Source organism: Macaca thibetana, chromosome 5, assembly GCF_024542745.1.
Source record: "Macaca thibetana thibetana isolate TM-01 chromosome 5, ASM2454274v1, whole genome shotgun sequence".
Classification (NCBI taxonomy): Eukaryota; Metazoa; Chordata; class Mammalia; order Primates; family Cercopithecidae; genus Macaca; species Macaca thibetana.
This window is the reverse complement of record NC_065582.1, coordinates 143,188,892-143,333,070: the sequence shown is the minus strand read 5'-3', so window position 1 is coordinate 143,333,070 and position 144,179 is coordinate 143,188,892.

The window sequence follows — 144,179 nt, the reverse complement described above, 5'->3', positions numbered from 1 at the left end:
AACATGTAATATTTTTACATGTACACAGGGATCTTCAAAAGAAAAATGAAGACCCACAGAAACCAAAAGCTTATATACATTTTTATGCAAAGAACACTGAATTGTGATGATGTGACAAGGTGAAGAGCTTTGGGCTAGTCGTAGCAAAGTGTGGGACGGTTAAAAGGGCATATATGGGGAAAACTAATGGAAGAGAAAGGTTGTTTTGGTAGGTTTGTTTGTACACGCTCATTATGATGTTGAATGTCAGACTCTGGTGATAAGAAAATCTTCTTCCTCCTACAGGACTCACCTTTCTCATGGGACATTTTATGACCTGCTTTTAGGCGGAAAAGGGGAGGCGAGAGAGCCCTTCCTGCGTCTGCTGTTTCTCAAGTGCTTTCAGCTCAACATAATCAGCATGCCAAAGCAGTCACGATGGGTGGTGTATTCTGAACTCATCCATTTCCAGGACTATCAACTGTGGTTTGTTCTTAGTTCAGTCTTTGCTATGGCCTCGGCTCAACTTGTTCACATTTTAACTATGCCTTCAATTTGCTATACTCCTACAAACATTCTGCTGCTTTTCCTTCCCCTCTCTCTGCCTTTCCTCAATTTGTGGGTAACCTTTCCCTGTTCACTTGTACTTGAATTCAATAAATTTAACCCATATTATCTCTACTAACTACCCCTGATAATTTTTTCTTGTTCAATACAAGAGATGTTTGTTCATAAACAATACCACCCAACACACTAGCAAGCATAAAGTGATTATCTCAGTGGCCAGCATATAGTAAGCACGTAAGTAATAAAAAATGTGTGGCAAGGCATTTTTTGATATAATAATTTGTGAGATGATAATCTTTCTCTCCCTTGTAGTTTACTGGCCCGGCATCATCTAACACAATGTTTATTGCCTTAAGAACCAAAAGAAGTAGTCATACTTCTCCTGATTTCTTGTTTTCTTTTTTCCCAGAGGGAAGGGAAAATTCAGGGTACAGACAAGATATTTTGACACATAATCTGAAAGTAGAAGGATTCCCCTTGAGTCTAAAAGAAAATTATTTTGGTAAGCTATAGAAAGGAGAGCGCTGCACAGCTAAGAGCAGAGGGTTCCTCTGACCTGTCAGACTAGGAACTGACTTAGGTGCAGGATGGTGGGTATCTCAGATGCCAACTGTGGGAACTGATGACTGACATTCACATGCTTCCCTTTCCTCTCCCTTCACTCCTTGACACTTTATTAGATTCTTGATCCCTTGGTGTTAGATTGGAAGAAATATCTAAAAAGACTAAAATAGTTTCCTCCCAATTGAGTACTGTGGTGCTCGAAATAGGAATCACTCTGTGACATTAAAGCGAAACAAAAAACAAAACAAAACACCACCACCAACAATATATATATAATTTTCCTAACACAACTGAGTTTCTGGACCATCCATGATTCAAAAATATTATATTATTATTTTGATTCTTATTTTCTTTTCATTATTTTTGTTATTTTTATTATCACTCTGTGCATGAAGGGGCTTATAGAAGAAAAATGTCCTTGAGTTCACAATGTTAATGGTCCAGGGATGGGAAATACACTGCACAAATCTACTCTAATAAAAATTTAGCAACTTATGACTTATCCTCAGTAGTAAAAAGCTCAGCTTTTACTTACCTATTCACATCACACACACACACACACACACACACACATAATAATGCATTCAACTTATCTTACTGCCCACCTGAAGCCCACTGTCCACTTATCAGCAAATATAGTTATATTTCATGGGCTTGCTTCACATTTAATTTTTTTGGCTCCTTTCCTGCCCCAGTCATTCTCTTATGATTTGTGTAAATTCTCTTTCCTCTTCCATTTCTACACCGCCTTGAGATGTTGTGTGAATTTCCCTGCATCTGCTTTTCACTTTTGGGAGCTTTCACCGAGAGAGTTTGTGTATGTGTGTGTGTGGTGGGGGGGGGGGGGACGAACTGGTGGGGGCCCTCTCTCACTTTTCTTTTTCTCTAGGCTTCTTTTTTAAATTTTACTTCCTTTTTATGCAGTTCTTTTGGTTCTTTTTTACTGCTTTTTTTTTTCTCTTTAAGAATCTCTTATAATGCTCTTTAAAATGAATACGGCCTATAATTTTAACTATTTTAAAGTCACTTTATATATGAGGTAAAATTAAGAATTCTGACAATATTATTACTAGAGAGATTTCTTTTATAGCATTTAAAAGAAAGGGTTGCAACAGTTACTATCATAAATGTCACTTCAAAGATATTTCTTCATTCACTCAACAAAGCATACAGAGTACCCACTGTGCAGCAGGCTCAGAGCCAGCCAATGAAGTTGAAAATATGCCATCCTTGTCCATGAAAACTTGTAGGAAGGTAGACAGGCAAAAATCACACTCACAGAAAGATCCATACTATCTTAGTTCATTAAGGCTGCCGTACAAAATACCATAAACCGGTAGGTTATAACCAACAGTAATGAATTTCCCACATTTCTGGAGCATGTAAAGTCCAAGATCAAGAAGCCAGCAGATTCGGCATCTGGTGAGACCCCTTCCTCACAGACAGCAACCTTCTCACTCTAAAGTCACGTGGTGGAACGGGTGAGGGCTTTCCCGGGGGCCGCTTTTATAAGGGCCCTTTTCCGTTTATGAGGGTTCCACCCTCATAACCTAATCACCTCTGAAGGACCCCACCTTCTACTTCCACAACCTTAGGGGTTAGGATTTCAACACACAAATTTTGGAGGGACACAAATATTCAGACTATAGTACTTGATACGCTCTGAACATGTTTAATGCTCAGAGAAAACCTAGGGGGAACACTTCAAAGAGGGACTAAAATCTTTTCTATGAAGGACTGAGTACACCTCAGCTCAGTGGTCTCTACGCTGCAAATACTCTCCCTAGTGTCATACATTTCTAGGACTTTAATCACTGTCTCTAATGTAATTTCCTAAATCTGTAGTTCCACCCAAGATCCTCCGCTGTGCTCTAGATCTATATTCAGTTGTCTTCTACAACTTCCATTTGGACAGTCCATATGTACTTTTATTGCAATTTGTTTAAAATTTTCAGTGTATACACGCTACTCAAATGTGCTCTTCCTCTTCTATTTCTTACTGCCAAGAATGGCCCATCATACAGCAAGTGACTCAAGCCAGAAATGAATGAATCATTCATGATTCCACCCTCTGCCTTATTTCCTTATCCAATTAATCATTCTCTTTTCCCTCTATATACTAAATGTTTACTTTATGTTATGCCTTACCTTGTGTTGTAATCACCCAGCAGAAGCAGGATGGGCTTCTACCCAAAATTTGGTTTAGATGCCAAGATCGATGACACCACACACAAACCAAGAGCGTATGAAAAGTTTTATGACTTAAATAATAGGGCTTTCTGGGGATATAACGGCAGGAGGAGAAGTATCTAGTGAGGGTTAGAGGCAGGACGCTCCATACAGTGGGAACCATGTGGAGGCATAGAAGGGTGAAATGTATGGGTCACAACTGTTACACCAGCAGGGAGTGATTTACAACAGCAGTGTGTGGTTTGGAAGGGTGGGGCCATGGTGATAGGATCTGAGAGTAGACATGGGTTAAAATAGTGAAAGGCCTGGTACATTAAACAGAAGTCTGCATTTTATTGTGTAAGGTTGTGATTCTCAAAGTTGTATATATGTGTCCTGAGGGTATGCCTGGTTAAGACTAAAAGCTACTGGATCAATGTGTAACTCCTCGTAGAAAACATAAGGGAACAATAGTATTTTAGTATATTTTAAAATTCACACGTGGAAGGTTTTTTTATGTTAAAACTCCTAAGACCATCTGTTGTAGAAGGGTAAGTCTACATGATATTTATGATAAATGATAGATTTTAAAAATATTTAGGTCTTATGGTGAACCATTTTGAGTAATCACCACCCCCAGGATTCAGTTCCCAAATTGTCAATGTGAACATTTGGGAATTACCGCTGAGGGATGCACAACCACTGAAGAATCTTTCACTGAGTTATGGCATCATCATCATCAGGTTTGCAAGTGTATGAGCCTGAGGGTGGAAGCTGGACTGGCAGATCACATAGATTAGAGAAACTGAGACATTGGAAGGCTATGAAAATAGAGCAAATGAGAAATGATGCTGGCACGTCGTAATGTCATATAAAGTTTGATGTCTGACAGTTTTTACGCTTTACCTTTCCCTTGTGTCCAACATTTGGGAAAGTGATAATAAAGTCTAGTGCTTTCTCCTTTGTCTCTGTTAGGTAATTCAAACCACACAAGCCCTTGTATATACACTGGAACCATCATCCTGATCCCAGACACTAACCACAATAAAAAGAAAATCCCAAGCAGCATCCTTTGCTGCTCTCTTAAGTCATTTTCAAACCAGCTCGGGGTTCCTGCCCTTAAATCCCCGGAAAGCCATGTTATTTAAATAATAAAATGTTTCATACTCTCTTAGTGTGTGTGTGTGTTGTGATCAGTCTTGACATGTGAACCAAATTTGGGGTAAGGTTCCATCTTGCCTCTGTGGAGTGATCACAACACAAAGGCAAACTTTTAAAATATGTAAGGAAAAGATGATTAATTGGATGAGGGAGTAAGGGATAGGGTGGAATCCTGAGTGAGTCATCCATTCCTGGGTTGAGTCACTTGGTGTTCGATGGGCCATTCTTTGTAATAAAGAATAGAAGAGAAAGAGCACATTTGAGTAGCATGTATACATTGAAAAGATAAAACACATTGCAATAGAAGTATATGTGGGCTAACTGAATGGAAGTTGTAGAAGACTGCTGAATATCTAGATCTAGAGCACAGGAGAGGATTTTGGATAGAAACACAGGTTTAGGAAATTACAATAAAGGCAGTGATTACAGTTCTAGAAATGTATGACACTTATTAGGCAGAGTATTTGCAGTATAGAGCAGAGAGCTGGGGGATGCATGATGTTGCTGATAATTTGACTGAGACTGAAGAAACACTCTAATTAGAGAGTGCACCCTCATTATCTGGTTAAAACCTAATGTTTCATAGTGCTCAACTCAGCCACCCAAAATCTGTTATTTACTATTTGAGGCTAGGTTAGGAGTTTCTCCTTAATCCTTCCTTAACACTCTTGGAAAATCTCTATTATTGCACTTTCAGTGACAATTTTATGATTATATCCCTCCATCTAGTGTATAAATATTATTGTGTGAGCACTTTTAAAATTTACCTTTATACTCCCACTCTGCTACAAATTTCCCTCTGTATACCACTCTGCTAGGCACTGAGTGGGTATTTAGTAAATGTGAAATGAATCAAAGAATAAGAAAATTGATTTTATCTATTTCTCCTGTATCAAAACTAATCAATTGCATTACAAGTCTGGTATTCAGATGTGTAAAGAAAAACTATGAGATCTGATAATACTGATATTCTTCATGAAGACTAGAAAATCACAGAGAGCTTGATTGTGGAATACACACAATAAAAAATAATTAAAAATACATTGTAATTTCCTATTATTTCTATTTTTTATTTCACATTTTTTGAATAGCAGTATTTTTTTTTCTCAAAGAGCATGTTTCCTACTCTATAGAACAAGGTGAATGATTAAATAATTTAAATATAAGGGATATTTCTCAGAACATCAGCTAGTAAGGTTAGGAATACTATGGGGCTACCATAAAGAAGCAACAAACATCAAGTCAAAGTTTCACCAATTTCTACCACCGAATTCATGATAACATAATCTCTGAAAATTTTGTATTTTCTTCTTTCTCATTTTAAGAATTGTGGTCTCTAAAGAAGCATAATGACAGTGGCTAAAATTCTGGAAGAACTGTCATGGTTCAAATATTTGCTGTGTTGTTTATGAGTAGCAGGACTTTTGTGCATGACATAACCCTTTTGGGCATCAATTTTTTCTCAACTAAAAAGTACATTATAACAGTTGAACTGAACTTATTAAATTGTTTTGAGAATTAAAAGAAATAATGCATGTTAAAGTGTTTAGCTCAGAGCCTTAAATGTAGTAATCTCTCAGTAGATTTTTATTGCCGTTTATGGTAATAATATCACTTCCTGATATTATTGCTTAGGTGGTCCTGAGCAATGCCATTCCCTTCCTTCTTGCCTTCTTGTTGCTTCAGAACACTTTCCTCAGGACAATTCTGTTTGAGGTGCATCTTCTCATGCTGTGCTTTACATGTTAGTGTTTTCACTGCTTCGTTTCTTGGTTCCATTTATGGGGATGAGAATCCAGCTCTGCCTGCCAATCCTTCCATTTTTCTTACCTGGACTGTCCTGGGGAGATATCTGCCTCCTTTCATCTTCAATTTGACACCATCCACCATCCACTTCCTCATGATGCCATCTCACTGCGATAGAGAACAAGGCCAATGCACACATGTGCAGTCAGATACTTTCCAATAAATGTGCTTTAAGAAATTATTTTTTAAGTAGAATAAAATATGAGATAAAAGGAAAAGGGAAAATAATCAAAGAAGAGCCTTTTGTATGGGAACCTTTTTGGCCTTTCCCTACTCTTTTCAGAATTCAATTTTAAAATGTTGAAAATAATGTACCAACTAAAACAACTTAAATGACGAAAGAAAAACAGCTTCCGATATAAATGTTTAGAACTGAAAATAGTTTAAATGCAGAATACACACATATGCCTTTAATCTGACTATCACAGTAGATTTAGAAAATAATAAGAGTGAATAGAGCTAAAAGAAGCATTTGTTCTTTTCTCTCTCTCTCCTCTCCAAACTTGATTTTCTTCATTTGTTCCTCATTTGTTTTATCCCCTAAAATATTATTTTTATGTTATAACTTTGCTCAAAAACATTCACTAGCTGTCTTCTGTATATACAAAACAAATTTCTTAAAACCATTAAGTTCTTCAAAGGTCCAGTTCCAGACTTTTATTCTGCCATATTCCATTTTCATCATAATGTGCCCCCTTTCCTCTGACTTAGAAGGCCTACTCATTTTCTCAGAATATAATTTTTGTTAACATACCTTTGTTGTTTTACTTGTGTCTAATTTTTCTCCCTGAAAAATCTTCTCCACTTCTTTTCTCACTCTTGGCATTCCACTGAGTTTTCTAAATCTAACTTGGGGAAGAAGTGTTCTTTGAGAACCCTGGCCCAAGCATCCAACAAGCAGTGACCTCTCATTCCTCCAAACCGTTCGTTATCCAGTTATCCTTACCATTTCTTTGATTTTACTCATTATTTCTAAAATATGCTCAAAATTTGAAGATTTATGGCACCAAAACTTTTCAATGTAGGTAGGAAACAAGCATATTAGTCAATTAATAAACTTTATTTTTCCTCACTTGTATCAGTATGTCTCATGAGGTGATTATGTCTTGTAGGTTTTCGATCACTTGTAAGTGCTCAGGGCAAAGTGTTTGGAAGGGACCATCTTGCCTTTCTTATGCTTCCATGTGACTCAATCTTCCCTTTGAGTAACACATTTGGTTTGTCTTTGTTCCTTTATTCGCTCCTCTAATTATGAGGAAAAACACTAGCTAGCTCCATTAGCATTCATTCTAACTCATATTTTACAACAATGGCTTTATCGGTAATAAATGTGATACCTTGATCTCCATATGCTTATCTCTTATGACTATCTCTCTGTTACTTCTGGCCTTCATTTAGGGGGAAGAGTAATAGTTATGAGGACCACTTAAACCTCAACACATGTTTTTGTATATGACATTATGCAAGAGATATTTGATTCACTTACTAAATAAATAATTTCCTTAATTTTAAGTCACTTAAATTACAAGAATGAATCTGATTTAGACTGTTGAGTACTTACCTTTTGTTATTTTGAGTGGCTAAAATGAAAAAAAAGTTACCTTATTAAGGTTCAAGTACCTGGTTATAAGAACATTTTGAAGTCTTAATATAGTAAGTAAGCTCAATTATGGTGCATAGTCTTTAAAAAATTTTACCTTTCTTTCCCCATAAGGTGCATTTATAGTTTTGAAGAGGAAGGAATGTCAGGGTTATGGCATTGGCTTCTACCTCAGGATGTTCTCTAGTTCATCCCAGCTCTTGTATTGTTTCATCTCTCAGTGAATACGTTCAGGTTTTTTTTTTTTTTTTTTTTTTTTTCTTTTTAATGAATGAAGCTACTTACACAGAAATTATAAAGCCATTTTAATTTCTTATGTATGTCTAAAGTGTCCATGGAGCACATTATTAAAAGTAAGAAGGGAAGACCCAAAAGCTACCAATGGAACTGATAGATGTGACATTCTTTATTATGACAATGTTTTCCTCTTTTACTTGAAGCTTTTTGTTCTGCTGTTACAGAAAACTCTATGTATTACTTAAAAACTATACTATTTACACAAGATTTTTTTTCAGACAGCTCTAAAATGTAGATAGCTAAGTTGTTAAAGACAACAATTCATAGTTAATAGAGTAAGGAGTGAAAATTACATATTTGCTTGAAACTGTATAGATGATTTAGACTGAGAACACAATTTCCTAGCATAAAATTTAACCATGCATTTTAAAAATAGAACCGGGGACCTTGAATGACAATTGCTCTATGTTTTTTGCCCACTTGAAAATTCATGAATATGTATTGAATATCTCATGAATCCATTTTTCCTGATTTAACAAACTTATTTTCACTATAAAATCAACATAACCATATTTTTGAAAGTTTGAAAAATGTAAGTAGAAATCACTTCTAATCACTGAACAAAACTACTTTTCTGGTTTTGATATTACTTAGGCCCTTGGGTGAATTTAAACAAGTTATTTAACCCCTCAGAGACATTGATTACACTTGAAAATAGGCAAGAATAAAATTAATTTCCACATGGCTGAATTAGAGTAAAAATTAGAAATAATACATAAAAATGTTATAGTGAGCTGAACTCACCAAATCTACTTAAGAATAAGGTAAGGCATAAATTTGCAAAATCATTAGAAAAATTTATGTGGAGAATTATTTCTTTTAATATATTTCTTGCCAATATTTTTCTAATAAATTTTTCCACACATTTTTATAGTTTAGAATAATACACACGTACACACTACTTTGTGGCCTGTTTTTATTCATAGCAATTTATCAAAAACATTGGCCATGTTATATATAGTCTTTATGTCATTTTAATTTTCCTGAAGACACATTTCTCTTCTGAGACTTGAGTTTTACATCATTCTGGACTTATAACTCTTTAGAATGGCTGCACAATGATCATTTTTAATTTTTCTTAATCAAAAATGACCCGGGGATTTTCTTCATTTTCCTCTTTTGTTGGGACATGTGGTTACTGAATGCTATAAGCTCCTCTTTCTTGATTTAATTTTTCATTTTGTAGAACACATGCATCGGTCATATCATGAGTGTCCTAGTTCATCATCCGTGAGGGAATGGCTGATACTCTAAAAGAAAGAAAAGAAAACTCATATGTAGGATATGTATTTATTTCAGTCAAGATGAATAGCTGTCACTTTAGAGTGAAGAGTCTTGTGAAATTAACTTGCCAACCAATTTAATAGTTGAAGAGACATCACTATATGGGTACTCAGAATTGGTCTTTGTTTAGGCAGTAACTAGATTAGCCTTGGTAGGTGGAACCTTATGTTACTGGGCCCATGAATAGTCCCCATGTTTGCCACTATTGTTACAAGACGGGGATGTTCAATGACAGACTAGCTGAATCATGTAGTCAATTAGCTAAACCATTGTGTCCACTTGTGTGTTTAGTGCTTTTTACATGGTAGATACTCTCTGATGAGTATTGACATGTGATACAAAGATTTTCACATTTCATGACCACTCTGATAGGTCCATTCTCATGCTTCTTCTAGAACTCTTTGTTTCTTATTTGCTACTTTTTCTCTTTCCAAACTCTGACCAAGAAATCAAGTCATTCTTCACCATGAATGTACATATGCTTTTGCCTTAGAAAATTTCTTTTTCCAAACAGTGTAGAATTAACAGGTGCAGGGCTGAAAGATTTTTTGCTGAAATGATTTCCAACATTATAGTTTTCAGGGCCATTCTGAATGACACCCCACTGTCAACATTGGACAGATCAATGAGACAGAAAGTTAACAAGGATGTCCAGGAATTGAACTCAACTCTGCACCAAGCAGACCTAATAGACATCTACAGAACTCTCCACCCCAAATCAACAGAATATACATTCTTCTCAGCACCACATCACACTTATTCCAACATTGACTACATAGTGTGAAGTAAAGCACTCCTCAGCAAATGTAAAAGAACAGAAATTATAACAAACTGTCTTTCAGATCACAGTGCAATCAAACTAGAACTCAGGATTAAGAAACTCACTCAAAACCGCTCAACTACATGGAAACTGAACAACCTGCTCCTGAATGACTACTGGGCACATAACGAAACGAAGGCAGAAATAAAGATGTTCTTTGAAACTAATGAGAATAAATACACAACATTCCAGAATCTCTGGGACACATTTAAAGCAGTGTGAAGAGGGAAATTTATAGCACTAAATGCCCACAAGAGAAAGCAGGAAATATCTAAAACTAACACCCTAACATCACAATCAAAAGAACTAGAGAAGCAAGAGCAAACACATTCAAAAGCTAGCAGAAGGCAAGAAATAACTAAGATCAGAGCAGAACTGAAGGAGAGAGAGAGACACAAAAAACCCTTCAAAAAATCAATGAATCCAGGAGCTGGGTTTTTGAAAAGATCAACAAAATTGATAGAGTGCTAGCAAGTCTAATAAAGAAGAAAAGAGGGAAGAATCAAATAGATGCAATAAAAAATGATAAAGGGGATATCACCACCAATTCCACAGAAATACAAACTGCCGTCAGCAAATACTATAAACACCTCTTCACAAAAAAACTAGAACATCTAGAAGAAATGGATAAATTCCTGGACACATACACCTCCCAACACTAAACCAGGAAGAAGTTCAATCCCTGAATAGACCAATAACTGGCTCTGAAATTGAGGCAATAATTTATAGCCTACCAACCAAAAAATGTCCAGGACCAGACAGATTCACCAAAGAATTCTACCAGAGGTAGAAAGAGAAGCTGGTGCCATTCCTTCTGAAACTATTCCAATCAATAGAAAAAGAGGGAATCCTCCTTAATTCATTTTATGAGGCCAACATCATCCTGATACCAAAGTTCGGCAGAGACACAACAAAAAAAGAGAATTTTAGACCAATATCCCTGATGAACATCGATGCAAAAATCCTCAATAAAATATTGGCAAACCGAATCCAGCAGCACATCAAAAAGCTTATCCACCACGATCAAGTGGGCTTCATCCCTGGGATGCAAATCATACACAAATCAATAAACATAATCCAGCATATAAACAGACCCAAAGACAAAAACCACATCATTATCTCAAGAGATGTAGAAAAGGCCTTTGACAAAATTCAACAGCCCTTCATGCTAAAAACTCTCAATAAACTAGGTATTGATGGAACATATCTCAAAATAGTAAGAGCTATTTATGACAAACCCACAGCCAATATCATACTGAATGGGCAAAAACTGGAAGCATTCCCTTTGAAAACTGGCACAAGACAGGGATGCCCTCTCTCACCACTCCTATTCAACATAGTGTTGGAAGTTCTGACCAGGGCAATCAAGCAAGAGAAATAAATAAAAGTTCTTCAATTAGGAAAAGAGGAAGTCAAATTGTCCCTGTTTGCAGATGACAGGATTGTATAATTAGAGAACCCCATCGTCTCAGCCCCAAATTTCCTTAGGCTGATAAGCAACTTCAGCAAAGTAGCAGGATACAAAATCAGTGTGAAAATATCACAAGCATTCTTATACACCAATAAAAGACAGAGAGCCAAACCATGAGTGAACTCCCATTCACAATTGCTTCAAAGAGAATAAAATACCTAGGAATCCAATTTATAAGGGACGTGAAGGACCTCTTCAAGGAGAACTACAAACCACTGCTCAATGAAATAAAAGAGGATACAAACAAATGAAAGAACATTCCATGATCATGGATAGGAAGAATCAATATTGTGAAAATGGCCAAAGTAATTTATAGATTCAATGCTGTCCCCATTAAGCTAACAATGACTTTCTTCACAGAATTGGAAAAACTACTTTAAAGTTCACATGGAACCAAAAAAGAGCCCACATTGCCAAGATAATCCTAAGCCAAAAGAACAAAGCTGGAGGCATCAGGTTACCTGACTTCAAATTATGCTACAAGCCTACAGTAACCAAAACAGCATGGAATTAGTACCAAAACAGAGATATAGATCAATGGAACAGAATAGAGCCCTGAGAAATAATACCACACATCTACAACCATCTGATCTTTGACAAACCTGACAAAAACAAGAAATGGGGAAAGGATTCCCTATTTAATAAATGGTGCTGGGAAAACTGGCTAGCCATATGTAGAAAGCTGAAACTGGATCCCTTCCTTGCACCTTATACAAAAATTAATTCAAGATGGATTACAGACTTAGACATAAGAGCTAAAACCATAAAAACCCTAGAAGAAAACTTACGCAATACCATTCAGGACATAGGCATGTGCAAGGACTTCATGTCTAAAACACCAAAAGCAATGGCAACAAAAGCCAAAATTGACAAATGAGATCTAATTAAACTGAAGAGCTTCTGTCCAGCAAAAGAAACTTCCATCAGATTGAACAGGCAACCTACAGAATCGGAGAAAATTTTTACAATTTACCCATCTGACAAAGGACTAATATCCAGAATCTACAAAGAACATAAACAAATTTACAAGAAAAAATCAAGCAACCCCATCAAAAAGTGGGCAAAGGATATGAACAGACACTTCTCAAAAGAAGACATTTATGCAGCCAACAGACACATGAAAAAATTACCATCACTGACCATCAGAGAAATGCACAACAAACCCACAAAGAGATACCATCTTATACCAGTTAGAAACTACTTCAACCATTGTGGAAGACAGTGTGGCGATTCCTTAAGGATCTAGAACTAGAAATACCATTTAACCCAGCCATCCATTACTGGGCATATACCCAAAGGATTATAAATCATACTGCTATAAAGACATATGCACACGTATGTTTATTACGGCACTATTCACAAGAGCAAAGACTTGGAACCAACCCAAATGTCCATCAATGATAGGCTGGATTAAGAAAATGTGACACATATACACCATGGAATGCTATGCAGCCATAAAGAAGGATGAGTTTGTGTCCTTTGTAGGGACATAGATGAAGCTAGAAACCATCATTCTGAGCAAACCATCTCAAGGACAGAAAACCAAACACCGCATGTTCTCACTCATAGGTGGAAATTGAACAAGGAGAACACTTGGACACGGGGTGGGGAACCTCGCACACTGGGGCCTGTTGTAGGGTGGGGAGGGGGGGAGGGATAGCATTAGGAGATATACCTAATGTAAATGATGAATTAACAGGGGCAGCACACCAACATGGCATATGTATACATATGTAACAAACCTGCACATTGTGCACATGTACCCTAGAACTTAAAGTATAATAATAATAATAAGATTAGTTATTGTACTCATATACTACACTGACCCATTTACAAACTGAGCTTGGTCTTCCTCCACTTGTATCACCTTTTCATAAGGGGCAAAAGTGTCCCTATATCAATAAGTTCTTTATATCCATCTTTATACATAATCCACCTTGATCCAGCCCTCTCTGATTCCACAACCATATATATATTATCATGGTTTTGCTGACACATGTTTGTTATATTCTGGAGGTCCTCTCATCTAGTACTTTTCCTTTGTTAATGGGCCAGCATCTCTCTGGATTATATTGTGTATGGATTGCACTGTGAATTGGCCCTAAATTTTTCTAGTAACTGGGAGAAGTGGAGATAGATTTTGAAAGGGATATTTGTGTTTTCACAATGCAAGTGCCTCTGCATCATCTTAAAAATAATGGGAGAGGGATGACCACTAATGGAGAGGAGTGAGTCACTTTTGAAAGCCTAGACATTTCGTTTCAGAGGAATGTGAATTCTCAAGATTCTTGACTACAAGCTGTCTTTACCCAAAGTTTTAAGATTCACTCTTTTTTAACTTGGGCCCTAATTTTTACATAGCACAATTGCCAGAGTTGATGTGATGACTATCTTTGGAGCTCTGCTTTGCTAATAAGTCTTAAATCTGATTCTGACCATTTTTTGCCTCTGATATCAGCAGTTGAGAACATCATTGTCTTCTTTTCTTTTCTTTTCTTTTCTTTTTTTTTTTTTGAGTCTCACTCTCTCACCCAGGCTGGAGTGCAGTAGGGCAATCTCGGCTCACTGCAATTTCTGCCTCCTGGGTTCAAGCAATTCTCCTGCCTCAGCCTCTTGAGTAGCTGGGATTACAGGCGGGTGCCACTATGCCTGGCTATTTTTTGTATTTTTAGTAGAGACAGGGTTTCACCATGTTGGCCAGGCTGGTCTCGAACTCCTGACCTCAGGTGATCTGTCTGCCTTGGCCTCACAAAGTGCTGGGATTGCGGGCGTGAGCCACCGCGCCCAGCCTTCATTATCTTTCTTCAATACAATCATAGCATGAGTAAATGCCATCCTGTTGCATTTTCTTTATAATAAGCACTCCTCCAAAACCTATCAAATGCCTGAGATAGTGCACTTGCTGGTACATTTTCTTTCATTGATTTCCCATCTCACTTTACAATCAATGAATGCTTTAAAAATTTCACTGCTATAATATGCCAGTTGCTCTCATCAGTCCAATTACCACCCATGTTCATGATAGAGCTCTTGTTGCCAGCCAGCTGGTGATGATCTAGCTGTACACTCTCATTTTTAGACTCTGCTTCCTCAATCATTTCTGGTAACAGTTGCTTTTCGTTGAGTTCCTCAGAAATTGTCTCAAGAAGAACATTTATATGCAGAAAGATTATTCAGGAATGCTCTAAGGAACACTTGTGAAGATATGGGTGGTGAATAGAAAGATAAATTAAAGTACAGCACAGAACATAGGTCTCAGTTGAACCAAAAGGAAGCTCTAGAGCTGAAATGGCCCTTCAGAGTTATTGTACATTGAGGATAGATGGCTTAGTATTTGTACCCTTTCTCCTTGATCAGTCATTGGATGAAAGCTGTCCTGGGGGTGGGGACATGCCTGCTTCAGTCAAGGGTAATCCCAAAGAAGCACATAGCTGTAAGCAGTCAGCAAACAATATTTCCAGAAGCTGGAGAATCAGAAGCTCAGTTCATGTGTAGGATGTGGGTGGTGCACACAGCATCCATGACACAGAAAAAGTATGTACAAGGTAAAATTTGAGACCTTGCAAATAGAAAATCCAATTATTCTATAGCAATTAGTTTGGGTATAGAATGCTAGCTTGGACTAATTTTTCCTTCTGAATTCTAAATCATTGCTCAATTCTATTCTCAGGCAGCCTCTAAAATAGTCCCAAGTGATGCTCACCTCCTGGTATTCACCTTTGTAGTCCTCTCCTGTTCAGTGTGAGCTCAATTTATTCACTTCTAATGAATAGAACATGGCAAAAGTGGTGGGATGCCACCTCTGACACTAGACTGAAAGTCCATGGCTTCTGTTTGGGGTATTCATTCTCTCTGTCTTTCTCAGAGGTAAGCCGGCTGCCATGTTTTGAGCTGCTTTATTGAGAGGCACATTTGGCAAGGTACTGATGCCTCCAGTGAACAGCCAGCCAGGACTTGAGACCAGATAACAAGCACGTGGGTGTGCTTGGGAGCAGACCCTCCTCCAGCTGACTCTTGAGACGACTACAGCCCCAATCATAATGAGTGAGGAACACCCAGCCAAGTCACTCCCACTTCGTGACCCATAGAAATTGTGAAATAAATATATATATATTTTTAAGCTGCTAACTTTGGGTATAATTTGTTGTGCAGCAATAAATAGCTAATATAAATATTTCCACTGAAGTTAACTGTTGTTTTGAACTCTGAATCTCTTATATAGACCAGTTTTCACTGTCTATATCTTACTCTCTCTCTCTCTCTGAAATTTCTTAAGATTTTTTATTTATTTCTGGTGCTCCTAATTTTCACAATGGTAGACGTTATTGATGGTTCTGTCTTCATCTGTTGGGCTGGACATGCTTTGAGATCTTTTATAATATGCACTCAGTTTGAGTAGTTTCTTGGATTGATTCTCTTTTAATTTTCTCATTTCTTTGGAAATTTATAATTTTAAATTTTTGACCAAGAACATTTTTCAATTGTCTTAATCTAACTTTCCACTTGTATTCTTTTGCCTATACTTCTTAGACAATTTTTACACTTAATTTTCAAGCCCTTCTATTAATAATTTTATTTCTACTGTGTTATTTCTAAGAGTTAAAGATTTTATAATATTATTTTTAACATCTGTCCTATGTTGTGGATATGTCATCTTTTCTCTTTGAATATGATAATGAGGCTTTCATTTGTTTTCTAAGTTTTTATCTCCCTAGGTATTTATTGTTTTGATAATTTTTTCTTCCCTGTTTGTTTGCTTTGCTTTTTTCTTCCAAGATAAAGCCTAGAAGCTGCACGTCACCTGCCAGCTTTGTGTGTGCCCAGTGAGGTAAGAATATTGGCAGCATTAAGATTTAGTAGATACATTTTCATGCACACTTGGTTTTTACTGCTCTACTTTTGCTCTCAGATATGCCTGTCATCCCCCTCTGATATCCAGACTCTGTTTTACCCTTCAGTAAACTACTGGGGTTTGGAAAAGGGCAGCTCCCTGGCACAGAGAAAAGTTCTGTGAAGTTTTTGCCTTATGTGGACCTCCATTTTAGTTATATATTGCTGCATAACAGCTCTATTTTTTCCCCCCAAATTAAGCAATAAAAAGCAAAAACCACTTTATTATGCTCACAAATTTTGTGTGTGAAAAATTGAGAATGGGTGAAACATGAAAGGCTTTGTTCTTTCTATAATGTTTGTGGCTTCAACGCAGGTGGCATAATGACCAGAGGTGACTTGAATGACAAGGGGACAGAACAGCTGGACAATCCAATTCCTAGATGCTTTCTTCAATTATGGCCCTGATTGGGCTCTCTGAAGAATGACTAAGTTGAAACTGTCAGTGAGGATGCCGACCTGTGGTCTCCCCATCAGGGTGATATCAGGGTTGTTGAACACCTCACATGGCTCCAAAAGCAAGTGTTCTGGAATGTGAGGCAACAGCTGTGTGATCCTCCATAATCCAGCATCAGAAGTCACATGGCATCACTCCTGCTAAAATTTCTTGGTGGAAGCAGCCACAAACCTGCCCAAATTCAAGTAGAGGATACACAGATCTCATTTCTTAATGGGAGGACTCACAAAAAAATTTGCCACCATATTATAAAAACATTGTAAGATCTAATGGTACCTTTAACTTTTTGTAACCAGTCCTTCTATTTTCATCCCAGACTTCACTTCCTTATTCAGATGTATAAATGTCTTCTGTGGTTTTGTGATCAAATCTGAATGTTTCTTGGATTTACCCCTGCCAGCTAAGGATTTGACCTTCTTTGATCTATTAAATCAGTTCTCAAACACTGACTTGTTTTCCATCTAAAATATCAGGGTGACCTTTATCCCATTCTCGTTGCTTTGAGGATTTTGTGCCCCCTTTTTAAAAGTCACTTTCTATTTATTTTTATATGAGTGAGATTTTGGGAGAAAGTACAGATAAATATATATTCTTAATCTGCCACTTTAATTGAACATTTTTATTTTTCCTTTTACAAAATTCCTAATGTTTGCCTAACAAACATTTATTGAGAAACTGCTGCATTTTCACTATGTGTCATGGTCTGTGCACATCTATTTTATGTACATTATCTTATTTAATATGATCATTTAATTTCCACATCTTATTTAACATTTATAATCTTTTTATTTGTTAAACACAATTTGTAGAAGACCATTGGTTTATTGTGAGCTGCACCAGGCCTGAAAGACCAAGCAAACCAAAATGTAGCATCTCATACTAAAGTTCCATGCCACCAAGCTGAAACTAAGTTGTTTATCTGACTTTCCAAGAAGTCAGGAGAAAGAGATAACAATAAATCACCCAAATATGCCAGTTTGAGTTGGCATGATAGTAAAGTTCCCTCTACTTTAGCCTTTACAGGAAAGTAACTTTGGAATGACCAATCTGCTTTTTGTTTCCTGTTTCTGTTTCAGCACTTTTTGTAAAGCCAACTTCTTCTTCTCAGCACATCAGAACACTCATTCTACTTTATAGAACAAGGTATAATCTGAATCTAAAATCACAAATAAAAGCCAATTAAGATTTTTAAAGTAAGTGTGTTGTAATTTTGTCTTTTGACAGATTTCATCATTGCCTACATTTGTCTCCAGATGACTTGTACAAATTTGGCTTAAACCTGCAGTTAACAATGGTAACAGGAGTCCTATTTTAAAAAATTATATGCACCACCAGCTAAGTTGGTAATGATGAGGTCTGGGCCTTGATAGCCTTCTGGGTTTTAATTCACACAATATCTCTGTGAAAAAAAAAAAAAAAAGTCTATGTAAGTGTTATTTTTTTGTAAAGGAAAATACTTTTTAAAAATCATGAGGCATACTTTACTCAAAGGGCTCTTTGGATGAATTATTTTGTAAAGAAAATAATTATTTGTTATAGTTCCAATGACATCTAAATTTGCCAGTTGTAAATATTGGTATTTTTGGTTCTTGCATTGAACTTATTAGTATTGATGTGCTATATAACTCAATGTCTTCTAAAAAGATTCACCATGGGAGAAGAAGTTACAGTGGGTAAAAAACAGCATTACAATCCCTCAATAAAATGAAATTTTGACAGACAAAGGTGAGTCAGTGGTGAAAGGCAGGAGAAGATACAGTAGGTAAGTGTCTGAGTTCAGACTAGAGCCCTAACATAATAATAAGTCCTTCCTGTATTATAATCTCTTAATCCGAATCTCCATGTGCTCTCTCTCTTCTAACATACATCAATGCAGCTCCTGGTATGTGGTCCTTCTCAGGCCCAAAGGCCCATTTTGCTTTTGGCTGCAACTCTGTAACTCCCTAACAGAGATCAAGTGCCTGCAGGAAGCAGATGTTTGGGGCAGTATCTGCTAAAGTGTTTTCACTGAAACTTGGTTCTCTCATTGGGTCTTGGAAGTGGCGAATAGGATGTTCCTATGGAGAAACTGAGAGAGGTAATGCTCTATCATCAATAACATGATCAGCATGACAATGGAGATAATTGAGAATGATAATATTCTTAGTATTATATTATGTTTATTCCAGTAATGGGCCAAAGAGTCTGCATAAATTGCCTAATTTAAGACAAGTACTATGTTTAGTTCCATTCTTCAAATCAGAGAATTGAGGAACAAACCAAAGGCCTTTTTTTTTTTTTTTTTTTTTTTTTTTTTTTTTTTTTTTTTTTTCAGGTAACGAAGCTGCTATTTGAAAGAACTGCATCTGTCTGACCCTCAGACACATCTACACCAGTGTTTAGCAGACATGCCAAATGATAAGAGTCACTCACAACTTCTGTAGAAAATACTGGAACCCTGATTTGGACTTACTGAATCAGAATCTCCAGGCAATAAGCTTGAGATTCTATAGTTTGTAAAACTGATCAAGTGATTTTTCCTTCCTTCCTTCCTTCCTTCCTTCTTTCCTTCCTTCCTTCCTTCCTTCCTTCCTTCCTTCCTTCCTTCCTTCCTTCCTTCCTTCCTTCCTTCCTTCTTCCTTCCTTCCCTCTCTTTACCACCTTTTATCATCACATTTGATTTGGTAATAAAGGATAATCAAATAAAAAGGTGAAAAAATGCTAGATTTTTGATAATTTCTTCTAGTATGGTTAGTAATCATCGCAGTATATTCGTTTTTTGTTTGTTTGTTTTGTTTTGTTTGAAAGAGCCTCACTCTGTCGCCCAGGCCGGAGTGCAGTGGCGCGATCTCAGTTCACTGCAATCTCTGCCTCCCGGGTTCAAGCCATACTCCTTCCTCAGCCTCCGTAGTAGCTGGGACTACAGGCACAAGCCACCACGCGCAGCTAATTTTTTTTTGTTGTTTTTTGTTTTTGTTTTTGTTTTTTTTTGAGATGGATTCTCACTCTGCTCTGTCGCCAAGGCTGGAGTGCAGTGGCGCAATCTTGGCTCACTGCAAGCTCCGCCTCCCTGGTTCATGCCATTCTCTTGCCTCAGCCTCCCCAGTAGGTGGAACTACAGGCTCCGGCCACCACGCCCAGCTAATTTTTTGTATTTTTAGTAGAGATGGGGTTTCACGGTGTTAGCCAGGATGGTCTGGATCTCCTTACCTCGTGATCTGCCGGTCTTGGCCTCCCAAAGTGCTGTAATTACAGGCGTGAGACACCGCACCCAGTCGTATACTCATTTTGTAATAGCTGTACGTTGTACCATCCATAGCATCTGCTAATACCACATTCTGTCAAAACAACCCAGTCAGAAATCTCCCAGAGGAGGTCTTGTGGCCAGGTATTTTAACTACACAAACCCATGCATTCTGATGATTGCTGCTGCATTTGCTTCTCTTGTTGGAAGACTGCAATTGGTAAGATCCGACTCCTTTGGTTAGTAGTTAGCCTGCACCGGGCGGCAGTAATGCCCTGTTTGCTTATTGTAAGAGTTTGCTGCTTACGAATTGCTTCTTTTTCTTAGAAGCTCTTCTCCACCACATCCAGTTCTGCAGTATCCTTCCGATGTCTTCTGGAGCTGTCACTTGTCTGTAGTTCATCACCACCGGCTTTTCTCCCAACTCAAGATCCTCTTCCAAGCAACCCTCCATGATACCAGGTTTTTTTTTTTTTTTTTTTTTTACCTTTTTGCCTCTGCAGTAACATGGTTCCATTTACTCCTTTTCCTGTTCTTTCTCTGTTTGCTTGCAGGCCTCTGATGGGACAAACATACAGTGGGAAGCAACTTCAGATCTGCTTTTGTGATACTTAAGTGAGCTTGCAGTTACTTTTCAGGAGGATGCTGTAAAATTCTCAAATACTTCCTCTATAAAAGAATGTCTTATAAGGCTGTTGGTAATAGAAAGTATTAACGTGAAATAAAATAAATAATAGATTGCGAAAATTTTTGAAAGGACAGTTTCACTGATCTTTTGTTTGAAATGATTAATATCGCTTTCCATATGCCCACCTGAATTTCAAGGAAAGACTTAAGTTTCTCATAGACTTTAGCTTATATGCCATTTTATATACCATTTGAGAAAAAAGTTTAACTCTAGTATATAGTTTTCTATGTCTTTTATGAAAATACCATATGCAATTTCAAATATTTATATTAATTTTATTGTATCAGTAAAATATATAAAGTTAAGGGAAAATTTCTCAAACTCTCCTTTTTACAAAAGTTGAAGCCTGTGGCTAAAATTACCTTTATGTGCCTTATTCAGAAGTGGTGGCAAAATGTTTAAAAATATGATCTTCCTCTTTGTGGAGACTGTGAAAAATAATCTTAAAGAGGCACTCACAAAATGCAAGCTCCTTCTCTGAGAAAAAGAATCATCACCCTTGTTATCCCGTGAAAATTCATCTTCTCCTTTTCAGCTGAGATGAGGACTTGATCCGTCCTTTCCTATAAATGCCATCTGTGTTTAAATGAGGCTGTTACTCTAACTCAAAGCAGACTTGCAAGAGTAAAATAATCAATCTTCATCATATTGCTGCACTTTCGACAGTTAATTTTCTAGAGTAATTTGTCATTGTGAGGAGCACAAGATTTGTCTGAATTTGTGTCAAAGGTTATTGACTGAATTGCCACCTCATCTTTTCAGTCAATCTATAAATATGGGCAAGTTTGGGCAGAGGCTAATGACCTTCTCACTAAGTGGATGAAATTGTCCAAGTTAGGCAACAGATAAGAGGTAGAAATATCTATTCTTTCACCCATTTCTTGTGGTAGCATTGACTTAGTGTTAATCTCAGAAACTTCACTTAACCTTCTTAGTCCTTTTGTTCTGTAAAACAAGGCTAAAAATTCTCATAACTATATTCTAGTTTCCACAAAAGCTAATCTAAGTATTAAAATTATTATTAGGACTTTGTGAGAGTGATCCTATATTTTTCACAAAACTAAGAATAAAATATTTTTATTTACTGTTTTTCTATGAATAGCTTTTGGTTTTTGGAAAAATCATCTGATCTTTATACTAATAGTAATTACTAAGATTCTTGCTCCTTAGGTCAAATTCTCATTCCCCGTCTTTATATAGAGTCTGATATTGGGAACATACTCAAGGAGCGTATGGATAATTTTATGATGTTTGCTGACTATTATGTTTCTTGCCCACTTTAATAGCCTAATAATAATAGTTATGAATTCTTACTGAGAAATATCCATTGTTAATCAATGCCAGTGACAGTGTTTTCTCTTTCAGACTGAAGGAAAAACAGGGAGAAAAATCACTTCATATATTATGGTTAAACACTGATAAAACATTTTGGTTAAATATCTGTCTTCATGGGTTATTGCAAAATAAATTAGTTTAAAACTCATCTAGCCCTGAAACATACAGTTAGATTATTTTTATAGGTTTCAGTTATTTTTGTTATTTCATTACACTTATTTTTTTTTTTTTCAATATATGGTCTGTTTGAAGGTACATCATAGTAGTGGTAACAACAGCAAACACTAACAGTTTTAGTGTTAACTAACTAGATAACTAACAGTTGCTGAACAATTCATGTCTGCCATGCCATGCTATGTGTGCCTTAAGGAATAAATACAACATATATTCATAATAAACATAGGAGGTTGTAGAAGGCTAAATAATGGGTCACCAAAGACACTCACATCCCATAATTCCTGTAACTGGTGACTCTATTACCTTGCATGGCAGTATGGATTTTGCGGTTGAAGTTAAGGTTAAAGACTTTATAAAGGCAGATTATCTTGGATTATCTGGATGGGTCTTTAAAAGCAGAAGAGAAAAGCAGAAAAGCAGGTCAGATAGATGCAACTACAGAAAAGACAGTAGGGACTCAACTCAAATGACTAACTTTGAAGATGGAGGAGGTGGTCCATGAGGCAAGGAATGCACTTGCTTCTAGAAGCTGGGAATAACCCACAGCTAGAAGCCAAGCAGGAAATGGAAGCCTCAATTCTACATCGTAAGGAACTGAATTCAGACAATAACTTGAAAGAGAAGGAAGCAGGTTCCCTCCAGATGCCCCAGAAAATAATGTATCCCTGCTGACACCTTAATTTGATTTTAGTCTCGTGAGACCCACCTTGGACTTTGACTTATAGAGCTTGCAAGATAATAAATTTGCATTGTTTCAGCCACTACATTTGTGGATATTTGTTACAACCACAATAGAAAACTCAAAGAACAGTAATCACTAGTAATATCTTCATTTAACAGATGCGGAAATTGAGGTAGGGCAACAAAAGTTATAAAAATTATCTGTTCTTAGTAGAGTTCCTGGCATATGACAAACACTTAATATCTTTGTAGAATGAAAAAATAAATGAATGGATTTTTCCTTATGCTTTCCCAAACCAGTATGTATTTAATTCTTTCTTGAACTAGATATTTTCCTAATGGAAATACTTTTACTAGTCAATGAAACTACAGATGTATAAAGTTCAATCACTGCTCTCTGAGAGTGCGGAAAAAATAACCCCTCAACAATGTATAATATATTTGTAGAGCAACATGAGGGGGCCATCGGAAGTTAAGTAAGAGCATACATTAATTATTCAAGACAAAAATACAAGCAATATTTTAATATAGCACCTGTGTAGTTGGAAAATATATAAATCACTTTTGACCTTCTCAATATCAACTAAGGTCAAATAAACAATTTCCCCCATTCTGAAACATGCTGCTCAGAGTTGTCCACGTGAGAAAGAGCTCAATTACTACCTTCTGTCTGTAATTCAGAGCATCTATGTTTTTCAGTTTGGATTTGAAAATTTAAAACCGTATTTGAAACCTTGATACGTTTTCTCTCCCAATGATCTTAACAACAATGACATCCTATAGACAAGAACTTTGTTTTACTTCCATTGCAGCTGTCCAGAGGAATGACTGCCTCCCTCAGTAAGGTACTCCCGAGTTCTTCTTCCATCCATAGTTAATTGCCTTATGTCACATAGCCTAGAGGACAGATCAGATTTCACATATCCTCCAGAATGAGTGCAAATCAATGCTTCAGTTTCTGGTTCTCTGGAGGATGACAGCCTAGCCCTTAGGAAAGGTTTTCATAAAGTCCTAAGCTTGTATAGGGCATCTAGCCTATAGTATTACATCACAGACAGAGCAACTAAATCAGGTGAAAATCTTCCCAAGTTATTTCAAGTACCATAACCACAGACAAAAACAATGTTTATTTAAATGGACATAATATTTACATGATTTTGTGAAAAGTTGAGATCACTTCGCCTTAGATGATAAAATAAAAGACAATCCAAAGAAGTGGAAATAGACTTAGGTCTTGGAGTATGTGTAAAATTTAAATAAGGTAAAGAGAGCAAAGTAGATTATTCAGATGGAAGAAATGTAAGGATAAAAGCAGGTTGCGAGAAATTTCAAGGTGTTTAGAGGATCACAAACAGACCAGTTTAAATAGAACTAATATTCAATTCATGAGAATTATAGGAAATAAGCCTGAAAAGTTATGTTGGCATCAGATTGTAGAAAGCATTGAGTGTTAAATAAGGAATCTGAACCAAATCTCAAGTTATTTAGTTTGGTCAAAAGTTGAGCAGTGTTACACTGAAAACATGTTTCATATGTTCAAAAAGTGTTAAACAGTATTTATTTTAAAATATGAGTGGCATTTAAATTCATAATGAATGCTTTCTGAAGACATTATAATTCCATTCAAATGACTTGATAGCATGAGTGTACATCTATAAGTTTACAAGTAGGAAGGTGAGAGAAAGTACACTTCTTTATCTATTTAAGACTTATTACTTCAGAGATTGCACATGAATGAGTGTGTGCTGAAAAGGTAATAATGGGCAAGAGACTAGGTATTCAGCAATAAATTATATTTTAGATAGACATTTATGAATGCACTGAAGTTCAATATTTCTGTATTGAAACCTCTTGCAGCTACAGTTTTGGTTGAATATACTGTTGAGATGAAAGCCTCAAGTTTAGGATGGCACTTCAGTTCTCCAAGGATTAATTCAGTGATAAAAAACCAAAATCCTACTCTAGGAGAACTGATGACACATTGTGTTCAACTGACCGAGATGAAATAAATTGGCTTTTTCAAAAATGCCTGCATTGAAAATTCAAGTGTATGAGTATTGCAAAAATGAGGGAAACAGGAGAAAACTTTTTTCATCAAAACAAGTCTAGCAGTTAGAAAAACATCTTGGAGTTAAATGTAAATGTCATGTTTCAAGGAAAAATCTAATACATGTTTAGCATTCTATTTCATGAGACAGACTTGTGTATGCTTTAGACATAGAGCTTAAAATAGGCCAGACACTGTAAGTTAACAGTATGTTTTAACTTATTTGGAGATAGAAAATGCTCTTTCAAAATATTTAATTTTCTGTTAGTTTTGAAAAGTATTCTCTTACAAAGATAAACCAAAATATCACTTTCAAGATTAATTAATAAAGAAACTCAAATTAGGCTGGGCACAGTGGCTCATGCCTGTAATCCCAGCACGTTGGGAGCTTAGGCGGGTGGATCAGCTAAGGTCAGGAGTTTGAGATCAGCCTGACCAACATGGCGAAACTCTGTCTCTAATAAAAATACAAAAAAATTAGCCGGGTGTGGTGGCAGACTCCTGTAATCCCAGCTACTCAGGAGGCTGAGGCAGGAGAATCACTTGAACCTGGGATGCGGAGGTTGCGGTGAGCTGAGATTGAGATTGAACCATTGCACTCCAGCCTGGGCAACAAGAGCAAAACGCTGTCTCAAAATTAAAAAAAAAAAAAAAAGAAAGAAAGAAAGAAAGAAAGAAAAGAAAGAACCCAAATTAATTCAAATAAATTGAAGTCATGAGTTATAATTCCTGTTACTTCACTGAAATAGTGGATTTACTACAAAAGTTTTATCTTGTTGATCAAAGGTTACACATAACAATGATATCAAATGTAGTTATTCTCAGTTAAGGCTCTCCTCTAAATAATTGGAGTGGCCTTCATAACATGCAGTGTGAGTTACAAGTGCAGAAGGCATCAATCACCATAATAGGTTTAGCTCAGGCACAGAAACATAAGATGTTTCTAGCTATAGGACTGTCCAGAAGTCAGGTTGCTGTCAGAGAAAAATAAGGTACATATGCTCTGGAATGAACAGAAACACGATAATTCTCAAGGTCTTGGGTTTCTGTTTGGATATATACCTTATGTACCCCATATCCTATAACAATCTCCACAATTATCTCACAATTATCTCTTGCTCTACATCCTCTCTCTTTTTGTTAAGGCTTATTCAGTTCTCTCATATACAAAAAAAAAAAAAAAAAAAAAAAAAAAAAAAAAAAAAAGACTAAAACAACAAATTAACACTTCACTTGATGTTGCATGTAATATTTTGTATACTATTGTCTTAGTGCATTCTTCTAGTACTTAGCAACAAGTCAGTATATACTTGACTTTCCTCTTTATTTTCAACCTTTATTCTAGATACAGGGGCTATGTGTGAAAGTTTGTTACACAGGTGTATTGTGTAATGTGGAGGTTTGGGGTATAGATCCCCTCACACAGTTCTTTCCTACTTTTATTTCTTTAAATTCATTTAGTTTCCATCCCCTCACCTACTTCTTCTATTCCTGATGTTTTTATGGCTTCAAAATATTTTTCATTTTTTAAAAATTAATTGATACTTGGCTTCGGGACTCACTGTTAGTAGGGAAAAAGGTTTTTATTGACATCTATCAATAAGAGTATTTGTTAACAAAAATCATTCCTCTTAAGAAAGTACCTGGTTATCTAGCCAGGCGCAGTGGCTCATGCTTGTAATCCCAGCACTTTGGGAGGCCGAGGTGGGCGGATCACCTGAGGTTAGGAGTTCAACGCCAGACTGACCAACATGGAGAAACCTTGTCTGTACTAAAAATACAAAATTAGCTGGGTGTGGTAGCGCATGACTAATCCCAGCTACTTGGGAGGCTGAGGCAGGAGAAGTGCTTGAACCCAGGAACTGGAGGTTGCGGTGAGCCAAGATTGCTCTTGTGGGCAACAAGAGCGAAACTCCATCTCAAAACAACAACAACAACAACAACAACAACAATGAAGAAAGTACCTGGTTTTGATAAACTAATAATGAGTAGGGAACCGCTGTGGGCAGAAGATGAGGTAATGAGAATCACTGGGTCATTAGGAAGCAAGACATCGAGAGGAGTTAGCAAACTCTTCTTTCAGAAATGAATGGAAATGTGAGGGAATTGGTGGGTGCCAGTAGGGGTGAAAGAAGAGAGAAGAGAGGAGGGCAGAAAGGAAATAGGGTGCCCTATTGCCAGAGAAGGCAGAAGGCAGGAAATAAAATGGAGAATTATCCTAGGGCCCTTTAGTACTCAAAATCATTATGACAAGATTTTAAGTTGAGTTGCTGTATTGTCACCCCTATAATTTTTTGTCACTTTTAATAATAATGTCTTTCACATATACACATACTTTATATAACGGGCTGGTCTAATATAAATTTACAAAAATAAATGGAATGAGTTTTGTATCTGAATGAATGAAAAGATCTGAATGAATGAATGAAAAAGTATTACAAAGGTAAATCAGAGGTCATAGCCAAAGGTTGGAATAAAAATTCTGGCTCCCTGTAAACTTAGGGAAATCTTGAAACCAGTTTTTTTATTCTACATGGCAGGTAATAGGCTTGGGAACAATAAAGTAGTGCTCAAGGGGTGACAAAATTCCAGTTGATACTTGGGTTACATATGTTTCTATTAAAGTTTTACTTTGGAGGATTTCTGAAAATCTCTGTATGCATTTGGGTTCTTCAGAGGAAAATGACAAATAAATCAGGGTAACTACAGCAATAAAGATAATTTATTAAAATAATACAGAATGGCTCATGGAATTGGAGAATGAAGTAAATAAGCAGTCAAAGTGTGGTAAGGATTGGAGCCAGCGCCCCTGTGGTGTCTTCAGCATTACCAATGAACAGTCTACTCTGGAGCCTTCTTATTGGAAATCTTTTAGTTCAGATCTCATACCATATTTTTCTAAATTTAATTTTCCAAAAGAAAGAGAGCATTTGGCCTGATCTGACTGATATGCCCTTCCCTTTGGACAACAGAAGGGGTGTGGTTTGTTCTACTGGTCATTATATTTTCTTAGTCTCCTTCAGTCCGTGACTCTTTTTTTAGACTCTTTTTTTTTTTGTTTGTTTCCATGGCCTTGAGAGTTTTGAAGTCAAACGTTTTGTAGAATGTTCTTAAATTTTAGTTTGTCTGATATTTTGTCATGATTAGATAGCGGTATGCATTTTTGTGAACAAGATCAGAGAGGTGAAGTGTCCTCATCACATAATTGTGGAGATTGTTATAGGACATAGGGTACATAAGGTATATATCCAAACAGAAAGTCCAGTATATGATATCAACATGATACTACTCACGAAGTAAACCTTGATCACATGGTTGAAATGACATCAATAAAGTTATTTTTTCCTTTTCATCTCTGTTAGTTAAATGTAATAGCAGCTTCCTCCAAAGTGGAAATGGCCACAAATATCCAGTAACTGTTGAATGGATGAACAAATTTAGTACATTCATGTGATTAAATACCTTCCAGTGATAAAAAAGAACAGACTAATGTTACATGCAACAATATGAATAACTCTTGAAAGCATTATGCTAAGTGCAAGAGGCCAGACTCAAAATACTACATGTTGAGTGATTCCATTTATATAACATTCTGGAAAAGGCAAAACTATAGGGACAGAAATCAGATCAATGGTTTCCATGGTCAGGGTGTGGGAGAAGGAGATTGAATACAAAGAAGCATATTTTTTGGGCTGATGGAAATATTCTATATCTTAACTGTATCATGGTTATGATTATATGTGATTGCCAAAATTATAACACTGGACATATTAAAATAGAAGTAAATTTTACTGCATGTAAAATATACCTAAACAAATCTGTCTTAAAAAAATATAGTGCCACAACAGGCTGCTACAGACTAGACTGATGGTTGCCATTAACTGCCCACAGGGAAATACTGAGTTTCTACTATAAGCAGGTGGATCTCAGAACAGTTATTATAGAAAAGAAATGCAATAGTTTAAAAATACTGAAGACTCTGTCAGTGCCTCATCAAATCTTCTGGGCACCTGCTAATTTCTGTAGGCCAATGACTTCCTATTCATAGCAACAACAGATCTTTGAGGGTTTGCTAAGGCCACTGGAGGCCATTCTATTGACGCACATGGCAGGAACAAAATATCAGGAATTGACCATTCCACAGGACAGCTCTCAACCAATGACTTATCAGAGTTAGCGGGTAAATACTCTAGCTCTCTTGCTACACAGTCTCCAAAGGGCTCACATGAGGACCAAGCTCCAGCGACCACAGGGGTATCCTTTCATAAAGCACTCTTTATTCTCTTTCTTCCCTTCCTTCACTCCCCACGTCCTACTGGGGTTAATAGGATCACCTGCTCACTAAACACTTTTACATACATCTTGCCTGGGATCTACTTCTCAGGAAAGTCAGTCTTCTCAGGAAGACATTTCAAGTGAATTTGTATTAGTAAGCAGCCTAATCCCTAATCCCTGATTTTTCATGATAGGACAGTACTCCCTCCAGGGGAAGTAAACATAGCAAAGCTAAGTTGCCTTATTACTCATATGAAGGTCCTGTCCCATTAATAGAGTGCTGACAAAGGCTCTCTACTTGACCAAACATTAGTCACATTCTTTGACCTTTGGCCTTCCATGTTCATCTTTGCATAGCATAGTTTTAACAAGAATCTTGCTAAGTCAGTTTAGTGAGAATCTCTTACCCTCAATATCTGGTCAAATTCCTCTTTCCTACCTGCTCTTTGTATCTGATCATCCTGGCCTGCCTTCAGCAAGAATCCTTTCAAGCAGTTTGTCCAGAATCTCCTCTTACTCCGGATGTTTGCTATGAGTGATGATATTCTATTGCACAATCACCCTACCCCAACCTGGTCGTTGGCTATGCATCCCCACTTGTCTTTGCTGTGTTTAGAATTCAGCCTAGTTTCATGCTGAGCTCGCTTTTCCCCTATGGCAATAGTTCCTGAATAAAATCTGGTTTCTCTTCACTTTACTGCTACAGTTTTACTGCTGTCTGGTTCTGGTTTTATTCAAGAGTAAATATCAGTGGCAGACCTCAGATTGACAGGAGCATGGGACTAGAGCTACTCAGGACGTTTGCCTTTAGTTTAAGTTAATACCCAGGCATGAGAACCATGCTGAGCAAACCATGTGGTTCCACTGATCCCATCTGTGAAAAAGGAGAACTACAAGTTTGGGAATTCTGGTTAGTCTTCAAGATGATAGATTTGTAAATATTTGGTGTTTAATTAGCTAACTTTGTTGGTATAGATTACAGAAAGTTTATTTTTAGCCCAATTTGAAATGCCACACATTTTGTGTGACAGAGTTTAGTATCTATTCTATTATTCAACTTGAGTATCACTCTTCGTGGGAGATGATAAGGTTAATTGAGTGAGGAAAAATTGGCTGGACACTAGAGGTTTTACAGTATTCAAGATCTCTAAATATACAATAACTGTTGCACTCAGAGGATTTTTGGAAGAAGGACATTGCTGGATATAAATGTAAAGAATTATTACTGTATCTGGGAATGTCTATCTGAATTAGTTCATTACATATACTTTTGGCTTGGGTATATGTACAAAATGAAACAAATTGAAAAACTATACATAGATCTTAACAAAAATTACAGAACTATATGAAACTATGGTAATGGGATTGTAATTGTAGTTGGTATTTCTGAGGAGAGTTCAGAGAACAGCTAAGTGAAAGGTTCAATCATTAACACTTGGATCAATATGCATAATGCAGTTACAATTTGTATTATTCTTTTTATGCCACCGTATAATACAACTCTTATGATGGTAATAAGAAAAAATTATAGTCATCTTTGCATTTCCTGGGCAATAATTTTTACATTACATATACCCACTTAAAGATGGTAACAAATAACCTATTAATCACTTGTCAAATGAATAAAACTGACTTTAAAATAAAGATACAGAAATATGTGTAAAATAAAGATACAGAATATATACAGATATATACAGAATATAAAATAAAGATACAGAAATATGAATAAATTAATGTACACTGGAGGTTATTAGTAGTCAAGATGATAAAACCAAGACAGAAATTGTTAAAAGTTAAACAGTGCCAGGAGTGGTGGCTCACATCTATAATTCCAGCACTTCGGGAAGCCGAGGTGGGCAGATCACCTGAGGTCAGGAGTTCGAGACCAACTTGGTTTACATGGTGAAACCCTGTCTCTACTAAAAATACAAATTTAGCCGGGGGTGGTGGTGCACACCTGTAATCCCGGCTACTCTGGAGGCTGAGGCAGGAGAATGATTTGAACCCAGGAGACGGAGGTTGCAGTGAACTGAGATTGTGCCACTAAACTTCAACCTATACAACAAGAGCAAAACTCCATCTCAAAAACAGAAAACAAAAAAAAGTTCAATAGCATTTTCTCAGTCATTTTTGTTAGAAGAAAAATATATGAATTTAATATTATAGATTTATTTCTAGAAACAACTTTATTGCTAAGAACCATGATTATTACTTAAAATAAATTTTCAGTTAATAATATAAAATATGTCCTTTTTTGCTTCTAAAAATGTTTAAGTAATCCTACATGGATTTTTTAATTTGCTTTATACATTTAAAAAATATAATGTTGCTTGTTTTGTATTTGCGTTCATGGATATAATAGTTCTACAAACAGGACATAGGCCTGATTGACACAGGTGACATTTAAAAACCGCTTCTGACAATGAGGTCTGGATATATTACCTGGAATGTGTGCAGTTAGAAAGAAATAGATGGTCATTCTTTCACAAAGTTTTGGGTCCTCTGTGGTTCGCAAACCCCAGGCTTTAAGGAGCTTTGAAACATGCCAAACTAAGCACTGCAGTAATAGTTTGGCTCCATGTGACCTAAGAGAAGAAAATCAACCATTTATGGCAACATTACACAATTCAGGTAAGATGTTCTCAAGGGAAATGTAAAGTTCTCACACTCATTAAATAAACAAGAGAGCAGCGTTCACAGATAATACACAAAGAGGTAGAGGCATCATCATGCTAATGTGGTGGAGAGACCACTGGATTGTCAGCTGAGATACTTGGTTCACAATTTCATCTTTGAAATACCTGATTTGAGTTTTGAACTTAGACAAACTTGTTTTCTCCGGCATCTATTTTTTCATCAGTAAACAAAAATAATAATACTATAATTACACCAACATCATTATGAAGTTCACTTGAAATGACATATGTAAAAGGTTCTACAAACTTTAAAGCAAAAAAAAAAAAAAAACAATATATGCTCATCAATAAAAGTGTATTACAGGAAAAAGTCTTTATTTTTTTGGCAAGCTTATCTGGATTCTAATCCCAATTTCACTATTTACTCCCTTATTTTCTGTGTCCTCTTATCATCAATGTCTTTATCACTAAGATCCTGATAATATCAAGTTCATCATACTTTTCTGGAAATTATATGAGATAATATATGTATAGGGCTTAGTACAGTGCCAGATGTATATCACAGCTTGATACAGAAGCTGTTCCTTTTGTTTTGTAATTTCTAACTTTGTAGTTTCTAACTCTTATAGAACATTTACTTAGTGTTAGGCTCTATTTGTGTATTGACTCATTTTATTCTCGCCAGAACCTTGGGAAGAATCTGTGATTATTATATTCATTTTATAGATGAGGAAACCTAGGTGCATGACAATTAATTTGCCCAAGGTTACACAGTCAATAAATGGTGTTGCCAGGTTTCAAACTTAAGCAATAAGATTTCAGAGCTCTCCTATTAACTGTTCAAAGAGGAATTGTTGAAAAAAATATTGTTCATAATTATCTGCTGTGTGTAGGACTCTGTTCTGAGTACTACAGACATGAAGAACAGGCTTTTATATATAGATAGGGGAACAAGAACTCTGTAAAGAGAATAAACAAGAGTGAAAGAGAAGAGATATCTGTACTCTCATGCTCATTGCAGCATTATTAACAATAGCCAAAACATAAAATCAACCGAAGTGTTCATTACCAGATGAATGAATGAAGAAAATATGATTATCTATCTATCTATCTATCTATCTATCTATCTATCTATCTATCTTCTAATTACCAGATGAATGAATGAAGAAAATATATTCTATTTGTCTATCTATCTATCTATCTATCTATCTATCTATCTATCTATCTTTCTATCTATCATCTATCTATCTAGCCACCTACCTATCTATCCAATGGCATACTATTCAGCCTTTAAAAGAAAGAAAAACCTTTCATTTGTGACAACATGGATGAACCTGGAGGAGGACATTATACTATTGAAAGAAGCCAGGTACAGAAAGACAAATACTGCATGATCTTGCTTATATGTAGAATCTTAAAAAGTCAAACTCACAGAAGCAGAGAGTAGAATGGTAATTACCAGGGTCTGAGAATTGGCAGGTGGGGAATAGGGAGTTGACGGTCAAAGGGTACGAAGTTTCAGTTAGACAGGAGGGATAAATTTGGGAGACCTATTGCAGAGCATGGTGATTATAGTTAATAATATAATATGTACTTGAAAATTGCTAACAGATTAAATTTTAAATGTTCTTACCATAGAAACGTGATAAATATGTGAGGTAATGTATGTGTTCATTATGGTTAGTCATTACACAATGTAAACACATATCAAAGCATTATTTTGTACATCATAAATATATATTACTTTTTTGGTTAAACCTTTATAAAGCTGAAAAAAATTGCAAATACTCAGAGAGTAGAAAAATAAATAATTAAATGATGTTTGTAAATGTGCTAGTTACAATAAATAAACAAATAAATAAAGGAATGAGGGAGAATAAGTATCCCCAAGTGCTCAGAAAGAGAATCATCTCTCAGAAATGTTCTAGCTTCACTGGAAGAATGAAACTATACTTGTGCTTTCAAGCCCAAGTACACCATAGACAAACAAAGGTTACAGAAAAAAGGCATCCTGGTGGGAGAAAGGAAGAAAAACAAGGATATACCCAATGTGTTTGATTGGGTATGATGAAAGAGAACCCTGTTTCTGTTCCTTTAGTGACTTGACTGTGATGAAGTTGCTACTCTTAACACGTTCATTGTGAGTTTCCTCTCAGTAGTTGTATCAGGCTGACTTTCTTGTTACAGAAGGACAGAGTCCTAACAGTTGGGAGAGTATGCTAAAAAAGCTCAATGCTACCTTTGGTGGTACCACTTTCATAGTGGGAATGGTTGGTTTACCTTGTTTAGTTCATGTGGATGTTTGGGTAACAGTTGTTTCTACAACGAAAATGTTGTTAAATTTCTTTCTTGGTTAGCCTCACGTCTGAATATATTCTGAGATTTCTAATTGAAAGGAAAAATTACCACTTTATGCTGATAAAATACAGTATTTGCAGGTAATTTCTAATGGAAAGACAGAACTAGTAGTCACCTGTGAAAATGGAGCGTTTCTGCTTATCAAAAGACCTTGAAACAAGGCCTCAGAGAACCAGCTGGCTTACAGCCTGTGGAAAAAGTCCAAATTACTCCTATATTTGCCAGGTTCAGTGTGAAAATACTAGCCATGCTTGAAATGAATAGGTTTGAGAAAAGACTGACCAAATCTGTCATGCAAAATTATTTTCACTATGTGAGTTAAAAAGATAAATAATTTAAATATTTTACTTCCATGTATATTTCATTGAAATTAGAAGAGCAAAATGAGAGGTGAGGGGTGAAAGAATTCTTTTTCTCCTTTTCTAGGTTTAGAAAAAATGATGTGCCATATGTCTCCAAGCCATATGTCCGCTGATTTTTTTTTAATTCTTCTTTCAGCTAAAAAAAAAAAAAAAAAAAAAAAAAAAAATTGGCACTGACTTAATTTCTTGATGCTATGAATTCTATCTGGCTTGTTCCACTACTTTCTTTAAACTTTTCCTGTTCTCTGAAATGAGAGGGTTATGATATGGACTTTCTCTGGATTTGGTTCTAACGACATATTGGCAAGAAAAACATCCTATCTGCAAATACCTGTTTATTTTAAAATGCATGGTGTTTTGGTGGGGGGCAGAGTGGTAGGCTTTCCTTCCTGGAATAGAAAATCCCAATTCTGTAAGAATCATCAAGGTGACTTGATTAAATGATTTTATATTAAAATTGGTATTCACAAATATTTATTCTTATTTATCATAACATGCCAAGTAACGATGTCCTTAGTTAATACTCTATAACTTGGTGATTGGCTTATCCGAAGTTATAAGAAATAAGGCCAAGTAAGAAACTTGAGATAATTGAGTAAAGGTAGTCTATAGGAAAAAAATGCATTTTTGCACTTAGACTATTATTACGTTAGACTGCTAAATATGCAAAAAATAACCATGGGAAAAATGATGAAGAGCCAAACTGGCTTGTCCGACATGCCTATTCAGTAGTTCTCTAAAGCGTATGTATCTACCTGGAGCAGTAAAATTAACCTGGAACAGAAACTGCCACTGAGACATCTGCTCCTGCCTCAAATGAGCTTAGTAGGTATTGAAGTGTGTGTTTAATAGATAAATAAATGAAGCCATTTTAATTCAAACCACACTTTCCAATTGAAGTGAATACAGGTTTGGATTCATGCCATTCGAGTTGAGGGAAGTTCAAATTGAGAATGAATTGGCCTCATACATTAATACCTGGCATAGGGAAGACACAAAGCCACCACAAACGGATATTAGGATTAATCAAGTCAACACAATGCAGTAGAGAAAGCTCTCTAGATTTATATTATAAATACATGGCTTTTCTTCTTGGTTTTACTTGTTTATTGGTTCTTGAAAACATTTAATGAAGCCCTACTATGTGCTGGACAATAGAGACGTAAACATGGAATGGCCCTAATTTTGAAAATCCTCCAGTAAACTGAGAAGGACAAACAGGTTATCCCAAGTCAATGTGACTCATGTTGTAAGTGAGATTTCTTCCAAGTTTTATGGGAGCAGAATAGCAAGAATACATCTGCTTTCAAAACTGTAAAAGGTTTTACAGAGAAGGTAGAATGTGGAAACACCCAGATTTAGCATTTTAAATAGAGGAACAAATTCTGTGAAAACATAAAAAAGAGAAGAGTTTGCTGTCTTTCGAGTATGAAGTGTTCTCCATGGATGCAGAGAATATGTCTGGGTTGTACCCGGTGATGGCAGATGAGATGGAGAACATGATTGGGTAGTACCCAGTAATAAGAGATTTGAAGGTAAACTGTAAAGCATCTTGTATGCTGTATATAAGGACTTGAATTAGTCCTACAGACAAGTAACCTGTATGACCTAGACAAACTGATAGGTAACCAAGTACAGATCAAGGGGAGGTCTTCTTCTATGTTATGTAATTCCTATAGATGGCTAATGATATGGTTTGGCTGTGTCCCCAATCAAATCTTATCTTGAATTGTAATTCCATAATCCCAGTGTGTTGTGGGAAGTAACTAGTGAGAGGTAATTGAGTCATGGGGATGTTTTCCCCATGCTGATCTTGTGATAGTGACTGATTTCTCATGAGATCTGATGGTTTTATAAGCATCTGGAATTTTCCCTGCTGCCACTCATTCTCTTTCCTGCTGCCCCGTGAAGAGGTGCCTTCCACCATGATTATACATTTCCCGAGGCCTCCCCAGCCAGGTGGAGCTGAGAGTCAATTAATCCTCTTTTTCTAAAATAAATTATGCAGTTTCGAGATATTTCCTCCTAGTAGCATGCGAATAAACTAATATGGGTAACATGAGTATTTGTAGAAAAGAATGCTTGAAATATTACTGACTTTTAGTTTCTTTATCTTTTTTTTTTATTATTATACTTTAAGTTCCAGGGTACATGTGCATAACGTGCAGGTTTGTTACATATGTATACTTGTGGCATGTTGCTGTGCTGCACCCATCAACTCATCAGCACCCATCAACTCGTCATTTACATCAGGTATAACTCCCAATGCAATCCCTCCCCCCTTCCTCCTCCCCATGATAGGCCCCGGTGTGTGATGTTCCCCTTCCCAAGTCCAAGTGATCTTAAGATAAGAAAGAGAGACAAAATTATTTCTGAGGTCGTTTTAGCTCTACAGTCCTGTGAATGGTCAGTCTCATAGAATCTGTTCCTTAGTATTAATAACTCACTTATCAGATTGCCTTGATGCCTTGATATCGAAGAATTTTCACCATTAAAGACATTTCTTTTGGATGTATACACTCTTTGAGAAGGCACATATTGAAGGATATTCTTATAGAAGATATAGTGTTATATATTGTAGTATTAAGAAGATAGTTGTCAGATTGGATAGGCTTTTACAAGTACCAAGGAGAATATAAGCTACCCAAACAAGGTAATAAGGAACGGTTGTTATGGCCTTGTTAGAAAGTCTCGGAGAGACATCAGGAAAAGAAAGGTGAGGTAACTTAACTCTTTATGGGATGAGACAATTCCAGGATGTGTTAAAATCTTTGTGGTGTGTAAGTGGGTATATGCATATGTATTTTTGAGTTCAGAAGGAAGGTATCACGCAGAAAGTGTAGATTTCCAGGACCAATTAAAGCTATTAATTTTAATTTGGTAATTATATATAGACATAGACTAAATAACCTTCTTTAGTGCTGCTTTCCTTTGAGTTTTTAAAATATAGCTAATCAGGTTCTGCCTCACTATCTTATCAGACAGGTAGAGTTGGTATTTGTACTTTCATACTGGATTAGTTAATGTTGACAGAGGAAATAAAGGCCTTATTTTGATCTTTCACTTTGTGCACCTTTTATGGTGAAAAAGACAGACAGGCATTTTTTTTTTTCATGTTTCTCTCCTGCTGAGGGAAACAGAGAGTGAGCGTACATAAGTCATTGATCAATAATAGTGCAAGAATACTTACAGTCATTCATAAACCTTTTGAAAAACTTATCTTATTTTGGGAAAAATAATTATGTACACTCATATACCCCAAAAACATTTCCTCATTCAACCTTCAAGAAAAAATAAGTATCGACTGATCTCAGTTGTTAACTTCCTGAAGTAAAAAGAAATTATGACCTAAGTTTTTAAATCCAAATCAGGTGGATTAAATCCACACTAAATTGGATTTTAAAACCCGAAGAATCAGACCTCCATCTGTCTCTGAGTTCCATGGCATAGATTTAAAACCAGAAACTCAGAGCTCACTTCAAAATAAGAACAGGCTTCACTTCAAGAAGTGTTTCATGACATTAAGGGCAATATGAGATGCTCATTTTATATTGTAAATTATGTTTTCCGTACATTGGTGATTATATATGCAAGAAAAGAAGCACATTCAAATACTCATTTAATAAAAAAGCATTCATTGAAATTTACATTAAATTCCTGTAATGATTTCCTTATAAGCAATTCAAAAGGTTTCTTTATTTCTAAAAAGGTTTTTGTTGTTTCTTCAATTTGTACCATCAGTTGCATTGCAGAATGTACCTGTATATGTGGATAAATCTGTAGTCTTAGAGACTAAGCACAGTCTACTAATCCAGACTCTGACATGACTGCAGTGATCTTGAATGACTTGATTAATTTCATTGACATATTCTTTCTCAGCAGAATGTGGCTAAACAATATTCTATTGCTTTTCTCACAGAATTGCTATGAGGCTGATGTGAGACAAAATTTATTAAAACTTTTTGTACATTGTAAAAATGCTACAAACTGTAATGATTTTCAACATATGCTATCAAAGGTCTTGTTTGAAATGTAGCAATTAGCCTTACTATACTACAAATTTGTTTAACATAAAATTGTTTAAATTATGATTTCAGAAGCGTTCCCAGTGCACATAATATGTGTACTCTGTCATTCCCATCAAATAGAGATTGACGTTGCTTTTTTTTGTTTGTTTGTTTTTTTTTGTTTTGTTTTTTTTGTTTGTTTTTTTTTTTTGAGATGGAGTTTCACTCTTGTTGCCCTGGCTGGAGCGCAATGGCTCAATCGGGGCTCACTGCAACCTCTGCCTCCCGGGTTCAAGCAATTCTCCTGCCTCAGCCTCCCAAGTATCTGGGATTACAGGTGTGCACCACCACACTCGGCTAATTTTGTATTTTTAGTAGAGATAGGATTTCACCATATTAGTCAGGTCTGTCTGTAACTCCTGATCTCAAGTGATCCACCCACCTCTGCCTTCCCAAAGTGCTAGAATTAAAAGCATGAGCTACTGCACCCAGCCTGACTTGTTTTTTAACTATAACTTTAAAATACAGGTCTAAGCACATCAAAGGCCACGGCCACTAAAATCAATGCCTTGCTGATGAAAGCAGATGAAAGCTAGATAATATATAGCTCATAGTATTTATAATGTACCGTTTTTATCAATACTTCTATTGAAATGAAAACTAAGAAATGTAATACTCAATAAGAACTTTAAATAAAATCTTCAATTCAATGTTTGATATTTATAAATGTAATTTAAATTTTTTTTTTTCTTCTCTACTCAAATTCTAGCTGACAGCCCTAAGCAAACTCGGATAGAGTACTGAATATAATCTTCTAACCTGACATTTTGGTCAGAATCAATCTATTCATTTTTTTCACAGTCCAACCGATCTTGATATATAACGTGGTTGAATTTTATTGGGAATAACAGAAAGCAAAATATATCAAACTCAATGTTGTTAAAAATGGAATATTTTAATATGTGAGTTTTGCCAGGATGTGACTTGAAACTGCTTTTATGCTAAATATAATTTGACAGAAATGACAGCATATGGACTTCCAGTTATCATTTCTTGTATAGTTCTTTGGCTTTGCTTTATTGTATTCACTGAATATAAAAAATTTGGTACTAAATACATTTCTTGAAATAGCAATAGGGTTTGGCAGTGGCAGCATCACAAAACAGAATCAAACGTAGTATCTAAGGAGAACTCTGAAGCAAAACAAGCATGAACTGCGTAAACTAAACCCATTAGTTCATTATGTACACATCTGCATACTGAATTCTATCCTGGTTATTCAAATGATCACCTCCAAAAGAACAATGGGGAATCAAGAATAACAGCTGATAGATTTTACTTCTCCTTATTAACGATGAGTCAACAAAAACCAGGAGATTTGTAAACAATTTAGATCTTCAGAATAGAGTTATGCAGATTATCTACCTGCTAACATTTGTGTTCCTAAAAGTTCAAGAGCTTACTTGTAACAAATAAGTGGCATTTAAAACTCAATAAGTACCATTTGACTTCCAAATTATTTAAATATGTAACTTTGATACCTAATAAAACCTTCTGAACTTCGTGATTCAAGCAAGAACTGAAACTGAATATCATATTGTACTGAATGGAGTTATATCGGTTGAATAGATTCCTGACACGGTCTATAAATATTGTGCATCTTTGTTCATGAAAATATCATCATCTAATGCATAATCAGCACATCCATGAGCAAAGAATTATATCTTTGAACTGAGTCTCATGTTTTAAAAACATTATCAATTTTTTAAACGAGTAATTACTTTTTTGTAGAGTTTTAAAAAATGTATCAAGACATCTATAATATTAAGGAATGTTAATAGTGTATCTATACTGAATTTCTTCATATACTCACACAAAAAGGGATTGTCCTCAAATGTAAAAATACATGCTAACAAAAATTATTACCATAGGTGATATCGCTTTACATGTTGAAAATAGTGAATTTAGTTTATTGCCAAAATTGAGATGTGAATACATGTTAATTTATATACATTAATGAAGCAACATAGTCTTATTCATAAAACATATACTTAATTATGTGCTCTGTGTTAGTATATTGGGTGAGTACCATGCCGAAATCTTAGTAGCTTTTACTTTCTGTCTCACAATTTTTTTTTTGTTTGTTTATTCCCGAATTAACACAGTTGGATTATATATCTGTATCTGGTTAGGAAAACAGGGCTTAAGTATTATGTGAATATGGTGCTTAATATAAGAATCTTTCTCCTATATTAAGGCAGAGCTAGGGGAGCAAATATCTGAAAACCTATGGCTGTAGTATTGGGGAAAAAGCCAACCTGGCATCAGCCTTTAGTACTGAGGCGGAATAAGAAACTTTGCAAGAGAGGAATGCAAGAAATGCTTGTGCCATAATGATGTTGCAGAACTCTGTGAACCACTATGATTCCAAAGTGGCAGCTAATGAAGAATCTGGAAGCTTGTTGCATTTGACCACTCTGGCCTCTGATAAGAATAGGCTCTGATTTGCTGAGCTTCCCAAACTCATGAATGTTCTTCACTTTGACAAATTCAAACTTAAAAATATACAAGGAAGGAGTTCTGGGAACACAGTTTCTGATCTTAGAAGAGACAGGTGGTGATAATGTCAAGTTGACAATGACCAATCCAGCACATAGTGAAACTCATAAAACAGTTTTTTTTTTTCTTTTTTGGCAGGGGGCGGGGGGACTGGGGGGAAAGGAAAATCAAAGTTATGTATTTTATTCTTATTTTTATTTCTATTCCAATTATACCTAAATGACCATGTAAATTGTTTCTGTGAAAAAATGATAAACACCTATTTTCTGAGCCTGTGTTCCAGTAAGCAGAAAAGACTTTGGATTCCTGGTTATGAAATTAAGAAATATGTATGTAACAAAGTTTTAGAGATTGGGAAGTTCTACTGGCTAGCTGCTTAGTCTTTACAAATCCATAGCTGCCAAAACCCAATGTGCTTTTCTACTCCTTCAATCCTCTTGTGGCTACAAGTTTCTACACTTATGTGTTCAAGTGCAACAAGCTTCCAGATTCTTCACTAGCTGCCACTTTGCAGCCATAGTGCTTCACAGAGTTATGCAACATCATTATGGTTGTACTTAAAGAAGCAGTACTTGATGCATGTTAAGAACTCACAATATCTAGCAAATTTTATTGTTATGTAGATATATTTTTAAAGTTATGTCTAGAAGAGTAGTATAGCATGTTATTTAGCAGTACTTTTATTTGTATCAAGAAACAAAAACCCTTAATTTGAATTTTATCCCTTCCATTTATTATGTGACCCCCCAAAAATACTAAATATCTTTAAGGCATCATTTCAAAAATATGGGTAAAAATGTTGCCAACCCACCCGCCCCCCCCCCCAAAAAAAAAGCTTTCTAGTCGGGCGCAGTGGTTCATGCCTGTAATCCCAGCACTCTGGGAGGCCAAGGCAGGCATATCACGAGGTCAGGAGTTCGAGACAATCCTGGCTAACGTGGAGAAACCCTGTCTCTACTAAAAAATAAAAATAAAAAATTAGCTGGGCGTGGTGGTGGGCACCTGTAGTCCCAGCTACTCAGGAGGCTGAGGCAGGAGAATGATGTGAACCTGGGAGATGGAGCTTGTAGTGAGCCGAGATCACGCCATTGCACTTCAGCCTGGGCGACAGAGCAAGACTTTGTCTCAAAAATAATAATAATAATGATTAATAAATAAAATAAAATAAGAAAAGCTTTCTGTGGCTATAATTAATTTTGCCAAAACTTGAGGAGTCTCTTTACTTACTCTTCCCAGTGGGTACAAGAGTGAATTATTGGAATGATGAGTTGGGGAAAATAAAATGTAGTGGATGAATATCATTCCTCCCTTCTTCCTCTTGGGGACTGTGACCCCATGTAGAGAACACTCCATCTGGGAGCTGTGAAGGTGTTTCCAGTTGACTCTAGGGTTTATTGTCAATAAGCCTAGTTTCTTTTCAGATAAAAATTTGTGTACTTCAATTTGGCCTCTTTTCAAAGTGATACTTTAGTATTTCAACTTTGTATTTTTTTTATTTTTACTTACCAGCATGTACAGAATTTGGGAAGTAAGATGAAAGTGATTGGGCCCTTTCAGAAACACCAATCTCCACTTTGTAGAATTGTATTAGCATTAACTAAAATAATTCAGTACCAGTGCATTTAAAAAAGTTCAATAAATATGTTGGTTACTGTTACTATAGGTCATTCTGAAATTAAATATCCATAGGCTGGTTATTTGTGCTTTAGTTAGTTTAATATTCATAATATACAATACTTTTCCAAATACTGCTATCCTAACATAGTTTTGATCAAATGTTGAAGACTTTTGTGGAAAAAGAGAAGGATAACTTGTACTAAAATAGTTTGCTCTAATGATTTTTTAAGGAATAATATAATACAGTGCAAACTTATGGATACCTGGGGATCTTTTACACCACCTCCCCTGCCTCAAACTGATTCGTAATGTTTAATATACTAAACACAGTAAGAAACTTGAGATTTTCCCCTGCAGAATGGAAATATTTGTATTCTCTATTTTATAAAGATGCAAAGGTGTTGGCAATGTCTACCAGTATGGGGTCAATGAAATATCTTAGACTTTATTTTAATGAACTCTAATCAATTTAGCCCAATGAACTCTAATAGACTTAGCCCTTGCTTACTTTTTGAGTTCTTATGTTTTACAGAGATGGCTCAAGAACCTTCTCTGGGTGACAGATGATTTTTACAATAGCGTATTGTCTCCAAATCATGCTCTCAAGCTTTCTGTATAAAGTTTTTGTTTCTCCTAGTTGTGAATAAACATTTCCAAATGATATTTAAACCATTTATTTTAATAAAAAGTTATTTATGGCCGGGCGCGGTGGCTCAAGCCTGTAATCCCAGCACTTTGGGAGGCCGAGACGGGCGGATCACGAGGTCAGGAGATCGAAACCATCCTGGCTAACACGGTGAAACCCCGTCTCTATTAAGAAATACAAAAAACTAGCCGGGCGAGGTGGCGGGCGCCTGTAGTCCCAGCTACTCGGGAGGCTGAGGCCGGAGAATGGCGTGAACCCGGGAGGCGGAGCTTGCAGTGAGCTGAGATCCGGCCGCTGCACTCCAGCCTGGGCGACAGAGCCAGACTCCGTCTCAAAAAAAAAAAAAAAAAAAAAAAGTTATTTATTTAACCTTGATTGTGAAAAAATGCATGAATTACTATATCGATCATGTGAATTGATAGAATGAATTAATGTCAAGAAAAGATAATAGCAATATTGCTGAGTGCATACTATGTATCAGGCAGCCTTGTTATCATTCCTACTTTAGAGATAAAGAAAAGATGAGTCAGGAGTGTGGCTCATCCCTATAATCCTAGCACTTTGGGAGACAAGGAGGAAGGATTGTTTGAGCTTGGGAGGTCAAGGCTTCCATGAGCCATGACTGCACCACTGCACTTCAGCTTGGGTGACAGAGAGAGACTCTACCTCAATGAAACAAAGAAAGAATAAAGTGGTGATGGACAGAGACTCGATCTGAAAGAAGGAAGGAAGGAAGGAAGGAAGGAAGGAAGGAAGGAAGGAAGGAAGGAAGAAAGAAAGAAAGAAAGAAAGAAAAAGAAAGAAAAGAGGAAGGAAGGAAAAGAAAGAGAGAAAAAGAATGAAAAGAACGAAAAGAAAAAAGAAAGAAAGAAGAAAGAGAAAGAAAGAGAGAAGGAGGGAGGGAGGGAAGGAAGGAAGAGAAAGAAATAAGAAAAGAGAGAAAGAAAAAGAAATGGTGACACAGAATTGCTAAGTAATTTCAGTAACATCGCACAGCTGTCTACTGTGCAACTGGGATTAGTGCTCAGAGATTACTCCAATAAGCATACACTCTTCATGATTATACTACACTGTCTTTTTTGACCTATGTCTTCATATAACAGTGTAATAAAGCTTAATTGTGTTTTCTTAAACACCTTAATTCTAAAAAACCACATATTCTGCTTCTTTACCTTCTTTGAATGAAGTAGGCTAGAATATAGTGATAGTGTAGACTAAACATTTAAAAATATTTAATTCTGCTCTGGAAATAAGTGGCGGGGGAGGGAACAAGGAGGATTTATGATACTAAGTACAGAAGAAAATAGCTTGGGAGACATAGAAGTAAGTAGAGTACCTTGTGATGAATAGATAAAAATGGTAGAACAAATGAGAAAATTACTTATACCTAGTAAAGAATGGAAGGACTGCATATGCATCAAATATTCATGATTCATCAAATATGCATATGAGGTATATAAGACACTCAATACTGATTGCATTGAAAATCAGCCACCTATTGGTGACATCCAATCCGCCCCACAGACCCTCTGTCCAAGAAGTACAAATATAGTGTATCTATACTGAATTTGCTTATTGGCCAGGCAGCATTGCCCCTTCATCTTTCTAATAGAGCAGGTGACCTGAAGTGTCTTACACATATTAGGCCACTTTGCTCTTAGACCTTAGCTCTGGTTCTTGTAATCATACCATCTGTAGAGAAAGTTGATGTGGCTGAGTTAGATGAGAAAAAGACAAAAAAGTGAACTAATTCAGACAGTTCATATGAGCTCTGTGTGACCCAATATTCAGGTCATGTGACCTTTCATCTGTTTGTACCCTGTTCTTCCTGGGTTAATGTAATCTCTTTCCTCCACTTCTCACTGTATATTTTAGACTGATATGATTATCTATGTGACTTGAACATCTTAAAAGAAAAAGAAGTGTCTTTAATTTCAAGTGTGGTTATTAGTCAAGATTAAACAACGTATGTAATAATGCTATTAGAATAAGAATAGTAAATAATATATGCCTATGTTAGCAAATATTTTTTTGGAAGGTGATTTTTATATGAAAAAACAAGTTGGCTAATCAAAAGCTGACTCAAAGAAAATAATGATTCATTATTAGAATCTGTCTGCAAGCTAAATAAAAAAAATGAAGATCTCCAAAAATTCATTAAAGTTTGATTTAATTTGCATTTGAGTAAATATAAAATTTATCATCTGTTTGCTTCCAAAATTGTATTGTGTTGTCTTTTGAGAATGTGTACTTGACATTGGATAGATAAGCAAAATTTCAAGTTTCTGTGTATTTGGACTATTTTCACATTTTGTTAGGTTTGGTATAAATTGTAAACTTGGCCTTACACTACTCTTTCTAGAATTGACGTAAAATATTTAGTCCAAAAAAAAAGGCATACTTATAAAATCACCACTTTACACTGACGCAGCAGAAAATAAGTTTCTAGTTTGCTTCTATTCCAGTGAAGGAAAAATTAAATATTTTCTTCTTTGCCATAGAGTAAAAATATAACTTAATACTTTTATGGAACAGACTTGAGAACTTGAAGGATAAATCTAGGTCTACACTTTACCATATATTATCTTGTTCAATTTCAAGCAGAGTTACATAATGAAAAAAATTGTTTTTGATTTTCTAAAATGAAAACTGGTAACACTTTAAAGGATAGAACTTCCCTAAGGGAAATAAAAGTGTTGGTTCATACTGAACATTTGCTCAGGTATTAAAACACAGAAGCCAAATGTCCTATAAACGGCAAGGTGCCCTAATAACAGTCCTGGAGGCTCAGAAAGATGTGTGTCTGATAAATGAGGCAGAGGAAAAATCTGGACCAGTGACAGAAAAAAACTTACTAGAATAGTTCACCACCCATTGTTTCTGTTGTTTAATGTCATTTCTAAGACTTCAAGAAAACTAGTCTAGTAAGTTCAGGCCACACTTCAATGTCATAACTGCCATGGATCTAAGAACAAACTTACTTGTCAAGTTCAGAACATGTTCATGTTACTGAAACAACATTACAGCAATATTGCATTATGTTTGAGTTTGAGGGTTGAGAGGGGCAATTCACATAAGAAAAGAGAAAAGCATTTTCTAATAGAGACGGCACCACAGAAAGCTGTACCTGGAGTGGCATGGGAGTAATACTTCAATGAACAGCCAAAAAAAAAAAAAAAAAAAAAAACCACATAAACCTCAACAAACACCTGGCACATTGTGCTGTCACTGACATCAAAACAGCACCCCAGAGAATGATGTAACTTAGTATCATCTTTCCTATTAGAAGAATATTAATATTTACATGTAATTTATACATTAATTTTTGAATTCTGCTTCTTATTTTTTGAACTTCATAAATCAATTGAAATGCATTCAGAATGGTTTGCTAGTTCCACATAAAATTTAGAGAGTTTGGAATTATTATTTCTGAGATTTTTATCTTTTATCCTCTGATGAATAATTCAACTTGGGATTGAATTTTGTCTTAAACACTAGTTCTCTGTGAAGGCTGTTCAATCAACTAAGGGAATATGTGAGCATCATTCTTTGTTTCACACAACATTTTGAAAAGACAAATATTTTAGGCAAAAGCAGAGATACTTTGCTCTAGGTCAGAGGTTCAGGAATCTAGAGTTGGAGATGGTAGCTTCAGATTAGGAAGATAAGAAAACTTTTGAAAGAGGTAAACATGATGTACTTCTTTCACACTGCATGCCTGTATCAAAACATCTCGTGTACCCACATAAATATATATACCTACTATATACCCAGAAAAATTGTTTTGGAAAATTAAAATGGTAAAAATATATAAAAAAAAGTAAGTTGGAAAATTATCCCCTCTCAATTTGGGAGCAATAATAGAAAATGGAGAAAGAAGATCTCCAAAACTTCCTTTGATAAATGTGGTACATTAGCATTATTTGCTTATTATGTCCTCCTTGTTTAGTTCATCCAGAATAAATTTTAGAGAAGTGTTTGGTTCTGATAAACAGGAAGCTTAGGAATTAGCCAAGAGAATTGCTCTTGGTAGGATACTGCCAAGAGAAGGTGGCCTATATAACAAAAGCAGACTTAGGTAACGCACAATAAAGTGAACTATGGTAGAAAGGTAGAGGTGAGTTACTATCAAGCAGAGAAATTGTAGTATCAATCTATCTAACTTCAAAAAGCATATTAGTGCAAAAATTGGAGAATACACAATGAAATTGGAATCATGGAGTATGAAGAATAATTGAAGCATATTGTTTTAGATATAAGGTAATAAAAGCTGAGAAAAGAATTCCTTCAGGAATGGGATGCCTCATGGTGTATTGATTCAGAATTAAACAAGCAAACAAAACATGAAAACATTTAAGGAAAATTCAAGATTCGATAAGAACTTGAGAATGAATAAAGTAAAACAAAAAGTATTTATTTCCCTCTTCCTTCAATTTTCCCTATATATTTTTTGATAGCTAAGCTAGTGGAAAAGTTAGATAGTAGTTATAGCAGGGGACAATAAGAAGACTTTACCTTCAGAAGTGCCTGGAATTCTGTAGACACATTCTGAAATTATTACAAATCAAGCAGGTGAAGGAATGGTACAGGCATACTTCTCCTTGCAGTTATAAAGAAGGAAAAGACCTAGCATGAAAGAATTAAAATAAATTCTTAATTTATATTAGGAATATAAAATAACAACCTAGGCTTTATTGATTAAAAATTTGATCCAGAGTATCACATTAAAATGTAGAAACTTTTTACATAGAGAAACAGAGGGTTTTTTAGTTCAAACTTTGTTCAAACAGTATACAGGGTTATGGAAAAAACAAATCAATTGTTTCAGTAATATTTATCAAATTCCTTATTTATAACTGAGTATCTATAAATAAACAGATAAGTAGGTGCTCAATAAGTATTATATTAATCACAGCAAAAAAATGCTAGAACAACATAGAGAAAGGAGCAAGTAATTCTGTTGGGATATTAAGGGATAGTATGGGCATAAATGATCTAATTAGAAGGCAAAATTTCCATGACATATTATCATTGGAATAGGATTCTGCCTGATGGAGAACATGGTGTCTGTGTTGGTGTGTGTGTGTCTGTGCTAAAAGTGGCAAGGTCAGAGAGGGAAGGAGGTCTCTTTTTTCTTTTCTTCAGTATAAATTGCTTGAATGAAGGAAAGCAAGAGAGTACAACTTGCTTAGTGTTCATCAGACACAGCTGTGAGACTAAGCTGTGTCTCACAGCTGTGTCTGATGGATAGGATTTTGGGGTAGAAGAAGACAGGAGGTCTTACTGGAAGAAGGGGAAATGTGATGAAAAATTAATACATAATATGACAGAAAATGAACATGCAGTATGATGTGATATGATAAAAATAGTATGCATAACATTCTAGGATGATTGAGGAAGGCAAACTGGAAGATAGGATGACTTGCCAAGAAGTAGGGAGGCATTTCAGTGGCTGGAGTATGGATGAGGATGAAGCGGAGCCTGCAATGAAGAGCCAGAAAGATTGAGGGTCATGTGAGATGGAGTCAGAAAGAAAGTAGACGGCTGTGTGGGGAGCATAATCCATGCTTGTGCGTGTGTGTGGGTGTGCCTACATATGCTGTAGCTAAATTTGCAAAACTGAGTGTGACTTGATCTTCTTCGAAAGATGGGATGAATCTTAAGATTTGAAACGTACCTAGGGCAGAATAAAGTCAGCATGCATGGTACTAAAGAATTAATCCCACAAAAGGAGACATATGAATCATCAGATCCAACATTGAACTTACCTGCTGAGATTAAATTGTGCTAACATCTGAAACAAGAAACTAGAGGGGCCATGGTTAACTGAGGTTAGGGTTGGTTAGTATCAAAAGTGAAGTGTACTTTGAGTTTTGTTGAGAAATTTTATTTTTAATTTTTGTAGGTATACAGTAGATGTATATATTTTTGGGGTACATGAGATGTTTTGATACAGACATGCAACATGAAATAAGCACATCATGGAGAATGAGGTATTCATCCCCTCAACCATTTATCCTTTGAGTTACAATCAATCCAATTATACTCTTTAAGTTATTTAAAAATGTAGAATGAAGTTATTATTGACTATAGTCACCTTGTTTTGCTATCAAATAGTAGGTCTTATTCATTTTTTCTTTTTTTTTTTTTTTGGTACCCATTAACCATTTTCACCTCTCCAAAATCCCTCACTGCTCTTCCAAGCCTCTGATAACCATCCTTCCACTCTTTATGTCCAGGAGTTCAATTTTTAGATCCTACAAATAAGTGAGAACATGCAATGCTTGTCCTTCTGTGCCTGACTTAGCTCTATTCTGAAGACCCAACTCAGAAACAGGCAGGAATGCCAGGTTGTGCCTTCCCTCTTGTTTTTTCTCTCTCTCACTGGAAATCATGTAGCCAACAAAAACACTTATAGGAAAATAAAAATAACTTTATTTTATTTCATCCTTTTTAATCTTTAGGTAGTTAAAAATCTTCTAGTCTACCACACACAAGCACACCCCCGCACACACACACGACACATTCAAGTCTTGTGTTCTGCCTTAGCTAATCTGTTTATTTGTATTCCCTCCTTTGATATCCAAGCGACACATGATATGTGTATGCAGGGTCACCATGCTGAGTCCCATCAATTGTAGGACACATTGCCCCTGGTGGCCCAATAGTGATTCTCATTCTCATCTTATACATAAGTCTAAAGTAGAGGTGAATGTAATAAACCGTCTTAGATAAGAAGTTAAAAAAATGTAAAGTATGATAGAGCAGGTGAATGTCCCAGTTTTCTACACAAAACCAAGCAAACAATAGACTATGTTTATTACAGACTTTGTTAAGCATTATTCATAGCATACTGAGAAAATGTGGAGGCAATATTGCTTCCTGAACTACATAATTCATAAAACTAGGTTAAAAAAATATGTACCACAAAACTCAGACTTCCTAAGGTTTTATTCCCACTGTTTGGTTATAATCGTTGCTGAAACAGGGAGATAGTGAGCCACAGTGCTCCTCTTGGAATATGTGTTTAGTTCAGGCAATCTGTTAGGGGATCTGTTTGAATGCTTCTGTCATATTAAAAAATCAAATATTATAGCTAATGCTGTACAAAAGGTTATGATTATATAAATTCTATATAAAGGCAATATTCTGTTATTGAGTCTTCCTTAATGTACTGGTTCCTACAAATATCTGCACACTCTCCTAAAGATTTTGAATTTTTAATATTAAAATATATATTTTCATTAAACAGCAGCAATGTAAGATTAAACAGATTTTATCCTGAGATTTCTTTGAGTGAAATCGCTGCCCTGTAGGCAATACTCTGTCTCTAAATAGTCATTCTTACAAAGTGAACAAGTGCTCAGTAGCTTAGATCACTGGCAAGAGAGAATTAAACAAACATCAAGAGAATTAAAAACTATCGGTAATTTTAAAACAGAAAGTTATAGATGGGCATTTTATGATTATAAGTATCTTTGAGAGTACCTGGATATTGAAGTTGAACTAATACTTAAGAGAAATGCTTCAAGAATATACGCTAAACTGATGTACTAGGTAGTGCAAAAGCCTATTTATTTCCATTTATGAACTAAAAGACCCTCTACTTCTTTATATTGCTGCCTATGAGCGAAATTTTCCAATTTGTTTCCATGATTAAGCAAATTACTGTAAATTAGACACTTCACTGTCAGGCCTACCCAGACTATACCCATGGTTGAGACATCACATTGAAGAGACACCTGCTTTCTTCTATAATTCCTTTCTACAGCTTTTATTTGTGAGTTGATAAGAGATGGCCATTAACATCTTTAAATATTAGCAAAAAGATTATTGAACTCACTACTGCCCTCCAAAAAAGAGCAGAGCCCCTAAAGAGTGCACTCCCAAAAAGTAGGGGCTAGAATTGGTACATTTTTATTGAGTATGCATTTAGGGGATAGAATTGAAAGTGTTAGAGAATTACATGTGTCCTTGAGGCACCCTGGGGATAAGCTGGGGAAGCAGGTGGTGGCAACATACATATTTATTTCCAATACGGTCTAGTAGACAGAAGACACTTAGCTGGTAGTTAGATTGTCTCAGTTGTAGTCCCAATCCAAACGCTTTTATGTATATGTATTTTTTTTTCAGAGACAGAGTCTCACTCTGTTCCTCATGCTGGAATGCAGTGGTGTGATCATAACTCACTGCAGCCTCAAGTTCCTGGGCTTAAGTAATCATCTTGCCTCAGCCTCCTGAGTAGCTGGGCTACAGGCATGTACCACCAACCCTGGCTATTAATTCTTATGTTCTGAATGTTATTGAATAATATCCTATCATGTTATACCATAAAGGTTGTATTATAGACAGATAGATAGATAGATAGAAATAGATAGAAGAGATTTGTTATGGTAGTGGGCACATACAATTATGGAGCCTGAGAGGTCCCACGATTTGCCATTTGCAAGCTCTAGATGCAGGAAAACCAGTGGTATAATTAATTCCTAGGCTGAAGGCCTAAGAAGAGGGTTGGTTGGGGTCAGGTGTTGGAGGGGTGGTTGGTGTAAGTCTTGAAGTCAAAAGGCCTAAGAACTGAGACATTCAGTGTTCAAAGTCAGGAGAAGATGAAAGTCCAATGTCAATGAGGAAGAGGAAATTTATCCTTCTTGCACCTTTTTTGTTCTGCCTGGATGCTCAATATATTGGATGGTGCCTGCCCACATTGGTGAGGGCAAATCTTCCTTTCTCAGTTCACTGAATCAAATGTTAATAACTTCCAAAAAACACCCCACAGACAAACCCAGAAATAATATTTTACCAGTTACCTGGGCATCTCTTAACCTGGTCAAGTTGACATTGAATTTATCATCACAAATGATTTCATCTGTAAAATGATATTTTGAAATTAGATACAGCCTCTTCCAATTTGAAAATAGAAAAGGTTGGCTGGACAAGGTGGCTCATGCCTGTAATCCAAGCACTTTGGAAGGCTGAAGTGGGTGGATCACTTGAGGCCAGGAGTTCGAGACCAGCCTGGCCAATATGGTGAAGCCCCATCTTTATTAAAAAATTCAAAAATTAGCCGGGCATGGTGGCAGATGCCTGTAATCCCAGCTACTCAGGCGGTTGAGACACCAGAATCGTTTGAACATGGGAGTCAGAAGTTGCGGTGAGCAGAGATTGCGCCACTTCACTTCATCCTGAGCAACAGACTGAGACCCTGTCACAAAAGAAAAGTTATATCCGAGGTACGTATAAATAATACCAGCATTCTAGTGAACAAATACTTTAGCATTCCATGAAAAATATTGTCAAATAAAGACCAAATGTATATTTTGGAAAAGGGGAAGACATTGACATTCTTTGAACATTCACCATGTACAAGGCATTATACAAAGTTTTTTATTTAAATAATCTTTAGTTCCATCAAGATCTCTAAGATATTTAAAGAGGTAGTAATTTGCCATTTTATACAGGTGGATTAATTCCAAAACAATAACAAAAAAAATTAAGAGAAAACTCTCTGCAGACAAGAAAATGGTTATTGAAAACATTGAAATGAAAAAAGATGGACTGGGGAACATTGTAGATGATTATTTAACCTAAGGAATGAACTTGGAAGCTTTATATCTAATGAGCAAATCTTAGTCATTTTAATAATTCACCAATGCACTTAAGATGCTTTGGGGCTGAGTGGACGGGCTTTTCTAGATATAGGATCATGTCATCCGTACACAAGCCAACTTCAGCAAAGTCTCAGTTTACAAAATCAATGTGCAGGATCGCAAGCATTCTTATACACCAACAATAGACAACCGGAGAGCAAAATCATGAGTGAATTCCTTTTCACAATTGCCACAAAGAGAATAAAATACCTAGGAATACAGCTAACAAGGGAAGCAAAGAATATCTTCAAGAAGAACTACAAACCACTGCTCAAGGAAATCAGAGAGGACACAAGCAGATGAAAAAACATTCCATGCTCATATATAGGAAGAATAAATATCGTCAAAATGGCCATACTGCCCAAAGCAATTTAGAGATTGAATATGATTCCCATTTAGCTAATATTGATATTCTTCACAGAATTAGAAAACAAACTATTTTAAAATTTACATGGAACCAGAAAAGAGCTCGTACATCCAAGACAATCCTAAGCAAAAAGAACAAAGCTGGAGGAGGCATCACACTACTCTACTTCATACTATACTACACGCCTACAGTAACCAAAACACCATGGTACTGATACAAAGACAGGCACACAGGCCATTGGAACAGAATAGAGAACTCAGAAATAAAACTGCACATCTACAGCCATCTGATCTTGGACAAACCTGACAAAAACAAGCAATGGGGAAAGGATGGTGCTGGGAGAACTGGCTAGCCATATGCAGAAAATTGAAACTGGATCCCTTCATTACACATTATACAAAAATTAACTCAAGATGGATTACATAGTTAAATATAAAACCCAGGACTATAAAAATCCTAGAAGAAACCCTAGGTAATACCATTCAGGACATAGGTATGAGCAAATATTTTATGATTAAATCGCCAAAAGCAATTGCAACAAAAGCAAACATCGACAAATAGGATCTAATTAAACTAAAGAACAGCAAAAGAAACTATTATCAGAGTGAACAGACAACCTACAGAATGGGAGAAAATTTTTACAATCTATCCATCTGACAAAGATCTAATATCCAGAATCTACAAGGAACTTAAGCAAATTTGCAATAAAAAAGCATTAAGAAGAGGGCAAAGGATATGGATAGACACTTCTCAAGAAAAGACATACATGCAGCCAACACATATGAAAAAAGATCCACATCACTGATCATTAGAGAAGTGAAAATCAAAACCACAATGAGATACCATCTCATACTGATCAGAATGGCAATTATTAAAAAGTCAAGAAACAACGGATGTTGCAGAGAAATAGAAACGCTGTTACACCATTGGTGGTAATGTAATTAGTTCAACCATCGTGGAAGTCAGTGTGGTGATTCCTCAAAGATTTAGAACTGGAAATACTATTTGACCTAGCAATGCCATTACTGTGTGTATATCCAGAGGAATATAAATTATTCTCTTATAAAGATACATGCAAGCGTGTGTCTATTGCAGCACTATTCACAATAGCAAAGACATGGAATCACCGGAATTCCAAGGACAGACTGGATAAAGAAAATGTGGTACATATACACCATGGAATACTATGTAGCTGTAGAAAGGAACGAGATCATATCCTTTTCAGGGACATGAAATAGCTGGAAGCCACTATCCTCAGCAGACTAACAGGATCAGAAAACAAAACCAAACACTGCATGTTTTCCCTTATAAGTGGGAGCTGATCAGTGAGAACGCACGGACGCAGGGAGGGGAACAACACTCATGGGGGCTTGCTGGGAGAGGGTCGGGGAGGAGAGCATTAGGGAAAAGAGCCAATGCATGCTGTGCTTAATATTTAGGTGATGGATTAATAGGTGCTGCAAACCACCATGGCACATATTTACCTATGTAACAAACCTGCATATCCTGCACATGTACCCTGGAACTTAAAAAAAAAACCAAAAAACCACCAATCCATTTTTTTTTTTAAGTTTCTCAAATGCATTCAACACAATGGATTTAATCTTTGCTTTTTGTGAGGGTTAGGGAAGATTGGAATGGAGTGCTTGTGTTTTGATCTTGTTTTCAGAAAGCTTATAGTTGAGCAGGGCACATAGGCCATGTCAAAAATAACAGAAGTGTGAAGCTAATTATTCTAGATTGAGTCTTTTCCTTTTCGTATTGGAATGATGCATTCACACTCTTTGCCATGTAACTTAGCAACACCTTTTATTATGGGTGTACTTTCCTAATTTATTGACTTGGAGACTGGTGAAATGACTTGCATTAGTCAATGGAATGTGAATGAAAGTAACAGTAAGCAAATTGTCAGCCGAAGCCTCGAAGCATCCTGTGCTTTCTCATAACTCCTATGATCCATGATCAAACAAGCATTCCACAATAGCTGCTTCAGTCTAGGTCTCAGAATACATTTAGATGGAGGAGATCAGAATGCAAGACAAAGCCTGGAGTCTAGCCTAAACTAGCCAATATCAGCTTAGATTAATGGATAGGCAGTTGATTTTCACAGCAGAAAGAATATATGTTGTTGTGAGCTACCAAGATACTGAGATTGTTTTTCAGCAAAACATGACTTACATAGTTCTCAAACTGTTTTTAGCAGGTGACGTTTGTTTATATTTTTAAAATTACAGAATTTTGTAGAGTTGAGTCAGGAGAATAGATGCATTATATCACAAACTATTTCTCAGTTTTCTTTGAATGCTATTCTAATATTTAATTATAAGAATATTGGAATCTTGGATTTCTAAATGGCGAGTTGGACATATTCAATGGTGATACTTTTAAATTTTATTTCAAAGCAAAATGTCCAAAAGGAGTGGTTTTAGAATTTTTGTACTCAATATGTATTAAAACTGAATAATGTAACTTTTTATATCAAAGATTATAAATCATCACTACTATTACATTATTCTTAAGTAATGTTATATTAATGCTACAATTTTCGATGCCACAAATCTTACTAAATCTACGTGCAGAGAACTACAAGGCTCTGTTAGCTTTTTTTCTACCTTGGTAGTACAGTCAGTATTGTATTGCTCTAAATAATGAGTGTTTTATTTTGGATCAGTGCTTCTCAGCTTTAAGGGCCATATGGCATAAAAACCACCCTGAGATCTTGTTAAAATGCAGATTCTAATTCAGTAGGTCTGGGATAAAGTCTGAGATTCTGCATTTCTAACAAGTTTCCAGATTATCCTGATGCTTCAAGTCCATGGAACTTGCAGGGAGTAGCAGTCTTGGAATATAACTTAACAAACAAAAACCCTCAAAACATATCAATGAGACAGATGGCATTAAGTGACTATGTATGTATGTGGACTGCACAGAATTAAAGAGTAATCAAAGGTTTGAGAACATAGCTTTTATCACAGATATATTTAACAAATATTAAATTTAACTACCATTAAGCCTACTAATATTAAACTTAACTATTATTTTTGAGTAAATAAATACAGGATTTTCAGTTAACATTGCTTTTCTTTTGCTGTTATTTTAAAATGGCCAAAGATTTTATATCTATATCTACATATCATCTGCATTTATATTTGAAAAATGTAAGTGAAATGGTTTTAAATGTTAAAGGTATGTTTTAAAACTAGTTGGAGATAATAATTTTGCTATGTGAATTCCTGAGCATGCTTTTTTATGTTTTTGTTTTACTAGAAAATTGTAAAAAAAAAAAAAAAAAAAAAAGAAGAGAGAGAATATAGCAGAAATAATAATTGTCCTATAGAAGAATCATCATGACTAATTTTTTAACAGGAATTATGATTTTAGTTAGCAGAAGCAAGAAATTTAATGTTTCACAAACCCTGATGAAATTCACTTCGTTTTATTCTGGATCTTATTGTACTGTATTATTTCTGGAAGCAGATTCTGGATCTTATTGTACTGTATTATTTCTGGAAGCAGTCAATTGCAGAAGCAGTCTTTCCCACCTCTCTCAGTTTCCTGCACACCCTTTGTAATTTCACCAGGATTTAGCTTGCTCTTTGACCTCAGAAAATTCAGCTTCTCACCACATGCTATTTTCACTCATTTCAAACAGAAACATACACCTCTGAGCTTTATGTTTTGCAAAACAAAAGCTTTCTTTTCCTTGGACTTTTATAACCCCTCAGATATCATTCTGTATGGCTTGGTTTATTGTCTTACTCTCTTTTCCTGCCATCCATTGGCTCCTCAGCTTGCTGTAATCTGGCTTCCATGCATCTGCAAGACTAAAGGTCTAGAATTAGAGGGCACTTGAATGTTTTATTGATAGTCCAACGACATTCCAAGTATTTTTTTTTCACATTCTGTTATATTTTAGGTCATTGCTAACATGTTCCTTTTTGTGACTTACAGAGATTCAATTAAATTCCAGCTTATTTCCTCCTTCATTGACAGACTTTTCTTTCTTCCTCCTTGATCACCCATCCAATCAGTGATGAAGTCCTGCTCATTTTCTTTCCTATAAGAAAACAAGTGTGTCCCCTTTCTCAGTTCCTAATCTCATGTCCAGTCCCTGCTCCATTCCTTACTTAGAACAACATCTCTGAAGGCATCCGTTCTTCAGTTTTGCCCCAGAAAGCCAATCGTTCTTCACACTGGCAACAATTTTGTGCAATACAAATCTCATCATGTGAGTCCTCTATTTAAAACAATTGCAAGACTACCCATTGCCTATAGTACAAAATCCAAGCTTCCAAATAGGGTTATATTTTGTTTTTGCTTTTCTTTCCAAGCTCACTTCTCACTCCTATTCCCTCATACACTCTCCATAAACCATAATAAATTACTTCAGTTTCTATGTATCTAATTGAATTAAAAAAATAAATTTCATAGAAAAGAATAATTTATTTTAAAATACAGTGGAAAAAAATACTTTAACAGAATCAATGAATGATAAAGCCAATAGGAATAAGCTCAATAAGAAATATATAAGAGATATGTGAATGGAACTTTAAAATATTAAAGGGACCAAAAACTTTCGAAGAAATTCATGTATATAGAGATTCAATATTATAAATACGTCATTTCTCCTTAATCTACAAATTTAAGAATGGTCAAAGGAAAATTAAGTCAATAGATTCTAAAGTTCACATAGAATAATAAACTTCAAGAATGTCAAGGACATTCTAAAAATGTTGGCCTATGGGAGGTGCCAAAAGATTAACTATGGCAAATCATAAAAATAAATCATAAGTAAGCCAGGGTGTAGTATATAATGAATTAAGAGGTGCTCAGTAATTGCATGGCATGATAATTCCTTTATTTTATTACATTTATGTCTATTAACAAATAGCATTATAGCATTATTACCTGACCTTATATTTTATGCTTGTAGTGATTTTAATTGCAGTGACAATACATCACTTTTTGATAGTTACACAGCATCCTGTGATATGTCAATTCCTCCTGGCTCCAGCACTACTCAGTTGAGGCTACTGATGCTTCTCACCTGCTGCTCCACCCTGCTAAGTTTCTGCATCAGTTTTGAGTGCATGTTCTATCTCCCGTAGTGGTGAAATTTAAGTTAAATTTGTTATCCTACACTGTCAGCCAGGGTTGCACATGGGCCTCAAACTACCCAGAGTTACCACCTGCCTGGACTCTTCCATTGATTCTTTCTCTACGTCTGTGTGTCAATCTTAATTCTTGACGAGCATTCAAGTTACTCTATTGTAGCTAGGATGGAGGAATAATGGGTTTGATAGTGTTTTTGGTTATTGCAATCTCCCATTCCCATGGTAGTCAGACCTTGCCTCAATCACCCACTTGCTGGTTGTCATGTCACATATGGAACTATGAGGCTTCACCTTTCCCAAATAAGAGACTTATCAGAACTTAAGTACTGCTGACTCCTGTTATGAAACTAAACTCCTAATTCGTTGCCTGTCAAGATCCACTGCAAGTGACCCAAACCAATTTGGTGGCCAATTAAGACAGCTCCCTTCACAGTCCCTACTTCAAAAAGATCCCCTGGCTTTGACTGTGTTAGGTGACATCTTGTTACCCTGGTTGGCTCAAAAATGTATTAACTATGTCTTTCCCCCTCATTAATCTTGCTGCTTTTATGATTCCAATTTATGCTTCAGAAAAATGAGAAATGGCATGTGATGACTTTCTGGGGAGCTCACAAATTTTTGAAACATGGAACATTAAATTTCTGAATGCCTGGCATCTACCAAACAGTTCATACATAGAAGTAGGCAGAATGATTATGAATATCAGATAAAGCTCCTAGAATTAAAAAAAAAATTCTCTATGTCATAACTTCAGTTATTCTACTTTTAGATAAATATTTGTGACCTGAAGATTTTGATGTTATTCTCAGGCCACATTGTAAGGTATTATTAGCCAATGCCTCGTTTAGAAATCACATGACAGTGACATTCAGCCACTAATGTGTATAAAGTGAGGACAGACTGTGAAAGGAACTTTGGCAAAGAGTTCTAGAGGCAAACATCAATTATTTGTCTACTTTCCAATGTCATCCAAGAAAACACTAGTTTGTAAGATAAATGCTGGTAGAAATAAATAAAACAATACATATATTTTTTTAAAATTCAAAGGTGATGTTAAAATTAAGGTCCATAATTATGTAGTATGTTATATTTGGAAAAGCATGGATTGAAATGGCAAAGACCAAATCTGTGAGTTATAGTACCAAATCTCTCTTGCTTGAGACTGTTCAGATGAAACATCAGGGTAGACGAAATTTGGCCTTTCAGATCTTTGAAACTGCACCTGAAAAGCATTCAACTTTAGCACTTTTGTTTCTTCCCAAGAATTTGATAATGGGGGAAGGTTCATTCACGTTTGGGTCATGACTTTTACACATTTTATTAGTGGACTATATAATATTTTGTGCTGAATTTGCAAAACCTCTGCTGAATATATTGAAAAATGTGACTGACCCATAATTTGGGATGTGAAATGTAATATGTAATTTTTTTGGCTTTGCATCTTAGAATTTTTTGTGACTATCTTCAGAACATGTTTACTTTCTCCTCTGATATAGTCTCGCTGGTGATGTTTTGCTTTCATTGCAATTTTTGGTACCACTAATATTCCACAACTTATAGCCCTGATAAAGTTATGCCCTTAATTTCTTAGCCACCAAGACCCTAATATCAGCTAAAACCTTATATATATGTGTGTGTGTGTGTATACATATGTGTGTGTATATATATATGTACACACACACATTTCAATCCATGCTTTTCCAAATATAACAGACATGCATACACACACACACACCACACATACATACACACACACCACAGACATACATACACATAAGAAAAAATTTAGTTCCAAACAACATCTCTTCTCTGGTGATTATATATATACACATATATATACACACACACACACACATATACACACACACATATATATATATTTGTTGTTTGGAACTAAATTTTTTCTTATGTGTATGTTTGTGTGTCGTGTGTGTGTATGTATGTGTGTGGTGTGTGTGTATGCATGTATGTATGTGTGTGGTATATGCATGTATGCATGTGTGTGTGTGCGTGTATGCATGTATGTATGTCTGTGATGTGTGTGTATGCATGTATGTATGTCTGTGGTGTGTGTATGAGAGAGGAGGAGAAAGACAATGAGAAAGAGAGAGCATCTGTGTGAGTTTTCTTCTCTCCATAGCCTTCTTTTTCCTACTTATGTTTCTATGCACTCAAAGTAATCAGAGAGGAAGACACTAGGAAATTATGAAACTAGTTATTGTAATACAAAGTTTCCATGTAAAGGAGCATTTTCATTTATAGCATAACAAAGAACAATTGTTTATGGGTTGAAGGACTCTTAGAATGTCCTATCTTGTGTAAAAAGCATATCCCTTCCTTTTAGAGTAAGCCTTGTTGTCTAACAACGAGAAATAACCCTAGTTGCAAATATTAAGCTTCCTCTAATCAATGCAACCTTAATGTGAATTAGATCATTAAATCTTTTCCAAAGAAAAGACAGTTATGGAAGAACCGATTTTGCCTGACAGTAAGAAAGTGGAAAGAAAAGGGTAGAGATTTAAAAGAAAGACAAGCTAAGCCAAAGAAATAAAAACAAGGAAATGGAGAGATTTTAAATATATTTTGACCTGTGAAAAGTATCACAGTGTTCAACCTCAATAAGCCCATCATATGTCAGGTCAGAGAGTGCCCAGAATTATTATAGTAACTGTTTTCTCCAAGTGAAAACTGAGCAATTTCAATTCTTCCATAGGAGTTGATAAAATGCTTGATGATGAGTGTTGGTTAAAATTATGTCTATTTATTAATGACTATGAAATTTATTGTTATGTCTTAGGTGATTAAGTGATCTCTTGAATCAAAGGAACTGGCTATAAGTGGGTGCTAAATTTTAGCCAGCTTTGATGGTTCCTTAGGAGACAACAAAATTTTCGAAATTGGACACTTTCTCATTATGCTTTATTCAATAAAATACAAATGTTTAATCAGTTATGTGGACCTCACTGAGTTTTGAGGACCTCTTCACTTCACTTGTGGACTTTGAAAGTCATATGCACATGTTTAAAGACTGTTGAGGAAATAAAAGTTAGTTAATCAACAGTGTATTCATGTTCTCATACAACCCTATGTATAATGAAAGCTGAATGTTTTTAGGCTCTTTCAGTTTTCACAGTAAGTGCTACACCATTGTTTTAAATAAGCCACAGATATTTAGACTAAAAAATCATGGTGCTCTCTCTGTATATAAATATAGATATAGATATAGATTTATATGAGAAAATAAAGTGTCAAACATATTTTAAGACTTATAATTATGAAAATTAAGGTGTTTAACTAGGTTAAGATAAGGCAAGAATTTATTTCTACATTGCATGTAAGAAGGAGATTCTTTGAGCTATAGTGTCATTTAAATAAAACTGTTTGCTAATATCTGTTGCTTCCCTATCTTATGCCAAGCATGATGGAAGGTACTGAGGATTTGAAACTGTAAACAGTAGTCCCTTATGCATCTGATATCCCTTTTTCAAAAGAAGACATTCATACAGCCAACAGACACATGAAAAAATGCTCATCATCACTGGCCATCAGAGAAATGCAAATCAAAACCACAATGAGATACCATCTCACACCAGTTAGAATGGCAATCATTAAAAAGTCAGGAAACAACAGGTGCTGGAGAGGATGTGGAGAAATAGGAACACTTTACACTGTTGGTGGGATTGTAAACTAGTTCAACCATTATGGAAAACAGTATGGCGATTCCTCAAGGATCTAGAACTAGATGTACCATATGACCCAGCCATCCCATTACTGGGTCTATACCCAAAGGATTATAAATCATGCTGCTATAAAGACACATGCACACATATGTTTATTGCGGCACTATTCACAATAGCAAAGACTTGGAATCAACCCAAATGTCCATCAGTGACAGACTGGATTAAGAAAATGTGGCACATACACACCATGGAATACTATGCAGCCATAAAAAAGGATGAGTTTGTGTCCTTTGTAGGGACATGGATGCAGCTGGAAACCATCATTCTTAGCAAACTATCACAAGAACAGAAAACCAAACACCGCATGTTCTCACTCATAGGTGGGAACTGAACAATGAGATCACTTGGACTCAGGAAGGGGGACATCACACACCGGGGCCTATCATGGGGAGGGGGGAGGGGGGAGGGATTGCATTGGGAGTTATACCTGATGTAAATGACGAGTTGATGGGTGCTGACGAGTTGATGGGTGCAGCACAGCAACATGGCACATGTATACATATGTAACAAACCTGCACGTTATGCACATGTACCCTAGAACTTAAAGTATAATTAAAAAAAAAAAAGAAATAAAAAGATAAATTCAAATCAATTCATCCATTGTATATTCATTCACTCAATAATGAGGTATTGAGTACCCACTCTACACCAAACATTCTTCTAAGCTTTATGGAACAGAAGTGAGCAGGAGAGAAACAATATCTGTCATGTTAGCAAGACAGACAGTCACATCAACATACATATAAATAATTGCGATTTAAGGCAAAAATAAGAGGCTGAGACAGAATGTGATGATGGGGTGGATTGTGGTACTTTGGAAAGCTCTTTCTAAGACAATATCCATTTAAGCAGAGATGGTACCTATGTGTGTGTGAGGTGCTGTGGAAATATAGAGGACGACCACTTGCTTTGACCTGGGCAAGTCTGAAAAGGTTTCTAAGTCAGAGGTCATGACTGAGAGACAAATAATACTTAAAGCATTCCCAAGGAAGAAGGAGGCAGTCCAGTCAGGGGAATGATATAATAAAGGTAGAGAAGGATGATTAAATATAACATGAGCCACAGCTATAAGGTGTTCAACCGGGAGGCTGGAGGGTGGTATAAGATGAGATTGAAGAGAGGCTTAGAAGCGTTATTAGGGATCTCTTTGAAATTACCACAGACAGAATTTGCTGTCACTGTTAGCTGTGTTGCCAAATAAGAGCATACCACCTTATTAAGGTATCAAGCTTCTCATTTTGGGTGCAAATCTGTATAGTTTGCCTCCTGTCACACACTGTCTAAAAAGGACTTGTGTGTTTACATGAGTTTACAAGAAATCATGTGCCTGGGGAAGTTCATTTGGGAAATGTGGACAGTAGAAATTGAGAAAAATATTTGTTTTTCAAAAACATAAAGAAGGAGTGCTTTACAAATCCTTATCACATTGAGGAGTCTACTTCAGGCATCTAAGGACAGAATGATGGGATAGGGGAATCAAGAGCATATCAATTCATTTTCTTTCCTGAAGGGAGAGAGATATCACAGTAAATTTATCTATGTCACAGAAACTAAGTAGTTAATTACTTCCTTTGACAAAATATTTATTGGGCAACTATAATGTGTAAGTCATGGTGATAGGTGTTATTCTTTGTGCATTTGATGTGTAGTGACTTTATAAAGCTATTGATTTTTACACTCAAGCCTGTGCACAATCACTTCTTAGTTAATTTTTTACATTTTCCTCCTCTACTGCAAAGGTGAACCTAATTAGTTGTGGATCTGGTGGAGGGATTCCTCTTATTGTCATTATTTTCCTTTTATACTTTGGAGAATTTTGTGTTACACTATAATAGACATAGTACTAAAATTAAAATAGAAAAGAAAAAAAGGAGAAAGCTAACCAGGAAGGATTTGCTTTTGGTTGTTTTGTGCTTAGTAATTGCTTTGGTGGAGTTCATATCAAGAGAATTATGCCTGAGAGAAGTCCTTTTAAACTACTACCACTTGTTACAGTGGACAAAAATACAAGTTACCAAGCAGAAAAAATCTCTAGAGTTTATTAACTTTGGCCAATTTTCCAATGGATGCTGTAGGCCAGATACGGAACCCATTAATTATTACTTTTATATTAAAAGAGTAACGTAACATTTGATTAAACAAAAAAGATATGGAAAAATTGAGACTAAGTTAGATTTTTGGTGAATATGGTGATTACATTGATACTAAAAAATTCAATGTTAATTTAAAATTGTGATTACTTCGACATATTTTAAAGTCTTAATTTTGAAGCATAAAATTATCTAGTAACAGCTAATTCTAAAGTGAGCACCAATACAGAAACAGGCTTCTGAAAGTTTGACTCATCCACTTTCTCCCAGCTTATTTGTGGTTCCTACCCTAGAGAAGTGTTTAAATTTTGTAATGTCTAGGCCAAAGGTGGCTCCATTCACAACAACCAGAACAACTTTCCTTTGCACTTAGGATGATCACAAACTCTTTTTTTTTTTTTTTTCCAGTTTACATGCATTATTGCATATTGTTCAAGAAATGTATTCTTTATAATTTCTACAACTGTGGTAGTCTCATTACTTGCTCAAATTCACATAAGACAATGATGGAACTAAAATCTATATGTTGATACTCAGTACAGTGGTAAATGCAGCAAATCTGCTTTTCTGTTGTTATTATTAAGTAAAAAAAAATAAATATAATCAAATCCTTCTTTGATGATTGAAAATGTGAGATATGCCTTTTATTTTCAATTTCCATTCACATAATTTTGATTTAATAGTATTAGAGTTATAGAAGTGTCATGAGTTTAATTTTCTCCCCAAAATGTTATATTCTAGCCCCAGTACTCATGAACATGACTTTATTTGGAAATGAGATATTTGCAGATATCGTGCTGGAGAGGAGACCATGCAGGATTAGTGTGAGCCCTAAATCCAATGCAAAGGTAAGTGTTACCACTATTTATCAGAAAAAGCTGGTACTATAAAGTACAGTATTGATCCAATGCAATACCTTTAAAACTCACTTTATTTTCTTTATATTTTTTATAAAATACAGTTGTTAGATTAATAAACCATGAGAATATCATTGTTTTATATATATATAGATTTTGACAAATTATTTGAGCAAATATTGCATTCTTTGCATTGAATAGGTAGGTGGTGTCACTGCTGATTAAACATTCTTTGTCCAAAGGCTGTTAATCAGTTACTTATCGCTAACATTTCCTTTAAACGTGCTACAAACTGGTAAGTTTGTCTCCCTCCTAGTCTTCTCAAAACTTACTACTTTATTTAAAATCATGCATGTTCTATTTGAAGATCCATTTCTATCTTTTCAGTACCACCCTTTTCCACTAGCCTAATCACATTATTCCTATTTTCAACATCTAGAAACCAACTCCATAATGCATTTGGAATAGCTAAGAAGTAATAATCTCAGAACTATTTCATTTGTCTTCTTCTTTACTCCTAGTCAAGCTTAGGGTGAATGTCTCCCCATACAAGAAGGGTCCCCTGAAGCACCACAACCTGTTTGTCTGCCACATGACAGATTTCTATCCAGGCAGCATTCAAGTCTGATGGTTCCTGAATGGAAAGGAGGAAATAGCTGGGGTTGTGTCCACCAACCTGATTCGTAATGAGACTAGACCTTCCAGATCCTAGTGATTCTGGAAATGAGCCACCAGAAGGGAGACATCTACACCTGCCAAGTGAAGCACCCTAGCCTGGACAGTCCTGTCACCATAGAGTGGAGTGAGTTAGTCTCTGATGACCCTCTAGACCCCACCTCTGAAGAGCAGGAGACTCTCTGGCTCTGGGATCCACTCATCTTGTCTTCTTTATCTATACTCTGGGGCCATGTCTGATCCCATCTTTCTTCTTTTTTTTTTTTTTAGAGTAATAAAACTTTTATTATTATTATTATTATTATTATTATTATTATACTTTAAGTTCTAGGGTACATGTGCATAACGTGCAGGTTTGTTACATATGTATACTTGTGCCATGTTGGTGTGCTGCACCCATCAACTCGTCAGCACCCATCATCTCGTCATTTACATCAGGTATAACTCCCAATGCAATCCCTCCCTCCTCCCCCCTCCCCATGATAGGCGCCGGTGTGTGATGTCCATCTTTCTTCTATACCAGTTCCTGAGAGTAGTTTCAACCTGGGGCAGTGGAGACTTGCCTGTCTTTGGCCTAGGGGATCCTTAGGATTCACAGTTCTCCCAGTCGCCAGAGTCTAGGGACAGAGACGCCTTCCTGAACTGACCTCACACATGGGAACTGTTCTCTTCCTTCAGTCTTTTATCCTATTCTGAGTTATTTTGAGAGGCAACTGCCAAATTCTGCATTTGTGCCTTGTTGAGATCACACCGTATGTTCCAGAATTAAGGGAGTGGCTCTTTCTCAATTTCCTCTTATGTAATGTGTACCCTCCTCACTGTACTTGTGTCAATATCCTACATCACGCTGCAAGATACCAGACAGGATGTGAGCAGGGGCGCAGCTGGTGGAGGTCATACTGACCCTGGGTCAGCTCCACTGAGTTTCTATAAAGTAGCAGCTTTTCGTACCTGCATAGAAACAGCCAGAATGATAAATAATTCCATCATCTATGATCACTTCTATTCCAACATCCAATTTTAGTTGCCAAAAGATTGGAGACCACTGATAAATCACAGGAAAAATAAATTGTAGTCTGCATTTCTTTTGTAGTATTCATAAAATTTCTATACCCATCAAAAGTTTGTACTTTTCTTATTTCCATAAATACATTATCAGTTGAGAATGTAATCATTGGACCACACAATAAAACACAAAATAAGCAAGCAAGGAAACAAGCAGAAACAAACTATTTTTCCTTACTTTGTTATTATCATTCCAACTTCAAGCAACAGAGACATGTAATTTCCATTTTTGTTTCAGTAAGTGTCTTCAATGTTGCCATACAAAAATAATATCCATGATTTCCATGTTACTGAGATGTTATCTAAAAACAAACATGCATCTTCTAGTATCCTCCTTTCTTTAGAAAGCACATACATTGAACCATTCTATCCAAGACCAAATTTGGTTGAGTAGCGAAGCTCACCAAAGTCAGCTGTTATTACTTTCTTCTCCTCCATGAAGCTTCAATAGCTTGATGATATATTCACATTTGCCAGCTTGAAAAAGAGCCTTCTTCACTGAGTGTGACAGGGAGTAGTGAATCCATTCATTGTTAAAGTTTTTCTACAGCAGGATAAGACACAGCCCTGGTACCTGGGATAGCCACTGGCAGAGAGCATTATCCAACAATATGCCACATGCAGTTTAACCTTGTTTTTACTCCACAGTCATGAGACATGAATTCACTGTACTTGCTTCACCAACACAGGTTTAAAAAACTTGCTGCAATTGCCTCTTTTATTAGACACAGATGAACACATTAGACCCCTGGGACAGTTAAGGAGAAATTCCTGAACTTAGGAAATATTTTCCTTTAATAGCGGCAGTGAGAACTCAGCCCCTGTACTTGGTATTAGAGCACCTTTTGTTTACTCTAAAATGTGAAAACAATTAACAAACATTATTAATAAGATATATTAGAATTTGGAATGTTCTTTTAAAAATACTATGTTCTATGAGGATTATACTCTTTGAGCCTTGTAGATCAAGGAGGAGATTAAAGAGATCTTTAGAAAGAAGGAAGAGTCTGCTTCTGCCTGTAGAAATCTCCATTTAAAATCTGAGTCTTGTAGGGAAGTATTATATTCTAACTCAGCCTCCAAAAAAGCAACTGATATTTATGAAGCAAATTGTGAGAGTGAACATTTTTTATTGAGCTCCTTTAGTAGGTATTCACAGCCACCCTTCAGGGTACGTATTCATTTTGCATATGAGAAAACTAAGGTTCAGTTAGTTTAACAACCTATCCAACCCCAAGCATTCCATCCAGGATCATATATTAATAGTAGCAGAACTGAGATTCCAAACTAGAGCTGTTCTAATTTCTATATACCTATTGCAAAAAACTATGCTGAATTTATCAAAGAAAAATTTAAAGTATAAAACAATTTTCTGTACTCAAAAAGTGTAAAGTACATTGTATGCATAGCAGATAAGTTACAAAATACATAAAATTATAAGAGATATTACAGATTCCATGGCATAATCGTGGTCAATCACAGACAGATTTGTCTCAAGACCTTAGATTGTGAATAGCATTCTGAACTTATTTACCTCAATTATCAAGTAAGTTCTTTGATAACTATCTTCTGTTATTCTTTTTGCATTTAATTGAAATTTCTAAAATATTAACTGTAATGTTATTTGTGTATAAATAATTAGGTCAATTTGGTACCTACCTACACAATTTTTAGATATTTTCTTTTTAAATTTTTTTTTCTTAAGGAAAAATAACCTCCCAAAAATGGCTGACAATGTTATGGCTCCTGGTGATGAGTGGAGATGTGCTCAGCGTGCTCCCTATTAATGAAAAAGTGACATAAAAAATGACTTGCACTCAAAGAAGTGATGCACACTCCATCACATACCAAGTGAAGTTATAAGACATTGCTCTGAATTTTTAAAAAAATGACCTGGGTTAAATTAAATACATGGTCTTTTACAAATCAGTCTTACTTTTTCCAATTTCATTTTGGCAATTTGATGATTTAAATATTTTTATAGCTTCCAGGTATAATATTTTCTGAGTGTTGAGTGGGTTGCTGAAACATTAGAACGATAGGTTCTGGACAATCCCTTCCAGCATTTTAGCAGATGCTAATTGTGCAAATTGTCTTGAGATCCAGTGAAAGACACTTTTCTCAGTTCTTAAATGAAGCCTGTTTCCCTGTCAGTTAGCTGAAAACGTCACTGAAGGCCACTACCATACTGATAGCAGACTTCAAGGGGAAAACCAGACCTAATAAATACTTTATTCCACCCACAAACTTATTTCCCTTAGCATGTTATTTTATTAAGTGCCTGAGCAGACATTTATTATATGTACCAAGTCACAAACCACCATGAATTCTGCTGAAACATGAGAACATAATCACATTTTAAAGTTTACATGCCATAAAAGGAAAATGAAAGTACCATGACTACCACATGAATTTCATGTTTCGACAGTTCATACTATTTTGAAAAGATAACACCATTTATCATCAAATTCAGGCTTCCCAAATTTGTAGTCATATAAGCAAATATTTGTGTCTCATTTATCTTTTCATTTTATGGGAGCATTTTCAGAACAGTGATAAAATGTTAGTTTCACTAATTTATCAGCACTTTAAAAAAATAATGGCACAATATTTCTTTTCTTTTATTGTTCTCAGGCCCTTGATCTTTTTGTCTCTAACTTGTTTGGAAGACATTGAAAATGGAATGCTTTCTAGATATATTTTCCTTCAGCCTTAAATATTCTGTTTTCATTGGTGTAATTTAGCTTTAGGAAAAGGTCTAAATCATGCTGATAACTTTTTATCTAAATGTTTTTAACTTTTATCTAAAATCTACTCTTTGAAGTGGGTCTATTAGGTCTTAGACACAATGCTGGGCACTTTCATATGCAGTTGACATTTGAATGCACACAGTCTTTTGTGTTTCCTTGTGTTGCAAAGAATATAAATGAATGCACAGAGGTTAAATGACCTTCTCCAAGTTTATGTAACTGATAAGTGTAAGAGACAGGACTCAGGCTTCTTTCTGTCTAATAATTAAATAGTCTTTTATCTGACTAATGTCATACAACATATGCCATAGTGTGGAGTTGCAGTTAAGATTACACACTCTTGAATCAGTCTGCCTTAGTTAAAATTTCAGCTTCATCAGTTACTAGCTATGTCACCTTGGTAATGTTTCTTAGACTGTCTATGCCTCAATTTTCTTACTATGAAATGAGATAGTAGTAATAACTAGCTCTTAGAGATTCTGTGGGATTATATTAATACACATAAAGCCCATTGAAGTTGTTAAGATTATTACATTATCACTACCTACTCAGTGCTAAACAGACTCAACTGTTTTTTCTTAATCAGGATTTTTTCACTAAGACCTAGACTTATATATCCAAACACACCCTCAAAATCTTTACTTGGTTGTCTCAAAGGCACCCTCACTTACTCTACTGAGAAAGAGAAAACCAGCCTCCAATATCCAGGGCCTGGCCTGGTGTTATCACCTGCTGGCTCTTGAAGCTACTATGAGCTGGCACTCACAGAGGGACCATGGTGTTCTCCTCTTCAACATTAACAATTTTACAGAATGCCTACAGCAGACATGGCCACTGTGTGACTCTGGGGGATCAAGACACAATAAGGCCACTTTGTAATCCAATCTGAGTACAGAAAAAACATGACAATTTTCCAAACCACAAAAATGACCATACATCTCAATATCCTCATTAATATGAATCACTGCTATTTTATTAACCAACTTGGCTTTGTTCTATTCTTCCTTTATCTTAAAGAAGAATGATTCAGATGATCATAGAATTGCTTCTTCTGACAAACAGTATCCGATTCAGAATAAATCTCTGCTTTCTTATACCTTCCTCAAATCACCAACACAAGCCACACAACGAATAATTCTCTTTTCAAATGCATTTACTGAGATGATCCACAGGTCTCCGTAGTGTGTGTTCTCCCTTGTCTTTGTCCGTTCCGTGTCGTTATATAGGAATACCCAAGGCTAGGTATTTACAAAGAGGTTTATTTGGCTCAAGATTCTGCTGGCTGGAAGATTGGGCATCTGGTGAAAAGTCCTAGGCTGCTTCTACTCATGGTGGAAGATGTAGGGGAACCAGCATGTTCAGGGAGCACACAGTGCCAGACAAAGCAAGAAGGAGTCAGGAGGGGCCAGCCTCTTTTTAACTACAAGCGCTGGAGGGAACTAGTAGAACAAGAACTCAACACTGCTTCCCTCAGGGAAGGCATTCATCTATTCAAGTGGGATCCACCCCTAAGAACTAAACACCTCTCATTAGACCCTTACTCCAACACTAAGTATCAAATTTCAACATGACGCTTGAGAGAACATCCAAACTATAGCATCCCTCATTGCCAGGATTAAATAATCCCAACTTTATAGCTGTGTTCTTTGTGGTTTTTGGCTACAAGGTATTGATAATATCCAAAAATAACTCCACAGTGATCTATGCCAGACCTGATATATTCTCCCCTTTATGTAGTTTGAGTCAAATAGAAACCTCTGAGTCATCTTCAATCCCTTCAATTATTTTATTTTCCATATTGTCTAAGTTACTATCATCACTTACCTGAACAAATTCTATAGCTCTTTAACTAATCTCTCATGACTCACTTTTATTTCAATCAGAGAGACTTTTCTATAGAACCAATATTATCATATCTCTCCTTTGCTTGTTACTTTTAAATTACAATCATGTGCTGCATGATGAGATTTTCTTCAGTGACACGGTCCCATAAGATTATGATGGAGCTAAAACATTCCTATTGTTTAGTGATGTTGTAGCCACCTTAATAACCTGTTGCAAAACATTATTCACATTTTTTGGGTAATGCTGTTGTAAACAAACCTATTATGCTGTCATTCATTTAAAAGTATAATAAATACTATTGTGTACAGTACTTAATACTTGCTAATAAATGACTATGTTAAAGGTTTATGTTTTACTATAGTATACTTTTTATTGTTATTTTAGAGTGTGCTCCTTCTGCTTATATACAGAAAAAGTTAACTATAAAAGAGCTTTGGGCAGGTCCTTCAGGAAGTATCCAGAAGAAGGCATTGTTATCAAAGGAGATGGCAGTTCCATGCATGTTATTGGCCCTGAAAACCTTCCAACGGGAAGATATAGAGGTGTGAAACAGCGATAATGATGATTCTGGTCCTGCATAGGCTAATATGTATGCTTATGTCAAAACAGAAACACAAAGTTTGAAAAGCAGGAAAAAAATTTAAAAATAGAAAAATAGTTTATAAGGATAAAAAGAAAACGTTTTGTACAGATGTACAACGTGTTTGTGTTTAAGCTGTGTTATTACAAAAAAAATCAAAAATTAAAAAGTAAACAGTTTATAAATTTAAAAGTTTTAGCAAGCTAAGGTTAATTTACCTTTGAAGAAATAAAACAATATTTAATAAATTTAGTACAGCCTAAATGTACCTTGCTTATAAAGCCTAGAGTAATGTACAATAATGTCATAAACTGACAGAGTTTGTATTTCTGACCAGGGCCCAAATCTCATGTCTAATTGTAATATACAATGTTGAGGAGGGGCCTGATGGGAGGTGATTGCATCACGGGGATAGACTTTTTCTCATGATAGTGAGTGAGTTCTCACAAGACCTGGTTATTTGAAAATGTGTGGCATCTCCCTTTTCTCTCTCTTTTTCCTGCTCCGGCCATGTAAGATGTGACTCCTTCCTCTTCTTGAAAGTAATGGCAAAAACAGCAATTACTTTTGCCCGAACCAAATAATAGCCAAGACAATGGGGAAAATGCCTCAGAGGCATTTCAGAGGCCCTCCCATCATGGGCCTGGAGGTCTAGGAGGGAAGAATGGTTTCCTGGGCCAGAACCAGGGCCTGGCTGCCCTGTACAACTTCAAAACATTGTTCCCTGCATCCCTGCTGCTCCCAGCTGTGGCTAAAAAGGTCCCAGATATGTCTCAGGCTGCTTCTCCAGAGGTTGTGAGTCATAAGCCTCAGTGGTTTCCATGTGATATTAAGCCTGCAGATGTGCAGACAGCAAGAAGTGGGGCTTTGGAGCCTTCACCTAGATTTCACATGATGTACATCCAGGCAGAAGTCTGCTGCAGGGGCAGAGCCCTCGTGGAGAACCTCTACTAGGGCAGTGTGGAGGGGAAATGTGGGTTTGGAACCTGCACACAGAAGGCACCTTGGGGTACTATCTAGGGTAGCTGTGAGAAGAGGGCCACCATCCTCCAGACCCCAGAATGGTAGATCCACCTACAGCTTGCACAGGCACTCAATGCCAGCCCATGAAAGCAGCCGTGGGCACTGTACCCTGCAGAGCCACAGGCCACAGGAGCAGAGCTGCCCAAGGCCTTGGGAGCTGTATTAGTCTGTTTTCATGCTGGTGATAAAGACATAGCTGAGATTGGGCAATTTACAAAAGAAAGAGGTTTAATGGACTCACAGTTCCACATGACTGGGGAGGTCTCACCATCATGGCAGAAGGTGAAAGGCATGTCTCGCATGGCAGCAGACAAGAGAAGAGAATGAGAGCCAAGTGAAGAGGGTTCCTCTTACAAAACAACCAGCTCCCATGAGACTTTTTTATTACTACCAGAACAGTATGGGAGAAATCGCCCCTATGATTCAATTATCTCCCACTGGGTCCCTCCCACAACAAGTGGGAATGATGGGAGCTACAATTCAAGATGAAATTTGTGTGGGGATTCACCCAAACCATATCAGGAGCCCATCCCTTGCAACAGTGTGGCCTGGATGTCGGACATGGAGTCAAAGGAGTTTGTTTTGGAGTTTTAAGATTTAATGACTGCCTGCTGGGTTTTGGACTTGAATGGCATTTTTAGCTGCCTTGTTTTGCCCAATTTCTCCCATTTGGAATGGGAGCATTTACCCAAAGTCTGTACCTTCATTATATCTTGGAAGTAACTAACTTGCTTTTGATTTTACAGACTCAGAAGCTCAAGGGACTTGCCTTGTCTCAGATAAGACTTTGGAATGTGGATTTTGAGTTAATGCTGAAATGAATTAAGACTTCGCTGACTTTGGGTGACTGTTGGGAAGGCGTCATTGTATTTTTCAATGTGAGAAGGAAGTGAGATTTCCGAGGGACCCACGGTGGAATGATATGGGTTGTATTTTTGTCTCAGCCCAAATCTCATGTTGTATGGTAATCCCCAGTGTTGGAGGAGGGGCCTGATTAGGGTAATTTGATCATGAGAGCTGACTTCGGCCTCCTCGGCCTCCCAAAGTGCTAGGATTACAGGTGTGAGCTACCGCACCCGGCCTGCTGTTCTCATAATAGTGAGTGAGTTTTCATGAGATCTCATTGTTTAAAAGTGTGCTGCAACTACCCCTTCTCTGTCTTCCTCCTGCTCCAGCCATGTAAGATGTGACTCCTTCCTCTTCACCTTCTGTCATGATTGTAAGTTTCCTGAAGCCTTCTCAGATATGCTTCCTATACAACCTGTGAAACCATAAACCAATTAAACCTCTTTTCCTTATGAATTACCCAGTCTCAGATTGTTCTTTATAGCAATGTGAGAGCAGACTAATACACAGGCCTTCACAGTCACTCACCATTCGCTCACTGACTCACCCAGAGCAACTTCCAGTTGTGCAAGTTTCATTTATGGTACATTCTCTATGTAGTTGTACTATCTTTTATCTTTTATACCATATTTTACTGTACCTTTTCTATGTTTAGATATACTAATAGTATTGTATTAAAATTACCTACAGTATTTAGTACAATAACATGCCATACAGGTTTGAGACTTAGGAGCAATAGGCTATATCATATAGTCTAGGCATGTAGTAGGTTATACCATATATGCTTGTGTAAGTACACTCTGTGATGTTTGTGAAATGACAAAATTGCCTAAGGATACACTTTTCAGAATAATTTCCCATAGTTAAGCAATGCATCACTGTAGTTATTTCTCTTACTATTAAGAACAAAATCCTTAATGTGGCCTGTATGTAGAAATATCATAAATTCTTATTTGCCTTGGAGAGTCTTGATTTATGCCTGGTGTCCTGAAAAAAGTAATAGCTTCACCTTTCACTCTCAGAATGATAATAATCTGAACAATAAGTTATACGGTCACCATATTCACGGGAACCTACATGATCTGATTCATACCCACATCTCCATGTTCATTTTTTGCTACCCCTCCCTCTCTCTGTGCTTCATCTATAGCCGATTTTATTTTCCTTTTATTTTTATGTCTGTGACATAATCTATCTATTACTGAGACTCTTTTTCCATATCTTTTCCTTATCATCCCTCCTCTCTTTCTAGTTAAGCCCTTTTCATTCTCCAATCTTAGCTGTGAAGTCAGTTCCTGAGTAAAACTTTTCATGACCCTACAGACGAGATCAGAATCTGCTCTATGCTTACACCGCACTCAGTAATTACCACAATCTGCAGTAATGGTATTGTGTGCTTTTTTTTTTTTTGGCTGATGCGTTTTCCTTAGTTGAACTTTAAGCTACCTGATAATTAGGCCATATCTTTCTTTTTCTTTAACCTTCCATTTTACCCCAAGACCTGACATATAATAACAAGCATTGAATAATTTTAAATGCATTTTTTTTCTTATGCAGAAAAAAGGTTTGAACAATAAATAACCCTAGTAAGGGTGGCACTCAGATAACCTGTGAAGAGATAACTTTAATCTCAAAGGATTTGTTTATCTCTTTCACCTCCTGGAATTTATGACTCAAAGGTCACCCTTGAATGATGGTGGAAAGTGTCAGCTCTGTCTAGACAGGGATTGTTCTGCATGTCTGCTCACAAACGAAGACAATTAAGGATGGGTAAGAATGATTTATTGCAATCTTTCTTAACTTAACCATGTGGGCTGATAAAATTGTACGTGTTTTTTAAATATGAAATGCTTTGGAAAGATGGTGTGAACAAAGAAGAAAGGAGTGACAATCACTTAATCATCAAGTAACCCTCTCATGGTCCCAAAGAGGAATAGTCACAGAAAAGAAGATGAAAGTGGAAGAGGCATATCATAACACAATGAAATGAAAGTATCAAAACTTAGTATTAAAACTAATATTCAATAGAATTATAATTTTGGATTACTCGTTGCTTAAAATCAACAATATCATAACTTTTCTAGAACAATATGGGTACTGACAGGTGAATGTCACATTTTTTCCTACTCTCTATAGAACCATCTGAATATGAGTTTCTATTATGAATGAAGCCAAGATCAGGAGTTCTACACAGGTGAAAGAATAACAAGATATGCCTGATTTACAGTCAATATTTTTTGTGAAGTAGGAATTTTAGATGTTTTATCACCCACCTGCTCACTTATTGCAGAAGTTTTTAAGGGAAAAGGAAGAAATCACTGAAGAAGGATCCATGAGAAAAGATTATTGCTTGTGTTATTATTGTTGTATATGATAACATGGTGTTAATTTTTTGCCTTTATATAAAAATGTGTTAGAGGTTATCTGTAGTAGCTTTATCCTTAAAAGATTTTACACCATGTTGTAATTTTCTGACAATCCATCGGGGAAGGTTTGTGGGAGCTGGGAAAATAAGTTGAGTTCTACCTGACAGGTGGGTAAATGCAAAAGTTAGGGCTTATCCAGTTGAAGTTCAGAAAATCAGCCAAGGAAAACAAAACCTATGAGTACTTTAGTACAAAGAAGAAAAATATTGAATCCAGAAAATTAGCTAAAGTAAAAATACAACCTTAGATTAATAGACTAGAGAGCAAAACACTAGTAAGTGTCCAGACAGTCTTGGCAAGGGTTGGCACCAGAAAAATAAGGAAAGTTGGTATACAACTGTGGTTCACACTCACTTCTTCAGCTGTGATTTCTCGTAGGTATAGAAGCCAGCGTCCAGCATGGCTTCCAATGATCTCTACCTCCTTGATTTCTCATCCTTGTATAGTCATCCCATGCCTTGTACCAGAATTTTTCTTGACCCTTTTCGTATTGAAGATGTAATGATATATTAATTCTGAGATTAAGTTATAAAAGACTGTAGCTTCTTGCTTATGATTGCACCACTGCACACCAGTCTAGGCAACAGAGCAAGATGCCATCTAAAAAAAAAAAAAAAAAAAAAAAAAAGATTGTGGGTTCAATCTTCAATGCTGTTATGTAAATGAACCAAACATGATTTCTGTATAGGGGCCCTGATGTTATTTACCCCGCAGCATGGTAAGGACCATTTGTTCAAAACCTGTAGGTACCAAATTCAAATTCGTACACATCCAATTGCTTTAAGTATAGCCTAAATAAGTATATATTTAGTGATTTTAAGCCTTCCTGCTTTGCATACCCTGTAAAATTGCAGCCAACACCTGCTAGGCATAGATAAGACAAACCTTGTAACTTTAAAAGACTCCAAACTTCTGCTGCCCTTTGGAGCTCACTGACCCAGAAACTCCCACTTTGTCACTAAATGACATCACCTATACACGGAAACCGTCTCTCAGATTCCCCTCCTTCCCCAGGAGTTTCCTTATCCTCTTCACCCTGTGGACAGTGTCTCTTGCTGCTGTCCCTGGGAAGTCTCCTGCCCTGAGGGACTTCTGTCATGCAACCTTGTCTAAGCACCACCCAATAAATCTTGCGATGTACTGCCATTCCATGGACTTGTTTTTTCCCTTAATCAGCCTTGAAATCTTTGAACTTGCCACAGGTGTCCACTTTTTTTGTCTTTATTTTGAATCTCTCATTTTGGAAGAAGGAAGTTGCCGTGTTATCAGCAGCCCTATGGAAAAGTCCACATGGTGAGAACTCAGGCTGTTGAAATCACACAGGTGAGCTTGGAAGCAGGTTTTCCAACTGCAGCAAAATTTAGAGACGACCAGAGCTCCAAGCAAGAGCTTGACTGCAACTTGGGAGAGACCCTGAGTCAGACCAAACAGCTAAGCCTCTGTGACATTCTCGACCCTCAGAAACTTGGTGAAATAATCAATGTTTGTTGTCTTGAGATGTCAAATACAGGGTGATTTGTTATACAATGATAGATAAATAATACAGTAACGCCTCCTATCTGGAGTGTGGTCATCTCAGAGATTGGATAAACATGGCCTCAGGGTAGAACGTGAGACAGCACAAGTGAAGGCAATGGTCTTTGAGGAAGTGAAAGCCAACAATTACCTGACACTCTGATTTCATGTCTAAATTATTAAATTACATTTTAAAATCTGGTGATTAAAATTACCCTTCTCTCTCTTTTTTTTTTTTTTTTTTTTTTTTGGAGACGGAGTCTCGCTCTGTTGCCCAGGCTGGAGTGCAGTGGCCGGATCTCAGCTCACTGCAAGCTCCGCCTCCCGGGTCTACGCCATTCTCCTGCCTCAGCCTCCCGAGTAGCTGGGACTACAGGCGCCCGCCACCTCGCCCGGCTAGTTTTTTGTATTTTTTAGTAGAGACGGGGTTTCACTGTGTTAGCCAGGATGGTCTCGATCTCCTGACCTCGTGATCCGCCCGTCTCGGCCTCCCAAAGTGCTGGGATTACAGGCTTGAGCCACCGCGCCCGGCCTACCCTTCTCTCTTAATGAATTTGAAGAAATATAGGATTTCAACAGTGGGGTTGCATTAAACAAAGCTTTTTAGTAAATAGCACTTGTGCATCACCCTACATAGTGTCAATAACTTCTATTTCCTCCAGCAGCACCTGGAACATCTTGCCATTACTGTGCATATCACTGTGCTATGCCTCCTTTTGTCTGTATTTGCTTCTTTGGTTCCTCAGCATCAAGGATGGTGTTTGACAGATGAGCAAAAAATGATAATATGATGTTGAACTAAATTCAGCTGATGATTAGACATTTCAAATTTTATTTCCTTTTAATTATTTGAACATCTGATATGAAGACTGGGATGAAAAAAATAACAATGCCACTGAAAAATAATTAGAAATGTCGAGTTAGAGTAAAACATTTCCTTATCAATTTTTATTCATTTCACTTCATTAAAGGATTATCATGTGGGAAGTCTTTGGGCTAATCATTTTAATGAGAGTAAGCAGTTAATACACAATGTCACTTCTGCTTGCAAAGATATTAAAATCTAGTGAGGGAGAGTAAATAAGAAAGAAACAGGTATGTTTGGGTGAGACTATTTCTAATATCCCAAAGTTGAATTCTGGGGCCCAGACTTGTACATAGTGTAGCCTGAGTACTCTACATTTTAAAGACAGCAAGAAAACTGACAACCATTAATATGTGACACACCTTGGCCAGGTGAGGTGGCTCACGCCTATAATCTCAGCACTTTGGAAGGCCAAGATGGGTGGATCACAAGGTCAGCAGTTCAAGACCAGCCTGGCCAAGATGGTGAAACCCTGTCTCTACTAAACATACAGAAAATTAGCCGGATGTGCTAATCCCAGCTATTCGGGAGGCTAAGGCAGATAATTGCTTGAATCCAGGAGGCAGAGGTTGCAGTGAGCCAAGAATGCACCACTGCACTCTAGCCTGGGCAACAGAACAAAACTCCTTCTTAAAAAAACAAAACAAAACAACAAAAAAACCCCACCTTTTTTTCAGTTTAGCAAAAGGGCTTAGAACCAGAAAGTTTAAGACAAGTGCTTCCAAACCTAAGAAATATTCTAGTTTTTTAGAGAATGGAACCAGCATTTCTGACTGGGGTGATCATTCACTGATTCATTAATTCCAGAAATATGCATTAATTCCAGAAATATGTATTGATCATCTCCATGCCTCTGGCATTGTGCAGGGTGCAAAGGATAAAGTTGAGAGTAAGTGATTGGTTGTTTTTGCTCTCAGAAAACTTACATTTGTATTTGTCCATGAAAATCAATTAGTGTTTTAAAATGTACTTGTGTAGGTAGTAGATTTTAGGAGAATGAAAAGGAATAGTATTAAAAAGGCCAGTGTAGACCAGAATGTATAATGAGATGAATAAAGAATAAGAAAGAATAAAGTGGCTTTGATGGAAATAAAGTTAATTTTTGCAGAGGAAGAGTATATGAAAATCATGTTCTTAAAAAAGAAAATTGTATTTTAATTTTAACATAGACTAAATAAATTTACCCCTCTCTGCTATTAAACTTATTGGTATGCATACATTTTTTGGATCTACATATTCCTATTTATTGTACAGTGACCTTTTTAGTATCACCTTTCTCATTTGCAAGGAGAGTTAACTCACTCAATAGCACAGAATTCACAAACTGCCTGTATATGGGATACTTCTAGCCAAAAATGTACTCTCAAAATGAAACGAGTTGACATCATTTAAGATATGAGCATCTAAACATACGTCGATGAATATTCCATCTATCTTGAAAAATCTGAACATATGACAACATTGGGTCTAATTTCTCATGGCAACAACTGGATGGAGCTGAATAAAAGCTACCTCTGTTAAAAGGGTTATGCTTTGTTTCATTTGTCTTAGCTTCCATAGATTGCCGTATGTACTCGATTGCATAACCTATTTGCCTATGGTTGGTATTTGGATTGGCGATTCTCATCAGGGCTTCCTGATATGCCTTCAGCGATACGTGTTTGTATTTCTGTGATTCATTTAATCTCATACTTTACTATTTGCTCTTCTAGAAATATCCAGGAAACGTTTGCTTAACCTGTTATTATTCTAAAAAAAAAAGTTGGGGAATAAAAAATGTTCTGAAAAAGATTTTATAGATGACATTTTACCATATGAGGATCTTTGCTTTACAAAGATTTTGGCTAATCAGTTTCAGTGCTGCCCTTTATCCAGTATTCATTAATTGAAAACTGTGGGGAGAACAAGAGAAACTGCAGGTTCAGTTGCTCTAATTAAGGTAACAAGAAAGAAAACAAATCTGACTCCTGAAAGATGAAGGAAAAAACAATTCCCTCACAGTTTTTACCATATCCATTCTTTACATTATTAATAAAATATTACATTTAAATCAAAAGTAAAGAATGACTATCATTTATTGAATACTTCTGCTGCCAAGAACCTTATGTAGATCATCTCATTGTTAATTCTTATTGGTCATTTGTAGTTGATAAAATTATTATTTCAATTTTCTAGATAGGAACATTAAAAATTGGGGTGATCATGGTTATTTATAGAATTTTGTATTTACTATATTCTCTAAACATTTATCTCCCACAAGCTATCAATATTTAAATATTTAAGCCTTGATATGTTCATATCTGTTCTTCATAGAAGACTATCTGTCTAATTGCAGACAATCTTACTATCCAGTATACATTTAAAAGGATGAAAATTATATTATAGAATCAATCAACTACTATGAGAGCAGTCTACTTGAGTACTTGAGTTGTCTTCAATCATGAATTAATCAGAATCTGAGAAGCCTTACTACAAACTGGGTAGAGAGACATTTGGACCCTAAATCCAGTTACTTTGACATGAAAAATGGCATGGAAATAGAATAGATAAAGGAGTCAAATATATTAAAAGATTCATTATTTAGCAGTAAATCTGATAGTAGGGTAGCAATATGATGCCTAAGGTCAAATTTAAGGCTATCAAAGTCTGATTATATCTAAACTAGTATCTAGATATCAGCTCACATTGGGTTGACTTTTGAATGATTTTGCTTATATGAGCTGCAACAAAACAGTCAACATTAAATTGCAGAACACGTTTTTATTTATAAATTTATTATATAAATATATTGTTTGCAACAGAGTCATCAAGGTATGCCCCTAAAAATAACTTATCTTAATTGTTTATTACATCTTTTTAAATAGTGTGTTGCTATGTGTTCTTGGAACAATCTAAATTTTTGTATTTTAAAAATTATGATGTCTCTAGTTATTTTTGCAAACAATAGCTTAATTAAAAGTACACAATGTGCAGCACAAAGTATCCCTAAGAGCCTCTGTTCATTGGAATGCTTGGTTAATTAGCATATTTTTGCTTCTACCACGTTGTGTTAACTAGGAGTATTCTATCATATTATCATCTTATTGATATTCTATATCATATTTGCATCAAGAACTCATCAGCATTATTGATTCCCTAACTTTCAGAAGAGCTTTTTCTGGCTAAGGATAAGATGTCACTGAAATGAATTTTCCATTAGTAAAATTTTCCTCTCCATTATAAAGTTTTTCTAATGGAGTTTCTTTGTTAAATAAACTGAGGTGATAAAATGGAGCCTGAATGTAATTTTGGCCTCTATTATCTTCTTAAGTTTCCACACAAATTTTAATATAAAAAAATTGAAGAATATCACTGTAATAAACAGGAGAACACATTTGATTAGGGGCCTAGTGTTTCTTACTTGCAGCCTCTGCTCTGTAATAGACTTACCTCATGATTTAACTATTCTTTACTTGTCCTACTGGGCAATTACTGGCGCAGTCATCTACTGACCTTTTGGAAAGAAGTTCTAATTCTTTCTAACTATGCTGTGTATGGAAATATTGGAGCCTTGACAAGAAAACCTATTTTTTCTGAAAAGTACTAATTTCACAATGTTTACATTAGGAATTTAAGTGAAACTTTTAATAGGAAGGAAAGCAACATTTGCAAGTCATATATTACGTGTCATGAACTAGACCCATCAAATTTATGTTTATTAATTCACACACTGGATAAAAGTATTTGATTGACTTTATTCCCTAATATGTAAGCAATTTTTTCTTAGCTTAGTATAGTTGTCTTTTCCATGATTAGCCATTTGTATTGCTAATAAAATCTATTAATTCTAGCCAGCTTTTGTGAAACAAAGACAAAAAGGAAGCCATTGGTTCAGAATGACAGGGTAATCATGAGTTTTTAAAAACAGCTACTGTAGCAGAAATTAGTAGCCATTCCATTAGGGAGGGTGGTGGTATGTGTGTCTGAGTTTGATGGAAGTGTTCAATTCACACAGAAGAGGGGAGGAGGAACATAATACCCCCCAGGGAGAGAGTTTTGGGGGCAAGTAAAATGTTTTAGGGCTTTAAATTATACTTCAATTCCAGGTTAATTGCTTGATTATGTGGCTCCAGGTTAGGAGAAGAGATTTCTTCATTCACGGCTAAATGATAACCCCCATAGTTGCAATGAGGCAGCATTCCTAAACATGTTTTAAAACAAAATGTAAATCTTGGCTCCAATTAAACTAAGTGAGAGTTTCTAAACCATTACTTTCATTCGTTGTTTGCTGAATCTGAATCTAGCTATTTTATTTCAGACACTATAATAAAGTAAGAGATTGGACAATTGTTTGTTACTTTATAGTGAATCTCTTCATCCTCTTCATGTTCTTCTATATAATGGTAATGATTGTAAATAAAAATTGTACATTTCCATGGTGAACTTTTATCTTGTTACAGATATTTTAGTCTGAATTTATAACAAGGTACGTTAAGCTACATTGTGATTTTTATACTGAAATGTTCAATTTTCAGAATCTTGTTAGTATGGTGATATAGTTTTGCTGTTTCTCCACCCAAATCTCATTTTGAATTGTAGTCTTGTATATACTCTTGTGTCATGGGAGGGACCACGTGGGAGGTAATTGAATCATGGGGGTGGTTACCCCTATGCTTCTCTCATGATAGTAAGTTCTCACAAGATCTAATGGTTTTATAAGCATCTGGCATTTCCCCTGCTGGCACTTCTCCTTCCTGCCACCATGTGAAAAAGGACATGTTTGCTCCCCCTTCCACCATATTTGCAAGTTTCCTGAGGCTTCCTGAACCCTGCAGAACTGTGAGTCAACTAAACCTGTTTCCTTTATAAATTACCCAGTCTCAGGCAGTTCTTTGTAACAGTGTGGGAATGAACTAATACAATAAATTGATAACACGGAGAGTAGGGTGCTGCTATAAGGATACTGGAAAATGTGGAAGTGACTATGGAACTGGGTAATAAGCAGATGTTGGAACAGTTTGGGAGTGAGGGGCTCTGAAGAAAACAAGAAAATGTGGAAAAGTATGCAAATTCCTAGAGACTTGAAGGACTCAGAAGACAGGAAGAAGTGGGATAGTTGGAAACTTCCTAGATCTTTTTTTAAATGGCTTTGACCAAAATGCTTATAGTGATATGGACAATGAAGTCCAGGCTAAGGAGTTCTCAGATGGAGATGAGGGCTTCTTGGGAACTGGAGCAGAGGTGACTCTTGTTAATGCTTCATCAGATATACTGACTGCAAATTTCCCCAGCCCTAGAGATATGTGAAACTTTGAACTTGAGAGAGATGATTTAGGGTGTCTACTGGAAGAAATTTCAAGTAGCAAATTGTTTGAGAGGAAGCAGAGCAAAAAAGTTTGAAATATTTTCAGGCTGATAATGCAATAGAAAAGAAAAACTCATCTTCTGGGGAGAAATTAAAGCCTTCTGCAGAAATTTGCATACATAACAAGAAGCCAAATGCTAATCACCAGGAGAATGAGGAAAGTGTCTTACGGGCATGTCAGACTTTCACAGCAGCCTCTCCCATCACAGGCCCAGAAGCCTAGTAGGGGAAAATGATTCCCTGGGCCAGGTTCAGGGACCCCCTGCTTGTGCAGCCTCAGGACTCGGTGCCCTGCTTCCAAGTCACTCCAGCAGTTGATAAAAGGGGCCAAAGCACAGCTCAGGCCATTGCTTCAGAGGGTGCAAGCCACAAGCCTTGGAAACTTTCACATGGTGTTGGGCATGCAGTGCTTAGAAGACAAGAATTGAGGTTCAGAAATTCTGTCTAGATTTCAGAAGATGCATGGAAATGCCTGGATGTCCAGACATAAGTTTGCTGCAGGGGTGGAGGCCTCATAGAGAATCTGTGCTAAGGCAGTGCAGAAGGAAAATGTGAGCTTGGAGCTCCTACACAAAGTCCTCACTGGGCCATTGCCTAGTGGAGCTATGAGAAGAGGGCCACCATCTTCCAGACCTGAGAATGGTAGATCCACTGACTGCTTGCACCATGCTCCAGAAAAACTGCAGATACACAACCCTCGCTCTGAAAGCAGCAAGGAGGGGGGTTATGCCCTGCAATGTCACAGGGGCAGAGCTGTTTAAGGACATGGGAGCCCACCTCTTGCATCAGTGTGACCTGGATGTGAGACATGGAGTCAAAGGAAATCATTTTGGAACTTTAAGGTTTAATGACTGCCCTCTTGGATTTCAGACTTGTAAGGGGGCCTGTAGCCCCTTTGTTTTGGTCAATTTCTCCCATTTGTTATTGGTGTATTTACCCAGTGCCTGAGCTCCTGATATGGTATGGCTGTGTCCCCATCCAAATATCATCTTGTACTATAGTTCCCTTAATCCCCACATCATGGGAGGAACATGGGGGAGGTAATTTTATCATGGGTTGTTACTCCATCCTGTTCTCATGATAATGAGTGTGTTCTCATGAGATCTGATGGTTTTATAAGAGGCTTTTTCACAATTTACTCAACACTTCTCCTTTCCACTGCCAAGTAAGATATGCCTTTGTTCCTCCTTGGGCTTCTACTATGATGGTGAGATCTTCTCAGCCATGTTGAAGTGTAAGTCAATTAAACCTCTTTTTCTTTAAAAAGTGCCCAGTTTTGGTGTATTAGTTCATTTTTATGCTGCTAGTAAAGACACACCCGAGACTGAGAAATTTACCAAAGAAAAAGGTTTAATGGATTCACAGTTCCATGTGGCTGCAGACGCCTTACCATCATGGTGCAAGGTGAAAGGCACGCAGATAAGAGAAGAGAATGAGAACCAAGCATAAAGGGTTTCCCCTTATAAAACCATCAGATTTTGTGAGTCTCATTCACTAGCACAAGAACAGAATGGGGAAAACCAACCCCATGATTCAATTATCTCCCACTGGGTTCCTCTCACAACACGAAGAAATTACGTAAGCTACAATTTCAAGAAAAGATTTGGGTGGAGAAAAAACTAAACCATATCACTCTGGTATGTTTTTATTAGCAGCATGGGAACAAACTAATACAACCACCACTGTATCTGATAAGTAACTAGCTTGCTTTTGATTTTACAGGCTCCTAGGAAGAAGGGACTTGCCTTGTTGGAGATGATGCTTTGGACTGTACACTTTTGAGTTAATGCTGAAATGAGTTAAGGCTTTGGACGACTGTTGGGAAAGCATGATTGTGTTTCTAAATGTGAGGACATGAGATTTGGGAGGGGCCAGTGGAAAAATGATACTGTTTGGCTGTGTCCCCACCAAAACCTCATCTTGAATTATTGTCCTCATAATCCCCACATGTCATAAGAGGGATCCACTGGGAGGTAATTGAATCATGGGGGTGGTTTCTCTTATGATGCTCTCATAATAGTGACTGAGTTCTCACAAGATCTGATAGTTTTATAAGTGTCTGACATTTCCTCAGCCAGCAATTCTCTTTCCTGCTGCGATGTGAAGAAGGGCGTGTTTGCTTGCCCTTCTGCCATGATTGTAAGTATCCTGAGGCCTCCCCAGTCCTGCAGAACTGTGAGTCAACTAAACCTCTTTCCTTTACCAATTACCCAGTATTGAGCAGTTATTTATAGCACATGAGAATGAACTAATACATATGGTACAGTGAAAAATCCTAGAAATTGGGTATCAGGAGTGCTGAATTTGAATCTCAGCTGTATCCTTACTTCGAGAAAGTTGCTCAAACGTTCTTTCAAAATCCTTATCAGAATAATATATATGTTATTCTGTTTGTGCTAATGACTCATTGTATTATTTTAGGAATGAGGTAGATGTCTATATGGACTGTATAAACTATAACATTCTATCAAAAGTGAGTGAATATTTTGCATTCTATGAAGCAGAGCACATTTGAGAATTACTTTAGAGGTGTACTGATGATAGCTATAGGTTTGTTATAAGGATATGATATTGAAGTCTATTTTTAATATAGAATATTAAGTATAACTCATGAAAGAAAAACTATATTAAAAGAACTATGAGAAGCATTTTATTTTTGAGTTAATTAGAATTAAAAGACATGGTACTGTGGAAGAGAGTGACGGTTGCTTCTATAAAATGCAGAGGAAAACCAATTTGCTTTGTGTATTTCATTCTTCCAGTGCATTGAGCTGGGTCTTTGGTAATATCAGGTCAGCAAAAGATATTCCACATAAATGGAAATCAAAAGCAAGCAGGTGTAGCTATACGTATATCAGCTAAAACAGACTTTAAGTCAAAAACAGTAAAAATGTACAAAGAAGGTCATTATATAATGAGAAAAGAAACAATTCAATGAGAGGATATAACAATTCTAAATATATGTGCACCCAACACCAATGCACCCAGATATATAAAGCAAATGTTATTACAGCAAATTGGACAATTGGATTCAAATACATTATTAATATTTGGAGACTTCATTATCCTACTCTTAGCATTGGATAGATCATCCAGACAGAAAAGCAACAAAGAGACATTGGATTTAAACTGCAGTTTAAACCAAATGGACCTAGCAGACATTTACAGAATATTTTATACAACACCTGCAGAAATACATTCTTTGCATCAACACATGGAACATTCTCCAAGATAGATTATAGATTAGGATACAAAACAGGTTTCAACAAATTTTTTAAAATAAAACTAGAAATCATAGTAAGAAGACCTTTGGAAACTGGACAAATAGATGGAAATTAAACATGCTCCTGAGCAACCACTAGGTCAATGAAGAAGTTAATTTTTTAAACAAATGAAAACAGAAATACAATGTACTAAAACCTTTAGGATATAGCAAAGGCAATGTTAAGGTGGAATTTTATAATAATAAATGCCTACATCAAAAAAGTAGAAAAATTAAAAATAACCTATGTACATCAAGGAACTACAAAAGTAAGAACAAATCAAACCCTCAATTTATAGGAAAAAGAAATAATGAATATTAGAGCAGAACTAAAGAAAATGGACACTGAAAATGAAAATACAAAGGAAGAACTACACACAAACATTTTTTGAAAAGATAAAATTGGTAAACTGCTACCTGGATAAAACAAAGAATAAAGAAAGACCAAAATAAACAAAATGAGAAATAAAAAGGGAAATATTGCAACCAATACTACAAAAATATAAACAACTCTCAGAGACTGTTATGAAAAGCCATGCTTAAACATGTTGGAAAACCTGGAGAAAATGGATAAATTCCTGGACATTTACAACTTACCAAGATTGAACAAGGAAGAAAAATGAAACATAAACAGAACAATGAATAATAAGATTGAACCAGTAATAAAAATCTCCCAACAAAGAAAAGCTCAGTAAACTGGCTTTACTGCTGGATTTTACCAAAGTTATAAAGAAGAACTAACATGAATTCTTCTTAAACTATTCTAAAATATTAAAGAGGAAGGAACTCTTTCTAAATCATTCTATAAGCAAGACATACCTGGATAATAAGACCAGACAAGGGCACACAAAAAAAGACTACAGGCACATATCCCTGATGAACATAGGCACAAAATTCCTCAACAAAATACTAGCAAACAGAATCTAACAGCACATCAAAAAGATAATACACCATGATCAAATGAGATTTATCCTAGGGATGCAAGGATGGTTTGACATATGCAAATCAGTAGATGTGATGCATCACATCAACAGAATGAAGGACAAAACCATACTGACCATCTCAAAAGATGCAGAAAAAGTATTTAATAAAATTCAGCAATGCTTCATAATAAAAACTCTTAACAAATTAGGCATAGGAGTAACATACCTCAATACAACAAAGGCCATGTATGACAAACCCACAGCTAACTTCATAATAAATGGGGAAAATCTGAAAGCCTTTTCTCTAAGAACTGGAACAAGACAAGGATGCCCAGTTTTACTGCTCTTATTCAATATAATACTGAAAGTCCTAGCCAGAACAATATGGTAAGAGAAAGAAAGAAAAAGCAGCCAAGTTAGAAAAGAGAAAGTCAAATGGTCCCTCTTTGCATATGAAATGATCTTATATATTGAAAAACTAGAAGAATCCGTTAAAAACTATTAGAATTGATAAACAAATTTACTGAAGTTGCAGGATAGACAATTAACCTATAAAAATCACTATGATTTCTATACATTAATAATAAAGTAGCAGATAAGGAAATCAAGAAAGCAATTCCATTTATCATAGATAAAAATAATTAAATACTTAGAAATAAATAAAATCAAGGAGGTGAAAGATCTCCACAAGGAAAACCATGAGACACTGATTAAAGAAACAAAGCACAAACAAATGGAAAGACACCCTATGCTCATGAATTGGAGAATTAATATTGTTGAAATGATCATATTACCCACAGAAATCTACAGATTCAATGAAATCCCTATCAAAATACCAATGACATTCTTCATAGAAGTAGAAAACAAAGACAGTCCTAAGACATGCATGGAATCACAAAAGACATGAATAGCAAAAAAATTCTAAGTAAAAAGAATAAAGCTAGAAGACGTATGCTACCTGACTTCAAAATATACTACAAAGGTATAGTAAGCAAACAAACAAACAGAAAACAAATAAAACATGATTTGGGATAAAAACATAGACTAGTGAAAGAGAATAGAAAGCCTACATATAAATAATTGTATTTACAGCCAACTGATATTTTACAAAGGTGCCAAGAACAAAGATTGAAAAACGGATACCCTCTTCAATAAACAACGCTGAGAAAACTAGATATTTATATAGAGAAGAATGAAACTAGTCTCCAGTCTCTCACCATATAAAAAAATCAACTCAAAATCAATTAAAGACTTAAATATATCACCCAAAACTATAAAATTATTAGAAACAAAACAAAACAAAACCACAGGGGAAAAAACTTCAGCACATTCATATAGGCAAAGATTATACAATTAGAACCTCGAAAACAGCCAAAACAAAAAGATGCAAACAGGACTATATGAAAGCAAAATGCTTTTGCACATCAAAGGAAATAATCAACAGGGTGAAGACACAACCTTTAGAATGAAAGAAAATATTGCAAGCTATTCAATCCAACAACGAACCAATATCCAGAATATATAAGAAACTCAAACAACTCCACAGCAAAGCAACAAATAATCTTATTAAAAATGGTCAAATAATCTGAATAGACATTTCTCAAAAGAAGTCATGCAAATGGCCAACACATATGTGAAGAAATGCTCAACATAATTAATCATCAGAAAAATGCTAAGCAAAACCACAATGAGATATCAACTTATCCCAGTTAGAATTGCTATCATCAAAATGACAAACACAAAAAACAAAAACAAATGCTGGTTAGAATGTGAAGCAAAGGGGGTTATTATACATTCTTAGTAGTAATATAAATTAGTATAGCCATTATGGAAAACACTATGGAGGTTTCTCTGTTTTCTTTTCCTTTCCTTTCTTTCTTTTCTTTTCTTTTTTTCTTTCTTTTTTTTTTTTTTGAGATGGAGTCTCACTCTGTTGCCCTGGCTGGAGTGCAGTGGTGCAATCTCAGCTCACTACAACCTCTGCCTCCTGGGTCCAGCTGATTCTTGTGTCTCAGCCTCCCGAGTAGCTAGGACTACAGGCATGCGCCACCATGCCTGGATATTGTTTGTATTTTTAGTAGAGGCAGGGTTTCACCATGTTGGCCAGGCTGGTCTCCAACTCCTGACTTCAGGTGATCTGCCCATCTTGGCCTCCCAAAGTGCTGGGATTACAAGTGTGAGGCACTGCACCCAACCAGAGGTTTCTTAAAAAATTAAATATAGAGATACTATATGATCCAGCACTCCTATTTCTGGGTATTTAGCCAAACAAAAAGGAAATTAATATATCAAAGAGATTCCTACACTTCCATATTTATTGCAGCACTGTTCACAATAGCTAAGATATAGAGTCAACCTAAGTGTTCATCAACAGATATATGGATTAAAAATGTGATGCACACACACACAAACAGTGAAAAACTAGCCATAAAAAAGAATGAAATTCCATAATTTGCAGCAACAGGATGGAACCAGAGGTCATTATCTTAAATGAAATAAAGCCAAGCACAGAAAGACAAATATTATGTGTTCTCACTCATATGTGGAAGCTAAAAACTTTAATCTCATGGAAGTAGAATAGAATCGTGGTTACCAGAGGCTGTAAAAGTGAAGAATGCAGGGGTCTATGAAGAGAAATCAGTTAATAGGTAAAAAAATACAATTAGATAGGTGGAATAGGTTCTAACATTTGATAGTACAGTAGGAAAATTATAGGTAGTAATTTATTGCATATTTCAAAATAGCCAGAAGAGGAAAGCTATAATGTTTCCAACATGGAATGATAAATGTTTGAGGTGATGGATATACTAAAGATACTGACTTGATCACTACACATTGAATGCATGTACCAAAATATTAGATGTATTCCATAAACCATTAAAAATATTATGTATTTGTAAATCTGTATTTGAAAAATGGGGCCAGTAAGATCAGTTGCAGTGGCTTACACCTGTAATTCCGGGATTTTGAAAGGCCAAGGGGGAAGAATGGGAGAATTGCTTGAGGCCAGGAGTTTGAGAGCAGACTAGGCAAAATAGTGAAATGCTGACTCTAAAAAAATTTTAAAAACTAGCCAGGTATGGTGGCAATTCTTGTAGTCCTAGCGCTCTTGGGAGGCTGAGTTAGGAGGATCACATGAATGCAGGAGTTCAAAGCTGCAGTGAGCTATGATCACACCACTGGTCTCCAGTATGGGCAACAGAGCAAGTCCCTGTCTCATTTAATATAATAGGGCAAGTAAAAGAAGCTATTACACAGGTATAGTATCATTTCATTCCAGTTATTGTGTATAATGAAAGTTTCATGTAACTGTTTTTCCAAGATCCCTGAATAATAAACAGATTTTACAAGCTTTCACATGTGGATCAAATTATGTTATAACTTTAAGGGTCAATACAAATTAAAAAGAAGAAAGCACATGAATTTTCTCTAGAATAAAAAGAGAAAGATCTTTCCCTTTGTCTTTTTTTCTTAGAGCACTTCCTTTAGAAAACTTTTAATTGTATTTTTTTTCTATTACTTTCAGGTGTTTGCAAATCTTTTTAAAAGCTAAATATCCATTTTTTCCAGCTTTAAAAGCCATAAATGCTTTTCTCAAGGGCCATTTCTGTGAAATGCAGTCGCTAAAGATAGTTCTCTAGTCTCTATTTCCTGTGAGAAGATAGGAACTTCTTCAGCTGACTGACTTCAGCTGGTGCCTAGCTTCAAGTTGCAAGTCTTCCTCCTGTCATAAATTTCTCATATGAGAAATTCATGTTTTCCTTTGGACAAAGCCAATCAGCTAACATATATGGTAACTTAACTACCAGGTGAATTAAGATTAACTACTATATGAGACAGGTAATGCTGTCAAGTCCTCTTACTTGAGTACTAGTTATTGTTTATTTTCAGAATGTGTGTGCAGTGGGTTGTATCTGCTTGACTATGAAGGGAATGAAAAGTCTGTCTTTACAATCTCTTTATCAGATTGTCTGTGATATGCATCACATTCAGCTTTAATATATATTCAATAATAAAACTATTTTCTTTCTCTTCTATATTTTGAGATCATATTTTTCAATATCATCTCTTTGCCCCTACCTCAGTGACCCTACATACAAGCTACAGCAAACTGCTTAACACCTCCTGAGTATGCTATGCAAATTCAAATATTCATCAGAGGCATATGGTAGAGCAAGACTTCAGATTTACAGTGTAAGAAACTTGGTGGACCATTTTCTTTGCAAAACAACTTAACTGATGAAAATTATAAAAACAATTCGTTTAAAGTCTCTGAAAATTGTCCTAAGGACAGGAATGAAGAAGAAAATAAAAATACAGAACATAGGAAGCACAAGAAATGGAAAAATATTAATTCAAGAAAATATACTAAATATTGGTAAGCACAGAGACAGTCTATGTTATTAAAATAATAAATTGCTCTTTTAAAACTCCTTCTCCACCTCCATGCTATGGAATCTCTAGCTCAATTGTTCTATTGTGGGCCAAGAATGCTGGCTACCTCTTCCTCCAGATCCTAGTTTAGGCATGGGAAACAATGTTAAAGAACCAATGAAAGATAAGATGACAATGTATCTTCAAATGCAGAATATCAATAAAGACACATAAATTCTAAAAAAAAAAAAAAAAAAAAAAAAGAAAATTCAGCAATTGAAAAGACAAATAACAGAAATTTTTAAAATTCACCAGAAGTATTGAACAGTAGATGTTAGCAGTTATCAGAAAAAAGAATTAGCAAAGTCGAAGAGATCATTAGAGGCTATTCAATCTGAAAAAGGAAAAGAAAATATAATAAAGAACAATGAACACTGTTTCGAAAAAATGTGGAACACATGTACAACTTTGAAACAATTAGAAGATAAATCAGTCCATCCAAGGGCCTCATAAATGGAAAAAAATGAATGGAAAGTACAAATTCATGTATAATATTCAATTAAAATGACATGAGTATGAGTTCTAACATAAGAGTAAATTCAAATGTGTCCATATGCTTAATTTGTCATTTAGAAATATACTTTTAATTTGAGGGTGTGCCCAAGATGGCCAAATAGGAATAGCTCCAGCCAACAGCTCCCAGCGTGAATGACACAGAAGACAGGTGATTGCTGCATTTTCAACTAAGGTACCGGGTTCATCTCACTGGGGTGTGTTGGACAGTTGGCGCTGGTCCATGAGTGCAGCCCAACCAGCAAGAGATGAAGCAGGGCAAGTCATTGCTTCATGTGGGAAGTGCAAGGGGGAAGGGAATTCCTTTTCCTAGCTAAAGGAAATTGAGACACACAACACCTGGAAAATTGGGTAACTCCCACTCTAATACTGCACTTTACCAAGGGTCTTAGCAAACGTCACACCAGGAGATTGTATCCCACACCTGGCCCAGAGGGTCCCATGCCCACGGAGCCTCCCTCATTGCTAGCACAGCAGTCTGAGATCTAACTGCAAGGCTGCAGCAAGGCCGGGGGAGGGCCGCCCGCCATTGCTGAGGCTTAAGTAGGTAAACAAAGCCACCTGGGCAGCTTGAATTGGGTGGAACCCACCACAGCTCAAGGAGGCTGGTGTGCCTCTGTAGACTCCTCCTCTGGGAGCAGGGCATAGCTAAAGAAAAAGCAGCAGAAACTTCAGCAGAGGTAAATGCCCCTGTCTGACAGCTTTGCAGAGAGCAGTGGATCTCCCAGCATCGAGTTTGAGATCAAAGAACGGACAGACTGCCTGCTCAAGTGGGTCCCTGACCCCTAAGTAGCCTAACTGGGAGACTTCCCCCACTAGGTGCAGACTGACACCTCACACCTCACATGGCGGGGTACACCTCTGAGACGAAGCTTCTAGAGCAAGAACCAGACAGCAAGACTCACCATTCAGCAATATTTTATCTTCTGCAGCCTCCGCTACTGACACCCAGGAAAACAGAGTCTGGAGTGGACCTCAAACAAACTCCAACAGACCTACAGCTGAGGATCCTGGCTGTTAGAAGGAAAACTAACAAACAGAAAGGACACACACCAAAACCCCATCAGTACGTCACCATCATCAAAGACCAATGGCAGATAAAACAACAAAGATGGAGAAAAAGCAGTGCAGAAAAGTTGGAAATTCAAAAAATCAGAGCACATCTCCCCCTCCAAAGGAACATAGTTCATTGCCAGCAACAGAATAAAGCTGGATGGAGAATGACTTTGACAAGTTGAGAGAAGAAGGCTTCAGCCAATCAAACTTCTCAGAGCTAAAGGAGGAACTATTTAACCCATGCAAAGAAATTAAAAACCTTGAAAAAAGAATGGATGAATGGAAAACTAGAATAATCAATGCAGAGAAGACTTTAAAGAACTGATAGAGATGAAAACCGTAACACAAGAATTACATGACAAATGCACAAGCTTCAGTAACCAACTCGATCAACTGGAAGAAAGAGTATCAGTAATTGAAGATCAAATGAATGAAGTGAAGCGAGAAGAGATGGAAAACACTCTGCAGGATATCATCCAGGAGAACTTCCCCAAACTAGTAAGGCAGGCCAACATTCAAATTCAGGAAATACAGAGACTGCCACAAAGATACTCCTCGAGAAGAGCAACTCCAAGTCATGTAATTGTCAGATTCACCAATGTTGAAATGAAGAAAAAAATGTTAAGGGCAACCAGAGAGAAAGGTCGGGTTACACAAAAAGGGAAGCCCATCAGACTAGCAGATATGTCAGCAGAAACTCTCCAAGCCAGAAGAGAGTGGGGGCCAATATTCAACATTCTTAAAGAAAAGAATGTTCAACCCAGAATTTCATATCCAGCCAAAGTAAGCTTCATAAGTAAAGGAGAAATAAAATCCTTTACAGACAAGCAAATGCTTAGAGATTTTGTCACCACCAGGACTGCCCTACAGGAGATCTTGAAGGAAGCACTAAACATGGAAAAGAACAACAGGTACCAGCCATTGCAAAAACATGTCAAAATGTAAATTCCATGGATGCTAGGAAGAAACTGCATCAACTAGCGAGCAAAATAACCAGCTAATATCATAATGACAGAATCAAGTTCACACCTAACAATATTAACCTTAAATGTAAATGGACTAAAAGGTCCAATTAAAAGACACAGACTGGCAAATTGGATAAAGAGTTAAGACCCATCAGTTTGCTGTATTCTAGAGACCCATCTCATATGCAGAGACACACATAGGCTCAAAATAAAGGGAAGGAGGGAGATCTACCAAGCAAATGGAAAACAAAAAAAAAAAAAAAGCAGGGGTTACAATCCTAGTCTCTGATAAAACAGATTTTAAACCATCAAAGATCAAGAGACACATAGAAGGCCATTACATAATGGTAAAGGGATCAATTCATCAGGAAGAGCTAATTATCCTACATATGTAGGCACCCAATACAGGAGCACCCAGATTCATAAAGCAACTCCTTAGAGACTTACAAAGAGACTTAGACTCCCATACAATAATAGTGGGAGACTTGAACAACCCACTGTCAACATTAGACAGATCAACAAGACAGAAAATTAACAAGGATATCCAGGAATTGAACTCAACTCTGCACCAAGCGCACCTAATAGACATCTACAGAACTCTCCACCCCAAATCAACATAATATACATGCTTCTCAGCACCACATCGCACTTATTCCAAAATTGACCACAGAGTTGGAAGCAAAGCACTCCTCAGCAAATGTAAGAGAACAGAAATTATAATAAACTGTCTCTCAGACCACAGTGCAATCAAACTAGAACTCAGGACTAAGGAATGTAATCAAAACCGCTCAGCTACATGGAAACGGAACAACGTGCTCATGAATGGTTACTGGGTACATAAGGAAAGAAGGCAGAAATAAAGATGTTCTTTGAAACCAATGAGAACAAAGATACAACATACCAGAATCTCTGGGATACATTTAAAGCAGTGTGTAGAGGGAAATTTATAGCACTAAATGCCCACAAGAGAAAGCTGGAAAGATCTAAAATTGATACCCTAACATCACAATTTAAAGAACTAGAGAAACAAGAGCAAACATATTCAAAAGCTAGCAGAAGGCAAGAAATAACTAAGATCAGAGAAGAACTGAAGGAGAGAGAGACACAAAAAACCCTCCAAAAAAATCAATGAATCCAGGAGTTGGTTTTTTGAAAAGATCAACAAAATTGATAGACTAATAGCAAGACTAATAAAAGAAAAGAGAGAAGAATTAAATAGATGCAATAAAAAATGGTAAAAGGGATATCACCACCGACCCCACAGAAACACAAACTACCATCAGAGAATTCTATAAACACCTCTTCCCAAAAAAACTAGAACATCTAGAAGAAATGGATAAATTCCTGGACACATATGCCCTCCCAAGGCTAAACCAGGAAGAAGTTGAATCCCTGAATAGACCAATAGTGGGCTCTGAAATTGAGGCAATAATTAATAGCCTACCAACCAAAAGAAGTCCAGGACCAGATGGATTCACAGTCGATTTCTACAAGAGGTACAAGGAGGAATTGGTACCATTCCTTCTGAAACGATTCCAATCAATAGAAAAAGAGGAAATCCTCCCTAACTCATTTTACGAGGCCAACATCATCCTGATACCAAAGCCTGACAGAGATATAACAACAAAAAAGAGAATTTTAAACCAATATCCCTGATGAACATTGATGCAAAAATCCTCAATAAAATACTGGCAAACTGAATCCAGCAGCACATCAAAAAGCTTAGCCACCATGATCAAGTGGGCTTCATCCCTGGGATGCAAGGCTGGTTCAACATACACAAATCAATAAACATAAGTCAGCATATAAACAGAACCAAAGACAAAAACCACATGAGTATCTCAATAGATACAGAAAAGACCTTCCACAAAATTCAACAGCCCTTCATACTAAAAACTCTCAATTGATTCAGTATTGATGGAACGTATCTCAAAATAATAAGAGCTACTCATGACAAACCCGCAGCTAATATCATACTGAATGGGCAAAAAGCGGAAGCATTCCCTTTGAAAACTGACAAAAGACAGGGATACCCTCTGTCACCACTCCTATTCAACATAGTGTTGGAAGTTCTGACCAGGGCAATCAAGCAAGAGAAAGAAATCAAGGGTATTCAGTTAGGAAAAGATGAAGTCAAATTGTCCCTGTTTGCAGATGACATGATTGTATATTTAGAAAACCCCATTGTCTCAGCCCAAAATCTCCTGAAGCTGATAAGCAACTTCAGCAAAGTCTCAGGATACAATATCAATGTGCAAAAATCACAAGCATTCTTATACACCAGTAACAGACAAACAGATTGCCAAATCATGAATGAACTTCCATTCACAATTGCTTCAAAGAGGATAAAATACCAAGGAATCCAACTTACAAGGGATGTAAAGGACCTCTTCAAGGAGAACTACAAACCACTGCTCAGTGAAATAAAAGAGGACACAAACAAATGGAAGAACATACCATGCTCATGGATAGGAAGAATCAATATTGCAAAAATGGCCATACTGCCCAAGGTAATTTATAGATTCAATGCCATCCCCATTAAGCTACCAATGACTTTCTTCATAGAATTGGAAAAAATTGCTTTAAAGTTCATATGGAACCAAAAAAGAGCCCGCATTGCCAAGACAATCCTAAGCCAAAGGAACAAAGCTGGAGGCATCACACTACCTGACTTCAAACTATACTACAAGGCTACAGTAACCAAAACAGCATGGTACTGGTACCAAAACACAGATATAGACCAATGGAACAGAACAGAGCCCTCAGAAATAATACCATACATCTACAGCCATCTGATCTTTGACAAACCTGAGAAAAACAAGAAATGGGGAAAGGATTCCCTATTTAATAAATGGTGCTGGGAAAATTGGCTAGCCATAAGCAGAAAGCTGAAACTGGATCCTTTCCTTACTCCTTATATGAAAATTAATTCAAGATGGATTAGAGACTTAAATGTTAGACCTAAAACCATAAAAACCCTAGAAGAAAACCTAGAGAATATCATTCAGGACATAGGCATGGGCAAGGACTTCATGTCTAAAACACCAAAAGCAACGGCAACAAAAGCCAAAATTGACAAATGGGATCTCATTAAACTAAAGAGCTTCTGCACAGCAAAAGAAACTACCATCAGAGTGAACAGACAACCTACAGAATGGGAGAAAATTTTTGCAATCTGCTCATCTGACAAAGGGCTAATATCCAGAACTTATAAAGGACTCAATCAAATTTACAAGAAAAAACAAACAACCCCATCAAAAAGTGGGCAAAGGATATGAACAGACACTTCTCAAAAGAAGACATTCATACAGCCAACAGACACATGAAAAAATGCTCGTCATCACTTACCATCAGAGAAATGCAAATCAAAACCATAATGAGACACCATCTCACACCAGTTAGAATGGCAATCATTAAAAAATCAGGAAACAAAATGTGCTGGAGAGGACGTGGAGAAATAGGAACACTTTTACACTCTTGGTGGGACTGTAAACTAGTTCAACCATTGTGGAAAACAGTGTGGCAATTCCTCAAGCATCTAGAACTAGAAGTACCATTTGACCCAGCCATCCCATTACTTGGGATATACCCAAAGAATTATAAGTCATGCTGCTATAAAGACACATGCACACATACATTTATTGCGGCACTATTCATAATAGCAAAGACTTGGAATCAACCCAAATGTCCATCAGTGACAGACTGGATTAAGAAAATGTGACACATATACACCATGGAATGCTATGCAGACATAAAGAAGGATGAGTTCGTGTCCTTTGTAGGGACATGGATGCAGCTGGAAACCATCATTCTCAGCAAACTATTGCAAGAACAGAAAACCAAATACCACATGTTCTCACTCATAGGTGGGAATTTCACAACGAGATCACTTGGACACAGGAAGGGGAACATCACACACCGGGTCCTATTGTGTGTGTGTGTAGGGAAGAAGGATAGCATTAGGAGATATACCTAATGTAAATGACGAGTTAATGGGTGCAGCACACCAACATGGCACATGTATACATATGTAACAAACCTGCACGTCGTGCACCTGTACCCTAGAACTTACAGTATAATAATAAAAAGGAAATATACTTTTAATTTTTAAAATAATATAATTTTCAAAGATTCTCTCTTAAATAAAAATATACCTAAGAAAACGTTTGAAACATAACACGTAAATAGAAATCATTATAAAAGTAGAGGTAACAATCTTAATGATTATCACAATAGAATTTATGGCATAAGAAAAAATAGGGTCAAAGAAGAAATTGTATTTTGTAAAGGAAAAATGGATGAAACATTCTATTTATCATAAATTTGTATAAACTTACTTAAAATGTATTAAGCAACTCTGCAGAACCATGAGATCAATTGATTAATGAAAAATTGTAATTGGTCATTTTAACATACTCCTTTCAGAGAGATCAAGCAGACAAGATAAATTTCATTTTATGACCATTTTCATTGAATAGAGGAAGCCTAGGATGAATTGCTTCTTATCAAATTATTTTGAGGTAGACGTCCCTATTTATTCAAAAATATAGTCAAACACCTGGCTGAAGTTCATTCAAAGACTTTAGTAATTATTTACTGAGAGGTGAAAAAACATTCTTTGTCACAGGTAAGCAACCTGATCTTCTGCCTTTTTTTTTTTTTTTTTTAGATGGAGTCTCGCTCTCTCTCCCAGGCTGGAGTGCCGTGCAGTGGCGCGATCTCGGCTCACTGCAAGCTCCGCCCCCCAGGTTCACGCCATTCTCCTGCCTCAGCGTCCCGAGTAGCTGGGACTACAGGCGCCCGCCACCACGCCTGGCTATTTTTTTTTTTTTTTAATTATACTTCAAGTTCTAGGGTACATGTGCACAACGTGCAGGTTCGTTACATATGTATACATGCGCCATGTTGGTGTGCTGCACCCATTAACTCGTCATTTACATTGGGTATATCTCCTAATGCTATCCTTCTTCCCTACACACACACACAATAGGCCCGGGTGTGTGATGTTCCCCTTCCTGTGTCCAAGTGAATATTTTTTAGTAGAGAGGGGGTTTCACTATGTTAGCCAGGATGGTCTCAATGTCCTGACTTCGTGATCAGCCCGCCTCAGCCTCCCAAAGTGCTGGGATTACAGGCGTGAGCCACAGCGCGCGGCCTCTGCTTTTAATTCTCGCTCTGATCACTTTAGAGAGGAGAGATCAGCAACTCCATTGAAATTAAAGTCTCAGAGCAAAAGTCCAAGCTTTTTTGCAGAATCTTTGGCTGAGATTTGACAACTGTTCTATGAAACAGGACTCATTTACATGTTCTTCTTTGCCCAAACAGCACAACAGTGTTAGTAAGCATTGCAGGTGCTTTGTTTCTGAAAAGAGGATCAAACATATCTTTTCAATTAACACATTTTAGTAGCAAAGGATTTTAAGGAGATGTTGACGATTTTAAATGAGCTCTCCAAACAGAAATTCCCAGTGATGTCATCCCATTTTAAGAGGTGAAATCTATGTGTTGGCTGCACAGAGATTTCAGTAGTTTCATGTTGCTGCATGCTGATTCTTTGGTAATCATTCAGTGACCTTCATTAATATACTATCAGATTCTCTGTTGATGCTGAATCACTGATTCTTTAGTGATCTCTTATATATTAGAAAACAAATGGCTGGTATCATTTGTCACAGACACTGCATCTTTTCTTTCTGGGCAAAAAAACTTATCCATTTCTATTTCGTGATGGTATCAAGGTCTCCACAATTGTGAACAGCTTTGTTTCATAATTGGAAATGCAATACCTAACCCTGTGTAGGATGCTTTCAAGGAAGGTTTTGATTCAGGGTAGCCTTAGTTTCCAGCCCCTTTAAATCAAGACATCTTCTCTTGAGACATATCAATGAGTGTGACATATTCTCAGGTTGAACACACCTGAGGAGCTTTTTCAGCCTCCGGGGCTTTAGATTACCATTGACATACAAAGTTTGTCATATTATAAATATTGTCGTTTGATGTCCAATCAGATTTTTTTAAATGAAATTAAAATGTAATTTCAGCTTCATTTTACTGTATTTTAATTGACAGCTCCCAACTTAAATGATGTCTGATATAAAAAATAGCAAAGACGTGTGTTTTATTTATATCAAGCAGAAACTTTCCTACATGAAATATTGTTATACTCACATACATGTATGTTCAGTAGTATTCTATGCCATTTATAACAAAGATGTAATAGCATTAATGTAATATAACATTAATAAAGCGTTTTATGTTAGTTTTAATGTAATTATAAAATGTAATTAATATAACATTTTCTCTATAAACAAAAACAGTTTACAATATGACAGAAAGGTAATGAAAGAAGGGTGTGTGTGCCTGTGTGTGAGTGTGTGCATGCATGGGTTTGCCTCTGTGTGCATAAGGCCTATATTTTTTTCCTGTCTATGCCTAGTTCATGGAACTCCTAAATACTACTGATAGGTAAAAGATTAAAGCATTCAGTCTAGGGGAATTTTAAAGGGACTGCATTTACCAAAATTGGGTGCAGAGCCAGAGAAATATCGATTTGTAGCTCATATGTCAGGCAAGCCTTGCCCCTTGCTGAAGTGGATTGGATAATGAGTTATTTAAAGAAATGTCACACAGCTTTGATTGAGTAATGCCTCCTTGCTAAAAAAAAAAAAAAAAAACTATAATTAATCTCCATATTTTCAAATGTACCAAGCCTTCTTAATTTGGTATGCAAGACACTCATGATTTCCAAGTGTATTTTCAACTATTTATTGTCAGGAAAGCTACATTATTGCTAAAAAGAACTCCAGACTTACTGAGTTATTGTGTATATGCCCAGTGCTTCCCCATCTTCATTAAAAACATGCTTTATTTCTCCCACACTTCTGTTTTCTTAAGGTCTAAACATTGTCCATCTGTTATAATTCAGTTTAAATTATGTATCCTCTATATTGTCTGCCCTAGTAAAGTCAGTAAAAAACAAAAATTTCTTTACCGGGGGGAATCTCAAGACTCAGGACTTTTTGTGTCATTTTAGAATAGAAAATTTCATTTTTTATCTTGTATTAATCATTTTGATATTTTTTATTAATGTTGTCCTTGATGAATCTTTGTAACATCTGCATCATCTCAGTACTTCGCACACATTAGTCATTCATTAACTACTGATTGAGTGAATGAATCAACAAATGAAGTAATAATGAAGAGTAGATTTTTTTCTTAATAATTCTTTACTTTGGCTTATGTTGTCTGTCAGCTTGGGTTAGCAACAATTCTTGCTCTCAATAATTTCATGATTGATTATCTGTTCAGCAGCACCTAATGAAGAAAACAATTCTTAGCTGAGAATACTGATCCAAAGAATCATTTGCTTTTCTAGAGTTGATATTACCATGCAAACAATAAATTTTTAATTGTCAGGACTTAGCAATATTAGATTTTTGAAAAAGAATCTTAAAATTCTATTCATATGGAATCATACAAAAATAGAAAGTCTTGTGATACAGCCACAGATTTTATGTTAAAGGCTATTTATCATCCAATTGATATATTTAAGAGCCTGTTACAAATCATGTACTGTGCACAGACTTTACATCAAACCTCAAAAGAGCCCTCCGATTAGGTGTAACTCCATTCCTCAAATGAAAGTACAAGGCCCAGAGAGGTTAAGTGGATTCACGTCACACAACTATTGATTGGTACATTGAAGATTTATATCCGGGTCTGTTCTCTTTCCATTGTACTGATTTTGTGCTTAAATTTACTCTAATTTTTACATTGAAGATATCAGATATAGAAAATTTTGTATAGTGAGCAAAACCCTGAAACAGGAGACTAAAAAGTAGGGCTGTTGAAAATAAAATAAGCTGAACTAGGTAGGAGTGTAAACATTCACTGCCAGGAAGGTAGAATACTGTAAGATATAAGCAAAATTCAAACGGTGTAACCAGTGTTAACAAACCATATAATGTAGGGCAAAGTGCTAATATCATTAAAATGAGGATAATAATAATCTCCTTTCATTTTTTTTGTATGTGTGTAAAGTAAACTATATTTGGCAGAGTAAATGTTCAATAAATATTCCATCAGTGATAAATGTTTTTGGAAAAATTTTAATTATCTTTAAAGCTGGCTGCATTCGTTTACTAGAAATCTCACAATATAATACCACAGACTGAGAGGTTTACGCAACAGAAATGTATTTTCTATTAGTTCTGGAGGCTAGAAATTCAAGATCAAGGTATTGGCAAGCCTCATTTCCTTTGAGGCCTCTCTTTGGTGTAGAAATGCTGCCTCCTTGGTACGTCCTCACAGACGTGTCTCTCTGTCCTTATCTCCTCTTCTTATAAGGACATACGGGATTAGGGTCTCCTCTAATGACCCCATTTTAACGTAATTACCTCATTATAGATTCCAATTCCAAATACAGCCACACTATGTGGTATTGGGTGTTAGGCTTCCAACATATGAATTTGAGGGGATGAGAATAATTCAGCCCAAACTCTTGGAGACCAAGAATATAATCCTAGAGAAAGTGTTTAAGAACTAAAGACATATGATAGGAACATTGGAATACCTTGTTATGGAGGATGACTTCATACTGTAAATACTGTTAACATACTGAATATTTTTGAGCAGGTGAATAATGAAAGCAAAGTGTTTCTCCCAGGTTGTGGTCAGATATTTAATAAGCACTTAAAAATCTGAATGGAGAATTTAAACAATTAACAAAATGTAGAGTAGCATGGATTAATTTTACTTTATGAGAAAAAGTACAGATATGTCTTAATAAGCATAACCTAAAAGTCAACTCAGCATCAAATACTGAGTGATATTTGGTTAATACTGGTTGGAATGCATCTCCTTTAACTTACATTAATATTCTCAAGATACCCTGTAAGCTTCAGAAAATCTTGTAACAACCAAGAATAAGCTTCCTGTCTTTTTCAAAGTGAGCTCCCAAATTCCTCCTAGCTACCTACCTTTCACAGCATTAATTAATCTGTTAATACCTGTTAGGAATCTATGCTAAGTGGAATATGAATTATGTTAGATTTGCAATGGCATGTCTCAGTTTTCCTAAGGGTGCATGACATCTTGCTTTGTTTTCTGCCAATGACTTAACAGAAAGACCATCTCATTCTCCAGAGGAAAAAATAATTTATCACAATTAAAAGGAAGAAATAAAGTCCCGTTTCACATTTTTCTACCTTGTTTTCATCATCATCTTTATACCTTTTTTATTAAAGATATTTCTGAAAGGAATCTGAGCTTTCTCTTGTTGATCTGCTTGAAATATATTTTGAACATAATTTTTTTGATCACTGACTCAGCTGTATTATTTGACACTGCACAGAAGGTATTGATTACTTGATTATTTTAATAAAAAGAGAACACTTTGAACACTTTTATTAATAAGAAGACATTTTAAAATTATAAAATTATATGTCTTGGTTTGAATATGTTTTGTTATGAAAATCATTTGGAAGTTCATATTTTTTACTTTCTTTTCGATTTTGAAGATGAACTGTTCACTCTTATCTAATTCCATTTATAGGTCAGGTATGTCCCTTATAGTTTACTGACCCAATAACTTTTTTATATTGAAAATTCCATTCGCTGTGTTTTTCCTCCAACTGAACATTTTTAGTTACATTGATAATTGTCTAATATATACACACATAAAAACAAAACAAGATGAAAAAAGAGTAAAAGGAGGAAGAGGGGGATGGAGGTAACAATTAATTTGGTAGACACGAAGAAATATTTGCCTTATCTGAAACAATAAATTATTGGAAGAATTAATTTATATTAAAAGAGGAGCCTCATTAATTCCCTCCTCAAATAATTTATTCACTAAGACAATGTGAAACCAATACAAGTCAAACACTGAAGAAAAGTTTTCCTGTTCTCTTTACCCCTGATAATCTATAGTGTAACCTGGGGTAACACACGTCTGCATATACCGACATTTCTATGTTCAGTTTTGCAGACTATATTATATTGTACATAAAATCTGAAATACTATGGAAGGAACTGAACCCCAAGTAAAACATGCTAAGACTTTGGATACATCTGCTTTGCTCTATTCCAGAAGACAAAGTCTCACTACACCAAAACCACATCTAAATAATTTTAAAAATGTGTTTTAAATTGAGATTCTAGGGCCTTTCTTCTGGATATTCAATATTATTGAATTGAGTTTTAAGATGTGTTTCTGTTTCTTTTTTTATTTTATTTATTTATTTATTTATTTTAGTTTTTGTTTTACTTTAAGTTCTGGGGTGCATGTGCAGAATGTGCAGATTTGTTACATAGGTATACACGTGCCCTGGTGATGTGCTGCACCTATCAACCCATCATCTACGTTAGGTATTTCTCCTAAGGCTAACCCTCTCCTTGTTCCCCACCCTGCTACAGGCCCCCGTGTGTGATGTTCCTCTCCCTGTGCCCATATGTTCTCAATGTTCGGCTCCCACTTATGAGTAAGAACATGCAGTGTTTGGTTTTCTCTTCTGTGTTAGTTTGCTGAGAATGATGGTTTCCAGCTTCATCTATGTCCTGCAAAGGACATGAATTCATTCTTTTTTATGGCTGCATAGTATTCCATGGTGTATATGTGCTTCATTTTCTTTATGCAGTCTATCATTGATGGGCATTTTGGTTGGTTCCAAGTCTTTGCTATTGTAAATAGTGCTGCAATAAATATACATGTGCATGTGTCTTTATACTAGAAGAATTTATAACCCTTTGGGTATGTATCCTGTAATTGGATTGCTGGGTCAAATGGTATTTCTGTTTCCAGATCCTTGAGGATCGCCACACTGTTTTCCACAATGGTTGAACTAATTTACATTCCCGCCAACAGTGTAAAAACATTCCTATTTTTCCGCATCTTCTCCAGCATTTGTTGTTTCCTGACTTATCAATGATCACCATTCTAACTGGCGTGAGATGGTATCTCAATGTGGTTTTGATTTACATTTCTCTGATGACCAGTGATGATGAGCATTTTTTCATATGTCTGTTGGCTGCATAAATGTCTTCTTTTGAGAAGTGTCTGTTCATATCCTTTGCCCACTTTTGATGGGGTTGTTTGCTTTTCTTGTAAATTTGTTTAAATTCCTTGTAGATTCTGGATATTAGACCTTTGTCAGATGGATAGATTGTAAAATTTTTCTCCCATTCTGTAGGTTGCCTATTCACTCTGATGGTAGTTTCTTTTGCTGTGCAAGAAGCTCTTTAGTTTAATTAGATCCCATTTGTCAATTTTAGCTTTTGTTGCAATGGCTTTTGGTGCTTTGCTCATTAAGTTTTTGCCAATGCCTATGTTCTGAATGGTATTCCCTGGGTTTTCTTCTAGGGTTTTCATGGTTTTAGCTCTTACATTTAAGTCTTTAATCTGTCTTGAGTTAATTTTTGTATAAGATGTAAGGAAGAGGTCCAGTTTCAGTTTTCTGCATATGGCTATCCAGTTTTCCCAACACCATTTATTAAATAGGGAATCCTTTCCCTATTGCTTGTTTTTGACAGGTTTGTCAAAGATCAGATGGTTTTACATATGTAGTGCGATTTCTGAGGCCTCTGTTCTGTTCCATTGGTCTATTTCTTATATACGGAGTAGCTCTTCAGTGCATGGAAGGCAGACACATGTAAGGTATGTGAGTAGCAACAGCAACCTTCGGCTTGTGGAAATAATGTTGCTTTTTTTTTTTTTTTTTTTGGTATCTATCACCTCAGGAGACTTAGTAAAGAAATTGTATAATGGATATCCTGGATAAATGTACAGATATCCCTTTTCTCCTGTAGTCTCACTCTAGTAAAGTATTCAATTGTAAAGAAATAAAGTTGTTTCAAATTAGAAGAATAGAAGCAAGTATCCCACTCCCCTTTTTTTTCCCTCCGGTAAGCTCTGGAGTATTGAAAATGAGGAAACTATCCTCGAAAAGACTTAATAGAAAGAAGTTGTTTGGATACAGAGTGACATACAGCATCAGGCAATCTCCCTCAATGATATTGCTGGTGCGACAATTTCTCCTACTGTGGTCTTATGAGTCTTTTTTTTCCTCAAAAAAGAAGGTAAAACCTAGTGTTATAGAATGACTTATGTCCCTTTCAAATTTATATGTTGAAGCCCTAACCCCTAGTGTGGATGTGTTTGAAGATAGGGCCCTTAAGGAGGCAATTAAGGTTGAATGAGCACATAAAGATGGGACCCTCATCTTATATGACTGGTGTTCTTATGAATAAAGAAAGAATCACTAGCGAGGGGCCCATACAGAGAAAAGACCATGTAAGGACGCAGCAAGAAGGTGGCTGTCTCTGCACCAAGGACAGGGGCATCAGTAGAAATCAATCCTGCCAGGACCTTGATCTTAGACTTGCAGCCTGCAGAACTGTGAGAAAATTAATTCCTGTTTTTCAAGCCACCCAGACTGCAGTGTTTTGCAATGGAAGCACCAGTAGATTAACATATCCAGTTGTATTTTTGTTGATGGGCAGGTTGCGTCTTCTGAAATCGAATAAATGGTTTTATTCATAGCCGAAAGACAGTAGAAGGGCTTCAATATGTGTAAGTGAAAATTAATACTTAGGGAAAAATAATCCAAAAAAACTGGAGGATGATGGAATCTGTGCAGCTAATAATCAAAGAAAAACTATTTTAGACTGTTTCCTGAAGCTGTTGCTGGTTTGTGCTTCCATGTTAAACAACAACAACATAGGTCCTCAAAAGAAGGTGAATTGTGGGGAAGGAAAAAGGTAATCATCATATAATCCTTCCACATATTCACTGGGTATTCACAAATAAACTGCTTTGCATAAGTCAAAGGTAATATTAAAAGTTTGAGAAATAATGGGTAAGGATAATTAAAATAATCAAAGTAATTTGTAATCAAGACGGTTGCATTATGAGGATGCTATAAGGATTAATACTTATCAATTTTGAAATGTAAAGGCAAAGAATATTATTGGAATCTGCAGTGTCATGAGGATAGAAGGCAGGGAGTGAACTTGTTCATAAGATCAAATCCAATAGATAAAATAGATATTCCTTGTAGCTTGAAAAGTTGTAATCATAGAACAATAATTACAGTAATAAATATTAAAGAATATTAAAGTATATTTGATTTTAAATATTAAAGGAGCCATTTATTTTTCTTCGGAGACAATAAATTTTTCCCCAATAGAGTTGATTAAAAATTAGATGAATTATATCTAATTTAATATAATTGTGTATCAATAGCTATATCATTTTATAATAATTCATAGATCTTGGCATAAAATATAGCAATTGTGAAGAATAAAAAGCTAAATATTTCTCTTCCTTCATGTTATTAGTAATGCAACAGATGACATTTATAGCCCTGATAGCCTATGTATATTTATACAATAGTTCTGAAGGGTTACTTTTTAACTATCTCTCGGGTTTAAGTCATTATTTTTATAAAAACTGTGTAATGTGCCATGGTTGGTATGATAAATTCTTAGAATATTTATTCTAATGTAGTTAGATGAAACAATTCAAATGAATACAAAAATGCCCACCAATTAGGACCTGATGGCAACCATGAAATCTCATAGCAAATTCTTTATGATTTTTAGAGATTTTTTTTAGCAAGGGAGCATTACTCAATCAAAGCCATGTGACATTTCTTTAAATAACTTTATGATTACTAGTTAATACAAAGCATAAATAAGACATTCAAATTAAGAGCTGTGATAGAGATAGGAGGCAATGCTTTGAAGCCTAAGAACTATAGAACTTTATTTGGAGACTGGGAATATATCCAAAAGGCATAATGAAGCCAAACCAGTACTACTAATTCTGTGTGATGTTTTAATTACAGTGGGTCCTGTTGATTTATCTAACCCAAACAGTGATATAGTAGAAAAACTTATTTAATTGGTGATCAATTATCTAATTTAAGAGACTGTTATTTATATCATTCTAAATTGAGTTTGTTAGTTAAAATATCCAAATAACAACTTTATCTTAGATGATTCTTTATCTGAGGGACAAATTTTTGAATAGTACTAATACAATATTTTGCAATTATATATTTAATATTTATGTAAGGCTCTTGCCATTATGACTTATACTCTGGCTTACATTTTAAAACTCATTTCACAAACTCTAATTTGGTTTAAAATGTCAATAAATCACAAAGGATATTAGCCAAAGGAAATTAATATTTACCATTGTTTATGTAAAATAAGTAGTAGGAATGCTGAACAAATGATTTATTTTGTCAGCACAATACATTTGTAACTGTATTTTACTATTTTTTCTTATGTTGAAATGTACAATGCTTTTAGTCTCCTTTAATATCTCAGATAAAGAAAAATTTGTATTTTTTAAGATAATATAATCGATAGTTCACGATTCATGGTATGAGAATTCATTTTTTATTGTTGGCTTCTTTTTTTATTATAAAATAATAGGTAAAGTATTTTTGAAATGCTAACTAAATGCTACAAAGGAAAGAAAATTAAAATGTGCCTAGGATAACAATGGAGGAGGAACCATTTTACTGGGACATCTCAGTTAGGGAAAAATTAGTATTGAGGACATGATATTCTTCCTCAAAGCAGAAACGTGATCTTTTTAAAAACATGGATCAACCATTTATCCACTGAAGTCTGCTGATATGGGTAGTTAATCTCAGGATACACTTTTAAAATCATAAAGAAAGGAGGTAAAGTAAATATCTAAATTCTAGGCTAGGTACAAATGATTTTATGCATTGTTTCGTAAGATTATAGTACCTTGAAATTCAATAACCGTAAAACCATAAAAATGAAGAAAGGACTCCCCTTACATAAATAGAAGAATCAGAAATATTCTTTAGAAAATTATTTATTTACGCCACATTTTATATATTGGCATGGGTAAAAACCAATTTGAAATATTATGCATGCCATTTTTTACACTTACAAAGATCTTGAAATGAACCATCTCATGTTAGTAGATCTCTTACAGAAAAAAAAATATATCATCATATATTTTTCTTTGCATAACACTCCATCTTTTAAAGAGCTTTCAATCATGTGGAGGTATTTTAAATTCAACAGATCCTTTTTAGAAAAAACATATATAGCACAAAGTTACATAAGTTCCACAGAGGCAACACAGATCTTTTTGAAATAAATCTTTTCTTATTAGTGAGTCAGCAGCTTCTACTTTTGCCAAATTAATTATTTAGCCAGCTGAAAGCTAGCTTGTTTCTTTTGCTAATTTCTGTCTTTTCATCAGTAATGCAAGTAAAAGTGACTTTCTTCATAAAACCATTTTCTTCTCTTTTACCTTAGCTAAAACACATAACTCTTGTATGAATTATTTTTCCTGGGCAAGTGATCTAAAGGATGTCTAATTTCTTTTTTCTTTCTTTCTTTTTTTTTTTTAATTATACTTTAAGTTCTAGGGTACATGTGCACGACATGCAGGTTTGTTACATATGTATACATGTGCCATATTGGTGTGCTGCACCCATTAACTCGTCATTTACATTAGGTATATCTCCTAATGCTCTCCCAACCCCCTACCCCGCCCCACAATAGGACCCAGTGTGTGATGTTCCCCTTCCTGTGTCCAAGTGATCTCATTGTTCAATTCCCACCTATGAGTCAGAACATGTGTATGGTTTTCTGTTCTTGCGATAGTTTGCTGAGAATGATGATTTCCAGCTGCATCCATGTCCCTACAAAGGACACAAACTCATCCTTTTTATGGCTACATAGTATTCCATGGTGTATATGTGCCACATTTTCTTAATCCAGTCTGTCACTGATGGACATTTTGGTTGATTCCAAGACTTTGCTATTGTGAATAGTGCCACAATAAACATACGTGTGCATGTGTCTTTATAGCAGCATGATTTATACTCCTTTCGGTATATACTCAGTAATGGGATGTCTGGGTCAAATGGTATTTCTAGTTCTAGATCCTTGAGGAATTGCCACACTGTTTTCCACAATAGTTGAACTAGTTTACAGTCCCACCAAGAGTGTAAAAGTGTTCCTACTTCTCCACATCCTCTACAGCACCTGTTGTTTCCTGATTTTTTTTTAATGATTACCATTCTAACTGGTGTGAGATGGTATCTCATTGTGGTTTCGATTTGCATTTCTCTGATGGCCAGTGATGATGAGAATTTTTTCGTGTATCTGTTGGCTGCATAAATGTCTTCTTTTGAGAAGTGTCTGTTCATATCCTTTGCCCACTTTTGATGGGGTTGTTTGCTTTTCTTGTAAATTTGTTTAAATTCCTTGTAGATTCTGGATATTAGACCTTTGTCAAATGGATAGATTGTAAAATTTTTCTCCCATTCTGTAGGTTGCCTGTTCACTCTGATGGTAGTTTCTTTTGATGTGCAGAAGCTCTTTAGTTTCATTAGATCCCAGTTTTCAATTTTGGCTTTTGTTGCCATTGCTTTTGGTGTTTTAGACATGAAGTCCTTGCCCATGCCTATGTCCTGAATGATATTCCCTAGGTTTTCTTCTAGGGTTTTTATGGTTTTAGGTCTAACATTTAAGTCTCTAACACATCTTGGATTAATTTTTGTATAAGGAGTAAAGAAAAGATCCAGTTTCAGCTTTCTGCTTATGGCTAGCCAGTTTTCCCAGCACCATTTATTAAATAGGGAATCCTTTCCCCATTTCTTGATTCTCTCAGGTTTATCAAAGATCAGATGGCTGTAGATGTGTGGTATTATTTCTGAGGACTCTGTTCTGTTCCATTGGTCTATATCTCTGTTTTGGTACCAGTACCTTGCTGTTTTGGTTACTGTAGCCTTGTAGTATAGTTAGAAGTCAGGTAGGGTGATGCCTCCAGCTTTGTTCTTTTGCTTTAGGATTGTCTTGGCAATGCAGGGTCTTTTTTGGTTCCATATGAACTTTAAAGCAATTTTTTCCAATTCTATGAAGAAAGTCATTGGTAGCTTAAGGGTGATGGCATTGAATCTATAACCTACCTTGGGCAGTATGGCCATTTTCATGATATTGATTCTTCCTATCCATGAGCCTGGTATGTTCTTCCATTTGTTTGTGTCCTCTTTTATTTCACTGAGCAGTGGTTTGTAGTTCTCCTTGAAGAGGTCCTTTACATCCCTCGTAAGCTGGATTCCTAGGTATTTTATTCTCTTTGAAGCTGTTATGAATGGGAGTTCATTCATGATTTGGCTCTCTGTCTGTTACTGGTGTATAAGAACGCTTGTGATTTTTGCACATTAATTTTGTATCCTGAGACTTTGCTGAAGTTGCTTATCAGCTTAAGGAGATTTTGGGCTGAGACAATGGGGTTTTCTAAATATACAATCATGTCATCTGCACACAGGGACAGTTTGACTTCCTGTTTTCTTAACTGATTACCCTTCATTTCTTTCTCTTGCCTGATTGCCCTAGCCAGAACTTCCAACCATATGTTAATAGGAGTGGTGAAAGAGGGCATCCCTGTCTTGTGTCAGTTTTCAAAGGCAATGCTTCCACTTTTTGCCCATTCAGTATGATATTGGCTGTGGGTTTGTCATGAGTAGCTCTTATTATTTTGAGATACGTTTTATTGTTCCTCAGGGTTATTGGTCTAAAATTCTCTTTTTTGTTGTTGTCTCTCTGTCAGGCTTTGGTATCAGGATGATGTTGGCCTCGTAAAATGAGTTAGGGAGGATTCCCTCTTTTTCTATTGATTGGAATCGTTTCAGAAGGAATGGTACCAGTTCCTCCTTGTACCTCTGGTAGAATTCGACTGTGAATTCATCTGGTTCTGGACTTTTTTTGGTTGGTAGGCTATTAATTATTGTCTCAATTTCAGAGCCTGCTATTGGTCTATTCAGGGATTCAACTTCTTCCTGGTTTAGTCTTGGGAGAGTGTAAGTGTCCAGGAAATTATCCATTTCTTCTAGTTTTCTAGTTTATTTGCATAGAGGTGTTTACAGTATTCTCTGATGGTAATTTGTATTTCTGTGGGGTCAGTGATAATATCCCCTTTATCATTTTTAATTGCATCTATTTAATTCTTCTCTCTTTTCTTCTTTATTATTCTTGCTAGCAGTCTATCAATTTTGTTGATCTTTTTAAAAAAACCAACTCCTGGATTCATTGATTTTTTGAAGAGTTTTTTTGTGTCTCTATCTCCTTCAGTTCTGCTCTGATCTTAGTTATTTCTTGCCTTCTGCTAGCTTTTGAATATGTTTGCTCTTGCTTCTCTAGTTCTTTTAATTGTGATGTTAGGGTGTCAATTTTAGATCTTTCCAGCTTTCTCTTGTGTGCATTTAGTGCTATAAATTTCCCTCTACACACTGTTTTAAATGTGTCCCTGAGGTTCTGGTATGTTGTATCTTTGTTCTCCTTGATTTCAAAGAACATCTTTATTTCTGCCTTCATTTCGTTATGTACCCAGTAGTCATTCAGGAGCAGGTTATTCAGTTTCCATGTAGTTGAGTGGTTTTGATTGAGTTTCTTAGTCCTGAGTTCTAGTTTGATTGCACTGTGGTCTGAGAGACAGTTTGTTATAATTTCTGTTCTATTACATTTACTAAGGAGTGTTTTACTTCCAACTATGTGATCAATTTTGGAATAAGGGCGATGTGGTGCTGAGAAGAATGAATATTCTGTTGATTTGGGGTGGAGCATTCTGTCTATTAGGTCTGCTTGGTGCGGATTTGAGTTCAATTCCTGGATATATTTATTAACTTTCTGTCTTATTGATCTGTCTAATGTTGACAGTGGGGTGTTACAGTCTCCCATTATTACTGTATGGGTGTCTCAGACTCTTTGTAAATCTCTACGGACTTGCTTTATGAATCTGGGTGCTCCTGTATTGGGTGCATATATATTTAGGATAGTTAGCTCTTCCTGATGAATTGATCCCTTTACCATTATGTAATGGCCTTCTTTGTCTCTTTTGATCTTTGATGGTTTAACGTCTGTTTTATCAGAGACTAGGATTGCAACCCCTGCTTTTTTTGTTTTCCATGTGCTTGGTAGATCTTCCTCCATCCGTTTATTTTGAGCCTATATGTTTCTCTTCATGTAATATGAGTCTCCTGAATACAGCAAACTGATGGTTCTTGACTCTTTATCCAATTTGCCAGTCTGTGTCTTTTAATTGGAATATTTAGTCCATATATATTTAAGGTTAATATTGTTATGTATGAACTTGATCCCATCGTTATGATATTAGCTGGTTATTTTGCTCGCTAGTTGATGCAGTTTCTTCCTAGCATCGATGGACTTTACATTTTGACATGTTTTTGCAATGGCTGGTACCTGTTGTTCCTTTCCATGTTTAGTGCTTCCTTCAGTATCTCTTGTAGGGCAGGCCTGGTGGTGACAAAATCTCTAAGCATTTGCTTGTCTGTAAAGGATTTTATTTCTCCTTCATTTGTGAAACTCATTTTGGCTGGATATGAAATTCTGGATTGAAAATTCTTTTCTTTAAGAATGTTGAATATTGGCCCCCACTCTCTTCTGGCTTGGAGAGTTTCTGCTGAAAGATCTGCTGTTAGTCTGATGGGTTTTCCTTTGTGTGTAACCCGACCTTTCTCTCTGGTTGCCCTTAACATTTTTCCTTCATTTCAACTTTGGTGAATCTCATAATTACGTGTCTTGGAGTTGCTCTTCTTGAGGAGTATCTTTGTGGCAGTCTCTGTATTTCCTGAATTTGAATGTTGGCTTGCCTTACCTGGTTAGAGAAGTTGTCCTGGATGATATCCTGCTGAGTGTTTTCCAACTTGGTTCCATTTTCCCTGTCACTTTCAGGCACACAAATCAGACGTAGATTTGGTCTTTTCACATAATCCCATACTTCTTGGAGGCTTTTTTCATTTCTTTTTACTCTTTTTTCTCTACACTTCTCTTCTCACTTCATTTCATTCATTTGATCTTCAATTGCTGATACTCTTTCTTTCAGTTGATCGAGTCAGTTACTGAAGCTTGTGCATTTGTCATGTAGTTCTCGTGTTATGGTTTTCATCTCTATCAGTTCTTTTAAGGTCTTCTCTGCATTGATTATTCTACTTTTCCATTCATCCATTGTTTCTTCAAGGTTTTTAGTTTCTTTGCGCTGGTTACATAGTTCCTTCTTTAGCTCTGAGAAGTTTGATCGAACGAAGCATTCTTCTCTCAACTCATCAAAGTCATTCTCCATCCAGGTTTGTTCCATTGCTGGTGATGAGCTGTGTTCCTTTAGAGGGGGAGATGCGCTCTGATTTTTTGAATTTCCAGCTTTTTGCACTGCTTTTTCCCCATCTTTTTTGTTTTATCTGCCATTGGTCTTTGATGATGGTGACGTACTGATGGGGTTTTGGTGTGTGTGTCCTTTCTGTTTGTTAGTTTTCCTTCTAACTGTCAGGACCCTCAGCTGTATGTCTGTTGGAGTTTGCTTGAGGTCCACTCCAGACCCTGTTTGCCGGGGTATCAGCTGCTTAGGCTGCAGAAGATAGAATATTGCTTCACAGCGAGTGTTGCTGTCTGATTCTTGCTCTAGAAGCTTCGTCTCAGGGGCGTGTGAGGTGTGAGGTGTTGGTCTGCACCTAGTGGAAGATGTCTCCCAGTTAGGCTACTCAGGGGTCAGGGACTCACTTGAGCAGGCAGTCTGTCTATTCTCAGATCTCAAACTCCGTGCTGGGAGATCCACTCCTCTCTTCAAAGCTAACAGACATGGGCATTGACCTCTGCTGAGGTTTCTGCTGCTTTTTGTTTAGCTATGCCCTTTCCCCAGAGGCGGAGTCTACAAAGGCAGACTAGCCTCCTTGAGCTGTGGTGGGTTCCACCCAGTTTGAGCTTCCTGACAGCTTTGTTTACCTACTTAAGCCTCAGCAATGGTGGGTGCCCCTCCCCCAGCCTTGCTGCCAACTTGCAGTTAGATCTCAGACTGCTGTGCTAGCAATGAGTGAGGCTCCATGGGCGTGGAACCCTCTGGGCCAGGTGTGGGATATTATCTCCTGGTGTGCCATTTGCTAAGACTCTTGGTAAAGCACAGTGTTCGGGTGGGAGTTACCCGATTTTCCAGATGTTGTGTGTCTCAGTTTCCCTCAGCTAGGAAAAGGGATTCCCTTCCCCCTTGCATTTCCCAGGTGAGGCAATGCCTCGCTCTGCTTCAGCACTTGCTGGTTGGGCTGCACCAGCTGACTAGCACAGATTGTCTAGCACTCCCCAGTGAGATGAACCCAGAACCTCAGTTTAAAATGCAAAAATCACCCGTCTTCTGTGTCACTTCTGTGGGAGCTGGAAGCTGGAGCTGTTCCTATTCAGCCATCTTGGGTGTGCCCCATATGTCTAATTTCACATGATATCTTATCCGATAAATTGGATTGGCTAGTAGGAAATCCCCAAAAAAGTATAGTTTATTCTTTGCAGTTAGTTTTATTATTCCATTTCTCATATTCCTTTATGTGCCTTCAGTCGAGTGTGCAATGATCATTTCTGGCAACCAAGCAAAGGGTGTCCTTGCGGAGCTTTATTTATGTGCAGTACTGAAACACATTCTAACTTTTTTCTGCTATGGTCACCAATGTAACTCATTAGTTTTCTGTATTTGAGCTTGCATACAAAAGGAAAATAATTTAGATAAAGTAATACTACTACAATTAAATCTGTAAATCACCAAACGCTGCTTTTGAGGGCATACATTGATAAAATAAAATCTGGCAATATATTTTTATTCCTATAAATGCTGTGTATTTATTGATTTGCTAATTAAATTTATAGTGCTGTATACCAAGGAAATAATGAGAGATATATTTTATTACATACAAAAATGCATAACACAGTGTCATCAAAACAATGAAGGAAAAAAACTTGAGTGTCCATTTATAGGCTGTTGTTATATACATTAAAAGAAAATCATGTGGCAGAATAATATAAAGTTATTAATAACAGAAAAGATGTGTACTTCCCTCACCTATTAAGGTGGCGAAAATGCAGAACATTGGCAACACAAAATGGTGGCAAAGATGTGGTGCAGCAAGAACTCTCATTCATTGCTGATGGGAATGAAAAATGAATGGTACAGCCACTTTGAAAAACAGGGTGACAAAAACCTACAAAGCTAAACACACTCTTATAATATGATCAGCAGTCGCCCTCCTTCCTGTTTATCCAAGGAAGTCAAAAACATATATCTACACAAAAACCTGCACATAGATGTTTATAGCAACTTTATTCATAATTGCCAAAACTTGGAAACAACCAAGATGTTCTCCAGTAGGTGAATGGATAAACTGTGGTGCATTGAGACAATGCAGTATTATTCAGCACTAAAAGCAAATGAAGGAACCTTGTATGACTTAGTGAAAAAAGTCATTGTGAAAAGCTACATACCATATGATTCTAACTATATGACATCTTGAAAAAGGCCAAACAATGACCATATTAAAAACATAGTGGTTGTTAGGGGTTAGAGAATAGGGAAGAATGGATAGTCAGAACACAGGATTTGTAGGGCAGTGAACATATTCTGTATGATACTATAATACATGCTATTATATATTCATTAATACCCATAGAATATAGAAGACCAAGAGTAAACTCTAATGTAAACTATGGACTTTGGGTGATTTTGATGTGTCGGTGTAGTTACACTAATTATAATAAATATATCACTCTAGTGGGGGACGTTGATAATGGGGGAGGCTATGCATGTTTGGGATAAAGGGTATCCCAGAAATCTGTGTACCTTCCTCACAATTTTGTTGCAAATCTGTAACTGCTCTCAAAAAATAGTCTTCAAAAAAAGTCTTCTTCTATAGTTTGGTAAAATCAACTAGATCTTGAATAAGCCTTTCCTTTTGCTATATTTGTGATCTTCTAAGAAGTAAAGAAAATCTGTAAGGATCACCCCTTCACACACACAAAATATGTGGCTGGCACCTCAAGGGAAAATGAAGACACTGTCATTAAAATAGGTCAATCTACCAAATGGAAGAATTGAATCTGGGATTATTACATTAGGTTCATGATTTTCATAGAAGGGCTAAAGTGGTCCCAGATTGACACTATTCTTGATTTCCATCATAGACAAGTAACAATCTTTTTTTGAGAAAAGTATTCCCAACTCAGGTCTTTAGGATTCCAAAGATGATGATAAAGAAAATAAATATGAGACAGCAAATAAAGATCCCCAGCACATAAGTAAATAAACCACCAGGTTTAAGAGAGAGCTGAAATAATGTCCAGATAGGGCTCCCACTTAGTTCATATATTTTAAGATCAAATACAGAATATTACTTAAATATATGTGTCCATATGAATATATATAGATAATAAGAAATATAAAATTAGATAGTACTATTATTTTTAAAAGGCAAAGTTAATTATAAAATGAATCAACTATTGATTAATTAATTAAAAACACATAATTTTTTAAATGAAAAAGATCTAATAGAGTAGACATAGTTGAAGAGTAAGCAGGAAAACAAATCTGAAGAAATTAATCAAACAGACAAAATGAAACATGCAGAAAGAAGAAAAGTGGCATGTTCTTTACATTGAGAAGATTTAATGCACATCTGAAATCATTATCCCAATAGAAGATTGTATTAATTATTTTCTACTATATAACACATTATCCCAAAATGTAGCAACTTCAAGCAACAAATGGTTGTCTGGCTCCAGGATCTCTTAACCAGTTCCAGTCAAGCTGTTGTCTAGACAACAGTCTCTGAAGATATTTCAAAGCTAAAATTTCTTCTAATCTCACTCACAAGTCTTTTGGCAGGTCCTTCAATTCCTCTGCCATCTTGCCAATTGGGTCTCTGTATAGGTTGACAGAGAGAGAGAGAGCAAGCATTCACGAGAGTGATAATGAGAGCCTGATAGAAAGTGGGAAGGCACTACAAAAGGGTATGACCACTAGGAGTCAAGAGATGAGGATCAAGACAGATATGGAAAATGAAGCAAAGCTAATATCTGAAAAGGGCTAGTTGAGAGTTCAACTAACATGAACCCACACATACAAACAGTTGCCATCTTACTATGGCTCAACTTAACTTTTTTTTTTTTTTTTTTTTTAAACTTTGTAATGGGTTTGTTTATCAAGGAAGTAAATGCATTTTTGACTTTTGGTATTTTTGACTTACAATAAGTTTATTGTGAAATTATGCCATCATAGGTTGAGGAGCCTCTATACATGAAACATAACAAATTATAAACAGGAAAAACAAACAAATGAAAACACATTTATATTGTAATATTGCAGATACGAAAGACAATGAAAAGTTTTTAATGCAGGTAGAGAAATCACCTACAAATAACTGGATGATATTGAAAGCAGACTTCGCATCAGTAACTGAAATTACAGTTTCTGAATTCAGATTGCTTGAGTTTGTCTCCTTGCCACCCTGGCTGTGCAATCTTTGGAAAATAACTTGATCTTTTTGTGTCTTATCTTTGTAGAGTTTTCTTCTGCTTTTGTGATAAAACACTGCAAACATTGGCACAGAGCAGCATAGATTTATTAACTTGATTTCTTAGAGATTTATTATATTTATTTATTTATTATAGTTCTGGAGGTCAGAAGTCCTAACGTCAGTTGTTGACAGGGGTGTGTTTCTTCTGGAGGTTCTAAAGTATAATCTATGTTTTTGCTTTTTCCAGCTTCAAGAGGCCCCCTGCATTCCTTGTTTATGGTCCTTTCTTCTCATTGTTGCAACCTCTGCTTTGTTCACATCTCCTTTTCTAACTCCTACCCTCCTGCCTCCCTTTAACAAGGACCACTGTGATTGATCACGTTGTGAATCTGGGATAATCTCCCTACCTCAGAATCCCTAACTCAATCATTGTAAAGTCTGTTTTGCTATAAAAGGTAATATATTCATAGATTTCAGGCCTTATGACCTGAACATTTTTGAGGGATATAAGTTTGTCTACCATAGTCCTTGTAAAATAAGAGAGGTAATAATGTTGACTACCTAGGGTTTTTATGAGGATTTAATATGTTTAGACTTTTTAAAAGTATGTACAATGCAGATTAACCTACACTGCATACTATAAAATGTTTGATAAAATAAAATAAAGAATTGACTAAAAAACTACAGGATGACATATTAAAGAGTTAAAGGTCGGTGAGTGGGGAGCTGTATATTTAACATTATTTAGTCTACAAAATTGTTCTTCAAAGCTAAAGATTCAATAAACTGAAAGGTCACTGCTAACAGTCCTTCAATTGTCAAACATCTAAAGAGTGTACTTTCGGAAGATAGAAAAGAATCTTAGAAGATGACTCTGAGAAATGAAAATAGAAAACATATAAATTGGAAAACAAGTGAGTAAGTCCAAGAAACCACTGTTTATTTAAAAACAATGTTCTTCTTTCAATTTGTAAGGTAAAAAACAAAAAAACAAAAAACAAAATTAAAATACTAGACAATAATAATGCATACTTTAGAAAGGGGTTAACCATAATTACATTGTGTGAAAGCAACTATATTATTCAATGCAGGGAGCTGAAGGCCCATGGGATGTGACCAACTCAACATTCCACTGGAGGCTATATGATCAAACAGCAAAATACTTATCATGAATGCAAGATGTGAGCAAACTCATGACTGCTCATGCCTACAGAAGGTTTGCTGGAGGCAATCACTCCCTGGTGCCGAGCTTACCTACTGCGACATCTAGAGAATGCAGTCTTGCAAGCCTGATCTGGACTGAGCCACTGACCCCTTATTCCACCCCGCTTCTTGCTATCTCTTTTGCTAATAAATACTGAGGGTTGTGTAAAGCTCAGGTCCCTTGTCCACTAGAGTCAAGGTATCTCTGACCCCTTCTTCCAAATATATTTTTTTGTCTCTTGTCTTTATTCCCGCATTCGTCCCCCTTTTTTCAGATCAATATGTCCATGGCAATTCAAGATATGTGGTGAGGTAGTGTCTAATGGAAGCTATTGTTAAATCACAAATATATAGCTAAACTGAAAGTAACTAAGTTTGAACTTAGTTAGACTCTTCAAAGTCTAACTAAGTAATTGGATTCTTCAAAGGATATTGTCATGTCAGAGGCTAAGCATTGCTTTTTGTTGATGATAGGTTGGATCATGGTGACTGGAAGCTTATGTTATAGGGTTTATGCAGAGACTTCATCTTTGCCATTAAGTCTATGCTGTTTATGAACCATTTGCCAGCGCTAGAATGACCAGTGCCAGATGCTGTCTGATGTGACTTGTATGGGTCATTCTTTCTATTTGGTTATTGAGCATCTTCTATGGTCAATATTTTACAGTAGACATTCATGTCCTGGGTACACTATGCTTTATGTTCACTCCCACAGGTTAATCCACAAGCCTCTTTTCCAGAATTTCCAATTATCCACATAGTGAAATAATGTCAGAGTGTCCAAACTGTTCAGGTCCCCTAGGATTATATTATGACAGAAGTAAAAAGAGTTAGTATCACCCGCAAACAAAGCTACAAATATATATTATTGTCCATCCCACATGAAAGCAAACTATCTCTGACCTAGCACCTGTTGGATGAATACAGGTATATAGGGAATTTATGTATTCTAGTAATTTCCTCTAGAAGAGATACCATATGTATCCCAGGAGTTGTAGTTAGGACTGTTATCCTAGTTAAATTTATTATAATCTACAGCCACCCACCAAAATCCATCTGAATTTTGTAGGGACCAAATTGGTACATCTAAATGGTAGAAGCAATGATCCTGAATTCTTTTACTCTTTAGTTGTGTTTTCATTATTATAACTATTGAGTTTTGAGAATTCTTTATATACTTTGGGTATAATTTATTTGTGAGATAACTGTGACTTGTCTTTTTATTTTAACAGTATATATCAAAGAATAAAAGTTTTACATTTTGATGAATAAAAAAGTAGTAGCCCTAATCTTTGCTTTATCCTCACAGATAAGTATTATTTTTTGCTTAATGTCTTAGCTGGGACTTTTAATTGCCATTTACCAATAATATAGCTTTCACCTCAGAGGCCATGGAATTGATACAAGGATCATGGTAACTGTCAAGTATTTACATTCTAATTGTACATTTATACACTGAAGAAAAGTCCTTGGGTATGTCCGTAAATCCAATAGATTCATGGTGAACAAGAATAGAGACAGGACTCAATTACATGACTCCCAGACCTTTCTCCATTGCACCTGCACCAATCTAATAAGCGGGCTGAAGAAGTATCATTTTCTGATTAGAAGATATAGTGATTCAAGTATACAGCCATCACTAACATCTTAAGTCCTGTGTCCAGTAGCCCTCAAAATGTCTGGTAGATCTCATGCTCCAGTGTACAACTCTTCTAATAAGTTGCCAAAGGCCTCTGTGCGGAATGACTTGGGGAATATTTACTGCCTACACTCATTGTGGCATTAGTATGTCCTTCCTTATGGGGACTTAGTCTCTCCCTTGCTCAATGTTTATTTCCCACCAGGGAATCACTTTTTACAACCAGACACATTGTCTTGCAAAGCAGAGGCCTATACTATCTTCAAGTGATAAGGGAGTTGGGAAATGGAGTGGAGAGTGGGGAGTGCTAGACTTTATCTCAGAGAAGCCAACCATTTCAAGAACTCATGATTCCTGAAATACATTTCCTGTTTGAAGAAAAGACTCTTAAAATCTGAATTTTTCTCAATAAGCGCCAACATTTGCAAATAGAAGATCTATTGAGTTGAGAATTCAACTTTGGAGTTTCACTATACTTAGAATTAAATACTGTGTCTAATCCTAGACTCTGCCTAATGGTTATAGGAGAGGAAAGTCACTTTATATGTTGCTAAGTGCTTTGATTTTACTCTTAACATTAAAATGGTGGTTAATCACCCTAGACATTATTGGCTTTCTTCAATGACTCTATAGCACTCAGCAATAGGCATTCAATTCTAGTCTTTTCAATTTACTACCTTCCCTATGACTCTCAAATGTCTGAGGCATGGCACTGACAGTGCGTAATCTTCAATTTATATAACATCCCTGATTACTAGTGATAAAAGATTTAACAATTGCACCACCACAGCATACCAGGAATAATCAAAACATTACTGACCACTGGTATGAGTACTCATTGCAAGCCAGGCTGTTAGTGATCCAACATCAAAATTCCATTTTAGGGTCAATTTCCTAAGACCAATCCTGTACCAATGATTTTAGATTGAGTTACACAGAAGCAGACAGTTAGAGGAATGCAGGAGACCCTGAAAGACAGCACCATTAACAAAGTTAGGAAAATAGGAGTTGGCAAAAGGAGAATTTGGACTCCAGTGAAGTTCCATTAGTAATCTCTGGCTAACTCAACTGTAGCTGGAACTGAGATGTTTCTTTAAAATTGGCTCAAACTTGGACCTTTTATTGTTTCTTTTAAATCAACTAGTTATTGCATGTGGGTTAAGAGAGGAATGAAAGCTGGGGTGAGGCACTTTTCTTCAGTTCAGGGCAATTCTTCACACAGAGGCACACAATTGTAATGATCAGAAGCTTACCCTACTGGCAGCTGGTGGAATGAAGGAAGAATTTGAACAGAGCCCAGAGATTCTGATACAATTATTAGTTTTTCAATAATGTGAGCATAGTTAATTCTACCTTGGATTAATATTGAAAATTATAAATAGTTTTTTTCTGCTATGCTGAAAATCATGTAAAATAGGATAGCTATACTGTGTTATTGACTCTAAAATCTCAGTGGTTTAATATAGATGAAAGTGCATCTACTTCATTCTTTTTCACACCTGATTTCAAAATTTTAATTATCAGCCTCTTGGATTGTTATTTCTTAAAATATCTGTGGTGAAGAATGTGGTTATTTTCGTTTTGTTTGTTCATTTTCTTTTTTCAAAACTATTGATGGCAGATACTTTTGAAAAAATGTGATAAATATAGAGTGAGTATCAACTTGTTATAAAAAGTTCTAAATGCTAATATTCAATTTCTGATGTATCTCATGTAGACCAGTAACAGTTTATCTGAGGACACACTTTGAGCAACATTCTCTAGGCCTTATTACCTTCTCTCATGTTCTTTTTTTTCTATCCTTTTGTTTATCCTTGCTTCAGTTTTAATATTTTCTTTTGAGATGCCTCCCAATTTACTAATTCTTTCTCTAGCTGCATCTAATCTACTGTCAAATACATACACTAAGTTCTTAGTTTCTGTTATTGTGTTTTTAAGTTTTACAATTTCAACTTTCCTTATTTTCTTTAAGTTTATACTTCAATACTGAAATTACAAAATTGTGTCTCTTACTTACTGAAACACAATTTTTAGAATTATTTTAAAACCTGTGCCATATAATGGAATAATCTGAATCTCTTATCTGGTTATTTCTTTTGGCTTTGTGGTCACTTTATTTTTATCTACTCGCATACCTGGTTATGCTTATCAAGCCGTACGTATGAAGACTATCAAGGTAAATTGAGTCTCTGGATACTATTCTCTTACTCCAAGATAGAGTTATGTTTGCTATCATCTGCTGGCTATTCAAGAATCACTAATTCTAGATTAATGTAATTCTAATAAGGGATTACCACCATGTATTCTGAGCTTTAGACCCTGTGAAGACTTCACTACTTCTATTTCACTTTCTTCCTAGGGTATAGACTCTCAAGGTGTTTATGAGGAACTCTCTACTTATAAGCCTAGACTCCAATATTTATCTCTCCCACCTCTCTGTAGAATGCACTGCTCAGTTGCTCAAACTCCCAGTCCTCTTTACTAGAATTTTCAAATTAAAAGTCATCATAAATGTAAACCTTATTTCTATTTATTTTCTTCTAAATCTTTACCTCATAGTTCTTGAATATCTTTATAATTTTCCAATGTTTTCTAGTAAGTATATACATTATATTTTATCCATATATTCTCCTTGGTTTTTGTTAGCTATTATCAATAATCAAACTGAGCTACTGGGACTTTTTTTTTCTCAAGGTTATTTGTTCTTTAGAAAATAACTACTCCTCTTTTAAGAAAGAGTTGTCACTCTGTCAGGGAACAGATAGAAACTGAATGCCTGATTATGGCAATCCAGGTGATATTGTGACCTGAGCCACTGAGCAATGAATCAAGGAGGCCATGCAGTGCACTTTCATCAAGTGAAATGACATACACCTAACCATGCTTGCTGATTCTGATGGCACAAATAGAGAATTATAATCATGTCAAATATAGCATTATTTCCAATGGTTAAAATTGAAGACAACTTACATATCCTTTAAAACAAGAATTTATAAAGACATTTTTATACCAAACACAATGAAATGTGATGAAGCAGCTAAAATGTATGAACTACAATTTCTTATATCCTTCTGAATAAATTTTACATTATACAGTTATGAGAAAAGTGAGTCTATTAAGAATCTATACAAACTAATAGAATTTATTTGAAGATTAAGATGTACTGAACAATACTTTACATGTAATTACATCTGTATCTATTTTATATAATTATATATAATCATATATGTATATATATTATATATTATATATTTATATTAAGTAAAATTCTAAACACATTTCTGGAATTATTAATTGTAAAATTTCCTAGGGATAAAAAGGGGAATGGTTTCAGAATTATGTAGAGGACTTCAACAGTACATATGATTTTTTAAAAATATGAAACAAGCATGAGCAACTTTTTAAAATTAGAAGAAACCTATGTTCTTATACGGAGGTACTTAGTAGAGTGTTCTCTATACTTTCTTGTGTATTTGAATAATTTTATAATACAGAATAGGATTTTCATAATAAAAATCCTTTTTAAGAAAACTTAAAACCCATCCCTTTATATTGGTAATTGTGGAATATATTGTGCTTTCTCTATCCCAGTTTTCACACTGCCTTTCTCTGCTTTGCTTTTCCCTAGGAGGCTAAGTCCTATAGATTGACTCTTCAAATTTCTCTAGCTGTCTTCTCGTTGGGTCAACTCAGTGGGAACTCCTGGGAGATTGGAGTAGATGGAGTGAGAGAGCAGGGACCATAGAACAGTATTTTTTCCTTGCCTCTTCCCTTGATCAATACACAGTCTCTGGCAGTATTCTGTATGGTAGATGGGCCCTCCTCCAGAGTTCTGGGTCTCAGTAGGCTTTGATAATCCTCTCCTTGTTCCTTCAGCACTAAGAGTGGTAATGGCTTTGCATTGCTTCTGAGTGTCTCACCATTCCATATTCCATATCCCTGTCTACTCCTTTGTAAGTAGGTCTTTCCTAAGTCTGCTCATTGAAATATTTGTTTCCTGCTCGTATCTTAGCTAATACATTGATGGAATGAGAAAACAAAAATAAAAAAAAGTACAATAAGCAGTAAAAATCTATTATTAATAAAATAAATATATGTATGCTTATATAACTTAATGTATGCAATGTGAGTAAAATAAAGCCATGTATAAGACCATTTCAATTAGTTGATTAGTCTATTAATCGGATTTGTTCACATCAAACTCCAAAATATGTGGCCTAACTATAACACTCCAAGCCATGAATCAACTGGTTTAATAATAGTTTTCAGTTATATTTAGGACAATTAAACTAATAATATATGCAAATGTAATTATTGATATATTTAATGCTTATTTTGAAATGGACAACTGTAATAGCTATTACAATAATCAATCGGATGGTCAAATTCTACTATGGTTATAGTGATTTGAAATTTTAAAGCATAGCAGTCATCTTAAAATTCCTTTTCCAAAGATTATTCACCGGAAATATTGTATCCCATTAGAAGCCCAAGGATTTTTTTTTTTTGTAATGGAAGGCAGCCATACTCCTTTAGCAAAACTGATTAGTCTGTCCTCCTACTTCAGTGTTTTTATCTATTAAAGCCAAAGCCTAATGAGTAAATTCACTAATGAGGCTCTCTATATCTGTTGTAAAGAAAAATCTTTCTTTAGCAAACTTATTAAAACAGTAAGTAAATCTCGAGCTAAACTTGGCAAAATTCTGTGATCCAAATTGACAAATGTAAGCATGTTTTCTTTTGCTACCTGAAATGTTGACTGCTAATAATAGGATCTCAGTTCAAACAAATAATTACAGTTGATGATAAAAAATAAACTTAACCCTAATTAATGACTTTGCTAACAGCTGCTGCTTATTTAGGGCATTAATCCAAGTTTTTGTTTAACCTCTTTATATCTACTAACCTATATGAAATATTTAACAATTCATTGATTCCTAAGGCACTACGTGATAATATGTGACTGTATCCATGAGATGCCACTGACAATGATTTTGCTTGTCTACCCTGCATTCTGGCCAGGTCTTCTATTGTCAGGTTACATCCTGAATTGAGGATTCCATTTCCATATGCTCTTTTTGAAGAAACTGATTGCAGGTAGTTTTTAAAACCATAGATGACCTGGAGTCACAGTGAAGAGAATGGCACCTGGATAAAATACCACCATGTATCTGCTTGCCTATTGTCTTTGAGCAGTGCTGTTCACAGTATTGGACGGTGATTGCTAACCTAAGTCAGATCCTCCCATTTGGTCTTTGAATTCAAAACGTTAAACATTTCTTAGAGAAGAGAGATCATAGTCTTTTAAAAGAACTGAAATAAGTTTAGTAGGGCAGCAGAAACAGCTAGAGATAAGGCTGAAGATGAAGTCATTATTTAGCTATAAAAAGACTCATAAACCAGGATTCCAATTTTTATCATACAGGTTATTGGAACCCCTGGATGATATAAAACCAGAAAGTAAAATGATCTTATTTACATTTTTTCTCTTCCTGGTTTATTCTTATATTAAACCCTGATTCATTTAAGTAACTTAAATATGCCTCTCGTATAACCTGAAAGATGAAAGATAAGCCATGTCTCATTTTAATGATAACAAGCTGAGATGATAACTGTGCGTGTGCTCTCGCTGTAGTCTTCGTGTACATACCACCTCATCTATCTACTTTTTTCCTAGAGTAGACATTTTGGCCTCAATAGCTCCCTCTATTAGGAACTTTACTTTATTTACTATCCTTGCTCAACTTCCTCCACTTCAGATTGTTTCTCATAGAACATAACTTACCACTGCTTGCAGTGCATCAACAAATCTTTTAATTCTCAAATGACATTCATAGTAAGAAATTTGTGTCTTGGCTCTACTCTCTGTTAACTGGAAGAGTTGGCATCATCTCAAATAAGTCCCATCATCTGAATTTATTTTTCTGTAAAGGGATGCTTTGTTTATTATACTTCATAGACTTATTGTGAAGGGAAATTAGGAAGTCTAAATGAGGTTATTCCTGATATCAAATGATGTGTGAATATTTTTTATTATGATAAAGGGAATGTAATTCACATATATTGTTGAGACCTGTCAATGATAAGTAGAGCAGCTGCATGAATATAAACCTGGGCTTTAAAGTCATACAGGCTTCAACCAAACCTTTTCTAATTAGCATCTGTAAAATTGCAGGAAAGTTAATTAACTGCTGTAAACTTCAGCACCTTTATTTATAAAATCAGAACAACAATGTCTACTTCACAAAATTATGATAAAGATTTAATGAGTTAACACGTGAAAATTTATTTGAAAGGTCATTGGAACACAGTAAGTTGTCATTAAAAGGTTGCAAATATTCCATTAAGAAGTAAAATGTTTGATCTTTTAAAATTTGTATTTAATTGTAGAACCTATTATAATTTATTTAAGAATAATAGCACAAGGAAACTTATATGAATGGATTCATTATCCTGTCTCGCAAATTAGTCATGAGGAAGTAAAGCTAAAACATAGAGAAGGAGCAATAGGAAGTTAGCAGCTATTCAGGAAGGTGGAAACAGAGTTTTCTCTTTGTCTTCCAAAATCAGTTTTAACCTTACTGTTGAACACACAGTATTCAACTTAATAGGTGTTGAATGGACAAATGAAGGAATAAATGAACAAATTATAACTGTTTGAAAAGGGTCATAGCTGATTCAGGTCACGTAATGCACTGGGGGATGAGGTTAGAGTATTTTGGGGAATAGGGTAAGATTGATGCTCTAAAGGCAGTTCCAAACAGCAGATACATAAGTCGATGGGGCAATAATAAAAAGGATGATAATGGTGATGATATCTAACATGTATTGAGTGCTTAATAGTATCACACATAAATGTTTATAAAATATATAAAACTAGTTTAAATGTTTTATATATATTATCTTTTTATTCATCCTAAATCGCCTATAAACAGATATTATTATTATCGCTATTTTCATAGGGACAAACTAAAGCAAAGAGAGGGTAAGAAACTTCCATAAATTTATATATTATTAAATAATATCCTACTTGTTTAACATGAGAAAGAATGGCAAGGTTCAAATCCCCCAGGCTCCATCCAGGTAGTTCAGGAATCCAATGATTCTCTGTATTAGGGTTCTCTAGAGGGACAGAACTAATATATATATATAAAGGGGAGTTTATTAAGTATTAACTCATGTGATCATATGTCCCACAATAGACTGTCTGCAAGCTGAGGAGCAAGAAGAGCCAGTCCAAGTCCCAAAACTGAAAAGCTTTGTGTGATGTTCAAGGATAGGAAGCATCCAGCAGCACAGGAGAAAGATGTAGGTTGAGAAGCCAGGAGAGTCTACTCTTTTCACATTTCTCTGCCTGCTTTATATTCTAGCTGTGCTGGCAGCTGATTAGATGGTACCCACCCAGATTAAGGGTGGGTCTGCTTTGCCCAGCCCACTGACTCAAATGTTAATCTCCTTTGGCAACACCCTCACAGACACACCCAGAATCAATACTTGACATCCTTCAATCCATTCAAGGTACCAGTATTAACTATCACAAGTCCACCCCTTGTCAACTTGAACCCATATGCATCTCCTGAAATCATACATAATTTTCAAATAAAGACAATAATATGGTCATAATTATGCCTAACATAATACAGCTATCCTTCGTACAACTGGAAACACTCCCATCCCCAAGCCAAATACTATTACATAAAGTTAACAATACTTAAATGCCGATACGGAGTCAATAAATCTTATGTCACATGGTAAAGAAAAAAGGAAATAAAATGAAGATATTTTCTTAGTACAAGTATCTACATATACAAACATGTTTTCAACAAAAGAAGGAGGAAATACGACAATTACAGTATTACAGTCCCCATTTCTGCAGCTAGTCAGGTGGTCATAGCTGGTATTGATGACTACCTTCTGCTACTACCCATTCTGTATTCCCCTTGCCTTCATCAAGCTCAGCAGGTGGTGGTTTCTTTCCTGATAGGGTGACCCAAACTTACATTCCTGAAGTGTCTGGACCATTTGTAGTCTGGCTTGGATTGGGCTGTTGTAATTTCCCATTGATCTTAATCACAGCATATGATAATACTAAGAGACGCCCTAATTAATTTCCTGTATTACATGCATACTCTTCCTTACCTCCATTGTGGAGTAGTAGACTGATTTCATCTTGATAGTCCTGGTCAATCACCCCAACCAACACTGTTACTCCCTTCTTAGCCTGTTGACTTAAAGGTAGGTGGAGCCCAAGGTGCCCAGGTCGCAATCTTAACTTCCAGTATAATGAAATAGTTGTTGTGTCTCCTGGTGGCAGCATTGGAGCCCTCTGGAACTAAGACCTCTAGGCCAGCAGAACATAATGTCACAGGAACAGGAAGCCAACATTTAGCTAGTGGATCACTAGGGGTGATGGTGAGTGGTGTCACTTCCACTTCCACTCCTTTACTCCTGGACCTGTGATTCCTGGCTATAGAAGAAACAGTACCATATATTGGATACTGATTCAGAGCATACATGGCCTTCTGGAGAACTTTGCCCCAGCCCTGTAAAGTATTGTCACCTAGTTTGTATTGTAACTGTCACTTCATAGGCCATTCCATTGTTGTATCAATCCAGCTGCTTCAGGATAATGGGGAACATGGTAAGACCAGAGAATTCCATGAGCATGAGTCCACTGCTACACTTCTTTAGCTGTAAAGTGAGTGCCTTGATCAGAGGCAGTGCTATGTGGAATACTGTGATGGTGGATAAGATATTCTGAGTCCACTGATGGTAGTCTTGGCAGAAGCATTGCATGCAGGATAGGCAAACCCATATCCAGAATAAGTGTCTACTCAAGTGAGGACAAACCTTTGCCTTTTCCATGATGAAAGAGGTACAATATCATCAACCTGCCAATATTCCTTGGGTATCACCCCCAAGGAATGGTACCATATCAAGGGCTCAGTGTTGGTCTCTGCTGCTGCCAAATTGGGAACTCAGCTGTGGCCATAGCCAGGTCAGCCTTGCTGAGTGGAAGTCAATATTGCTGAGCCCATGCATAACCTTCATCCCTGCCATCATGGCGAGTTTGTTCACGGACCCATTAGGCAATGACAGGGGTGGCTGGGGAAAGAGGCTGAGTGTTGTCTACAGAACAGGTCCTCCTATCCACTTGATTATTAAAATTCTCCTCTGTTGAGGTCACCCTTTGGTGAACATTCACACAGGATAGAAATATTTTCAGAGTTTTCGACCACTCAAAGAAATCCATCCACATACCTCTTCCCCAAATTTCTTTGTCACCAATTTTCCCATCATGGTTCTTCCAAGTCCCTGATCACTCAGTCAAACCATTGACTACAGCCCATAATCAGTATATAATAGCACATCTGGCCATTTCTCTTTTCATGCAAAGTGCACGATGAGGTGCACTGCTCAAAGTTCTTTCCACTGTGAGGATTTCCCTTCACTGCTGTCCTTCAGAGATGCCCTAGAAAGGGGGTGTAGTACTGCAGCTGCCCACTTTTGGGTGGCCCACTTTTGGGTGTCATGCAGAAGCATCTCTGAAGCAGGCCCTAGTCTTGTCTTCCTCTGTCAAACAATCATAGGGAACTCCCCATGAGTCCATTGGTGCAGGCTAGGGGAGAGAAGGAAGGGTAGCAAGAGTGGAGACCATGGGCATTTGAACCACTTCCTTATGTAACTTACTTGTTCCTTCAGGACATGCTGAAGCCTGATCACATATATACCACTACCAGTTGATGATGTAATGCTGCTGTTTATGACCCACTTTATGGCTAGATTGGTCAGAAAGCACCCAGTTCATGATAGGTAGTTTAGGTCGCATGGTGACTTGATGACCCATAGTCAAATGTTCAGTTTCCACCAAAGCCCAGTGACAGGCCAAGTGCTGTCTCTCAAAAGGAAAATAGTTGTCTGCAGAAGATGGCGGGGCCTTGCTCCAAAATCCCAGAGGCCTCCACTGTGATTCACTTATGGGGGCCTGCCAAAGGCCCCAAATAGCATTCATATCTGCCACTGACACCTCGAGCACCATTGGATCTGCTGTTCATATTGCCCAAGTGGCAGAACGGTTTGCATGGCAGCCTGGGCCTGTTGCAGAGCCTTCTTCTATTCTGGACTCCTTTCAAAACTAGCAGCCTTTAGGGTCACTTGATAAATGGGCCATAGTAACACACCCAAATGAGGAATGTGTTGCTTCCAAAATCCAAATAGGCCTCCTAGGCATTGTGCCTCTTTCTTGGTTGTAGGAGGGGTCAAATGTAGCAAATTATCCTTCACTTTAGAAGGAATATCTCAACAAGCCCCACACCACTGGACCCCTAGAAATTTTATTGAAATAGAAGGTCCATGAATTTTACTTGGAGTTATTTCCCATCTTCTGGCACACAAATGTCTCACCAGTAAGTCCAATGTGTTTTCTATTTCTTGCTCACTGGATTCAATCAGTGTAATGGATTAGTGTGATATCTTGCAGAAGCGAAAATCAATTAACGTCTCTATAAATAAGATTATGACACAAAGCTGGAGAATTGATATACCCCTGAGGTAGGACAGTAAAGGTAAATTGCTGGCCTTGCCAGCTGAAGGCAAATGGCTTCCGGTGGGCCTTATGGAAAAGAATGGAGAAAAAGACATTTGCTAAGTCAATGGCGGCATACCAGGTACCAGAAGATGTGTTAATTTGCTCAAGCAATGAAACCACATCTGGTACAACAGCTGCAATTGGAATCACCACTTGGTTAAGCTTACAATAATCCACTGTCATTCTGCAAAATCCCTCTCTTTCCTGCCCAGACAAAATTGGAGAGTTCAATGGTGATGTGGTACAAATCACCACTCCCGAGCCTTTCAAGTCCTTTACGGTGGCACTAATCTCTGCAATCCCTCCAGGGATGTAATATTGTTTTTGATTTACTATTTTTCTAGTTAGAGGCAGCTCTGATGGCTTTCATTTGGCCTTTCTCACTAAAACAGCCTTCACCCTACCAATCAAGAAGCCAACATGTGGGTTTTGCCAGCTTCTAAGTATGTCTATGCCAATTATGCATTCTGGCACTGGGGAAACAACCACAGAATGAGTCTGGGGACTAACTGGACCCACTTTAAGTCAGACATGAGTTAAAACACCATTAATTATCTGGCCTCCACAAGCCCCTACTTTAACTGGAGAACCACAATGATGTTTTGAGTCTCCTAGAATCAACGTTAGCTCAGAGTCAGTGTCCAGTAGTCCCCAAATGTCTGATCATTTCCCTTCCCCTGATGCAGTTACCCTGGTGAAAGGCCGGAGGTTTCCTTGGGGAAGAATGGAAGAAAGATTCACTGCATAAATTTTCAGTACTATAGTGTGGTTCTTCCTCAAGGGGACCCAGACTCCCCTTCATTCAAGGGGTTCTGGGACTGTAAACTGACTTAAATCTGGAAATGTATTCATGATTCTCTGTTTTTATAATTCAAATTAGTCTTTTATCAATTCAACCTAGAAGTTTTCTGCTTATATAAATTAAGTAGGAATATAGTAGACTCCCCATCAACTTAACTTGTAGGAAAATCGTGATTAATTAACCAATGCCAGAGCGATACACAAGTCAGACTAGTCTGATTGCTGGTTTGTTTCTGCTGTCCATTATGGTAGCTATGCCCACCTTGCCTTTGATGGTAGGGTGATCCCACTTGGGCCCTGCCACCTCAGGATCCAATTATTTCTACTGTACTTAAATTTTGTAATTGAGTGACTGTGGTTCCCACTGTTAGATCTGATATACAGAGAAGAGCAATTACAGGGTTCTTCAAAGACGCAGGTGCTATCATCATGAATCTATTTCACAAGGCATTGGTCATGGGTATATGTTCTGGACCATTCCAGCTGGGATGAGTAGCACCAAAGTGACTAATCCACTCCACCATCCCAATCTTTTTTTTTTTTTTTTTGAGACAGAGTCTTGCACTGTCACCCAGGCTGGAATGCAGTGGCATGATCTCAGCTCACTGCAACTTCTACTTCCTGAGTTCAAGCAGTTCTCTTGTCGCAACCTCCGCCTTCTGGGTACAAGTAATTCTCCTGCCTCAGTCTCCTCGGTAACTGGGATTAGAGGCATGTGTCACCACACCTGGCTAATTTTTGTATTTTAGTAGAGATGGAGTTTCATCATGTTTGCCAGGCTGGTCTCCAACTCCTGACCTCAAGCAATCCACCTGCATGGCCTCCCAAAGTGCTGGGAGTACAGGCATGAACCACCGTGCCAGGCCCATCCTAATCTTTCTGAGCCTTTTGACCCCTTACTCTACATTAAACCAAGGGAGATTAAGCATTTCCAGCTCACTCACAGTGGGCCATCTTTTGCAGCTAACCAAGCAAATAAACTGTTAGAACTTTTATAGTCCCCTGAGCTGCAACATTAAATGCAGAGTCCCTGCATTTAATCTGCATTTAATATATATAATATATTAAATGTATATATTTTGTTACAAATATTAATATATATTTATAAAATAATACATATATATTATATATTTATATATAATATTTATATATTATATAATACATATTTATATATTCTATATATTATATATACTTAATATGTATATATTTGGTGATTCCAAAATGCTAAGGACCCTACTTCTAATAGTATGGAGAACACTGATAGTCCTTGGTGTAAACTGTATAGAGAGCTATTCAAAATAAATGCCTTTGAGACTTCTGATTCACTACTCATGAGAGGCAAGGAGTTTAGTGACTCTATACATAATACTTTTAAAAATATGTGGCGAACCAAGGAATATAATGAAGCTGGTTGGTTGCTCGTAATTTCAGTGTACAAAGTGATTAAAGAAAATGATGAACTCAGAGATTCTGTCTCCTGGCTTCAGAAGCAGATACTGAGCCTCAAATCTGCTAAGATTGCCCTTAGTGAGAGTCTTATCTCCTGTAGGGAAAGAGCTGAAATTTTGGCAAAACAGACACAAGCTCTTATGCAAGTGGCTGACCTGCAATGAAAGGTGCATGCACAGCCTCAACAGGTATCTCAACATATATATATATATGTACGTTGTGTGTGTGTGTGTGTTTCATATGACATGAAAAGGCAAATGCTTCTTTCTCCATGGAGTGGCCCTGCAGCTTTCTTGGCTATATACTCTTCTGGAGATTTTAAGCACCAGGCTTAGATGCTCTAATACAGTTACAAAAACCAAAGGAGAGGGAGGGTATGATGGTTAATACTGAGTGTCACCTCGATTGGATTGAAGGACGCAAAGCTTTGATCCTGGGTGTGTCTGTAAGAGTGGTGCCAAATGAAATTAATATTTGAGTCAGTGGGCTGGGAAGGACAGACTCACACTTAATATGGGTAGTTACCATTTAATCAACTGCCAATGCAGCTAGAATATAAAGCAGGCAGAAAAACATGAAAAGACTAGACTGGCCTAGCCTCTCAGCCTATATTGCTCTCCCATGCTGGATGCTTCCTGCCCTCAAACATCGGACTCCAGGTTCTTCAGTTTTGGGACTCGGACTGGCTCTCCTTTCTCCTCAGTTTGCAGATGTCCTATTGTGGGACCTTGTGATCATGTGAGTTAATACTTAATAAATTCCCCTTCATATATAAATGCCTTCTCAGATCTAAGGAAACAAGGACAGTTGCTATGCCCTGATATTTCTAAGGATTGAAGTTTTTGGATACTCCTGCAGAGCAAAACAAAATAGCTATACATTCCTAGCTGTTTCAGTTTTTAACTTAAGCTAAGATTGTCCTAGAAAATAAGAGCTGAGAGTCATGAGTTTTAGGTTTTAAGTGTAAAAGATTTTAAACCTTCTTTCCATATTTTCTAGTTTCTGTTTTTCAATAACAGCACCTTTTTATAAATCCATATATCAATTTATTGGAATAAATATAGATTCAGGCCATTATCAGAAAATAATCTGACAGAAAGAGCAAACATATGTATTTTACATTCACACATATACACAGGCATACACACACATACAAACACACAAACACAAGTTAAATTTTTCTACTCTATGCTGAGGTAGTGGCAAATTTTTATTATTGTTTGAAAATTTCATTTATTTTCTTGTTCTTCCTACTTTCTTTGTTACTCGTTCTACCAATATCTGGTTTTCTATACCTCTAAGTCTCATGACTGCTCTTTCAATCCTATTTTGGAAGTCTTTTTTTTTTCATGGATTGTAACTTCTTTTCCTAATATTGTAGAATGTATAAGACATACAAGTGTCTCTTTTATTAATATTAGTCACTTTTACAGCATAACCTTAAAGTACAATTATACAAATAACACAGATTCTGGCACAGAATAAATATTCAAGAATTAGTGCATGCACAAATGCTGAATAGTGGCTAAAAATCTGATTAGCTTCTGTGTATTATAGACGGGGACAAATTTTGAAGGACACAGACTACCTAAGCCTGCTCTAGGAGTTACTATTATACAAAAGAGTAGAATTTTCTTTATTCATTTAAGTTAAAATACAAAAATTAGCCAATAAGCAAATTAAACTTATATTCATAGAAATTTAAAATTATTACCTTAAGACTGTCTAGGACTAATTAAAGTTCAAACAAACTATAATGTTAAATTTTGAGACTCATTATCATATAAAATTCCATCTAAGAAGAACTTGTTCTAGAACCTCTCCTAAGGATGTTATGGTCGATAGTAATGTGAAGATAAAATCAAATTGGCTTACTTACTATATACATCAGTAATGTGGTTCTACAAAAACACAATTGTGACAAATATTCTAAAATTAGAGTGCAGTTTAAATAATAGTATTTTCTATTTCAAATATTAGATAACAGGTATGAAGCATACTTGCATTTGGGTGTTTAAAATGGCATTTTAAAACTTGGTCTATTATCTGAAATACTTATTGTATATTTTTCTCAAATTTTATATTTGAAAATTTATTTTAATAGACAAATAATAATTGATATATTTATGGGGTCCCGTGTAATGCTTTGAACTATACACATAGTAGTAAAAAGAGTCAATAAGCTACTTAACCTAACATCACCTCACCAACTTATCTTCTTGTGGTGAGAGTGTTAAAAATTTCTTCTTTCGGAGATGTTGAAATCTATAATACACCATTATTAACTGTGGTCGCCTGCAGTACACTAGATCACTAAAACTTATTCCTCCAGTCTGAGACTCTATATCCTTTGATCAACATCTTCCCTTTCCCTATCCCACCCTCTCCCTGCCAGCCTCTGGCAACCATCTTTCTGGTCTCTGTTTCTATGAGATCGACTTTCTTAGATTTCACATATAAGTGAGATCACGTAGTATCCTGCTGTTTGAGACAACGTAGATGGAACTGGGGTACATTATGCCAAGTTAAATAAGGCAGGCTCCACTTTCATTTCTACTATCAGCTTTTCTCCTGTAGTGTTGTCATCTTGAGTTCTCTATTGAATCACGATGCTGTTCAGAATTTTGTGCAGAGACACTTTCCATTATGCCATGCTTTTTCTTGCTGCTGAATTTATCCTCTTTTCCCACACTGTATGTGGAGCTTCCAAATCTCTCAATTTGGCTTTTTTTTCTTACAAAGTATTTTTATGTCCACTTTCCCAAGAGTCTATTTCTTCTGAAAGATTAAACTATTTTTTTCAATAGTCACAATTTCCAGTAGAACTTGATGATTTTGGTCACTAGCTTGTGTCTAATCGTAGGACAGCGTCTTAGTTCTCAGAATAGGGACTTTCAAACTCTAGGAGGAAAATAAAGCTATTTTCTGGAAGTCTCTGCAACTGAACTGTAAATACCCAGTGTGTGCAGGAGTTATTAACCTGGCAGTTTCCCTCAATTTAGAGTTTCAATTGCCCACTGCTGACTGTGTCGTGACCTCATCAACTCCCTCAATGTTTCTATCTAGTCCTTTTCTTCAAACAACAATTTCTTATTTGCTACTCTCCTTAGCCAAAATGGGAGGGGCTATCTACGGATATATGGAAAATTTCATTCTTCAAAGTTTCCATATCTATTTGTCTTCTTGCTTATCTCAGAAGACAAAAGTATCTCTTACTTCTTGATTTTCTCTGCCACCTGTGACTCTTCCCAAAACCCCATAGCTATCCTTGGGAGTCAACCTGGCACTGGGACATAGCTAAGTGGCACAGTGGTCATAAAGCTAAGTAGTCTCTCATAACTTTCTGCAGATAAGAAGCAATACTTTTATTTTGTATATCAAGCTGATGTAAAAGGCAGTATAATTTTTTATTCATCCTGAAAAACTAAAATGAAAATTACACCCTAAAGATCGACTTTAGCCTTTATTCAGTAGCTCATCCTTTCTTAAACTGATTGTACCCCATTACATAATCTGCCTAGCACTACCCTTAGTCTTAACAAATCCTTTCCTCTGCTCTCTGTTTCCATTTATCAGAAACCTTCTATCATACATATAAAGAAACATAAACACACACACACATACACACACACACACATGCAACTTTTCCACTTTGCCTAAATCATATGTACCTTTCAACTCAGTCTTTACAGCACTTTCATATTGAAGCACGGCTTACAGTCCCAAATCTCCAGAAAAGTCACCATCTCTTTTCTCGTGGCATTTCCAAATACACCACCTGTGGTGTGACAAGCCAATCTTCCCACATGCTTAGCACAGTATTGTTAAGTATATATTAAGGGTTTAGCAGATTTGAGCAAATAGCCTAAACTTGTCGAAGCAGGTTTTGTTTGTTTGCTTGTTTTTCAGACACCAACTGGAAGGAAAATTGGGAATATATCGTGTGGCTATTTGCCATGACTGGTGGCCAACTTTGGAATGAATTTCTAATATCTATGGAATTTCCTGTAATATGAGCATTAGCTCCTCAAGTTAGAAGCTGGAAACTCGCTTTCCCAGTTCTTCCTACTCATGTGATACAGACTTCACTAATCAGTCACACCACTTCAGTCTGTTCAAGAAGAAAGCAAAGGGAGAATGCAGAAACAGCATGGCTTTTATCTTTTCACAAAATGTTTGGCTTTCTGAGGAAGTGGAAGCAGAAGTTCTCATATCCAATGTCCTGCCTCAGTGGTGCAAGCTGCAATGTCTGTGCCAAGTGACAGATGAATTAGGTTCTTACTGGGGCAGCCATTAGGTATGAATTGGACTTTGTTGGCTATTTCCCATACAAGCCTGACTATTCCATCTGAAGATTCTTTTATACTTAAATTGGCTAGGAATTATGTTCTTTGTATCCTGGAACTCTGACACCTAGCCTTAGAGTCATATAACTCAAAATAACAAACTCACAATAATTAGGCCATCCTGATATGCTAGATGGCACTAATCTCTTCTTTTTCTTATCAAAATTCTTAAACTGTTATTTTTTTAACATCATATGATTCCTCTTGACCTTTCTTCAACTAAATTGAATTTAAAAGTGACTCAACTCTACCTCAAAGTATATGTGTGAGTGTGTGTGTGTGTGTGTGTTGTGGGAGGAAATGGTGATGGAAAAGATACAGAATCTTATAACTTTTTATCTTGCATCTGGAACTGAAAACACAGAGGTATTAAGAACAACTGGAAGTTTTAGAAGGTAGTTTCAAATTAATCACAACTAAAATGCGTCTGTAAATACAATCATGGTTTTTTTCTAAGAAAAGCTGATATAAATATACTGCTTCTCATTTGTATTCATCTAAAATGCATAAGTATTTTAGGCTACTCTATTCCTAGAAATTAATTTTCTAAATAATCTATATGTGGCTCTGAATGTATAGATAAAAGATAGCACTCAGGTTGTTTTTTCCTTAAGCATTTATTTCAGGTTTATTTTCGGACACCAATATGTGGAAAACGGTAATAATAATAAATTTGAGACCTAGCTCAACAATGATTTTCTTTTTTTTTTTTTTTTTTTTTTTTTTGAGACGGAGTCTCGCGCTGTCACCCAGGCTGGAGTGCAGTGGCCGGATCTCAGCTCACTGCAAGCTCCGCCTCCCGTGTTCACGCCATTCTCCTGCCTCAGCCTCTCGAGTAGCTGGGACTACAGGCATCCGCCACCTCGCCCGGCTAGTTTTTTGTATTTTTTTTTTTTTTAGTAGAGACGGGGTTTCACCATGTTAACCAGGATGGTCTCGATCTCCTCACCTCGTGATCCGCCCGTCTCGGCCTCCCAAAGTGCTGGGATTACAGGCTTGAGCCACCGCGCCCGGCCTCAACAATGATTTTCTTCTGCAATGGTGGCAACTTCAATCTCCCTGAATTCCTACTCTCTTCCACTGGATGTTGTAGGTAACATTTGCCTTGAAGCAGATTAGGATACTGAGTTTAATATGCACATATTTTCTATGCGAGCCCTTGAGATCAATGCCTGTGGAAAGCAAAGGAGGGGAAAAGATTAGGCAGAGGGAAGTGTCCTGCTGTAATCCAGATCCAGCAATGGTCTTAGCCAATCCCACATGGAACTCGAGCTAAAATGTCCTGCTGTGTTATCTCAGATTGGGCCAATATTGTTGTTGGTGAGTCAGTTCAGGTTTTTGACTTCACTACACAAAAAGAATTTGAGAGCAAGTCCAAAGTAAAAGTAGGCCAATGAGTTTACTGTAAAGCAAAAGTAGACTCTGAGAGGCTGAGTAGGATGCTTAAAGGGAGAGAAAGTCCTTAGTGCCTTAGGGGCAATTCCTTTTGTAGGAGCCGTACATATATATTTATAAAATACATAAAAGTGAGGTCAAGTATGCAAATGTGGACCTGAGATTGGCACATACATTCAGCATCGACATGCTCTAACACGCATTGTATAAGACATTAGCATTTAAAATCTCCACCTAGGAGCCTATTTTTTTTTTACTATGAAAATGAGGAAAAGGTCATTACAATCTAAACCCTGAACCTAGCTGCTCAAGTGGGACCTCGGAGATGTCTCTAGCTTCCCCAAGGCAGGAAATTTTAGCTAAGAGCCTCTTGGGCTTTTGGTGCTCATAGGCTGGAAATGAGGGGAGCCTCATCATAAACAAGGGGCTTTTATTCTCTTTCCCTGACCATATCAGGAGCTTGTATCCACCTGGTAGCTGGTATCCTGTAGCACCGCTTATCTTGCAAAAGAGTTAGGTGCATGGGATATGAAAGGGGCCCACGGGGCTTCACACAAGGTGACAAGTTGGTATGGCATCCTAAACTTACTTCTCATGCTCCTGAATGGCTGGTCCTTTCTGCCTTTGCTCTGTCAGTCATCCCTCACGGGCTGTCCTGGAAAGGATCTTGTACTTGGTCAGGTAGGCTCATTCTCTGAAGTTGAGGCAAACCCTGAAAGGGTTGAGATTTAAATGTCACCTGCCAATAACATTCCTGGAAGCTAGAACAATGCATTTTTCCTTGAAGGGATAGCTGGGCAGCTCATAGTGTCCACAATGCTATATAAATAAATAGTAGTGATGTTATAAAGCACTAGCAATACACACACACACAGACACACACGCAGTGTTTCATTAAACCTTAACCCAACAAAATCCTAATCAGCAGAAATTTTCACTTTAAAAATATCTATACAAAATAAGTAATACATCTCTAAAATTTAAAGAATTTTCTAACAATTTTAACATAAAACCATTTATATTTTTATAACTTTTAATTTAATTTTATATTTTATTTTATATACTTATTATAATCGATTTATCATTTTAATTTTTGATTTCTCCTCAACTTTTGAGGGTCAAATTATAATAATACAGGGCTGGACCTAGAAGAAAGCAAGCTCAGCTATTGAGTATCCCATGAAGGTAAAGCAGGACCTGGTTTCTGAACCTTGCACTCACTGGTGTATATTTCATTCCTTGTACCTGAACTGTTACCTGGATTTTCAGCAAGAATAGAACCTTGTTTGCTCTATGGAGTTCTGTAAAACTCATGGTGAAAAAAAAAAAAAAATGTGATAAAGCCCTGCTGCCTTACCGTATTTCCAGTTCAATTCCTTCTGAGTAAACGGGTGCCAGCCAGGCCTACTTTGACCTTGTGAGTCTAATTGCTTACTTGAGCTCAGGTAAGAACTATAGATGAAGTGAACTTGTTATGACCATTGCCTTGTTTTATTTACTGATGCTATGAAGTGTTAATCATCTCATGTTTGATACTTAAATTTATACTATTAGTGGTAATTTCTAGGTGTAAGGTAAAATAAAATAGAATTGTTAAACCTAGTGTCATCTAAATAATCCCCTCCTATACTTTATGGCTTTGAAATGTCACTTTCAAGAATTCTTGGAATATGGATATAAGATGAGAGGCTGAATACAGTTCTAACTAAATTCCTGCCATTAATGTTATGGAAATAGAAATTGTGTTAATTTTTTTTGGTAATACCTAATAGGAAAGCATGATAACGCATTATTGGTGGACTAGACATTTTGAGAAACTCTTCCAAAATTGAAATCAAGTGGAGATTGTATACATCAAAAACAAAAAAGAAACACTCCTGAGAAAAGGATTGGAGGATGGACTAAGGCACTGCAGAGTAAAAACCATATTGAAATCTTTCAAATTGTGTCCGTATTTCATCTATTCATCGAGAGGAGTCCTAACTCTATGAGTTTTGTCTGCATTCTGCCTCTTCATTTAAAATGAATAATTGTGTATTTCAAGTGAAACATGTACATTTTATTGATCTTTGATATAGTGTAAAGAGTTGTGCCTTACAACCTCTTATAATGTTTACTTATTTTCATATCTGTGGTTTCACTGAATGTTTTACTCTCATTTTTACTTTGGCTTTCTTACCTTTTTTCTTGGTTGGTTTTTTCTGAGCTTTATCAATTTTCTTGTGACTTTGAAATAAAAAATTTCTTTGATATTTTAATATTTACAATAATTTTCTTCTTGTTACTGTCTTTATGTTTATGAATTTCTTCTTTCAGATTTCCTTTCTGGTGACTCATTATTATTTTAAATCATTACTGTTTTATAATGATGATAACAATTATGATTTTTTTAGATGTTAGTTTCTGCAATGCTAAAGTACTTTATAAACATAGTATGTTTACTTTCATTATTTCTTGTTTAATAATAAAGTAGTTCAATAAAATCATTTTCCCTTAAGTATGTCATATCATCAAAGTTCTAAAAATTTAGTATTCTCTTTACTTACCCTTATTCTTCAAATAGTTTGTAAATAAAATTCTTATTTCCTTTTCAATTAAAAGTTATTTAGAATAGAGAGTGTGTCTTAGTGTTCAAAATTATTTTATAAAATTTGATCTGAGGCAAACTGGGATCCATTGGAGACCTGATATTCAGTCATACTGAATTTTTTTTTTTATTATACTTTAAGTTCTAGGGTACATGTGCATAACGTGCCAGTTTGTTACATAGGTACACTTGTGCCATGTTGCTGTGCTGCACCCATCAACTCGTCAGCACCCATCATCTCGTCATTTACAT